This window comes from Oncorhynchus nerka, linkage group LG4 (genome assembly GCF_034236695.1).
Source record: "Oncorhynchus nerka isolate Pitt River linkage group LG4, Oner_Uvic_2.0, whole genome shotgun sequence".
Classification (NCBI taxonomy): Eukaryota; Metazoa; Chordata; class Actinopteri; order Salmoniformes; family Salmonidae; genus Oncorhynchus; species Oncorhynchus nerka.
The window spans coordinates 70,656,415-70,799,926 of record NC_088399.1 but is presented as its reverse complement, the minus strand read 5'-3'; the positions used below and the strand labels follow the sequence as shown (position 1 = coordinate 70,799,926).

The following is a 143,512-nucleotide window of genomic DNA, read 5'->3' as shown; positions in this document are numbered from 1 at the left end:
TACAATAACGGGGGGTGATAGTTGTGCATCTAACTTTCTCACTAACTATTCAGGACTATGTGTAATCATAGTACCATCCACGTTAATGTAGAAATGATTAGAAAGATATTCTATTCTTATTTATAAGAAGTGACATTATTTAACATTAATTTATTTTGGCCTCAAAATAATCTGAAACACAACCAAAACAAAAAGCAAATACATCCAACACGTTTGTGGAGTCACAAGCTTGATGTACTAGGTATATGGGACCAAATACTAAACTTTTGACTTCTTTAATCCACAAGTGAATTTGTCACAATACCTTTGGTCCTCTAAAAACAGGGGGATTATGTACAAAAAGTATGGTAATTTCTAAAAACCGGTTCACCTGATATGGATGGAAATAATCTCAAATTAAAGCTGGCAGTCTGCACTTTAACCTCAGAAGTGCTGGAGTACAGAGCCAAAACAATTTCACTGTTCCAATACTTTGAGCTCAGTGTATCTGCACAGGCAAAGCTTGAAAGGAAACTATAGCAATTAAAGTACAACGAGTGTCCCATTATACCTTTCCTCAGTTTGAGTGTCTGATACTCCAAACCTCTCAAGTCTGGAGATTGAGTTGGTGTGTGATGGGATGCAGCCTGATGCGGTAGGAGTCAGACATGGTAAAGAAAGAAGCATAGCAGCACTGTGAGAAGCCAGCCAGACAGGAACCAATAAAAACAGACTGCAAAGAGACACAGAAAAAGGGCCCCTAGAAATGTCAAATAAGTGAATTGACATTAAATTCACTTCATCAATTGACCCGGATGCAGACACAGCAGCCACAGAGATGGATAAGGCCAGACAAACACCCTGCACTGCACTCTCTCTCTCCCCGGGACCATCTTACCAACCTGCCTGGCTCATCAGCCAGCACAGAACACAGCAAAGTCCAGACAGTTATCCTAGTGTGGGGGTGGTGATGGGACATTCAGTACACACACAAATACAGAAAGACACATTACCAGCTGACACTATGGAATAGGCACACAGGGGTAAGACTGTGTGACAAGGACTACATAGGAACTAGAGATCGACCGATTAATCGGAATGGCCGATAGGTAATCTGCATTTTTGGACACCGATTACAGCCGATTACATTGCACTCCACGAGGAGACTGCGTGGCAGGCTGACTACCTGTTATGCGAGTGCAGAAAGGAGCCAAGGTAAGGTGCTAGCTGGCATTGAACTTATCTTGTAAAAAAATCAATCTTAACATAATCACTAGTTAATTACACATGGTTGATGATATTACTGGTTTATCAAGCTAATCGATGCGGTGCCTGTTAATTTATCATTGAATCACAGCCTACTTCGCCAAACGGTTATTTAACAAGCGCATTCGTGTAAAAAGCGCTGTCATTGCACCAATGTGTACCTAACCATAAAGATCAACGCCTTTCTTAAAATCAATACACAAGTATATATTTTTAAACCTGCATTTTTAGTTAATATTGCCTGCTAACATTAATTTATTTTAACTAGGGATATTGTGTCACTTCTCTTGCGTTCTGTGCAACAGAGTCAGGCTATATGCAGCAGTTTGGGCCACCTGGCTCGTTGCCAACTGTATGAAGACCAACTTCGCCAAACGGGGGATGACTTAACAAAAGTGCATTTGCAAAAAAAGCACAATTGTACCTTACCATAAACATCAATTCCTTTCTTAAAATCAATACACAGAAGTATATTTTTTTAAACCTGCATATTTAGTTAAAAGAAATCCAGGTTAGCAGGCAATATTAACTAGGGAAATTGTGCTACTTTTCTTGCGTTCATTGCATGGAGAGTCAGGGTATATGCAACAGTTTGGGCCGCCTGGCTCGTTGCGAACTAATTTGCCAGAATTTTATGCAATTATGACATAACATTGAAGGTTGTGCAATGTAACAGGAATATTAAGACTTATGGATGCCACCTGTTAGATAAAATACGTAACGGTTCCGTATTTCACTGAAAGAATAAACGATAGTTTCCGTATGAGACCATATTAATGACCTAAGGCTCGTATTTGTGTGTGTTATGTTATGTTATAAGTCTATGATTTGATAGCGCAGTCTGACTGAGCGGTGGTAGGCAGCAGCAGGCTCGTAAGCACTCATTCAAACAGAAAATGAGTGCGTTTGCCAGCAGGTCTACGCTGTGCTTCAAGCATTGCGCTGTTTATGACTTCAAGCCTATCAACTCCCGAGATGAGGCTGGCAATACTAAAGTGCCTAGAAGAACATTCAATAGTCAAAGGTATATGAAATACAAATGGTATAGAGAGAAATAGTGATAACTACAACTTCATACCTGGGAATATTGACATCTCATGTTAAAAGGAACTACCAGCTTTCAAATGTTCTCATGTGCTGAGCAAGGAACTTAAACGTTAGCTTTTTTACATGGCACATATTGCACTCTTACTTTCTTCTCCAACACTTTGTTTTTGCATTATTTAAACATGTCATTATTTATTTGAGGCTAAATTGATTTGAATGATGTACTATATTAAGTTAAAATAAAAGTGTTCATTCAGTATTGTTGTAATTGTCATTATTACAAATAAATCAAATTGGCCGATTAATCGGTATCGGCTTTTTTTTGGGGTCCACCAATAAATCGGTATCGCCGTTGACAAATCATAAATCGGTCGACCTCTAATAGGTACTGGTCACACATTTATGATAATGCCGTCTTAACACAGAAAACATAAAAATAAAATAATGTATGTCTATTGAGAACAACTCATTTGGGAATAAGTGCATTTATTTTATTTTTTTAAATGCAATGTTTAATACAGTACATTTCAGATGGACTTAATATATTCCAAAATGACAAATATTTAAAAGACAAATAAAACAATGTAAAAGCATAAGAAACCAGTAAGAGATGAAGACTGGAGGGCAGCAGGTACCCGAGCAGTTAACATCCGTTTAGAATACACTACAACGAATCACTGAAACCTATTGGCTCCTGTAAGTCGCTCTGGAAAACAACATCCGTTTAGAATACACTACAACAAACCACTGAAACCTATTGGCTCCTGTAAGTCGCTCTGCAAAAACAACATCCGTTTAGAATACACTACAACAAACCACTGAACCCTATTGGCTCCTGTAAGTCGCTCTGGAAAACAACATCCGTTTAGAATACACTACAACAAACCACTGAACCCTATTGGCTCCTGTAAGTCGCTCTGGAAAAACAACATCCGTTTAGAATACACTACAACAAACCACTGAACCCTATTGGCTCCTGTAAGTCGCTCTGGAAAACAACATCTGTTTAGAATACACTACAACAAACCACTGAAACCTATTGGCTCCTGTAAGTCGCTTCTCAGCAGTAACCACTTCCATTACCAACATGTGTTTGTTACAGGTACATTCTCAGCAGTAACCACTTCCATTACCAACATGTGTTTGTTACAGGTACATTCTCAGCAGTAACCACTTCCATTACCAACATGTGTTTTGCTAAAAAGTATAAATACTGAACATAGTCTATGGTCTAACTCCTTCTGTGCAAAAATATATATAATATGCAAACTCCCAGCAGACAAGACTGAGCCCTTGTATCCTTAAAGTAAACCAAGGTTACGTCAGCTTGTCTGTATATTGCTTGACTGTAAACAGCAGAAAGGCCTGTTGGTTTGGAAGAGGCAGACAGTCTGACGGGTTGGAGAGAGCCACTACCATAAGACAGAACTAAATAGCCCAGTGGCAGTCACACTTTGGAGACAAACATGTTCTAATAAACTCCCTAGTATTAAAGTTTCTCCTGAACCTCAAAACAACAACGGCTCAACCTCTAACCAAGCTAGGAAGTGGATGAATCAGATAGGCTGGGTTCCCCTTTCACTGAAAGACATAACCCTGAGTTGCCTGGTTATAACGTTAAGGCACGGAATGACGTGAGTAACTAACGGTTGAGCTACACCCAGGTCAAACATGGCCTAGCAGGCGGTTTCACTTCCTTGTTCCAGAGATGGTCTTTTCAGCGGTAAACAACGAACAGTCTGGTGTAGACTGGGCTACCAGGAACAGGAAACACCACCATATGTAATGTCCTGAATACCAGATCCTGAACAACAGTAATACAGTACACTGGTCTGTACTAGACCTGACCAACAGTAATACAGTACACTGGTCTGTACTGGATCCTGACCAACAGTAATACAGTACACTGGTCTGTACTGGATCCTGACCAACAGTAATACAGTACACTGGTCTGAGACTGTCATGAGAGGGTGACCCCATACACAACAGCCAGTCAGGAAACAGTGTTAGAACAGGCAACTAAACTGGGGTCTGCCAGTCAGGCTGAGGGGGGTTGCAGGTAGAGGGGAGGAGGGAACCTGCAAGGCACGGGAGGGGGCCAGCTGGGATGGCGTGGGCCCTCCTACCACTTTAATCTCCTTAGCAGCCGGCATGGGCAGCACCATCTCCATGGAAACTGTCTGCGATGACTGCTCCACTGGTACGAAGCCTCGCCTGTCAATCAAACTGACACGGAACAACATGGAGGAAATAGGTCAGACAGAAAGTTTAGGCTTCAGGGTTACATGCTGACCACACCTCTCGCGGAAGCGTTACAAATGTACATACACACACGTTATTCAATTATTGAACCCAAACTGCTCGCAAGCGTCTGCGTAGTCAGGCGCTAAAATAGAACTTGGTTCTATTTGTGACGCTTGACATGCTGCAAGTCCCGCCTCTCTCGTCTCCTCATTGGTTTTTAGGAGCATACACCGACGTAGGTAACTAAAATATGAACTGAGGTCCACACAACAGCCCAATTGGTGGCGGTAATGCACCTTAAAGTTGGTTGCCAACTTCTATATAAAGTCCGCAGAAGAAGCCTGAAGGAGGAGAGATTAATAGAAACTAACTCTGTTTACCCCTTTATCTGTGGATTAATTGTCGGAGTAGAGGACCTTGTGCATTTCATGTAAAAAAACAACCCAATGTTTATATCCCAGGACAAATTAGCTAGCAACAGCAAGCTAGCTAAATTGCAAAAAATGTTTAATGCTGTTCAACCTGTCCCCAAATGAATATAGTTGGTTTAATAAGGTTTTTGATATTTCGTGTCCTGATCGCATCTGGTGTGGGTGGACAAAAATCAACATGCGGTCTGGTCAGCATGTTAGGGTGAATTCAGTTTCCTGTTCAGTCAATTCAAGGAGTAGATAAAAATTGAATTCATGAATTGGAGAAAAATCCTGAGAACACAATGGAGTATATTTTATTCAGAAAGTAAAAAATAATAAATAAATCACATCCTAAATGGACTGACTCAAACCTTAAAGATCCATTATAAACCAGGCTGAGTCTCACCTGGGAGGCATGGGCCCACAGAGTACAGAGCAGCAGTTAGTCAGGATGTTGTTATAGCTGTAGGGGTTACCGGTGTCCTCCGCCTCACTCTTCCCCGACCACGAGCCTTTGATCTGGGACCAAAAGAGACCCACAAGATTGACCATCAGTTCTCATCCTAGACCAGTTTTAGCTTATTTGTCAGGAACCAGGCACAACAAACACGTCACCACATGTACAGTTGAAGTCAGAAGTTTACAAACACTTAGGTTGGAGTCATTAAAACTCGTTTTTCAACCACTCCACAAATTTTATGTTAACAAACTATAGTTTTAGCAAGTCTGTTAGGACATCTACTTTGTGCCTGACAAGTCATTTTTCCAACAATTGTTTACAGAGATTATTTCACTGTATCACAATTCCAGTGGGTCAGAAGTTTACATACACTAAGTTGACTGTGCAAAATGATGTCATGGCTTTAGACGCTTATGAGGCTAATTAACATAATTTGAGTCAATTGGAGGTGTACCTGTGGATGTATTTCAAGGCCAACCTTCAAACTCAGTGCTTGCTTGCATGTATGTATGTATGTATGTGTGTGTATACATTTTCCACACTATAAGGTTGGAATAATGTTGTGATGAAAATTATGATAATGCTCTTTTAGTGAAATTTTTGCCTGTTTTGGTGGGATGGAGTTTGCCTTTCATGGTGACATCACCATGCAGTAAATTAATTAATAGACCAATAAGAAAGAGTTCCAAACCTCTGTCAATAAAATCCCATATTCAGTTTTCCCACTCAGACAGTCCAAGCAAAATTCTTGCTTGAGAACATGCCCTTTACTGAGAAGCTATTTGTTTCTTTTTTACAATTTTAATTGAAAACAATCACAGTAAGATACGTAATTGTTACCCAGAAATGTGATATTGAGATTAAAACAGCTGCATTGGACATTAAAGTGTATTACACATATCCCAGAGGTGACAAAGACATCACACATTGTTATTTACTCACATCTTCATTTGTGGTCAGGTTAGAAGCAACCAGGTAGGTATGGAAGCCTGAGAGGCCCAATATGGACCAAACTGAAAAGAAGCAAATCACCAGCTCCACAGCAGTGCAGGAAGAAAAGTCAAAGACCACATTTATGGTTTGAGTATCTAAATATCATCAGAGACATCAGCTGGAGAAAGAGACTCATTCTTATTCTGCAACACAGCCAAGAAACTGAAGTGAATGACAGTTTAGGTGCACTAACACCACACTACTCGAGGCAGGGAGTGGTATTATGAGGGGATCAGGTAGATTACCCTAGACACTCAGAGTCTTGGTAAAAGGATATCTGACTGGACTCTCCTGAAGAGCAAAAATAAGGCCTCTCCCCCCTTGTGCCCCTGAGGACAGAGGAATTGAAGATTGTTACAGAAAACCATGACAGGATAATATCACAAGCCAGGGCAGTGTAGACTACAGACTCAGTGCGAGGCGCGTAGACTCAGTGCGAGGCGCGTAGACTCAGTGCGAGGCGCGTAGACTCAGTGCGAGGCGCGTAGACTCAGTGCGAGGCGCGTAGACTCAGTGCGAGGCGCGTAGACTCAGTGCGAGGCGCGTAGACTCAGTGCGAGGCGCGTAGACTCAGTGCGAGGCGCGTAGACTCAGTGCGAGGCGCGTAGACTACGTACTCAGTGCGAGGCGCGTAGACTACGTACTCAGTGCGAGGCGCGTAGACTACGTACTCAGTGCGAGGCGCGTACGACTCAGTGCGAGGCGAGACTACGCACTCAGTGCGAGGCGCGTAGACTACGTACTCAGTGCGAGGCGCGTAGACTCAGTGCGAGGCGCGTAGACTACGTACTCAGTGCGAGGCGCGTAGACTACGTACTCAGTGCGAGGCGCGTAGACTACGTACTCAGTGCGAGGCGCGTAGACTACGTACTCAGTGCGAGGCGCGTAGACTACGTACTCAGTGCGAGGCGCGTAGACTACGTACTCAGTGCGAGGCGCGTAGACTACGTACTCAGTGCGAGGCGCGTAGACTACGTACTCAGTGCGAGGCGCGTAGACTACGTACTCAGTGCGAGGCGCGTAGACCACGTACTCAGTGCGAGGCGCGTACGTACTCAGTGCGAGGCGCGTAGACTACGTGCGACTCACGCACTCAGTGCGAGGCGCGTAGACTACGTACTCAGTGCGAGGCGCGTAGACTACGTACTCAGTGCGAGGCGCGTAGACTACGTACTCAGTGCGAGGCGCGTAGACTACGTACTCAGTGCGAGCGTAGACTACGTACTCAGTGCGAGGTGTGTAGACTACGTACTCAGTGCGAGGTGTGTAGACTACGTACTCAGTGCGAGGTGTGTAGACTACGTACTCAGTGCGAGGTGTGTGGCGACGCAGCCGAAGATGAAGGCTGTCAGGAAGGACAGAGAGACGATGAAGGTGTAGAAGAAACGATAGTTCCTCTTCCCAACACAATTCCCCACCCAGGGACAATGGTGGTCGAATCGCTCTGGAGGAGAGGAAGCAAGACGGGGGAAGAAAATGAACAAATATCTACAAAGGACATCTCATTGACATTGAGGCCAAGCTCTCAAGCCCCTTTCAAATGGAAAATTAATTTGTAGAAAAGTCCAAACATTTTAAGAGGCCCTGCTTTCAGAGTTGACCATCATCTTTATGGAGAACACTAATAAATCCTCTTTATAAGACCGGCAGACTGTTCAACAAAACAATCTCATTAACAGGCTGTGTAGTGTAGTCTAAATAATTCAGTCTAATAAATGTCAGTGTTCCGTGCTGAACGCCCCCCTTGGTCTCCGGTCCTTACCCACACAGTTGTCACAGAGGGAGCAGTGGGAGGTGCGCGGTGGCCGGAACATCTTGCAGGTGAAACAGTACTTGAGCTTCACTACCTGCTGGTTGATCACCACCTCCTTGGTGCGGGGAGGGTGTCGGTAGGTGGAAGAGCCAGAGTTATCTGAGGAGAAAGACAGATCAAGAGACATAAGTACACAAGGTGTGTATATTAGTGTGTATTACTATCCTTGTGGGTACTGTAAATCCCCACAAGGATAGTAAAACAAGGAACATTGTCCTATATTAGAATTAGGGGTTAGGTAAAATAAGATGTTTAATAGAAATACATTTTAGGTCCCCACAGGGATAGTAAAACCTATGCGGTGTGTGTGTGTGTCCATGCTATGATCCAGGCAGTGGCGTTAGGCCTAATTGCTGGCAGAGTGGTGTCCATTAAGGTGGAATCAAAGTGTATGAAAGTGTGATGCCCGCCTAGCAGACCCATAGGCTGCGTTTATACAGGCAGTCCAATTCTGATATTTTTATTCCACCAATTGGTCTTTTTGCCAATAAATTAGGCAAAATATCAGAATTGGGCTGCCTGTGTAAACGCAGCTATAGTAGCAGAAGGTTTCAGATGAGGGCAATTTGATGTATTAATAGACTGGCTCGATCACGCCATGGCATGAGCTCATTCACAGTAAAGTGTAAGGTACTCACAAGAGAACAACTTTGCGTCACAATGACAGCTGCATATTAGGCAGCTAGTCAGAACTAAGTATGATACTCTTGATAAGAACTTTCTGGATGTATTCATCTGGTTTAGGAAGATAGGCCTAACCAGCAGATATGTAAAACATTAGACTTAAACCATGTTGCAGAGAGTATGACACATTTTAAAAATGATTTTGGCTACTCTGAGCTGTGTGTGTGTGTGTGTGTGTGTGTGTGTGTGGCGTGTATTCATGGACACCAAGGGAAGTCAGCCTTCCCCATAAAAAAAATATATAAAATGTATTTTTCATCTTTGCGTTTCATCATTTTCATTCAATTTGCAAGTGGCCAGGCTGAAACTATATCTCAATGGAGAAAACAGAGCGAGGAAAACAGCACCCCTCTGTCTCGGTAGCCGGTGTGTAGCCCATGCATATGTCTGGTCAAAAGGAGTATAACTTTATGTTGCCGCCCATAGCATTGAATTCAACAGCAAAGAAAGCCAGCTAGCGTTTGGCTTCAATTGATAAAAATGGAAGCCAAACGCGCAACTCTGAATGGTCTAGGTGCAGCAACAACAAAAAAACAAGTCTAAAGGAGGCCAGTTTGGATTTGGCAAATCACCACAAAGCAAAACGTCACCGTTAGCGGTTTCCTGCAGTAGCTAGCTATGGATGCAGATATGGAGTTTCTGGTTCAAAACAAGTTTATTTGAGCAGCAGCTGAAAATCAAGAAGAACGGGAGGGTGACTCCAAAATTGGATATTGTGCAGTGGAGAGGAGCACCTGACCTTTTAACACCGAGAATTACAATAGAACCGACTGGCTAGCTGGGAGTACTAGGCTAAAGAACTGTTTTGCTTGTCATACCTTTATTTGACAAGAACACACGATTGATCAACAACCCTTGGACCACCACTGGTTTTTCTGATCTTGCAAACCTGGACAGGTCCCTTGACCGTCATGGAAAATCTCAAAAACACATGGCAAGCCTGAAACTAAGCTCTTTGGTCGAGTCCGGATCAACGAGGCTCTCGGCCAGGTCACAGTGATCAGTGTCCAGAGGCACAACGAACAGCTGAATGAAAACAGAGACATTCTGAAGAAAATGGTCATCGCAATGTACCTGCGACAGCAAGGAGCAAACCTTTAGGGGGCATGATGAGCAGCAAGCCTTAAAGATAGCAGCAAGCCTTAAAGATAATTTTGTTGAACTTGTCAACGCATTTGCAGACTTCTATACTGCCACGGCTAAACACCTTGGGACAAGCACCATATTTACAGGTATGTCAAACACCATACAGAAAGACATTCAGAACATCGCAGATGTAATACAAAGTGAAACTGAGAATGAGATCAGTTCAGCACCCTTCATAGCAGTCCAGGTGGATGACACCACAGACATATCCTGACAATGTCAATCATAGCATGCTTTGTCAATGATAAGGGTGTTATATGCGAGAGACTGCTGGGATTTTCTGATGTGAGCGCAGAGAGAAACGCAGAGGTGATCACCACTGTTGTACTGGAAATTCAACCGAGCAGCCGAACTCAGACTTACGATGGGGCAAGCTGCATGAGTGGGTAGTGAGGTGGGGTTCAGGAACTCGTGAAAACCCACTTTCAATATGCCATGTTCATTCATTGTTATGCCCACAAACTAAACTTACGTTTTAGCACAGGAGACAAGCTATAGTCACGACGCAAAGGTCTTTTTGAACATCCATTGACAGTTTAAAACATGTTTTTCCCCCGTCATGCAAACCGCAGCAATGCTTACGGAGGTTGTCAATACCAAATCAAATCCAATTTTATTTGTCACATATACATGGTTAGCAGATGTTAATGCGAGTGTAGTGAAATGCTTGTGCTTCTAGTTCTGACAATGCAATAATAACCAACAAGTAATCTAACTAACAATTCCAAAACTACTGTCTTATACACAGTGTAAGGGGATAAAGAATATGTACATAAAGATATATGAATGAGTGATGGTACAGAGCAGCATAGGCAAGATACAGTAGATGGTATCGAGTACAGTATATACATATGAGATGAGTATGTAAACAAAGTGGCATAGTTAAAGTGGCTAGTGATACATGTATTACATAAGGATGCAGTAGATGATAGAGTACAGTATATACATATGCACATGAGATGAATAATGTAGGGTATGTAACATTATATAAGGTAGCATTGTTTAAAGTGGCTAGTGATATATTTTACATCATTTCCCATCAATTCCCATTATTAAAGTGGCTGGAGTTGAGTCAGTGTCAGTGTGTTGGCAGCAGCCACTCAATGTTAGTGGTGGCTGTTTAACAGTCTGATGGCCTTGAGATAGAAGCTGTTTTTCAGTCTCTCGGTCCCAGCTTTGATGCACCTGTACTGACCTTGCCTTCTGGATGATAGCGGGGTGAACAGGCAGTGGCTCGGGTGGTTGTTGTCCTTGATGATCTTTATGGCCTTCCTGTAACATCGGGTGGTGTAGGTGTCCTGGAGGGCAGGTAGTTTGCCCCCGGTGATGCGTTGTGCAGACCTCACTACCCTCTGGAGAGCCTTACGTACCAGTCAGGTACTGAAGGCTGTTTCACTCCTTGGAACTTCAAAAGTAGAGACGTGCACGCTGTGCACGAAGGCCAGAGATCATTGGATATCGTTTATGATCGGATCATTACTGAGCCCGGCTAGGATAAAGATTTGATCGCCCAGAGAAATGCACTGAAACTGAAGGAGTTCATAAAAAATAAATTTAAAAAAGGACACTGTTTGTGGCCATTTTTGGACTCACAGAATCACAGTTTCAGGCCCTGCAGAGCAAATCTCTTGACCGAAGACTTTATTGTGTACTGGTTGATAGTACAGTGTATGCCATCAGAAGTGATGACATTTCAAGGGACATATGATAACACTGTCCAGACTGTTAGAATGGAAGATGAAAGACACCGCCGTGGCTGGGATGACAATGAGCATGGACTAAACCACCGGGACAACGCTGACAATGACCCAGTCTCCCTGGACAGATACCGACGACTGCACTTTGAAATAATCTATGGAATCATACTACACATGACCCAGAGGTTTGCTGACATGAAGAGCCTCGACTTCTTCTGTGTTATTGATCAGGGGTAATTTCCTGAGTATTCCAAGCAACAGGGGTTTCCTGACAGAGTACTCACACATCTATCTGTTCCAGACCCTTTCTCTGACAACCAGAGGTTGAAAAATGAGCTGCAGGTAGTCCATTGCTGATGCCTCCTTCCACATACCACCAGGTGAGCTGCTGCAATCACTTGTGAAAAATAAACTGAGCACCACTTTACCGGAGGTATAGAAGCACCTGAAATGGATGCTCGCCATCCATGTTACAAATACATCAGCTGAAAGGTCATTTTCCTGTCTGAAAGGGAATCTAACCTACCTACGGTAGCTGTGGACGAGAGAGACTCACACATTTGGCAAAAAAGTCAATGGAAACATGTGCTGCATGAACGTAAGTCCAGCAGAATACTGTATGAAAACGGATTTGACCATTTTGTCAGCATGAAAGCGAGGAGGGTGGCAATTCCTTTACAGGTAGGGTGAGTAAACATGTTTCTCTTTTTGCACACTCACAGATTGATCAGACGGAATAGTTTGTGTTTTGAAAAATGTCCATTGTATTAGACTAGGCATTTACCTTGTGTTGTTGAAAATGTTTCAATGGTTTCGGTTTTCATCTTTGCCTTAAGGTGAACAATGTCTATATGCTTACAATTTGTGTACCATGCTATTCATTGTTTTAGCTCGGTTTCTTTCATATTTGCTGTGAGACGTTAATACTTAACTATTTATCTAGGTTTATTCCAAGTTGCATATATTATTGTGATGAGTCAATGTGAATGTGCTCGTTGAGATGCGGCCTCCGCCAGAGAGGCGCTCTCCACCTGGTGGTGCTGATAGCGGAGGCCGTGCTCTCCGTGGTCCTGAATCAATAGTTAGACTGCTCAGTCTGTTTTAATGCACATCTTGGGGTTCCCACAGGTTAACATGACTATTCCCGGGGGGGGGGGGGGGGGGGTATCTCTATAATCGGTTGGAATCCAGGCTGTATCACATCCAGCTGTGATTGGGAGTCCCATAGGGCTGGCAACAATTGGACCAGCGTCGTCCAAGCAGTCATTGTAAATAGGAATTTGTTCTTAACTGACTTGCCTAGTTAAATAAAGGTTACACACACGTCGACCAAAAGGTTATGTTGGTATGTCCCCAATACCAGTAAAACATCATCAAAACCTATTTCACATACTTGCTGTGCTGTTCTCGCTGTTCAGTCATTTCATTCTCAACCAGGATTTCTATGGCACGCCGTTTGGGTCATTGCGTGTCAAAAAAGATGCGTCAAATAACACTATTTGACATATCAAACAACACAACAATCCAATTCAGTAGCTATAGTTAGCTAGTCCACAGTGGTGGCCTTTGCGGTTAGCCTTCAAAATAAAAGTATGGCATAATTCTACTATTTGTATGCACTTGCATCAATCTATTACATACTCTTATTTTGAAAGCAAACTGCAAGTTCCACTATTGTGCCTAAACCTTATTGTGGCTAGCTACACAACACATAACCCAGTCCGGTTGAGCCTCCCTAGCCAGATGAAGCTAGCTGGCTGCTTTGGGCAACAGGGTTAAGTAGCTGGCTAGCTATTTATTTTCCTGAACTGAAGTTCAATTTCAATAGGCGAACAACAAGTGGCAACCTAGCTAATACTTACTCACAAGGATTCCTAAATCATTGCTAAGAATAATGAAAATGACTGCAGTTTCTACTGTTTTCAGGCTGGTTGTATTGGTGCTAGCGAGGTACCAAGCTAAAACTAGCTACCAAGCTAAAGCTAGCTACCCCAGAAGTTGCGGTCGCACAAATGATGCTTTATTACCAACGCGGTATTGTAAACACATCGTTCGTGGCCGGTGTTTGCAGACTTTTTGTACAGCTTTGACAGTGCTACTGTATGTTTATTTTACATGCAAAGACCCAAATGGCATTCCATATTATGTCATGAAGCTAATAGCAGTGACGCTATTACTGTGTAACTCCGGTAGGTCAAAATCGAAAAAATAGCACACATTGTAGTGTGTACCGATGCTCGACCAGTCGGCGAAAGCCAACATCACCCACGACAGAGAACGGTTGGTTGTCAAGGGCAATGAATTCCATTATCTTGTCCGTTAATGGATTTCGGCTTTAAGTTCTCGCAAAAATGTCTTACTCTAACAAATGACTGCTGGACTTGTTGACTGCTCGATCCACACAGCAGACACAGGGCTAGGTTAGGAATGCTGTGTAATGCAACATTTTACGTGGTGGTGTTATTTTTAACATCTGCCGATTCCGATATGTTCACAGATAGCTTGGCTTCCCCATTGATTTTACCGCTACTGGTGTGAATGTGAGAGAGCGAGAGACGTTAGTGGCATCCCACTGCAATTTGGCCAGAGTGTCTTATTTTTCACACAATTAAACAGCAGGGGCAATTAGCCTAGGGGGCTGACCACACACCGCAACAAGCAGTCATTAACAGTTCATGGATGTCATAAGGTGAACGCACCAATTTGTAAGTCGCTCTGGATAAGAGCGTCTGCTAAATGACTTAAATGTAAATGTAAATGTAAATGTTCAAAGACCTCCAGCCATCCATCCCTCCCTCCCGCCATGCTCTGTCAGAGGGGACTGTGTGTGGTTCTCTCAAGGGAGGAGGAAGCCTGTAATTATGGAGGTTCAACCATTTGCTGGCTGAATAATGCATGGCGTCGAACAAAAAACAGGAAACTAACGTACATGTTGCTGCTACAGTGTCTCAAAACCAGTGCAAAAACAAACAGCCCAGAATATGGAACAGGAAAACAAACGCTGTCACTTGGGCAGTGTAGGTGAATAAGTGCACAAAGCTGTAAAAGTTAGGGGGAAAGTAAGAATGTTCTTTCAAGTGTGTACTAATTGCCCTTACCGATCTGCTTCTCAATGTACGCGGCCTCGTCCGGCGTGGCCCGGGGTAGGATGCCAGGGTCAGTGAAGCTGGTCTGCAGGAGAGAGATGACAGCGAACACAAACAGAACTCCTCCAATCGCTGGGATGAACACAGTCAGGTGCTTCACCAGGAAGGGACAGCTGTGATGACAGGACAAAAAGAAGAAAAAAAGAACATATTCAGCAACAATTGAAGTGGACTACCTTATGTTAAAACTAAGGTTGTGTTTACACAGGCATCCCAATTCTGATCTTTTGCCCAATTACTGGCAAAAAAGCTGATCTGATCAAGACTAAATAGGCCCCTTTGTGTTTGCAAACTTTCCCGCACGGGGTGATGTGCACACAATTTGGTTGCAGAAACCCCTCCCTGCTAATATGTTAACCGCTAGTTACGTATACTGCTAATTACAGATAATATGTGGAGCTCAAATGGTGACCTTAAGTATTGTTTTTTTTGTTTTTTTTTACAATGTATTCCGAACATTACTGAGCATTATCGGCACAAGATCAGGAGTGCTTCTCCAGAAGAATCACATTCAGCAATACTTAAGAGTTGCTATTCACAATATCCCAACCATAGGAGAAAACACAGGGCATTCAGACAGCCAACATGAATAAAAACTATTTACATGTTGATTATGAGTGCATTTCACACACACAACTTTTCAATTAGAAAATTGGATTATAAGTACTGTATGAATGTTCTGCTTAATATAATTGTGTCATCGTTGCCACTCAACTGCATTACACTTCAAAAACACGTCAACCAGTAAAATAGCTCTTTGGCTAGCTTCGATACCAGCCTGTCTATGAGAGTTAGCATTCTAGCTAACAACTGATGCATCTAAAATAGGTATTTTGCAACGAACACAACCAAATATAATCTTAGGGACTGTTCAAGCAATAATCAAAACATTGTAAGCGAATGAGAATGTCAAAATATATATATTTATAAAGAGCTTATTTCAGTGGCTGATTATTACATGCTGATTGATGGGCGACTACCCGTGCGCGACGTTTCAGTGGGTACTGAAAATAAATGTCAGAATTGGACTGCTTGTGTAAACGCAGTGTAGCCTGCCTTCATTAAAATGTCTTTTTTTCCCTCTCACCCGGAACCTAAAGGGGTCAAGATTGAGTGCAGAAACAAACAGGACACCGATTAACCACATGAAGGACTAGTTCTCATTTTCAACATGAGGAACTGAAAATGCTGTCAAACCAGACTGACACACAAATAGTACAATAGAGTTTCTCAACCACCCAGAGGGGATCTGGTTTTAGACAACTCACTTTTTAATCACCACTGTAGTATAGTCTCAGGAGATGCAACGCGTTTCAGCAAGACACTTGCAGGAAGATGTAATGAATTCCTGGTATTAAAACTATTATTCTATTCCAGAATCTGCTGTGTTGTGTTAAAGTGTCAGACACAACCAAACTTACCATGGTTTGTTGAAACCTGTGCCATTGTTTTCTTGGATATGGCAAACATTTTGTTTCAAAAAAATGCACAAAAAAAAAAAAGAGAACTTGTACTTACTCAAATACAAAGAACAGTACGGTGGTGACCAGAATGAGGCCGAGGGTGAGTGGCAAGACACCGCTTTGTTGGGCCACGATGAGCCGTCCATCGCAGTAGAAGCGATTCTTTCCGGGGAAAACTTCCCATTTTCTCCGTGCCTTTTCCTCCTCCTCTTCTACAACTGCGGGTCGCGGGGTTGGAGTCGGAAGTGACAGCGGTTCGATTTGTTGGTATTCGCAATTGTTCATGATTTTCGAAAAAACGGACTACTTTTATTTCCCCAGTCTTGGGCGTCCGGAGCAGATGAGCAGTCACCGATACCTAGTTAGCAAGCTAGATGCCTAATGTAGTTAACAGCCTATAGCGCGTTGCCTGGAACATGAACTACAAACATGTTACAGCGCCGGGAAATTAGTGGAGCATGTCGTCATTGACTCAACAACAACCACCACCACCACCACCACCACCACCAAGCGTATCCACTATCCAGTGTATGAAAATAATGTCCCCAAAATACAGTCATTGAAGAGAACTGGACTTTTAAATGATCCCTCCGATCTAGCTAATTACCAGCTGTGTGTTTGACCCATTTCATCAGCAGACGGCTAAGCTGGTTAACGAGCCCAACATGGATGAGCAGACGAGTGGATAGTAGAGTACATATCACAGCAGGTCTATTGGTACCATACCAGGGGTCTGATACGGACAGTTTGATCCTATATGAGCCCACCAACTCCTACACTTCCAGACAGAAAGTAACGTCACATTTCCCGGTGGTGATGTTGACAGATGAGGGAGTTTTCGTAGCTACGAATCGACGTTAACTAACCGACTGCAGACAGTCTGTTAAACATAAACATTTATCGAAATTTGATTTGTTTTGGTCTTGTGCAGTCTATTAAATTCAGGAAAGCGTGCAGGTCAGGTGTACTTATATCGTATGGTCCAGCCCTATGGAGTGAGAATTTACTCCGCCCAAAAGATAAACCCTTTTTAATATGGAGGTTTATGATAGTGTCGAATTACTTGAGGCTTATTTGATCTTAAAAAAGTTTCGTAATGTTCAGACGGTTAATTGTTCAGGCTGTTAATTGTTCTGATATAAGTGGATGCACGTGGCATTCCAGCAACGTTGAGAAAAACGACTCCGGTCGGGTGCGTTGGTACATCTACTCGTTTGAGTGTCAGAGCAGAATAACTGATGGATTTACCAACGCGCAACACCCTTTGAATACAACAGGTGTCCGCAAAAGTTGGTTAAAAAAACGGTATGAAATTGTTGCTAGCAGCACAGTTGGTCACTAACGATCAAGATAGTATGAACACAGCCCTAAACAGCTCTGCTGGTAAAATTGTTAGTGAGGTGTGCTCTCATTTGTGTCTCGAAGTAGCTTGCAAGCTCGAGTGCGCACTATGGCACTCCAGATGTAATTTACGAACACAACCTCTTACTACTTGTGCCGGTTGTTCACACCGGTATCTGCCCTCTGAGGCGCTGGCCAACTGGTGGTAATGATAGCGGAGGACGCGCACACATTGGTTTCATGGTCTATGGGCTAAAGTGGTCCCACCTGACCTCACTCGCCTTTACTAATTGAGGACATGTATTTCCATTGTTAGAGCGGTCACTGGGCTATCTTGTCAATATAATAGATAACCTTTGGTTATGATTGCTATGAAATGTTTACAGCGTTCATGATTTGCTGGCAAGGAATTAAGTTACATCCTTACATCCTTTTATTTTTATGGTCTATCCTTACACAACGGACACATGAGGAAACCTTTAGTGGGTTACATACCAGTATGTGAAAATCAAAATGTGAAAATCAGGTAGTCTACTTTGAATGATCATATTAAAACGATGAACAAGTGACCAAATAATGTCATCGCAAAATTATTTTTTATTAAGCCTAGATATTTAGAAAACGATGTTTCTGCAGTTCCATTAGTTTAATGTTGTTCCTCTGGGGCTGGTGTGGTTGCTGGATGACATGAAGTCTGGAGAATCACCCTGGAGGAGCTGACACACCAAATTCTCAGTGATCTCAGAGGCTACTAGGGATGTGTTTGAACTGGCTGCAGAGGTGCTTGGCGGCTCGCTGAAGGGATTGTTGTTGCTTTTGGCTGGACACGCCAGCTGACCTACCACCCCATTGCTTCTACTAGTGGTCCGGGAAATGCCCAAGTCCATGGAGCTGACCACCCTTTTTTTTAGAGAATAAGGGAATAAAAATACAGAACTTTATTAGTCCATCCTGCAAAGGATATTCAAAAATGTATCTGAAACCATCAGCCCTTCAGTTGTCATTTCAGTTCCAACGTTTTTCTTCTTACCTCTTGGCAGCCTGAAGAGTACGGAGAGGTCGGATTCTCCTCCTGCTGTCCTCTTGGACAGGCTTATTATCCGTGTGGGTGGGGCGAGGAGGGGGCGTTGGCACCAGTGTGCTGGTATTCCTACCCAACTTCACAGCAGAAGCTCTGCTTTCCTTTGTATCTGTGGAAAGAAAAATACATCAGGATTTTATGAAATAATATACAGTAGCCTATGGCATCTTTTGCACAAAATTCAATCTAATATGAGGTGTTATTAATATCATACAGGAGCGATAAAGGTATTCAGGACTCCTACCTGAGACTGCGTCAACTGGAACCTGAAAAGCTCTATCCAAAGACAAGGAGCTAATGATGGATTTGCTCATCAATGCACACAGCATACGAATGAGCTCCTCCCGTTTCAGTTGGCTCCGTGGCGAGAGCTCGGAGGAGGCTCAGTAGTGAATCTCCTCTGAACACTCTGTGGCCTACGTAGGTTTTCTGTAAGAGAAGAGATCATTATTTTATTTACAATTAGGAAACATTACATAGTATTAATAGCGAAGAAGGCTGAATTATTTGTTTATTTATGCATTTTATAATACAAATAACAAGAATTAAAAAACAGAGAAATTCCTCTGTCGATCTTACCAGGATCCTTTCCTTGCTGGGGACTGGTAGAAGTAGACATTCCTTCTCCTAGTTCTGGGATGGACACCCGCTCACCCGTCAGCTTATGCACAAACTTTTCCACAGTGGTTTGTAGGAGGTTCACGGAGGACCTGGACATTCTAGCCTTGATCTTGATAGGCCGCTTCTGGTTAACATCACTGATTCTGATTGGACCACAGTTTGTGACCGTTGCCCCAGAGACATGAGGAGGATGGCCCCCCTCAGTCACACGTTTAAACATGGTGTCAGAGATAGTCGTGGACATGCAGTCATCTGCCCAGGCGCTGCATGCCTCATCGCCTGTTCCGTGACTCTTAAGTGTCTGCAGAATCTCCATGAAAGCACATTCTACCTCGAGGCAGCTCTCCGCCATCTTCTGCTCTAAGTGCTCTGTGGGCTTGTGAAATGATCCCCCTTTGGTGACAAAACTCCTCAGCTTGGTCACAACGATCTCCAGAACCTCCCTGTAAACATTGTGAATTTTTGACCCACACGAGGTGGCCTGCTGGCTGAGCTCTGGTTGGCTGACGGTCATGGCTCTGACAAAGTCCCGAAGGCTAGTCATCGAGCAGGTGGTCTTGCTGCTACCTGAGGCCTCTTTGAGCTTCTCAACCACATTGGAGCTGATGTCCATGGCCACAGCCGAAGCCGCAGCTCGGCTCCCCAGGTTGGTCATTGAGACGCTCTTAGCCCGGGTGCTTGACGACGACCATCTCTTCTTAGGCACGAAGCAAGACTCGGACCTCAGCAGATTGATGGACAGATGTCCGATGATATCGCTGATGGGTTCAACTGTAGCCTCCTGCAACTTCGTCTTGAAGCGGTCGTCAGTATGTAGGGCATATGTTTGGGTAGGTGCCACCTGTAGATCTCCAGTAGTGGCCATCTTGTGGTCGAGCTTCTCAAGCAGGACCTGGATGACATCACAGAGCAGCAAGCTTTCTTTGGCCTGTCTGCTGTGATCGTTAGCCTGACCCAGCCACCCATGGCGTCTATGGATGGTCTGCAGCACCCACCTGACTACTCTCAGGGCCTTCGGATCAACTGACTTCAGGGATTTCCGATCAGCCCTCTTGGGGATGTAAAGCACAGAGATCTCAGAGTTGTCCTGAGGAGAGTATTGTGACAGAAGAGCTGAGCGTGATCGCCTTCTTGGGGACAGTGGTTTCTGGCCACCCACGGACTCGTAAAGGTCATCGTCATGGTGCATCTTCTGCATGATAATGTTGATAATGCTGTTGGCATAGGGCATTAGCTCCCTGTCTGACAGATCCCCTTCACTGAGCAGCAGTGGGTTTTGAGGCCTCGGGGTGCTGGCCTGGCCTCCTAGGAGCTTACCAGATGGGTCAGATGGGACATTGATCTCCTGATTGTGGCCGCTGGACATGCAGCACAGAGACTCACTGCTGGGGCTAGACCCTGGAGTGGCAGAAGAACTGCTTGGTCTGCCCTCAGGGATGGAGGAACTGCTTGGTCTGCCCTCAGGGATGGAGGAACTGCTTGGTCTGCCCTCAGGGATGGAGGAACTGCTTGGTCTGGCCTCAGGGATGGAGGAACTGCTTGGCCTCACCTCAGGGATGGAGAAACTGCTTGGTCTGCCCTCAGGGATGGAGGAACTGCTTGGTCTGGCCTCGGGGATGGAGGAACTGCTTGGCCTGACCTCAGGGATGGAGGAACTGCTTGGCCTGGCCTCAGGGATGGAGGAACTGCTTGGTCTGCCCTCAGGGATGGAGGAACTGCTTGTTCTGACCTCAGGGATGGAGAAACTGCTTGGTCTGCCCTCAGGGATGGAGGAACTGCTTGGTCTGCCCTCAGGGATGGAGGAACTGCTTGGTCTGGCCTCGGGGATGGAGGAACTGCTTGGCCTGACCTCAGGGATGGAGGAACTGCTTGGCCTGGCCTCAGGGATGGAGGAACTGCTTGTTCTGTCCACTGGAGTAGAGGTAAGACCTGGTCTAGATTCTGGGCTTGAGGCAATACACACCGTGGAGTCTGGGCTTGAGGTCATACTTGGCCTGTACTCTGAGAAGATGAACTTGTGGCCCTCCCCAGTCAGAACATCGATCACCTTGAAATGAATACACTTTATTTGATACACATGCATGCATCAGAACACATAAACCGAGCACTGATGGAACAAGTACAGTACATGTCGTCAATAGAATAAACTATGCATAAAAACAAGGGACTGTACAATACATTACCTTGTCTAGGATCTCATCAACCTGGTCCGAGGACAGGGCAGCGCTCTTCAACATGCTGGTCATGGGGAACATCGAAGGACCACCTTTATCATTGTCTGATGATGACTGAAATAGCTCAGGGCTTACATGGCTGTGTTCACTTTTCTCAGCATGTGCATTCTCAACAGAATCCTTTGCATCCATAGTTTCATTCTTTGCACCAATATTCTCATCCCTGAGTTCTACCTTGCATTCTATTTTCTCATCTATCTTGGCCTCTCTAGCTGTTAGAATAAGCTCAAAGCATCTGTTGTTATTCTCCGATATGGTATTGTCTTGTTCATCTGGGTTCATCTCAGCATTGGCTTCTTCTTCCGTTTTCGTGTCAATGTCCAACCTTTTAGTCAGCTCGACCTCTGTCTCAAAGCTAGCCTTTACCTTTGCCTCTTGGGTGTCCCTCTTGTTAATCTCAACTACTTCCTTAATTTTGGTATTTTCCGTTACATCTGCAATAGTCTCCACTTCCTGAACTTCATTCTTGGCAGTTGTACCTGCAATAATTGGCACCTCTGTAAATTCAGTCCTTGCCATCACATCTGCAAGAGTATCCTCTTCCTTAGCCTCCACCTTTTCCATCGTAGTGGCCACCTCCTTACTTGCAGTCTTGGGTATCACATCAGCAATAATCTCGACTTTCTTTATCTCCAGTTTAGCCATTGTATCTTCAATAGTCAGAAGTTCAGTCTTGGCTGTTGTGTCTGCAATGGTCGACACTTCTGTCTTTGCCACTCTATCTGCAACAGTCTCCACCTTCTTACCATTGCTCCCCACTCCCCTGACTCTCCTCTCACCACTACTCTCTCTTGATGCAGCCTCAGTACTCTTGGAGACACTCTCAGCCTTTTCCTCAGGACTCATGTTTCTCACCCTTCTTCCGTGCCTGTTGTTCCTCTCGGCCTCTAGTTTATCTACGGCTCCCCTTATCACCTCCTGAATAACGGCCTCGACCTTCACCAGCAGGTCGGTTCCTAAAGACCCCAGACTGGATCCAGAAGATTCCAAATGGGTTCCAGCAGATTCAAAACTGGTTCCTGAAGACCTCAAGCACAGAGGACTTGTCTCCAAAGGCGAGGATTGGTTTTCAGAAGGGCTTGGGCTACTGGAGGCAGCCAGGTCCACTGAGAGAGATGCCTCTCCCTCAGTTTCTCTCTCAGACTCTCGATCAGCCTCTTCAGGAAAGCTCACGGTCAATGTCCTCTGTCTGATGACACCGGTGGTAGGTTTGAACGGCATGATGGGAGGTGTAGGCGTAGGGCTGGACAGCCCTATCTGAGGGGAGGAGGACTGCAGGCTAGTGCTGAAGGAGGATGTCCGGTAGTAGTCCGAGGAGGAGGGGCTGCTATAGGTGGGTACGTCGCTGCTGGGTATGTCACTGGAGCTGACGGAGCCTGTTAGGCGCTCATACTCGAAGGCCATGATGGCTGGGATGAGGATCCCGTTGACCTCCTCCACTACGGTCACCACCACACTGTGTATGATGGTGTGTAGGTCCTCAGTGGTGATCTATGTGGAGAGCATGGCATGAACAATCAATACACAAGACCCATTCAAACTTTGTTCAGACTGGGCCCGGGCCACATTCAGACTGTATTTCCAGTAGACGTGAATGACAGTTATATTTGATATTGATACCTAGATGTTCTCATTTACTTGACTTAACAAGTGAATAATAATGCATGTGGCAGAATGAATATAAATCAAAACTCACAGTTCCTTTAAAATGCTCCTTCAGTAGCCTCTGTTCTCTATGGTGGGAAACATACAAATTCACTGCAGCAACACTATACACAGCCTTTCCATTTATAGTGAACAAAAGAAATTGAAAGAAAAATGGACTGAACCACAGCTTTTACAGATAAAACTCACTGGACCATATATGTCAATTAATCAATTGCGGAATATCTATACAGCACATTCCATACATTTAAAAGCAAATATTTACAAATGTTTGAAAGTGCAGACTTACATTTCAGACAGTTGCTGGGTGATGGACTGAAGGGAGCCAGCTTGTCCAATCAGACTGCTACAGGTCACCAAGGTGGAGGAGACAGAGTCAACCAGCCCTGGTCCCTCAGCAACTACAAGACATGAACAAAACACTCTTTATACCATACACATAAAGTATAGAATGAGTTAGTTAAAAGTCACCTAAGAAATGATGATGGGTTTTCACTCTATATTGAAGATACAGTTAAAATTATGTTATAGAGGCCTGGGTGGCGCAGTGGTTAAGGGCGCTGTACTGTAGCGCCAGCTGTGCCACCAGAGACTCTGGGTTCGCGCCCAGGCTCTGTCATAACCGGCCGCGACCGGGAGGTCCGTGGGGCGACGCACAATTGGCCTAGTGTCGTCCGGGTTAGCGAGGGTTTGGCCGGTAGGGAAATCCTTGTCTCATCGCGCACCAGCGACTCCTGTGGCGGGCCGGGCACAGTGCGCGCTAACCAAGGTCGCCAGGTGCACGGTGTTTCCTCCGACACATTGGTGCGGCTGGCTTCCGGGTTGGATGCGCGCTGTGTTAAGAAGCAGTGTGGCTTGGTTGGGTTGTGTATCGGAGGACGCATGACTTTCAACCTTCGTCTCTCCCGAGCCCGTACGGTAGTTGTAGCGATGAGACAAGATAGTAGCTACTAAACAATTGGATACCATGAAATTGGGGGGAAGAAAGGGAGAAAAAAATAAAATAAAAAATAATAATTCTGTTATAGATAAACTGTCATGTTATAAACAAATGCCCCCCCAAGTTTTATCATTGGAATGTGATACAAAACGGGGCAATGGTGTGCTTTAGGACCATGTGGACGCCTCCGAGCGGTCGGGCAGGCTGTTTGGAGAGTTTATCCAACCGGATACAGAAAAGATGTCCGCCCCACTTCGAAAAACCAAAGTTGCACCCCTGAATCTCAGTGTGGCGTTTCATAGTAATGCTGATTTAAAACAGGAAGATGAGAGGAATCCTAGCCTTCTACTTACAGAGGTTGTGGGCAGAGATGATGGACTTCTGATTCACTGCTTCGACCATGTTGTGACACAGAGCCGAGAGTTTCTATAAACACAAATACGACGTTTCATAAGTAAGATGTTAACCACATACAAATTACAGCCTATTCACTACGTAGTGCCCTAGTTTGGATCAGAAATAAATCACCTCCACTATAAGTGATGAATTAAGATTCTTACTCTCGTTACGTCACATTTCTGTTCCACTGGAGAAGGTAAGGAGTGATGATCAGAGGGGTCGACTGAGGAGGGATAAAAACAAAGACTAAACATCAAAGCTTCTCTGACTGGCTAAATTCCTTTACAAAGAGCTTACGTATTGCCCCATACTTCAGGACTTGGCTGTCTGTTCAAAGCAAACATCAGTAGGAAAGTCTCACATTGGTTGTTGTCAGGATTTGATACCGATATCAGGATGTTGTCCATGCTCTCTGGGTTGTCTTGTGAATCTGTGTTGGTTGGAGAATCTTTCTTCCGGCCTTTGAGACGTCTCTTCTGTTGTCTCTCCCGTTTCTAAGAGCAAGTGATCAAAACAATACCATTTTAAGTTGCGATCCATGTAATTTTGTTTCTGTCGGGGGAGTCATTGATGCTTTTTTGCCACAAAACACACGGGCTTCTCCCACTGCATGCTCTTAGACCAGGGCTGTCCTTTAACCTGCACGTTCAACTAGTAAGTGTGGTGTGAGTACGACTAAAGAGAGTGGAAACACAATGTTAAAACCCAAAGCCATACCATTTTCTCTTTTTCCTGTTGGCTTGTGACCCAACGTTGCTCCAGCCTCATCTCTCTCTTCACCTCCTTGCTGACCTCTTGCAGCAACGCACGGCCCTTAGCATTCCACAACTAAGACCAGGGAGAGGGTTCTCAAGTCAGTGGCTGAATATGAATGTACCAAAAGTTATTTTTAATTTTCTGTTACAAAATACTACAGTATATCAGAACTTTATTTCACCTGTCCAGTGGAATATAGAGATGTATATTCACTTTTATGTATTGCTTTCATTACTGACACTGATTCCCCCGCAGCCATTCTAGTTGGCCTCATAACAATAGTCCTCATGTTTGATTTGATGTCTTACCAGTTCCGACCTGCAGGTGGGGCTGGAGCAGCAGTCTAGATCTACCATGTTGCCCCCCATAGCAATACTGGGCAGTCTAGCAAGATAACAGTCCTCCTCCAGCCCATACTTGGAAGGGAACCTTCTAAAGGGGTTTTTCACACATCAAAGCACCGGGTAAGTAAGTGTTTTTCTCCATGTGCAGCCACATTCACCATAGCTCCCATAACAAATCAATGAATTTTTTTCTTGCTAAGTTTTTGGTATTATAAGACACACATACAATACTTGTTTTGCACTTCATTTCTTCATGTTAATCATATTATTCTCATCAGGTACTATGCCGGCATCTTTCATGTCTTGTGTCTATACAGTAACAGTCCCTTAGTAGCCTGTCAGCCAACCTGTCTGTGTCCTCTCTGTCTCACCTGGCCCTGTTGGACTGCTGTCTCTTCCTAAAGAGGCTCCTTCCCCTGTGCAGTAACCACTCTGTGACATCAGATAGAGTCACGTGTTCAGGGATCTGACCCTGCTGCTGGAGGGTCAGGAACTTACGCACGGACTCTTTCTGGGATTACAGAGAAAAACATTTAAACGTGTAACTTGCGCAACAGTTCTTCTAACACCGGGAAGGGAAGGATCATGTCACTGAAACTGCCGTCGATGACGACATGGCTAGAATGTGTCTCTTTCTTTCACTCTCTCTACCTTCTCCCTCTCAAAGCCCTGGTATCTGAAATCTGCACTCGCCCCGACTTACCTGTTCAGTCCTGAATCTCCGACCCCAGTCCAACTCCACATCCGCCAGGTGATCTCTATAGCGGTTCAACTCTTTGACCGAACAGATAATCTGAAGAATGGGAAATAAGGTGTCGAGACCATAGAATTAGACTACATACAGTACCAGTCAAAAGTTTGGACACACCTACTCATTCCAGGTTTTTTAAATATATTTTTTTACACATTGTAGAATAATAGTGAAGACATCAAAACTATGAAATAACACATATAGAATCATGTAGTAACCAAACATGTGTATTTGAGATTCTTCAAAGTAGCCTTGATGACAGCTTTGCACACTCTTGTCATTCTCTCAACCAGCTTCATGATGTAGTCACCTGGAATTGCAGCCCAAATAAATGCTTCAGTGAGTTCAAGCCACAGACACATCTCAACATCAACTGTTCAGAGGAGACTGTGTGAATCAGACCTTCATGGTCGAATTGCTGCAAAGAAACCACTACTAAAGGACACCAATAAGATGAAGAGACTTTCTTGGGCCAAGAAACACGAGCAATGGACATTAGACCGGTAGAATTCAAAGCACACAGCATTCTGCAGCAATACCCCGTCTCATCTGGTTTGAATTCTAAGAGTGTGCAAAGCTGTCACCAAGGCAAAGGGTGGCTACTTTGAAAAATCAAAAATATCTTTTGATTTGTGTAACACTTATTTGGTTACTACGTGATTTCATATGTGTTATTTCATAGTTTTGATATCTTCACTATTATTCTACAATGTAGAAAAGTAGTACAAATAAAGAAAAACCCTTGAATGAGTAGGTGTGTCCAAACTTTTGACAGGTAGTGTACCTGGTAGAGACATGGATGGGTCTAAGGGTAAGGACTTCTATTTAGGATGACTTTATTTTTCCTGAGGGCTGGTATATTGTGGTGTCAGTACTATCCAAGTGCGCCAAAACTCTTCCAATCACACCAAACATTATGATACAGTTCGTAAAAGGAATCAACAGGGCTCCTTGTGAAAGGCTGAAAGCTCACTGACTTTCTCATCCTTGGTGATGAAGCCCAGGTTAAGGAGGCGTTGGTGGATGTCTTTGCGGTGCAGGTACTTCCTGAGGTTGGGGTCATGGAGACTGCTGTACCCAGAGCTCAACAGGTAGCCGTTGGGGTCCGTGAGGTCAAAGTCACTCTTCGGCTGGAACAACTGAAATGATGACATGACGAGTGATGCGTTTCTCTGATCTTTCTCCCAGTCAAGTGGAATTGGAGCGATCTCATCAATAATAGTAGGCTATTTCATGAGTCTAGGCATTGGTTGTAAAACATGCACATACACAGGAAATGATGGCTTGAACCCTTTACAATTTTCAAGCTTATTTTAACAATAGATATAGTGCTGCTTACCCTGGTGCTTAGTGAGGCTAACAGTAGTGCTTAGTGCTGCTTACCCTCTCACAGAGCCGGGTTGTGTGGTAGACATTGGGCACCCCAGAAACAACAGGGATCTTTCCTCGGATGGGCAGGTCCAGAGGGTGAGGGTTGGTCTGCTTACCAGCACCCTGCAGTGGATACCAAACCACTCAATCAATAATGTAGCATATAGGATAAGAAGGCAGCTGACCATAAAGACACTGTTTTTCTTTACTGGGGTTTCATTTGTACAGTAGTACATCCAAAGTCAAACTACTTTTATTGATGAAACTAAACACACTGTATAAATGAAACTAAAGACACTGTACAAATGCCATGGTCTCATCTGACCTAATTAGAAATCAGAAAGTGACAAAACAAAGCAGTTGAATATTGAAGAAATAACTATAGCAGCTGAAATATAACTGTCTTTATAGAAAATAGCCTACATACCATATGTTCCATACTGATCAAATTCAAATTCTCATTCTGGTGAAGAAAACTGGATAATTTCCAGTGTCATTATTATATGAAATATAAAAATGTTAGGGTATAAAATGAACAGACAGTACAAGAATCGGAGTTGCAATTCTAGAACCCGCATCATCACCTGGTACGCCATAAACCCCAACTATGACGTCATAGTAGAACTGGCTGGGCTCGTTGGACACAGCAGCCGACCGTGCAGGCTGTCATATAGAAACCTTCCCACGGGCGCCTGCCGATAAAAACGGATCTACAAAGGACCTTGCATCATAAATAACTACTCGTTATTACTTTTACATCTGTCAGTCAGTCACAATTGACCCATGATACAGGTTTTGATCCCTCTTGAACACGGCCGTTCTGTTGTTGTTGTGTGATCTGAGCGGCACTGCCACCAAATGATCGCTAGAGGGTGTTACATGCTAAACAACTCGCTAGCTATTTCCCTAATGCATAATAATATACTGGTTTTCACGTTGACAGCAGCGTGTACAATTACTACTCTCGTTAGCCGCGTTCACACTGCCCGTTAGCCCAGGGCTAAGCGCTTTTTATCCCGGGGCTAAGCGATTGTTCACACTCTAAAGTGGGTTAGCACCAACCTTAGCCCAGGGCTAGCAGGGCCTGCTCCAGTCCTTAATTTGTATCCGGGGTGGGGGGGGCTCTGAGGTACCCGGAACACATTGAGAAAACAAGTGTCAAACACAACGTGGCAGCGCAGTAAACAGCCAAGTAGCCTGCTGTCTATGGTGGTGAAACGGACAGCACTCTCCATGGTGCTGATTCATTCAAAGCGTATACCTACACTTGAGAATAGCTACGGGGCTTACAAGGCCGAATTTCTTATAGCCTCATTTTCTAGACATCAATGAACAGCAACATTTTTAGATGGCACTGCAGTCAGAACACCCGCCATATGCATATGCACACACAGTCAGCTGTGGGGTTTACAAGAATTTCATATAATTTTCAAGACATCAATGCAGAACAAATATCACAATATCAGAATATAACTTCAAATAAAATGAATTACTGTAGACTACAGCAGAACACACATATGAGAATATATCGTCCTCCCGACTAGGTGAAAATATGAAGCACATGTTCAGATTACCTTCACGGTACAGAACAAGTTTGTAAAGGAAAACAATTTTCCTACCTTAGTTTTCAGAACCCCCTACAATGACTCTCCCCACGTCATGTCCATTCAACTCCTGAAAGTCAATGTCTTGCTCAAAGCCATGTGTTGTTGTGAAGACTGGCTGTAGTGTCTATTTTTTCATTTCGAGGGTTAACTGTAACCTGGGTGTCCTCTTTAGCCTTGTTTACTGGGCTTGTTGCCACCAAATGCACATTGGTTCGGGCATGTTAAAAATCTGAGGGCTCTTTGATGTTTAAAAATGATTTTTTTTTAACGTCTGAGGCAAAGGATGTTAATTTACTGTACAACTCACCCACTCTTTTGCTAGCTGAATCCCTCCTGTCGTTTCTAGACCCAAACTCCCTACCCATTTGCATGTTGTACAGCCCAATTTATTTATTCTGCATGACAAACCAGGGGTTATACGTCTGCTGGTTCTTGAAATGCAAATTGCACCTGCTCCGAGCTCCCCGTCTCCCTCTCCTGCTGAGTCTGACTCAGTGGAGGTGCAGGTGGTGATGCTGAACTGGCGGGATTTTAGCAGCGCTGCTAGCTCAGGCATCACCATCAGGAACAGTTTGCCCCTCACTCCTCTCCCCCGGCACTGACAGTTCGATTGCCTTTTCTTATCCATTTTTTATTTGGCTTTGCCACGATTCAAATTCAGTAGGGAGACGACTAGCCTAGGCTACCTAACGTGATTACTTAGAACCTCTTCAAAAGCTGACCAACACTACCAAGACCTGTGTCAAGATCAGTTACTTACTCCATCGGCCTCCCCATAACCTCTATGTACAAATAAGAGAGCAGGTCTGGAATCAGTTTGGCGGGATAGGATGATTACACCGATCACCGTGCTTTTACATGATGGTATTTCTGGGGGGCGGGAGAAATAACGAGGTGGCAATGCTAATGATTTACAGTACGAACAGGGAAACAATTCATTTATAATGCCGCGAGAGGTACCGGATGATATTCAGCTCCGTCCTGCTCCCAGAAACATGGGGCCAAAACAGGCTGTGAAACCTCAAGAACACCGCCTGGAATGCTCACTGACCAATCACAAACGCTGCTGCACTGTCACTTACTTTACACATGCTTGTGCTGCCTATATTAATGCGTTCCGCTAGTTATTTTGATAAGTAAATGTAACCATTTAATCCTTCCATTTGAGGACAAAAAACAAAATACTTGCACCCTGCAAAAACATTGGTTGCTGTGCCTAACAAAAATGGTTGCTATGCAGCAAGCCAACGTCTTCTCACTTAGCCAACTGAAGCTACAAACTCTACAGCTGGAAGGGAAAGAAAACGCCCAATTTTCGTCTGTTTTCATAGCTTTTTTATTTACAATTAATTGGCTATATCCATGATTTCGCCTGGATCAGAAAAGTTGATGTCTCGTTTGTGCACAGCATTCTCTGTAAAAGAGCAAGATCGAATTTCAAAAGTGAACGTTGTCTGCAAGGTCATTTTCCGCCAAGACAGAACTGCCAAAGGTGATGGAATTGCAATCTACTGTAGAGATAGTCTGCAGAGTTCTGTCTACTATCCAGGTTTGTGCCCAAACAGTTCTACTACGAGCTTCTACTTTTAAAAATCCACCTTACCAGAAATAAGTGTCTCACTGTTGCCATTTGTTATAGACCCTCCTCAGCCCCCAGCTGTGCCCTGGACACCATATGTGAATGACTTGCCCCCCATTTATCTTCGGAGTTTGTATTGTTAGGTGACCTAAACTGGGATATGCTTAACACACAGGCCGTCCAACAATCTAAACTAGATGCCCTCAATCTCACCCAAATGATCATGGAACCTACCAGGTATAACCTCACATCCGTAAACACGGCACCCTCATAGATATCATTCTAACCAACTTGCCCTCCAAATACACCTCTGCTGTTTTCAACCAAGATCTCAGAGATCACTGCCTCATTGCCTGCTTCCGTAATGCGTCTGCGGTCAATCGACCACCCCTCATCACTGTCAAACTCTCCCTAAAACACTTCAGCGAGCAGGCCTTTCTAATCGACCTGGCCCGGATATCCTGGAAGGACGTTAACCTCATTCCGTCAGTAGAGGATGTCTAGTTATTATTTAAAAGTGCTTTCCTCACCATCTTAAATAAGCATGCCCCATTCAAAAAATGTAGAACCAGGAACAGATATAGCCCCTGGATCACTCCAGACCTGACTGCCCTTGACCAGCACAAAAACATCCTGTGGCGTTCTGCATTAGCATCGAATAGCCCCCCTGATATGCAACTTTTCAGGGAAGTTAGGAACAAATATACACAGGCAGTTAGGAAAGCTAAGGCTAGCTTTTTCAAGCAAAAATTTGCATCCTGTAGCACAAACTCAAAAAAGTTCTGGGACACTGTAAAGTCCATGGAGAATAAGAGCACCTCCTCCCAGCTGCCCACTGCACTGAGGCTAGGAAACATCGTTGCCACCGATAAATCCACAATGATTGAGAATTTCAATAAGCATTTTTCTATGGCTGGCCATGCTTTCCACCTGGCTACCCCTACCCCGGTCAACAGCCCTGCACTCCCCACAGCAACTCGCCCAAGCCTCCCTATTTCTCCTTCACCCAAATCCAGATAGCTGATGTTCTGAAAGAGCTGCAAAATTTGGACCCCTACAAATCAGCTGGGCTAGACAATCTGGACCCTCTCTTTCTAAAATTATCCGCTGCAATTGTTGCAACCCTTATTACTAGCCTGTTCAACCTCTCTTTCGTATTGTCTGATATCCCCAGATTGGAAAGCTGCCGAGGTCGTCCACCTCTTCAAAGGGGGTGACACTAGACCCAAACTGTTACAGACCTATATCTATCCTACACTGCCTTTCTAAAGTCTTCGAAAGCCAAGTTAAGAAACAGATTACCGACCATTTCGAATCCCATCGTACCTTCTCCGCCATGCAATCTGGTTTCAGAGCTGGTCATGGGTGCACCTCAGCCACGCTCAAGGTCCTAAACGATATCATAACCGCCATTGATAAAAGACAATACTGTGCAGCCGTATTCATCGACCTGGCCAAGGCTTTCGACTCTGTCAATCACCACATCCTCATCGGCAGACTCGATAGCCTTGGTTTCTTTAATGACTGCCTCGCCTGGTTCACTAACTACTTCTCAGATAGACTTCAGTGTGTCAAATTGGAGGGCCTGTTGTCCGGACCTCTGGGAGTCTCTATGGGGGTGCCACAGGGTTCAGTTCTCGGGCCGACTCTTCTCTGTATATATCAACAATGTCACTCTTGCTGCTGGTGATTCTCTGATCCACCTCTACGCAGACGACACCTTTCTGTATACTTCTGGCCTCTCTTTGGACACTGTGTTAACAAACCTCCTGACGAGCTTCAATGCCATACAATTCTCCTTCCGTGGCCTCCAACTGCTCTTAAATGCAAGTAAAACTAAATGCATGCTCTTCAACCGATCACTGCCCGCACCTGCCTGAGCATTCCTGGTCTGCGGTTGTGAGGCCGTTTGGACGTACTGCCAAATTCTCTAAAACAACTTGAGGAGGCTTATGGTAGAATCATGAACATTCAATACTCTGGCAACAGCTCTGGTGGACCTTCCTGCAGTCAGAATGTCAATTGCCCGCTCCATCAAACTTGAGACATCTGTGACAAAACTGCACATTTTAGAACGTCCTTTTATTATCCCAGCACAAACTGCACCTATGTAATTATCATGCTGTTTAATCAGCTTCTTGATATGGGTTATCTTGGCAAAGGAGAAATGCTCACTAACAGGGATGTAAACAAATTTGTGCTTAAGCTTTTTGTGCGTATGGAACATTTCTGGGATCTTTTATTTCAGCTCATGAAACATGGGAACAACACTTTACATGTTGCATTTATACTTTTGTTCCGTGTACAAACGAACATGACACTTGAGGCTCTGTGTGATATGTGGGAACATGTTTATTTCAACATTATAAAGAACTTTTAAACAATGGCAACACTGCCATGTTGCACGAAGCCCTGCTGTTGGAAAAACCATGAGTGTCCACACCTCCCTCGACGTTCATCTTGCCTTACCACTCAAAAACGAGCCCAATATCTCCGGTGCTGCTTGTGGCAAAATCGACATTTAAGCAACACATGCTCTATGGTACTCTAACATGAATGACCCAGATTTGAGGTAGCTAACAAAGCCTTCGAGTTGAAGGCAAATAACACTGACTGTATGTACAGTTGTATGCTCAATATCATAACACTGTCGGCAACCTCCAGGAGAAGATGTCCTATACATGTCGGAGAAATCAGTTGCATTGGAAGAATATATGTGTCAACTTGACTACATCCACAAGACGTAGTCGAGTGTTTCAGTTCAGCTCGTTCCTGCCTGGTTTCAGCCCGTTTGCGTCCGTTTGGTTCCTTGTGAATACACCCTTGGTGGTATGACTGCAGCTCCACCAATAACAGACGCCTTCAAACGCCCATAATAAATAAATCCATCAAACGTCTTACGAAGATTTAATGTACATTTATTCTTAACACATGGAACATATAGTATAAAGATTTCATACTGAAGAAATTATATTCATTAAGCCAAAAGAAAAGGGGGAAAAAAATGTGAATTTACATCAAGTCTTTAGCTACATTGTCTGAAATACAAATATGCAGAATCCATATCAGTGGAAAAACAAAATTCAAAACGGTTTATTTCTTCATCAGGGGTCTTGCTTTGTTGTTTATGTAGGAGCTGAAATGGAACTGTAGCAGACGTGGTTTCAGTCATGTTAGACTCAGGGTATTGGAGACAAATTGATCTGTGTGTGTCGCAGGGGTGTGTGTGGGGGTGCGGGGGGGCATTGCGAGGGAGTCGCAGCAGCGGAGTCCCTGTAAGCGAGAGACAGGCGGGTGGGTCGGGGGTGAGGGGTCAAAAGGTTAGGTAATCCCATGGCGAATTTCCACTTGAGTGTAACCTTAATTCGTCGAAGATTAAAAACAGAAGGGTCCGAGAGAAAGGGAGAGAGGTGTAATGTACAACATCATATATACACTGCAGTCGGGACAGCAGAGGAGCCGTCCTAAGAGGTGGCTTCTTTCATAAGGGTCAAGTCATACAATCGAGGGACAGAGAAGAGGTCGGGGTGTTGTAAGGTTCACGATACTTTGGGGGGAAAGCCTTGTGTCATCTCTCTCAGTTCAACATTTAACTGAAATCATTTTCAAAAACGACAGCTTGCTGCCAAGCCAGCGTATCTCAGTGTGAAACAGTATCATTACAGTATGTTTACAGTTGTTTTTAAGGTGTACAGTACAGCAAAAAAGTCCTACAATCTACTGCACAGGCCTCCCCGTTGAAGACGTGTCTGTCTGTTCACAGCTGATAACCTGGGTCATGTAGGGCTGAGTATATACAGCAGTATACCAAACCAAACCAGTCCAGGAGTCTGTTTCACCGTACATGAACTAGAAACAGGTTTTTCCCCGTCCATGCCCGCCTTGCTCACCCCCCTGCCAAACCCAAGGGAGGAGAACCTGGGTATATACCCCAAAACTCACTAGAAACGAGACAGCAATTTTGGTTACAGTTATGTTTTCTTCTATATTTTCATTAAAAAAAGTTGTTTGCCGCAGGGCAGCTCCCACCCTCCCTCCCGACCCTACATCCATCCCAGGGTCCCATCTGATCGGTCTTATCACGTCAGTTTCCGTATTCCAGAATGTTTAACTCCACCGCTACTTAAATCCGTCCTTTAGTGAGAACCAGGGGATAGAAAGGGTAGACAGTGGAATCCGAGGTGATTTTGCATAAATTAAAAAAAGGACAGTCAGTTTTGCTCTTAGTTCTCTCTTCCACTCACACTCAACAGACACACACAAAAAGAAAAGGGGGGGGTGAGAATGGGGCGGAGGAACAGAAAGAGAAAGCGAAGCTGAAGCCCCCACGGCTGTCATGACTGGCCAATCAGAAAGAGTACGTCACAGATCACATGGGACACCAGAGAGTTCATGAGTGGTGAGACAGAAATGTCCAGTAGGCGGGACTCGTACAGGGTGAACTCTGAGTGGTTCTCCTCCACCTTAGCCATGGCGTGCAGGGCGCGGGCCGCTCGCCGCATCATGTCTACGCTAGTGGGCTCAAAGTGCGCCCCCTGTAGGTGCATCAGGGAACTCTGGCTCTGCTGGTACTGCGTGGCTGCTAGACTGTCCTCCAGGAAGCCCAGGAGGTTACCTACGCTGGCCTTCTGCACGGCGATGGCCCTGGCCGCCATGCTGTCCCCCTGGGCCAGGTTGGCCAGTAAGACCACAGACATCTCCCTGCAGACAGCCACCTTCCTCTCCCCGACCAGACGCACCAGCGTCCCGTACAGCTTCTCCAGCCGGCTGAATGGAGGCGTGGCCAGGATAAGGTCCACGTTGTTGTCCTGGATGCTCAGCTTGCTGAGGGTCTCCAGCACCAGTCTCTGGGGGGATAGGGCCCCGTGGGGCCCCAGCATGGGGAAGGGGTCCAGGGCCTCGGCCGAAGGACAAACAGCCCAATGAAGCAGGCCGTCCAGCAGGGGCAGACAGATGCTCTCTGGGTAGATGGACAAGTCCAACTGGCCGGAGATGTTAGCCAGAGTGACCAGGCAGTTCTCCCTGAGGACCTCCAGACAGTCCCACCACCACTCGTCCCTCTCACAGCTCATCCTCTCGTCCTCGTCCTCCTCCTTCTCGTAGGTGACGGGGGCCTGTTTCCTCTCTGGGTGACGGTGGTGGAGCAGGACCAGACGGCCCAGCAGCAGTAGCAGCCCTGGGTGTTTGGACATCTCCAGGTCGTTGCCGGGGATGAAGGACAGCGAGCGGACGATGTTGGAGACGCAGACACAGCGGCGAGCCAGGGCGTCCTGCCAGTCCGACAGCGTGCTCAGCGCGGTCTCGTCCTTGCTGTGAGGCTCGTCCTCCAGGATGGTGATGTTGCGTCGGCTCTGCTGCGCCTGGCGGAGGGAGTACAGGAACTGTCCCCTGTTCTCCTTCTGCTCCTCGGCTGCTCCTCGCACCGCCTCCTCCGTCACCGAGCCCGGCCGGGCCGACAGGACGTCGTCGATGGTGGCGGTGACCAGGGCGGGCGTGGTTGGGGTGGAGGTCTTGGTGGTCTGCTCTTCCTTGTCAGGCTTAGTAGTCTCCTCTGGGTTCTCTGACACCGTCGGGGGCACGGCGACCTTTCTACTCTCGGTGGCCGATGGCAGCACCTGCTTCCTCTGCTTGAGGAGGTCGGACCGGCTCTCGAAGTGTGTCTGGATGTGTTCCGTGGTGTCCCCCCCGCCGATGCTCCAGTGGATCAGTCCGCTGTCAAAGCTCTGCCGCCGGCCTAGCTTACTGGAACGGCCCCCAGGGAAGGGGTCTTTCTTACGCACCATCTTGATGGGCAGCTTGTCGAACTTACTGGCCTGTTTGGGTTTCTCCTGTAGGAGGCTGAGGTTCTGGGGGGGCGAGGAGGTGGAAGAAGACTCCCCTCCTTCCCTCTCCTCCTCCTCCACTGTCGACTTCTCAGGCGTGGATTTCTCCTCTTCCTCCTCCTTTTTCACCTGGACCTGCTGCGACGAGGTGGTGGTGTCTGCGTTGCTCTTCCTCTCGTCGTCCTCCTCTTCGTCCTCTTCCTCCTCCATGTCCTCCTGCTCGGGCAGCTCTTCGTCAGACCAGTCCTCGTCGGCAGCATGCGGGTCGGTGAGCGTCCGCTGGCCAGGGTCTCCCACCTCATACTCCTTCAGGATGCCGAAGATCTGGATGAGGCAGCGTCTGAAATACTCCACAACCAGCTCCAGAAACCCAGGCAGCTGAGAGGAGACAGGATGTAGTTAGACGTCTGTCAAATTAATCACGCATGAATCCTTTATACAGAGACGTGATCGAGACAAACTAGAAAATCTGAACAGAGGATAATGTCAGACGATACATATTGACATGTTGGAGTTTATTACAATGCTTCTTAGAGAAGGTTACTGTGTCATCTGGTAAGACACAGACTTCATAATGTTAATATTTCAAATGTATTATGGGTGTTTCATCAATCTAACGCCTGTGGGAACTCGCCTGGCAGAGGTTGAAGGTAGAAATGCTGTTGTCATCGTAGAGTAAAATATTAATGGTGTCCAAGGCCCACGTGCTCTCTGCTAGTAAGCCTGACTTCAGAGACATCATCACTCTCCAGGCCACTGGGGTGCCTGAGGGAACAGAAACGACAGTAGTGACTGACACAGGATGATGGTACTACGTCACTACAATCACATACCTTGAAAAGGACACATTTAGGAGCAATGTTCCCTCTGAGCTGCCGCGCAGAAGAAATGCCAGGCCGCTCACAGGCGCAAGAGATTGACATTCACCGAGTTCGCCCCATTAGTTTGCACTATATAGATACTTTTTATCTGTGATGGAATCAACATTACATCCGCCCCTTTTCAATGCAAAAAAAAACAAATCCAACTTCGCAAGATTGAGTCTGTGATTTTGTTGTAGACAGAGCCAGAGTGCAACAAAGTAGAATTCGGGTGGGAAGCCCACGAGGGGTTTTTCAATCACCCGCAACTGAATGAATGCGTTTTTTATATTTCAGATCAGAATATTAGTATAGATCAGCAATGGAGAGTTACTGCTTCCTACAGGAGCACAAAGCGTGTCGGCCACATTTCAAGCGGGTATTGAAAAGTGATTCAGGTATAAAGTTGAAGTCTTAATTAATGTGGCAGTGTTTTATTTTGAGACAGGCTTGAATATGCAAATAAGACAATAGGCAGAAGGATATCCAACATTGTTCAATTCTATGTATGGTAAATAATAATTCATTGTATTTTGTAAAGTGGTTTCTTGCATCACAAAACACAATACAATGCAATTCTCAGTCATCTATTTGGCCCATGGTGTTACAGACTAAGTAAATAAATATGAATATCAAGCTCTTCATAATGTAGAAACGTTTAAAAGTCTCATGTGATGTAGGCCTGCATTGAACATCACATATAGGCTACTGTAGTCTATATGATAGAAATTAAAAGCTATTACCATGTGAAAATATTATGGGATTTAGTCCATTGGTTTTGTTGGTAGGCCTACATTATGATCAAACAGCCACAACATATTGGCTATTGTCTAAAACTGTAAGGGTGCAGCTTATTGGTTAGTGTCTAAAACTGTAAGGCTACAGTCTACAGCTGTAAGGCTACATTCTATTGGCTACTGTCTAAAACTGTAAGGCTACAGTCTATTGGCTACTGTCTACAACTGTAAGGCTACAGCCTATTGGCTACTGTCTACAACTGTAAGGGTGCAGCCTATTGGCTACTGTCTACAACTGTAAGGGTGCAGCCTATTGGCTATTGTCTACAACTGTAAGGGTGCAGCCTATTGGCTACAACTGTAAGGGTGCAGCCTATTGGCTATTGTCTACAACTGTAAGGGTGCAGCCTATTGGCTATTGTCTACAACTGTAAGGGTGCAGCCTATTGGCTACTGTCTACAACTGTAAGGGTGCAGTCTATTGGCTACTGTCTACAACTGTAAGGGTGCAGCCTATTGGCTATTGTCTACAACTGTAAGGGTGCAGCCTATTGTCTACAACTGTAAGGGTGCAGCCTATTGGCTACAACTGTAAGGGTGCAGCCTATTGGCTACTGTCTACAACTGTAAGGGTGCAGCCTATTGGCTATTGTCTACAACTGTAAGGGTGCAGCCTATTGGCTACTGTCTACAACTGTAAGGGTGCAGTCTATTGGCTACTGTCTACAACTGTAAGGGTGCAGTCTATTGGATACTGTCTACAACTGTAAGGGTGCAGCCTATTGGCTATTGTCTACAACTGTAAGGGTGCAGCCTATTGGCTACAACTGTAAGGGTGCAGCCTATTGGCTATTGTCTACAACTGTAAGGGTGCAGCCTATTGGCTATTGTCTACAACTGTAAGGGTGCAGCCTATTGGCTACTGTCTACAACTGTAAGGGTGCAGTCTATTGGCTACTGTCTACAACTGTAAGGGTGCAGCCTATTGGCTATTGTCTACAACTGTAAGGGTGCAGCCTATTGTCTACAACTGTAAGGGTGCAGCCTATTGGCTACTGTCTACAACTGTAAGGGTGCAGCCTATTGGCTATTGTCTACAACTGTAAGGGTGCAGCCTATTGGCTACTGTCTACAACTGTAAGGGTGCAGTCTATTGGCTACTGTCTACAACTGTAAGGGTGCAGTCTATTGGATACTGTCTACAACTGTATGGGTGCAGCCTATTGGCTACTGTCTACAACTGTATGGGTGCAGTCTATTGGCTACTGTCTACAACTGTAAGGGTGCAGCCTCAGTGTCCACTGTAAACACGCCCTGGAAGTTCCACAAGATCCTCACAACATTCAAGTTTCCTCTCACAATACCTCAAATTTGCTCAGTGCCCCAGAAATTTGAGGGAACATTGTTTAGGAGTATAATAACTATTATTAAATAATAGTTTGCTTTTTAAGAAACAGTGTAAGTGACTGCTAAACATTGAAAAGTTTTGGGTGAAAACAAATCACTTTCATACCGATGTCTTTCATGGTGAGTCGTCCTCGGGGTTTGAGGATGGGTTGGGAGGCCTCCACTGACCCTGGGGGGAAGGATATGTCCCGCCTGATGAGGGGGGGCTGCACGGGGGCCTGGCCTATGTGGGACGCGGGCACAGGGGGCCCCGCCTTCTGCATCTTGATGCCTGAGTGCATGTATGGAGACTTGGAGGGGGACGTCCGGCTTTCCATGGGGGCGGGGCTGGACACCTGGGAAATATGGTTCTGGGAGCTCTGATAGTTGGACTGCAGGGGTCTGGACATGGGGGGCCCCGAGCCCCCCGGCCCGTAGGGGGACTGCCTCTGGCTGGGGTGTCCCGGCCAATGGCTCTCATGGTTAATCCGCTGGTCAGCCCCTGGCATCATCTCCTCAGAGCGGTTCATGCTGTGGTACCCCTGGGGGGGCCCCTGGCCAGGTCCTGGAGGCCCCTGGCGATTCGGGTAGTTGGGGTAACCCATCTCATTGCGTCCCTGCCACATGGGGCCCTGGGGGCCGTCAGGGGCTGCCTGCATAGGGCTGCCCATCATTTGGGGAGGCATGGGGGACTGGGAGTTGGGGCCCCCGCTGGAGGGCCCCCGGTCTCGGCCGAAGGGGAAAGGGAACTGGCCCTGGGGGCCAGGTGGTCGGCGGTCAGAGCCGGGGTAGCCAGCGTTGTACTGATTGTACATGTCTTGTTGGCCCTGGGGGCCCCCGGAGGGCTGGGGCCCTGGCTGCTGACCGCTGAAGGGGACATTGTACATCCCATCCCCCTCATGACGCTTGGCTGGGGGACCGTAGGCCCCGTCCACTGGAGGACGCTTGTAGTTCTGAAGACACACAGACACATGGTTAGCATCTCAATATCAAACCAGTGGATGATATATCCAGCACATACATATTGATTATGGATTCAATACATTTCACTACGTTATTGTATTCATACCGTATCAATACAACATCCCACATTTATTTCACTGAGTAAGTTACACCGCTAACTGCAAGTGAATATTTACAAGGCTTCTGAAGTAGATATGGGGAAACAAACAGAGCAGGGGACAAAATGCTCTTACGGGTTGTTGCTGTGGAAACATTCCTGGCTGCTGATTGGGGTAGGGGCCACCAGGTGGCGCTCCTTGACCAGGATACTGATTACCATAGGAATCATGACTGAAACACAACATACACAAGGTTAACACTTTGGCAAATGAAATGCAGCAGAAGTTAACTGAAATAAACTACACAGAAAACACACAATCATAGAAAGCAAATGCTTGCTTAGGTAACATAAGCTCACACCAACATCAAAGCCTTCTTGAGAAAAGACAGTAGCGTATTTAACATGTATAAGATCCTGTACGTGACTTAGCCCCGTTTGAGGTACTGACCGTTGCTGCGGTGGGGGTCGGCTAGGGGAGTACATCCCCGAGTCGGCCCCTGAAGGCATCAGGTTGGGCTGGGGGGCCCCAGGACCCATACTGCCATCAGGACCCATCCCTGGCTCCTGTCTCCTGTCATATCCAGGTCCGTAGGGGTACTGTTGTCTCGGACCCATCTGCATGTTGGGGCCTGGGGGGCCTCTGTTGAACTGCCCCTCCATACCACTGTTAGGGCCCGGCCCTGGAGTCATGAATTGCTCTCCAGCTGCAGAGAGTTAGGGTTGAACAGTAAACAGTGTCTCAATATTGTATGGGACAAGTCTGTCTAGACTTAGCAGATGGTTGCACCACGCTCTTAACCAACTGAGCCACACATAATGTACAACGTACTCAGAGTCTTCTCCTTATTTCCAAATACCATCTCTAAAAGCCAGTTAGACCTATCGCTCACCTTTCATTTACATTACATTTAAGTCATTTAGCAGACGCTCTTATCCAGAGCGACTTATCGCTCACCTTTCCTCATGCCACCAAAGGGGTCCTTGTTGGATTCGTAGGGCCCCATGTGACCCATCATCTCTGGGCCTCCCATCCCAGGCTGGTAGCTGTTGGGGGTCATGGAGTTCCGTCTGGCAAATGCTGGGTCACCCCCATCTGCAAACGGGTCCTGCAGCCTACAGGGAGGAGGGGAGAGAGGGAGGGAGGAAGGAGGAAGGGAGAGAAGAAGGAAGGGAGAGAAGGAGGGAGAGAGGAAGGGAGAGAAGGAGGGAGAGAGGAAGGAGGAAGGGAGAGAAGGAGGGAGAGAGGAAGGAGGAAGGGAGAGAAGGAGGGAGAGAGGAAGGAGGAAGGGAGAGAAGGAGGGAGAGAGGGAGGGAGGAGGAGGGGAGAGGAGGAGGGGAGAGAAGGAGGGAGGGAGAGGAGGAGGGGAGAGAAGGAAGGAGGGAGGGAGGAGGAGGGAGGAGAGAGAGGGAAAGAGAGACATTTAGAAAGAGTTAATTACCCAATTACCCAAAAAACAAACCAGCTAAATAACATGTTCTCAATTGTGTTGTTAGTTTGGTTCCCCTTGAATGGAGGGGAAGGAGATTGTTGTCAGGTGTAGTAGAGAGAGAGGATGTTTTCAGACAGTAGTTGAGTGTGTGTCATGGGTACCTGACGGGCATGGGGGGCATCTGGCTGTGAGGGGTGGTGGCTGGCGTGGGGGGCTTCAGGTCTCCCCCCTCCGCCATGGAACTACTGGTGGACTGGGGGGTCTGGGGGCCCTGCAGAGATCCAGACCCAGCTGCAACACACACACGGTCGAGATACGCACATTTTAGATACACACACACACGTCACAGGGCTAATGCCCACGCACAGATTCAGCTGTTATAGAAGAGACTCACAGTGGGAGAAAGACGGACCACTTCAGCCGTGTTAAGAGACTAAACCGGATCTCTCCAGTTCCCACGCTACACACAGAGGATGCTTTGGGCATCCATACACACACACAGAGCATGCTTTGGGCATCCATACACACACACAGAGCATGCTTAGGGCATCCACACACACACACAGAGCATGCTTTGGGCATCCACACACACACACAGAGCATGCTTTGGGCATCTACACACACACACAGAGCATGCTTTAGGCATCCACACACACACACAGAGCATGCTTTGGGCATCCACACATACACACAGAGCATGCTTTGGGCATCCACACACACAGCGGTGCTGAATACTTCACATCTCAGCATGCCTTGCTGCTGGCATCACAGTCACCAGGAAATGCTGTAAAGGCTGTCAGATCACCACATGGGCCAGTGTGTGTGTTGTATGGAGTGTGTGTGTTGTACGGAGTGTGTGTGTTGTATGGAGTGTGTGTGTTGTATGGAGTGTGTGTGTTGTATGGAGTGTGTGTGTTGTACGGAGTGTGTGTGTTGTACGGAGTGTGTGTGTTGTACGGAGTGTTTGTGTTGTATGGAGTGTGTGTGTTGTATGGAGTGTGTGTGTTGTACCGAGTGTGTGTGTTGTACCGAGTGTGTGTGTTGTACCGAGTGTGTGTGTTGTACCGAGTGTGTGTGTTGTACGGAGTGTGTGTGTTGTACGGAGTGTGTGTGTTGTACGGAGTGTGTGTGTTGTACGGAGTGTGTGTGTTGTACGGAGTGTGTGTGTTGTACGGAGTGTGTGTGTTGTATGGAGTGTGTGTGTTGTACGGAGTGTGTGTGTTGTATGGAGTGTGTGTGTTGTATGGAGTGTGTGTGTTGTATGGAGTGGCTCTCGGCTTTAGCCCGGCTCATGCCTTCTCACTATTAGCATGCCTGTCAGATGACTCATGTGTTTTCATTCATACACACACGGTCATTGACAGGTCACAGTTATTCACATTTTCTCACATCTCACACATTGCAGTGCAAACATCAATCTGCCTGCCCTGCCTCCCTCCCCCGGGGCAGGGACTTCCCTCTACTACAGCTGAAGAGAGTGGGAGGAGGAGGAGGGGGGTGAAAGGGGGGAATCTCAGGAAAGGAGAAAAAAAGACAGCAGGCCAGGGAGGGAGGGGGGGGAGCGTGTGACTTTACACACACAACCTCTTTTCCCATTCATCATTTTCTGGCTCAGCACAAAGCTCCAGGGAGGGGGAGGGTTGCCTGTGAAGCCGTCGGCCAGGACCCAGACACTAGGCCCTCCAGTAGTAGCAGCGAGTAATGGAGGGAATCAACAAACAACCCCCCCACCCCCCTCCTGTCTTCTTACTATCGAGGGGCTGCCAGCAGACATACTCCCCATCAGAGATCTCCCCTGCACCCCTCTCCCCCAGCCTGGCACTTATTCCCCACCACAGAGGATCTCCCCACCCCACCCTCCAGCCACTGACTCCCTGCACCCTGACATGACAGCCCAGCAGAGCGTTGAGGGGCACGTGGCTGGTTCTGGCATCATGTGTTCATGGTGTGTCTGCCAGGCTGACAGTGATACTAAAGACCAGCCTCTCCAGGCGAGAACACAACACCCTCCTGAGGAGATGTGCAGGGGGGGGGGAGCAGATCACTGAGGACATCCCCATTGGATATGATTTGGAAAGGCACACATCTGTCTATAGGTCCCACAGTTGACAGTGCATGTCAGAGCAAAAACCAAGCCATGAGGTCGAAGGAATTGTCTGTAGAGGTGCGAGACAGGATTGTGTCGAGGCACAGATCTGGGGAAGGGTACCAAAACATTTCTGCAGCATTGAAGGTCCCCAAGAAACAACAAGACTCTTCCTAGAGCTGGCCGCCCGGCCAAACTGAGCAATCAGGGAGAAGGGCCTTGGTCAGGGAGGTGACCAAGAACCCGATGGTCACTCTGACAGAGCTCCAGAGTTCCTGTGTGGTGTTGGTTGTCCTTCTGGAAGGTTCTCCCATCTCTGCAGCACTCCACAAATCAGGCCTTTATGGTAGTGTGGCCAGATGGAAGCCACTCCTCAGTAAAAGGCACATGACAGCCTGCTTGTTATTTTCCAAAAGGCACCTAAAGACTCTCAGACCATGAGAAACAAGATTCTCTGGTCTGATGAAAACAAGAATGAACTCTTTGGCCTGAATGCCAAGCGTCACATCTGGAGGAAACCTGGCACCATCCCTACAGTGAAGCATGGTGGTGGCAGCATCATCATGCTGTGGGGATGTTTTTCAGCGGCAGGGACTGGGAGACTAGTCAGGATAGAGGCAAAGATGAACAGAGTAAAGTACAGAGAGATCCGTGATGAAAACCTGCTCCAGAGCGCTCAGGACCTCAGAACAGGGCAAAGGTTCACCTTCCAACAGGACCACAACCCTAAGCACACAGCCAAGACAACACAGGAGTGGCTTCGGGACAAGTCTCTGAATGTCCTTGAGAGGCCCAGCCAGAGCCCGAACCCAATCAAACATCTCTGGAGAGACCTGGAAATAGCTGTGCAGCAACTATAAACAGCACAGTAACCACAAGAACCTCAAGAGACTGTTGAAACCAAACACTCTTTCACTCATCCATTTAAATCTACGTGACTATGTATAACTCAAACTGAGTCGGTATGGGGGAGGGAGGGGGGGGGGGGTGAAGTACTAGTTTGAGTATCCGGCACTGACCTGGGCTGGGGGGCTGACAGACAGACAGACACTGACCTGGGCTGTGGTGCAGACAGACAGACAGACAGACAGACAGACAGACAGACAGACAGACAGACAGACACTGACCTGGGCTGGGGGGCTGGATCTTGGGCTGGGTGGTCTTTTTGGCGTCAGTGAAGAGATCTGGGGGCGGGTCCTCGCCACGTTCGATCTTGCACTCGAAGGCGTACAGACACTGGATGTACTGCTTCTTCAGAGAGCTGGCGGCGCTGCTGGACGTGCCCACGTTCAGGTTGGTGGACAACTCCCTCCACTTCTTATTCTTGTTCACCTGGTGGGCGGAAGGAACGAATATGTCATGTTCTGGCATAGAACAACTCTATGCTGCTGTAGAAAAATGAAATGACAATAACACAAGATTATCAGGCAAATAATGACACGTCGGTGTACTAAAACAGAGAAATAATTCAATACTGCAACACAGGAACCACTGACCTGTGTGAGGCCGCCGATCTCTTTGACCGAGACGTAAAGTCTGAAGAGGTCCAGAGGTTTGCGTCCCACGGCGGGAAGGTTGGTCATGCCCGTGGCCTTCTCCTCAGCGAACGCCAGGTAACGGTCTACCCACGTCCTCCTCTCTGGCTCCGGACCCAGCTCATACAGACGAGTTATCTTCTCATTGGTCGTCGTCGAAGAGTTTGACTTCTGAAAGAGGGAGATGAGAGGAGGAAGAGGTGAGGATTTGGCTTGACATTCACCATTGACTTCAACTTACTTCCACTCACTACCTCATAGAAGTAGAATCCCAATCCCAGGTCAGCAATATTGAGTGTACCCATGAGGCTACCAGTCAAAGTGCCACGAGGGGCTTTGACATTCTAGGGATTCTATTTCTATGCACAAACACAGCCATGCAGCGCTCTCATTCTGACTGTATCATTCAGTACCACAAGTTAGAGACCACAAACCTTCTTTACCTTCTTGGTTTCAGGTTTGGGCGTGCCGTCCAGCTTGTTGTTAATCTTCTGGGCTGGGTTCAGTTTGACATCGATGCCAAACTCAGGGCTAGGAGCCATGCCTGGCAGATGGAGAACAAATCAGGGGGTAACATTTCAATCCAATATCAAATATCACATCAGATGATAATCCAAAACCAATCTTTTGTCCACTTGAGTTGGGTGATTAAAGAAAATGACCAGACACAACCACAGACCGGATATCTTGTCCAGACTCACCAGGTGTGTTGTTGGCCATGTTCCCTCCCATTGGCCCTCCTCCGTAAGGTCCTCCCTGGTTCATCATACCTTGCATGCTGTTGATGGCCCCCGGCCCAGAGCCATACGGGGGCCCTGCTCCCATCATCCCCTGGGGCATATTGGGGGGGTAACCTGGAGGCCTGGAAAGGTGGGAGGGGGAGACGACAACATAAATCCATTCACAATGGTTACGATTAGTGGTGTAACGGACCGTACGGATCACCCCCACGGTTCGGCACGCATGTGGACCGCGGATCAATTGCATTTTGGCTTCCCTGTCAAATATGATGACGGAAGAAGGGTGGTGGACATCACCACTACGGTGTGCAGGCATTGAGCCACAGAAAGCCGTATGATCATGGAAATACATGGCCACACATTTAAAGCGTCATCAGCCTGGTGTGTCAGTGACAGGAGCCAACTCAGCCAAGAGACAACAACTTCTCACCGTGACATCAGCCTGGTGTGTCAGTGACAGGAGCCAACTCAGCCAAGAGACAACAACTTCTCACCGCGACATCAGCCTGGTGTGTCAGTGACAGGAGCCAACTCAGCCAAGAGACAACTTCTCACTGCGGCATTTAAGCAGCCCTTTGCTGCAGAATCAGACCGGACAAAAGTCATCACCAAATCTACTGGGATGCTTATCTCCGCAGACATGAGGCCATACTCTGTTGTGGAAAACAAAGGGTTTAAAAATATGGTGAAAGTGCTTGAGCCACGCTACGAAATCCCCTGGCGCCCCTTCAGTAAGAAGATCGTGCCAGATCTGCATGAACAGGAAAATCTCAACATTGTCAATGAATTATCCAAGACATCATCTGTTGCTCTCACCACAGAGGAGTGGACCTCCAGGGTAACAGAAAGCTACGTGACTGTGACTGTTCACTACACAAATCAAATCAAATGTATTTATATATCCCTTCGTACATCAGCTGATATCTCAAAGTGCTGTACAGAAACCCAGCCTAAAACCCCAAACAGCAAGCAATGCAGGTGTAGAAGCACGAGAGGAGTGGACCTCCAGGGTAACAGAAAGCTACGTGACTGTTCATTACACCACAGAGTGGACCTCCAGGGTAACAGAAAGCTACGTGACTGTTCACTACACCACAGAGGAGTGGACCTCCAAGGTAACAGAAAGCTACGTGACTGTGACTGTTCACTACACCACAGAGGAGTGGGAGATGTGAAGTCCGGTGCTAGGAGCAGTAGCAGAGTGGAAGATAGCGAGCTTTGCACATGTGATCAATTTAGCATCCCAAAGGGGATTCTCAGGTAACCAGATGGAACGCCTCCTTGGGAGGATCAGGAAGGTGGTTTCCTTTTTCCACCGAAGCACAACAGCAAGAACTGCTACAGCTACCGACCCACAAGCTCATACACCATGTCACAACAAGATGGAACTCCACTTGACATGTTGGAGAGCCATCTTGAGCAGCAGGCAGCTGTATACTCTGCACTGACAGACAAGACCCTGGAAAAACATAAAGACATCATCACCTTGTCTGATGACGTGAAAGTGTCAGAGGAGGTCCTCCAGATGCTCAAACCCCTCAAAACGGTTACAACCCTACTGAGCACTGAATCTGCACTGTCTGTGTCCATGATCCTACCTCGTGAAAACAAGGATTCTACAATCCATGGTCCCAAGTGAGGAAGACAGCACCATCACTAGAGATGCCAAGGCTGCCATTAGAGAGGACCTGAAGCCCAGATACCCCCCTAATGTACAGGACTACCTTCATAGATCTACTGCACTGGATCCAAGGTTCAAGTCCATGTCTCACCTAGACCCTGCCCTACACCGGAGGACATACCGTGTTCTCAACACTGGCATTGTGGCCACTGAAGAGGTAATAAATGATAAGAGTGAATTACTGAAATAATAAATATACTGCAGTCTAATCTTAGTCTTTGCTATTGCTATTAGAATCAGCCATTTTTTATTTGGAATAATAATGGCTTTTATTAAATGTTATAGCCCACAATTACAGTTCCATGAAATATGAAAATAAATAATGAATTGGTTTAATAGATCAAGTCATTTTTTCTGCAAGGTCAAGCCACCGAGCTGACAGGAGCAGACTAGGAGGCATCTCCTCCACAAAATAATTCAGCCACGAAGGAGCTTTTCGGGGAGACCTTTATGAGCAAGGACATCATCAAAGAGGAGGTGGCATCCTACCAGGCAGCGAGCCTGGTGATCCACTGGCATGGTGGAAAAGCAATGAGTGTAAATACCCTCACATTGTCATGACGACAAGGTGCTACCTGGCAGTGCCAGAGGGTGTTCTCCACGGCAGGGGACAGAGTTACTGCAGAGGTCTCCCCTCTCCCCAGACTAGATCAACATCTTTTAGAAAAAGAATGAAGTTATAAGCTCAGATCTGCTTTTTCTTTCTTGTTGTTCTTTTGTTTGATGACATAGACACGGGCTATTTTTACATTCACTATTGTTCACAGGAAGAAGGTTTCATGCCTCATATTGCACTTTAATTTAACAATTGAGTATTTTATTTAAACATTGAAAAGTTCCTTGCTTGAAGTGTTTAAGTTATAAATGGAAAGAAAAGTTATAGTAATCTGATCTGAAAAACGATCCGATCCGGGACTCAAAACAGTGATCCGAAACCGTGAGTTTTGTGATCCGTTGCACCACTAGTTACGATACATGACGGCAATATTCAAAACATATATACAGAAGAATATCGTTGCTGTCGGATGATAACCTCGTAATGAAAATGTGTTCAAAATAGCTTCTAAAGTTTCATAATTGTACGTTCGTCAATGGAAAAATATGGCAGTTTTTCCCATTTCCTGAAAAGATTGTGTTGGAAATAAGAGGCTTACTGTATTTCTCATCCCTCCCTTTTTTTACAGAGGCCCACTTCTGCCTAGTTGTCTCCACTCCTTTCTTCCTTCTCTGCTCAACATCGTCAGTGAACACTTGGGTTGCACTCAGTAGGGCACACGAAAGCAAAACGCTTGATTCTTTTTAAAGAGTATTTCTTTCTGTTTCAAAATGTTTTACTCCCTACTGAACAGGGTCTTACCTCGTGATGTACACGTCTGTTTCCGGCCTGTCTTTACATGTCTGTCTGTCTCTGTGGCTAATGTCTTTCTCTCTGTGCTTCTCTGCTTGGAGACTCAGCTGACTTCCTGACTGAACAACGGTGTGACTCTCTGCCTGGATCACTGTTCTCATAAGCCACCTCTCTGTCCCTGTGTTCCCCTAGCTCGTCTACATCTTAGTTGGCTGGCTCACACCTGACCTCTCCTCTCACACAGCAGAGCCTGGGAGTGGGAAGAATCAAACAATGGGTTTTTCAGGGTCACACAAACACACAATTTCCAACAAAGAGATGAACCTTGTAATATTGAACAGCGCTCGCCGCTGACCTTTCTCCTAAAGCAGTAAAGAAGTGCAGACCAGGCAGCCTACCTGTTGAGTATAGAGTTAGCTCCGTGGTGCATGGCAGAGGCTGCATCTGGAGGGCCCCCGGGGCCCTTCCTGTTCATGCCTGGAGGGGGGCACATCCCAGAGGTCACCTGTGGAGGTATGCCGGGGCCCATGTTGGGGCCCATCCCGGGGCCGTAGGGGCGGGCAGCCATCTGACCCGGACCCATCCTGCCAGGGGGCATGCCTGCATACGGCGCCCCACCAGCCTGGCCTGGCATGCCGCCCGGACCACCAGGGTAGTTGGCGTTGGGCATGCCACTGTAGCCGGGCTGTCTGGGGTAACCTGGAGGGTGGGGAGAGAGACAGAGAGACATCCAGGGACTGTTCAGAAGGGCAATGGTTTTTATTATTGGACAAGTCCATGTAGTACCTCCCTGTTTCACTCGGTTTCAAAACGTTGAATTTTTACTGAATAAAACCCAGGTCTTACGCTAACACAGCAAGAGTCCTAATCCTAAACGGGGCCTTGATTGAACCAAAATCAGGAAACGGACTTAACAGATAGGCCTAATATTTGAGTTTAAAAAGGAGGCTTTTAATCAAGCAAATAGATCGATACCTGTGGTGAAGCTTTAGGCCCGATGTATGTAGCCTGTGGTGAATCTAGACCTAGCCTGCCTCTGCAACCGTCTAGCCTCCGGCATATAGAAACCTGGCCGGGAGTTTCAGTGGTCCACATCTACAGATCTCTCTCTGTTTCTGTTCTGACAGGCTAGCTGATGAAACAGGGTGTAGATGCTGGAGTCCGATTCGATGAGTAATCCATCTCAATACTTCTTCAAAGCCCGTGCAGAAAGCCCTCTGAGGGATGCAGCTTCAAAAGGTTCGCTGTGTCTAGGCTACCTCAGAAACGCCGTGTCTAGGCTACCTCAGAAACGCCGTGTCTAGGCTATCTCAGAAACGCCGTGTCTAGGCTATCTCAGAAACGCCGTGTCTAGGCTACCTCAGAAACGCCGTGTCTAGGCTACCTCAGAAACGCCGTGTCTAGGCTACCTCAGAAACGCCGTGTCTAGGCTACCTCAGAAACGCCGTGTCTAGGCTACCTCAGAAACGCCGTGTCTAGGCTACCTCAGAAACGCCGTGTCTAGGCTACCTCAGAAACGCTGTGTCTAGGCTACCTCAGAAACGCTGTGTCTAGGCTACCTCAGAAACGCTGTGTCTAGGCTACCTCAGAAACGCTGTGACCACTGTAGGATGACAATTGAAAAATCTTTTGAAAGATTTGGATGTTCTGATCTTTTTATTAACGGTCCAGAGAGCAACACTAGGCTGTAAGAGAGGAAGAAAGGAGAGAACAGTGCCCCTCTACTAGCTCAACTATCACTTTACAAATCAGGACGAGCCCTGTGTGTATGTCTACTGGCTCCTACTACCAGTAGCCATTTTTTTTTTTTTACCTTTATTTTACTAGGCAAGTCAGTTAAGAACAAATTCTTTTTTCAATGACGGCCTAGGAACAGTGGGTTAACTGCCTGTTCAGGGGCAGAACGACAGATTTGTACCTTGTCAGCTCAGGGATTTGAACTTTCAACCTTTCGGTTACTAGTCCAACGCTCTAACACACGTGGCTCCTACTACCGCGCTTCAGGAGGATCATACTTTCCCTGTTGACGCGTTCATTTCCCCTTCTCTTCCTCCACCCACTCCTTTCACTGAGCTGGGAGAGAATTATTCAGCAGCTCTTGGAGGACATTGTAAAAGGGATACTTGGGGATTTTGGCAATGAAGCCCTTTATCTACTGACCCAGGGTCAGATGAACTGGTGGATTCCATGTTGATGTCTCTGCATCCAGTATGAAGGAAGTTACAGGTAGTTCAGCGAACCGATACTATAGCGATACTAACTATAGCGACCATAACTATAGCGACACTATGGCGATACTAACTATAGCGACCCTAACTATAGCGACACTAACTATAGCGACCCTAACTATAGCGACCCTAACTATAGCGACACTAACTATAGTGATACTAGCTATACCGATACTAGCTATAGCAATACTAACTATAGCGACACTAACTATAGCGATACTAACTATAGCGAAACTAACTATAGCGAAACCAGGAAGTGGGACATTTCTTGGCCTATCCAATATACAGTGTCTATGGGGTCATATTGCACTTCATAAGGCTTCCACTAGATGTCAAGTCTTTAGAACCTTGTTTCAGGCCTCTACTGTGAAGTGGGACAGAATGAGAGCATGGGTCTGCCAAAAGGCCATGTGCTCAGTCAGGCGTGCGCCCGTGAGAGTTAGCTCCGTTCCCTTTCATACCTAAAGACAAAGGAATTCTCCGGTTGAAACATTATTGAAGATTTATGTTAAAAACATCCTAAAGATTGATTCTATACATCGTTTGACATGATTCTACGAACTGTAATATAACTTTTTTGACGTTGTTTGGACCTATTGCCTGCGCATTTGGATTACTGTACTAAATACGCAACCAAAAAGGAGGTATTTGGACATAAATGGTGGACTTTATCGAACAAAACTAAAATTTATTGTGGAACTGCGATTCCTGGGAATGCATTCTGATGAAGATCATCAAAGGTAAGTGAATATTTATAATGCTATTTTTGACTTCTGTTGACTCCACAACATGGCAGGTATCTGTATGGTGGCGGAGCGCTGTACTCAGAATATTCCATGGGGTGCTTTTTTGAAATCTGACACATCGGTTGCATTAAGGGGAAGTATATCTTCATTTCCATGCATAACAGTTGTATTTTCATCAACATTTATGATGAGTATTTCTGTAAATTGACGTAGCTCTCTACACTTTCACCGGATGTTTTGGAGGCAAAACATAACAACGCGCCAATGTATACTGAGATTTTTGGATATAAATATGCACTTTATCAAACAAAACATACATGTATTGTGTAACATGAAGTCCTATGAGTGCCATCTGATGAAGATCATCAAAGGTTAGTGATTAATTTTCTCTATTTCTGCTTTTTGTGACTCCTCTCTTTGGCTGGAAAAATGGCTGTGTTTTTTTGTGACTAGGTGCAGACCTAACATAATCGTTTGGTGTGCTTTCGTCGTAAAGCCTTTTTGAAATCGGACACTGTGGTGGGATTAACAATTATCTTTGGTGGTGTAAAATACATGTATGTTTGAGGAATTTTAATTATGAGATTTCTGTTGTTTGAATTTGGTGCCCTACACTTTTACTGGATGTTGGTCAGGTGGGACGTTAGCAGGTTAGTCTCCTTTTAACCTCTTGCTTCTACTCGGGACGCTTGCGTCCAATCTAGAGCTCTGGAAATGCAAATGCGCTACGCTAAATGCTAATAGTATTAGTTAAAACTCAAACGTTAATTAAAATACACATGCAGGGTATTGAATTAAAGCTACACTCGTTGTGAATCCAGGCAACAAGTCAGATTTTTAAAATGCTTTTCGGCAAAAGCATGAGAAGCTATTATCTGATAGCATGCACCAATACACTACAACACAAAAGCACAGCAGGGGACGTAAACAAAATAATTAGCATTTCGGCGTTACACAAACCGCACAATAAAATAGAAAACATTCATTACCTTTGACCATCTTCTTTGTTGGCACTCCTAGATGTCCCATAATCACTATTGGGTCTTTTTTTAGATTAAATCGGTCCATATATAGCCTAGATATCGTTATATGTAGACTGTGTGATCAACGAAAAAAAACAGCATTTCATAACGTAACGTCATTTTTTAAAATTCAAAAAGTCGACGATAAACTTTCACAAAACACTTCGAAATACTTTTGTAATGCAACTTTAGGTATTAGTAAACGTTAATAAGCGATCAAATGAATCACAAGACGAAGTATATTCTATAGCTGTCCGTCTGGAAAAATGTCCGGCTAGAAACTCAACCAAAATATCCGGTCCTAGACCTGAAGAACTGCGCTGCCTTGCATCTGTTTGACCAAGAAACAAATCTAAGGCAAATGACAAGACTCTAGACACCGTGTGGAAGCTGTAGGTACTGCAACCTCAGCCTCATTAATTGTGGTCCACCTTTATCAATGGGTTCAAGTCGCGCAGCAATATATTTTTCCATTTTCAGTGATCAGTTTTTCCTGCGCTTTCCGATGAAACGCACGTTATGTTATAGCCACAGCCGTGATTTAACCAGTTTTATAAACGTCTGAGTGTTTTCTATCCACACATACTAATCATATGCATATACTATATTCCTGGCATGAGTAGCAGGGCGCTGAAATGTTGCGCGATTTTTAACAGAATGTTCAAAAAAGTATGGGGTAGGAGTAACAGGTTATTAACAGGTTAGTCTCCTTTTAACCGGTTAGTCTCTTTTTAACCCGGTTAGTCTCCTTTTAACCGGTTAGTCTCTTTTTAACCCGGTTAGTCTCTTTTTAACCCGGTTAGTCTCCTTTTAATTTCTTGGATTTAGGGGGCGCTATTTTAATTTTTGGTCACGAAAAGATGCTCGACTGTGCATATAATTGACAGCTTTGGAAAGAAGACACTCTGACGTTTCCAAAACTGCAAATATATTGTATGTGAGTGCCACAGAACTGATGTTACAGGCGAAACCCAGATAAAAATCCAACCAGGAAGTGCCGCATTTTTTGAAACCGCCTCATGCCAATGACTCCTTATATGGCTGTGAATGAGCTATGAATGAGCTTACATTTTCCACGTATTCCCCAAGGTGTCTACAACATTGTGATGTCTTTTTAGGCATTTCCATTGAAGAATGGCTGTAAGGGACCATATATAGCATGTGGTCACATGGTGTCTCCCGCAGAAAACCTTGCGTAAAATACTGAGGTAGCCATTTTTCCAATCGCTTCTTATGAGAAACCAATTGCCTCGACGGATATATTATCGAATATATATGTTAAAAACACCTTGAGGATGGATCCTAAACAACGTTTGCCGTGTTTCTGTCGATATTATGGAGCAAATTTTGAAAAAAGTTTGGCGTTATAGTTGTAGCATTTTCCGGTCAATTTCTCAGTCATGCATGATGAAGAAACGGGAGCTATTTCGCTTACAAAAATAATATTTTGGGAAAAAAGGAACATTTGCTATCTAACTGGGAGTCTCCTGAGTGAAAGCATCTGAAGTTCTTCAAAGGTAAATTATTTAACCTGTTGCTTCTACTCGGGACGCTTGCGTCCCAACTAGAGCTCTGGAAATGCAAATGCGCTACGCTAAATGCTAATAGTATTAGTTAAAACTCAAAAGTTCATTAAAATACACATGCAGGGTATCGAATTAAAGCTACACTCGTTGTGAATCCAGGCAACAAGTCAGATTTTTAAAATGCTTTTCGGCGAAAGCATGAGAAGCTATTATCTGATAGCATGCAACACCCCAAAAGACCCACAGGGGACGTAAACAAAATAATTAGCATTTCGGCGTTACACAAACCGCACAATAAAATAGAAAACATTCATTACCTTTCACCATCTTCTTTGTTGGCACTCCTAGATGTCCCATAAACACTATTTGGGTCTTTATTTCGATTAAATCGGTCCCTATAAAGCCTAGATATCGTTATATGTAGACTGTGTGATAAACGAAAAAAACATTGTTTCAAAACGTAACGTCATTTTTTAAAATTCAAAAAGTCGACGATAAACTTTCACAAAACACTTCAAATACGTTTGTAATGCAACTTTAGGTATTAGTAAACGTTAATAAGCGATAAAATTCATCAGGAGGCGATGTAAAGATCATTAGCTGTCCGTCTGGAAAAATGTCCGGCTAGAAACTCAACGAAAATATCCGGTCCTAGACCGGATTAGATACGGTGTCCTGCATGTGTTTGACCAAGAAAAAACTCGAAGGGAAATGACAAGACTCTAGACACCGTGTGGAAGCTGTAGGTACTGCAACCTCAGTCAATTAATTGTGGTTCACCTTTATCAATGGGATCAAGTAGCGCATGGATATATTTTCCCATTTTCAGTGATCAGTTTTTCCTGTGCTTTTCGATGTAAATGCCGTTCTGGTAAAGCCACAGCAGTGATTTAACCAGTTTTTTAAACGTCTGAGTGTTTTCTATCCACACAGACTAAGCAAATGCATATACTATATTCCTGGCATGAGTAGCAGGGCGCTGAAATGTTGCGCGATTTTTAACAGAATGTTCAAAAAAGTAGAGGGTCGACTGAAGAGGTTAATTTGGTTGCTTTTCTTATTTTCGTGAAAATGTTGCCTGCTGCCAGCAGAGCCTAGCATAGCATTATGCCATGATAAACTTACACAAATGCTTGTCTAGCGCTGGCTGTAACGCATATTTTGAAAATCTGAGATGACAGTGTTGTTAACAAAAGGCTAAGCTTGTGTTTGAATATATTTATTTCATTTCATTTGCGATTTTCATGAATAGGAAAAGTTTCTAGGGGTATTTATGTCCGTTGCGTTATGCTAATGCATTTGAGGCTATGATTACGCTCCCGGATACGGGTTTGCTCGTCGCAAGAGGTTAACCGGTTAGTCTCCTTTTAACCGGTTAGTCTCTTTTTAACCAGGTTAGTCTCCTTTTAACAGGTTAGTCTGCTTTTAACCAGGTTCGTCTCCTTTTCAAGAGAGACCTGGAATCGTTAAGCGGGACAGAACCAACTTAATGATTTCATTGTGTACAAGCTGTGTACGGGGCCTCACCTTGTGGTCCGTACTGTCCACCCTGAGGGCCGTAGTTCCCCATGGAGTTGTTCTGAGGGTAGGGCCCCATCCCAGGAAGTATCTGGCCTCCCGATGACTGGCGAGGGGATAAGGCGGAGCCAGGTTGCTGCGGCGACCCGTGGGGAGGCATCTGGGGGTTACGCATGTACACTACAAAAGACAGAGAGGGAGAGATGGAGAGGAAAAGGTTAGCTATACTCTTTCATTTCCACACAGCAGCCATACAAGTGTAGTTCCATTTCCTAAAACCCTATCAAGGTCGGGTGTTGAATGTCAGTCAGTCCTTATCCAAACAAACCATAAGAAAGAAAGGTGATTTGTAGATCGTTCAGGCTGCAGTCAGGGTAGGCGATCTCAAACGCCACCTATATCTTTTCATACTCACCCCTGTCCTGGCCCATGGCTGACTGGCCCATGGATGTGTGGAGAATGCCGTCTGAATGGACGCTGGGCGGCCGGGGAGGCATCTGGTTACCTGCGTGATGACATCAGAGAGATTCAGACACACGCTGGGAATCATAAAAAACAGACCATGCTTGTTTCGTACAACAAACGCTGTGGTTTACACCAGCTTAAGGAAGCTGGACGTGTACTATGTGGTAGATTACTGCTTCTCTCTGGAAACCAGTGGCTCTATCATAAGTGTGTGTAGCTCTATTCTCTCTCTCTACCCACCTGGCACAGCAGCAGGTGAGAGGGGCCCGGAGCGCGAGGGGGTGACGCTGGCAGCAGGGGAGCCCACGGGGGAGGGGGAGGGCCCGCGGATGCCAGGCAAGTGGGGCGAGGTGTGAGGGGAGAAGGGTGACTGGGCGGGGTTACTCTGTTCCCCCTGGCTACTGGACACCCCCGACGTGCTGACCCCCGGACTCAGAGCCCCCTCTGTACCCGTCGGCAGGTCATCTATGGAACCAGAGAGGTCCTGGAACAAGAGAGAGGGGAGAATTAGAACCACTGAATTAAATAGAACACTAGGAAGTCTGACTGGAGAGACAGGATTCATTTGGAACATTTTGGTTACACAGCGTTAATGTTCACCTGGCTACTGAGGGTTGAACAGCTCAGACATATTGGGCAGCAAAAGTCAACAGTCACCTCATCTGTCCAAAGTCTACAGAGAGGATCCACATGACCAGAGTCCAGCAAATAAGACAACAGACCGGGGATTTCGTTAGCCGCTAAAATGTTGGCTTTGTGCGTATTAATTTTTTCAAATCTGAATTAAAATGTAAAAGTTAAAATTCAACTAATGCGTGAGCACCAGCCGCTGCCATATAGACACATTGATACACCGTAATCATTGACGGCTGAATAGTCTGAATGAGAGAATGGAGGAGACGGCCCAATGCAGCTGTTGACCTAGAACTTCCGCTGTCAACTAAGTCAAAATACATAAGGCTGACAACAACAACAAAAAATGTTGAAAATATATGGATGAAAATGCTGGTAGTCTCAAACAAATTCACCCGTCTCCTCAGCCTGTCTGCCTTTCTAGATCTGTCTTGACTTGACCTATCAGGAGTGAAGTGCAACATTGTATCAAATCAATCCCATGGACCATGCCAGAAGCCATCTCTAGGGAAGTTGCAACATAGTATCAAGTATCCCAGACTTCCCAGCACCAGAGCTCGGGAGAGACCGTTGTCTTTGCTGAAGGTATTTTATGATGTTGATATGATGCTATTTTGTGCTTTCACACCGAGGCTTGGTTATTAGTGGTGGATGTGGTGAGATAAGACAAACATAAATCCCCAAATGGGCATTTTCAGGACAGAGACACATCTTCGCCACACACCCCTACCCTTCTTGTCTCAACATTTTAAAGATGATACACACAAGACACATTACCGCCGCACCTATTTCAGATGCTTTTCAGTGACAGCGACAACCCAGTCACCAGCGAGGCCTTCTGCCAACGCCGCTGTCAATGAAAGAAACCCACATCCTGTTCTATTGGTTTTCATAACAACTCTCTTTCCTTGTCCTGAAGACAAAGACACAATCCCCGTCATATTACCATGGCAACCCTTCCTAGTCGTTGCATCTTTAGATTCAGCCTCTTCCTGAATGTGACAGATGTTTTATTTCGGTCATATACCTCAGGTGCGGTGTTTAGAACGGAGTTGTCCGCCAATTGTATTTTGTCAAATGTTTGAAAATGATGTTTTATTGTCCTCTTCATGTCGGGAGTTGCATGGTTTGTTAAGATTAATTGCCGTAATTTAAATATGACTTCTGTCATTCTGAGCATCATGGGTGCATATGCATATAGGCCCGGCAAATGTCAAATATGGACGGATACGTTGTCCGTCAAATATGGACGGATACAACCCTGCTACAACCCTGATACAACTCTGATACAACTCTGATACAACCCTGATACAGCCCTGCTACAACCCTGATACAACCCTGATACAACCCTGATACAGCCCTGCTTACAACCCTGATACAACCCTGATACAGCCCTGCTACAACCCTGATACAGCCCTGATACAACTCTGATACAGCCCTGCTACAACCCTGATACAACTCTGATACAGCCCTGCTACAACCATTATACAGCCCTGCTACAACCCTGATACAACCCTGATACAGCCCTGCTACAACCCTGATACAACCCTGCTACAACCCTGATACAGCCCTGCTACAACCCTGATACAGCCCTGCTACAACCCTGATACAACTCTGATACAGCCCTGCTACAACCCTGATACAACCCTGATACAGCCCTGATACAACTCTGATACAGCCCTGCTACAACCCTGATACAACCCTGATACAACTCTGATAAAGCCCTGCTACAACCCTGCTACAACCCTGCTACAGCCCTGATAAAGCCCTGATACAGCCCTGATAAAGCCCTGATACAGCCCTGATACAGCCCTGATAAAGCCCTGATACAACCCTGATACAGCCCTGATACAGCCCTGATACAGCCCTGATACAACCCTGATACAACCCTGATACAGCCCTGCTACAACCCTGATACAGCCCTGATACAGCCCTGATACAGCCCTGATAAAGCCCTGATACAACCCTGATACAGCCCTGATACAGCCCTGATACAACCCTGATACAACCCTGATACAGCCCTGATACAACCCTGCTACAACCCTGATACAACCCTGCTACAACTCTGATACAACCCTGCTACAACCCTGATACAATCCTGATACAGCCCTGATACAGCCCTGCTACAACCCTGATAAAGCCCTGATACAACCCTGATACAACCCTGATACAGCCCTGATACAGCCCAACCAGATCAATTTAGAGAGGCTGTGGGATCCATCTCAGCAGAAACACAATCAGTTGTCTGGCTACTCAAAACACATGGTGGAGCTAAAACATCTCTCCAGTTGAGAATCAAGGCTCTAATCCGTGATGTGGTCATGATGTTGGCAGGAGAGGTGATTGTGTTTGAACAGGAAGAAGAGTTGTTTACACACACTGTCTGTAGTCACGTGGATCCCATGTGGTTGTCTCCTCTAACAGCTAGCTAGCTCATCTGACCGTCACAGAGAGGGATGGAGGGAGAGGAGGGGAGGGGAGGGAGGGGAGAAGAGGGGAGGGAGGGGAGAGGAGGGGAGGGGAGGGAGGGAGAACAAAAACGCTCCCTGGAAGGTGGCCAAGTATTCCCACAAAAATGTCACTCTGTGGCAGGCAGAGAGGCTGGCTGCGGCCCGAAGCCGGCGGTTTTCAAGTTGAAACGGCGCCCAGTGCTATTTTTGGACCGTGACCTGATGGAGGCACCCCAGAGAGACCGACAGAAGGAGGACGATGATTCAGGAAACCTCGCCTCCACCCCTCTTGCTCTCATTCTCTCCCTTCATGCCTCTGCCAGCAGAGCTGTGAATGCCGTGACCCAACGCACGAACATGGCATTGTGAGCATGTGTGTGTGTGTGTGTGTCTATGGGTGCACCCATGTGTGAGCCACAGGAGTGGTGGGGAGTGTGTCTGCGTGTGTAATTCTACTCCATAGTCATTACATTGAGTATGTATGTGTGTGTGTCCCTTTCTGTGAGCAACCCAGGGGGCTTAGCAAAAGAAAACCGCTCAGATCAGAAAGCGAGGAGGCATCCCTGGTTAAAGAGCTGTGTCAGGATCAGCTGCCCCCCCCCCCCCAGGGCACAGAACAGCATCACAAGACCAATCATCTGACAGCAGGCAGAAAGAGAGAGGCAGCTCAGGTAAAGCCGTCATTGTTACATTCTGCCCAGGGCCCAGCCCCAGTCCTGCCTACCTGGGCCCTAATCAGTCTCCCAGAGAGAGAGAGAGAAAGAGAAATTCCATCCCCATCCCACCAAGGCCACAGTGCCCTGAAGCAGGGGTAGGGGTCATAGGTTAACCCCCTAAGGCTGTGCTCTGTAGTCTTACCTCATTGAGAGGTCACATACATAGACAGGAGTCAGGACTATAGAGACATTCAGCAAGACAAGGAAGCAGGGGTCACAGAGTTCACAATAAAAATATGCAAAAATCAGCATTTTAATAAACCATTTCATCTGCGTTTTAATAAACCATTTCATCTGCGTTTTAATAAACCATTTCATCTGCGTTTTAATAAACCATTTCATCTGCGTTTTAATAAACCATTTCATCTGCGTTTTAATAAACCATTTCATCTGCGTTTTAATAAACCATTTTTTAATAAACCATTTCATCTGCGTTTTAATAAACCATTTCATCTGCGTTTTAATAAACCATTTCATCTGCGTTTTAATAAACCATTTCATCTGCGTTTTAATAAACCATTTCATCTGCGTTTTATATTCAAAGTCAACAGTGTTTCTTTGCTTCAATAGAGTGATCAGGGACGTGCAACTATAGTTTTCCTTCCCGGAAGAGACATTAGTGCAACACATTCAGCAGAAAATAGCTTCCTTTTCATCAGATGACAACAGAAATACAACGCTATTTGCTGGCAGCTACACAAGTAAATGAGTTTACAATGAAAAACCAAGGTATTTTTAGCCAAAACAATGCATGGCCGTCATATTGATGTTTAACATAGAAGAATGTAGCCATCTACATTGCCTAATGTTTTGCTTGAGGTTAATCTTGCATTTTACCACAGAAAAGTAGACTAGACCGCAAAAAGTACCACAGAAAAGTAGACTAGACCGCGAAAAGTAGCTTTTATCATTTTTTTCTGAGTGAAAGACGCTGAATTCTGTGTTAACACGACCGCTGGGAAGGGAGACACTGAATGTGACGAGAGGAAAGGTCCTCCTAGTGTGGAGCTCAGACAGAGAACTGAATAACCAGTTATTGCACACACACACACACACCCTCCTTAAAATTCCCCAATCCTCTCCCCACAACCAAAGCTGTTATCCCTGGATACAGCCAGCGCTGTGTGTACGCACACACACACACACACACACACACACACACACACACACACACACACACACACACACACACACACACACACACACCTTCTCCAACTCTGCAGCCAGTCATTGATTTTTCCCCAAATCGATATTAGTAGCAGCAGCCCTGAGAGAGAGAGAGAGCCCTGAGAGAGAGGGAGAGAGAGACACACAGAGAGAGAGAGAGGGAGAGAGACACAGAGAGAGGGAGAGAGACACACAGAGAGAGAGAGAGGGATAGAGAGACACAGAGAGAGAGAGCCCTGAGAGAGAGAGACACAGAGAGAGAGAGAGCCCTGAGAGAGAGAGAGCCCTGAGAGAGAGAGCCCTGAGAGAGAAAGAGCCCTGAGAGAGAGAGAGAGTGAGAGAGAGAGAGAGAGCGAGCCCTGAGAGAGAGAGAGAGCCCTGAGAGAGAGAGAACCCTGAGAGAGAGAACCCTGAGCGAGAAAGCCCTGAGAGAGAAAGCCCCGAGAGAGAAAGCCCCGAGAGAGAGAGTGAGAGAGACACAGAGAGAGAGAGGGAGAGAGACAAAGAGAGCCCTGAGAGAGAGAGTGAGAGAGAGAGAGCCCTGAGAGAGAGAGAGCCCTGAGAGAGAGCCCTGAGAGAGAGAGAGAGAGCCCTGAGAGAGAGAGCCCTGAGAGAGAGAGAGAGAGCCCTGAGAGAGAGAGCCCTGAGAGAGAGAGCCCTGAGAGAGAGAGAGAGCCCTGAGAGAGAGAGCCCTGAGAGAGAAAGCCCCGAGAGAGAAAGCCTCGAGAGAGAAAGCCCAGAGAGAGAAAGCCCAGAGAGAGAGAGCCCTGGGAGAGAAAGTACGCCCAGGTAGTGAGCGGGCAAACAGGCCCAACCCCAACTCTTACACTCGCCCAAGCCAATGGCATGTACCAGATGCTCAGCAGGCTCTGCTCACACTTACTGGCCTGAGGCCAAACCACGACCAACAACATTGGACACTTTATGGAACAAAAAGCCTTCACTATATCATCCTGGAATATCCAAGGCCTGAGGTCATCTGCCTTTGGCCTACAGAGCAGGAACCCGGACTTCACCAAAGAAATCGGTAATACAGACATTGTCATTCTGCAAGAAACCTGGTATAGAGGAGACAGACCCACTGGTTGCCCTCTAGGTTACAGAGAGCTGGTAGTCCCATCCACCTAACTACCAGGTGTGAAACAGGGAAGGGACTCAGGGGGTATGCTAATTTGGTACAGAGCAGACCTAACTTACTCCATTAAATTAATCAAAACAGGAACATTTTACATTTGGCTAGAAATTCAAAAGGAAATGATCTTAACAGAGAAAAATGTCCTTGTGTGTGCTACCTATATCCCCCCACTAGAATCCCCATACTTTAATGAAGACAGCTTCTCCATCCTGGAGGGGAAAATCAATCATTTCCAGGCCCAGGGACATGTACTAGTCTGTAGTGACCTAAATGCCAGAACCGGACAAGAACCTGACACCCTCAGCACACAGAGGGACAAACACCTGCCTGGAGGTGACAGCATTCCCTCCCAGATATGCCCCCCTAGGCACAACTATGATAACATAACAAACAAAAACGGGTCACAACTCCTGCAGCTCTGTCGCACGCTGGGTATGTACATAGTCAATGGTAGGCTTCGAGGGGACTCCTATGGTAGGTACACTTATAGCTCATCTCTTGGCAGTAGTACTGTAGATTACTTTATCACTGACCTCAACCCAGAGTCTCTCAGAGCGTTCACAGTCAGCCCACTGACACCCCTATCAGACCACAGCAAAATCACAGTCTACATGAACAGAGCAATACTCAATCAACTGAGTAACATTAAGAAATGCTATAGATGGAAGGAATGCAGTTTGGAAACCTATCAAAAACAATTAGGCAACAACAAATTCAATCCCTTCTAGACAATTTTCTGGGTAAAATGTTTCACTGCAATAGTGAAGGTGTAAACTTGGCAGTAGAAAATCTTAACAGTATATTTCACCTCTCAGCTTCCCTATCAAATCTAAAAATCTCAAATAGAAAACTGAAGAAAATGAACAACAATGACAAATGGTTTGATGAAGAATGCAAAAATCTAAGAAAGAAACTGAGAAACCTGTCCAACCAAAAACCTGAGTCTACGCCTTCACTATGGTGACTCACTAAAACAATACAGAAATACACTACGGAAAAAGAAGGAACAGAACGTCAGAAATCAGCTCAATGTAATTGAAGAATCCATAGACTCTAACCACTTCTGGGAAAATTGGAAAACACTAAACAACCAACAACACGAAGAATTATCTATCCAAAATGGAGATGTATGGGTAAACCACTTCTCCAATCTTTTTGGCTCTATAACAAAGAATAAAGAGCAAAAACATATACATGATCAAATACAGATCTTAGAATCAACTATTAAAGACTACCAGAACCCACTGGATTCTCCAATTACCTAATCCTCTGCATTATCATTAACAGCAGACTCGTACATTTCCTCAGTGAAAACAATGTACTGAGCAAATGTCAAATTGGCTTTTTACCAAATTACCGTACAACAGACCATGTAGTCTCCCTGCACAACCTAATTGACAACCAAACAAACCAAAACAAAGGCAAAGTCTTCTCATGCTTTGTTGATTTCAAAAAAGCCTTCGACTCAATTTGGCATGAGGGTCTGCTATACAAATTGATGGAAGGTGGTGTTGGGGGTAAAACATACGACATTATAAAATCCATGTATACAAACAACAAGTGTGCGGTTAAAATTGGCAAAAAACACACATTTCTTCACACAGGGTCGTGAGGTGAGACAGGGATGCAGCTTAAGCCCCACCCTCTTCAACATATATATCAACGAATTGGCGCGGGCACTAGAAAAGTCTGCAACACCCGGCCTCACCCTACTAGAATCTGAAGTCAAATGTCTACTGTTTGCTAATGATCTGGTGCTTCTGTCACCAACCAAGGAGGGCCTACAGCAGCACCTAGATCTTATGCACAGATTCTGCCAGACCTGGGCCCTGAGAGTAAATCTCAGTAAGACCAAAATAATGGTGTTCCAAAAAAGGTCCAGTCGCCAGGACCACAAATACAAATTCCATCTAGACACTGTTGCCCTAGAGCACACAAAAAACTATACATACCTTGGCCCAAACATCAGCGCCACAGGTAACTTCCACAAAGCTGTGAACGATCTGAGAGACAAGGCAAGAAGGGCCTTCTACACCATTAAAAGGAACATACAATTTAACATACCAGTTAGGATCTGGCTAAAAATAGTTGAATCAGTTATAGAACCCATTGCCCTTTACGGTTGTGAGGTCTGGGGTCCGCTCACCAACCAAGACTTCACAAAATGGGACAAACACCAAATTGAGACTCTGCACGCAGAATTCTGCAAAAATATCCTCCGTGTACAACGTAGAACACCAAATAATGCATGCAGAGCAGAATTAGGCCGATACCCACTAATTATCAAAATCCAGAAAAGAGCCGTTAAATTCTATAACCACCTAAAAGGAAGCGATTCCCAAACCTTCCACAACAAAGCCATCACCTACAGAGAGATGAACCTGGAGAAGAGTCCCCTAAGCAAGCTGGTCCTGGGGCTCTGTTCACAAACACACCCTACAGAGCCCCAGGACAGCAGCACAATTAGACCCAACCAAATCATGAGAAAACAAAAAGATAATTACTTGACACATTGGAAAGAATTTACAAAAAAACTGAGCAAACTAGAATGCCATTTGGCCCTAAACAGAGAGTACACAGCGGCATAATACCTGACCACTGTGACTGACCCAACATTAAGGAAAGCTTTGACTATGTACAGACTCAGTGAGCATAGCCTTGCTATTGAGAAAGGCCGCCGTAGGCAGACATGGCTCTCAAGAGAAGACAGGCTATGTGCTCACTGCCCACAAAATGAGGTGGAAACTGAGCTGCACTTCCTAACCTCCTGCCCAATGTATGACCATATTAGAGAGACATATTTCCCTCAGATTACACAGATCCACAAAAAATTCGAAAACAAATCCAATTTTGATAAACTCCCATATCTACTGGGTGAAATTCCACAGTGTGCCATCACAGCAGCAAGATTTGTGACCTGTTGCAACGAGAAAAGGGCAACCAGTGAAGAACACACACCATTGTAAATACAACCCATATTTATGCTTATTTATTTTATCTTGTGTCCTTTACCATTTGCACATTGTTAAAACACTGTATATATATAATATGACATTTGTAATGTCTTTATTGTTTTGAAACTTCTGTATGTGTAATGTTTACTGTTAATTTTTATTGTTTATTTCACTTCATATATTCACTTTATATATTATCTACCTCACTTGCTTTGGCAATGTTAACACATGTTTCCCATGCCAATAAAGCCCTTGAATTGAGAGAGAACAGAGAGAGAGGGAGCACAAAGAGAGAGAGAGAAAGAGAGAGAGAGAGCACAGAGAGAGAGAGCACAGACGGAGAGAGAGAGCACAGAGAGAGAGAGCCCTGAGAGAGCGAGCACAGAGAGAGAGAGAGCACAGAGAGAGCACAGAGAGAGAGAGCACAGACGGAGAGAGAGAGCACAGATGGAGAGAGAGCCCTGAGAGAGAGAGAGCGCCCCGGGAGTGAGAGAGCGAGGGCCCAGAGAGAGAGAGAGAGAGAGAGAGCGCCCCGGGAGTGAGAGAGTGAGGGCCCCGAGAGAGAGAGAGAGAGAGAGAGAGAGAGAGAGAGAGAGAGAGAAAGAGAGAGCGCCCCGGGAGTGAGAGAGCGAGGGCCCCGAGAGAGAGAGAGAGAGAGCGCCCCGGGAATGAGAGAGCGAGGGCCCCGAGAGAGAGAGAGAGCATCCCGAGAGGGAGAGAGATCCCTGAGAGAGAGCGAGCAGAAAGAGAGAGCGAGCGAGCAGAGAGAGAGAGCGAGCGAGCAGAAAGAGAGAGCGAGCGAGCAGAGAGAGAGCGAGCGAAGGAAGAGAGCGCGAGCGAGCACAGAGAGAGAACCCTGAGAGAGAGCGAGCACAGAGAGAGAGAGCGAGCACAGAGAGAGAGAGCGAGCACAGAAAGAGAGCGAGCACAGAGAGAGAGCGAGCACAGAGAGAGAGAGAGAGCACAGAGAGAGAGCGTGCACAGAGAGAGAGAGAGCGAGCGAGCACAGAGAGCGAGAGAGAGATAGCCCTGAGAGAGAGTGAGAGCGAGAGCCCCGAGAGAGAGAGAGAGAGAGTGAGAGCCCCGATAGAGAGCGGAGAGCCCCAAGAGAGAGAGAGCGAGCGCCCCGACAGAGAGAGAGCGAGCGCCCCGACAGAGAGAGAGCGAGCGCCCCGAGAGAGAGAGCAAGCGCCCCGAGAGAGAGAGAGCGAGCGCCCCGAGAGAGAGAGAGCGAGCGCCCAGAGAAAGAGAGCGAGCGCCCGCGAGAGAGAGAGAGCGAGCGCCCGAGAGAGAGAGAGCGAGCGCCCGGAGAGAGAGAGAGAGAGAGAGAGAGAGAGCCAGAGCCCGGAGAGAGAGAGAGAGAGCCAGAGCCCAGAGAGAGAGAGAGAGAGAGAGAGCCACGAGAGGGAGAGAGCGAGAGCCCCGAGAGAGAGAGCGAGCGCCCCAAGAGAGAGAGAGCGAGCGCCCGGAGAGAGAGAGAGCGAGAGCCCCGAGAGAGAGCGAGAGCCCCAGAGAGAGAGAGAGAGCCCCTAGAGAGAGAGAGAGTGAGAGCCCCGAGAGAGAGAGTGAGAGCCCCGAGAAAGAGAGAGCCCAGAGAGTGAGAGAGCGAGAGCCCCGAGAGAGAGAGCGAGCGCCCCGAGAGAGAGAGAGAGCGAGCGAGCGCCCCGAGAGAGAGAGAGAGCGAGCGCCCCGAGAGAGAGAGAGAGCCAGAGCCCGGAGAGAGAGAGAGACAGAGAGAGAGAGAGAGAGAGCCACGAGAGGGAGAGAGCGAGAGCCCGGAGAGAGAGAGCGAGCGCCCGGAGAGAGAGAGAGCGAGCGCCCGGAGAGAGAGAGAGCGAGCGCCCGGAGAGAGAGAGAGAGCGAGAGAGAGAGAGAGCGAGAGAGAGAGAGCGAGAGCCCCGAGAGAGAGAGAGAGCCCCGAGAGAGAGAAAGAGAGAGAGAGCCCCGGGAGAGAGAGAGCGAGGGCCCCGGGAGTGAGAGAGCGAGGGCCCCGAGAGAGAGGAAGAGAGAGAGCGCCCCGGGAATGAGAGAGCGAGGGCCCCGAGAGAGAGAGCATCCCGAGAGGGAGAGAGATCCCTGAGAGAGAGCGAGCAGAAAGAGAGAGCGAGCGAGCAGAGAGAGAGAGCGAGCGAGCAGAAAGAGAGCGAGCGAAGGAAGAGAGCGCGAGCGAGCACAGAGAGAGAGCCCTGAGAGAGAGCGAGCACAGAGAGAGAGAGCGAGCACAGAGAGAGAGAGAGAGCACAGAAAGAGAGCGAGCACAGAGAGAGAGCGAGCACAGAGAGAGAGAGCGAGCACAGAGAGAGAGAGAGAGCACAGAAAGAGAGCTAGCACAGAGAGAGAGCGAGCACAGAGAGAGAGAGAGAGCACAGAGAGAGAGCGAGCACAGAGAGAGAGAGAGAGAGACAGAGAGCGAGAGAGAGAGAGCCCTGAGAGAGAGAGAGCGAGAGCCCCGAGAGAGAGAGAGAGAGAGAGCCCCGAGAGAGAGAGAGAGAGCCCCAAGAGAGAGAGAGCGAGCGCCCGAGAGAGAGAGAGCGAGCGCCCGAGAGAGAGAGCGAGCGCCCCGAGAGAGAGAGCGAGCGCCCCGAGAGAGAGAGCGAGCGCCCGAGAGAGAGAGAGCGAGCGCCCCGAGAGAGAGAGAGAGCGAGAGAGCCCCGAGAGAGAGAGAGAGAGCGAGAGAGAGAGAGAGCCAGAGCCCGGAGAGAGAGAGAGAGCCAGAGCCCAGAGAGAGAGAGAGAGAGAGAGCCCAGAGAGAGAGAGAGAGAGAGAGCAGAGCCCAGAGAGAGCAAGAGAGAGAGGGAGAGAGAGAGAGCCCCGAGAGAGAGAGAGCGAGCGGAGAGAGAGAGAGCCCCAAGGGAGAGAGAGAGCCCGGAGAGAGAGAGAGCGAGAGCCCCGAGAGAGAGAGAGAGAGCGCCCGAGAGAGAGAGCGGAGAGCCCCGAGAGAGAGCCTCTCTCTCGAGAGCCCCGAGAGAGAGAGAGAGCCCAGAGAGAGAGAGAGAGAGCCCTAGAGAGAGAGAGAGAGAGCCCCAGAGAGAGAGAGAGAGCCCCAGAAAAGAGAGAGAGAGAGCGAGAGCCCCGAGAGAGAGAGCGAGAGGGAGAGAGAGAGAGAGAGCGAGCGCCAGAGAGAGAGAGCGAGCACAGAGAGAGCGAGAGAGAGCCCCGAGAGAGAGAGCGAAAGCCCCGAAGGAGAGAGAGAGAGCCCTGAGAGAGAGAGCGAGCACAGAGAGAGAGAGCGAGCACAGAGAGAGAGAGAGAGCGAGAGCCACAGAGAGAGAGAGAGAGCCCGAGAGAGAGAGCGAGAGCCTGGAGAGAGAGAGAGAGCGAGCGCCCCAGAGAGAGAGAGAGCGAGCGCCCAGAGAGAGAGAGAGAGCGCCCGAGAGAGAGAGAGAGAGAGAGCCCGAGAGAGAGAGAGAGAGAGAGAGAGAGAGAGCCCTCGAGAGAGAGAGAGAGAGAGAGAGAGAGAGAGAGAGCCCGAGAGAGAGAGAGAGAGCCCGAGAGTGAGAGAGCGAGAGCCCCGAGAGAGAGAGAGCGAGCGCCCGAGAGAGAGAGAGCGAGCCCCAGGAGAGAGAGAGAGCGAGCGCCGGAGAGAGAGAGAGAGCGAGCGCCCGAGAGAGAGAGAGAGAGAGCGCCCAGAGAGAGAGAGAGCGCCCGAGAGAGAGAGAGAGCCCGAGAGAGAGAGAGAGAGCGCCCGAGAGAGAGAGAGAGAGCGCCCCGGGAGAGGAGAGAGCGAGCGCCTGAGAAGAGAGAGAGCGAGCGCCCCGAGGGAGAGAGAGCGAGCGCCCCCAGGGAGAGAGAGCGAGCGCCCCGAGAGAGAGAGAGCGAGCGCCCGGAGAGAGAGAGAGAGAGAGAGAGCCAGAGCCCGGAGAGAGAGAGAGAGAGCCAGAGCCCAGAGAGAGAGAGAGAGAGCCCAGAGAGAGAGAGAGAGAGAGCCAGAGCCCAGAGAGAGCAAGAGCCACGAGAGGGAGAGAGCGAGAGCCCCGAGAGAGAGAGCGAGCGCCCCAAGGGAGAGAGAGCGAGCGCCCCAAGGGAGAGAGAGAGAGAGCGCCCAGAGAGAGAGAGAGCGAGAGCCCGGAGAGAGAGCGAGAGAGAGAGAGAGAGCCCTAGAGAGAGAGAGAGAGAGAGAGCCCAGAGAGAGAGAGAGCGAAAGAGAGAGCCCAGAGAGTGAGAGAGAGCGAGAGCCCCGAGAGAGAGAGAGAGCCCCGAGAGAGAGAGAGACTGAGAGCCCCAAGAGAGAGAGAGCGAGCGCCCCAAGAGAGGAAGAGAGAGAGCGCCCCGGGAATGAGAGAGCGAGGGCCCCGAGAGAGAGAGAGAGCATCCCGAGAGGGAGAGAGATCCCTGAGAGAGAGCGAGCAGAAAGAGAGAGAGCGCCAGAGAGAGAGAGAGCGAGCAGAGAGAGAGAGCGAGCGAGCAGAGAGAGAGAGAGAGAGAGAGAGCGAGCGAGACAGAGAGAGAAGAGAGAGAGCGAGCACAGAGAGAGAGAGCGAGCACAGAGAGAGAGAGCGAGCACAGAAGAGAGAGAGAGCACAGAGAGAGAGCGAGCACAGAGAGAGAGAGAGAGCACAGAGAGAGAGCGTGCACAGAGAGAGAGAGCGAGCGAGCACAGAGAGCGAGAGAGAGATAGCCCTGAGAGAGTGAGAGCGAGAGCCCCGAGAGAGAGAGAGAGAGAGTGAGAGCCCCGAGAGAGAGAGAGAGCCCCAGAGAGAGAGAGCGAGCGCCCGAGAGAGAGAGAGAGAGCGCCCAGAGAGAGAGAGCGAGCGCCCCGAGAGAGAGAGAGAGCGAGCGCCCCGAGAGAGAGAGAGAGCGAGAGCCCCGAGAGAGAGAGAGCGAGCCCCAGAGAGAGAGAGCGAGCGCCCGAGAGAGAGAGAGAGCGAGAGCCCGGAGAGAGAGAGAGAGAGAGAGAGAGAGAGCCAGAGCCCGGAGAGAGAGAGAGAGAGAGCCAGAGCCCAGAGAGAGAGAGAGAGAGAGCCCCGAGAGAGAGAGAGCGAGAGCCCCGAGAGAGAGAGAGAGAGAGAGCCCAAGAGAGAGAGAGAGCGAGCGCCCGAGAGAGAGAGCGAGAGCCGAGAGAGAGAGAGAGCCCCGAGAGAGAGAGAGAGAGAGCCCTAGAGAGAGAGAGAGTGAGAGCCCCGAGAGAGAGAGAGAGAGCGAGCCCAGAGAGAGAGAGAGCCCAGAGAGAGAGAGCGAGAGCCCAGAGAGAGAGAGCGAGCGCCCCGAGAGAGAGAGAGAGCGAGCGAGAGAGAGAGAGAGCAGAGCCCGAGAGAGAGAGAGAGAGAGAGAGAGAGACAGAGAGAGAGAGAGAGAGAGAGAGCCACGAGAGAGAGAGAGAGAGCCCCGAGAGAGAGAGAGAGCGAGCGCCCGAGAGAGAGAGAGAGAGCGAGAGCCCGGAGAGAGAGAGAGCGAGCGCCCGGAGAGAGAGAGAGCGAGCGCCCGGAGAGAGAGAGAGAGCGAGCGCCCGGAGAGAGAGAGAGCGAGAGCCCGAGAGAGAGAGAGCGAGAGCCCCGAGAGAGAGAGAGAGAGAGCCCCGAGAGTGAGAGAGCGAGAGCCCCGAAGGAGAGAGAGAGCGAGAGCCCGAGAGAGAGAGAGAGAGAGCCCCGAGAGAGAGAGAGCGAGGGCCCCGAGAGAGAGAGCATCCCGAGAGGGAGAGAGATCCCTGAGAGAGAGCGAGCAGAAAGAGAGAGCGAGCGAGCAGAGAGAGAGAGCGAGCGAGCAGAAAGAGAGCGAGCGAAGGAAGAGAGCGCGAGCGAGCACAGAGAGAGAGCCCTGAGAGAGAGCGAGCACAGAGAGAGAGAGCGAGCACAGAGAGAGAGCGAGCACAGAAAGAGAGCGAGCACAGAGAGAGAGCGAGCACAGAGAGAGAGAGCGAGCACAGAGAGAGAGAGCAAGCACAGAAAGAGAGCGAGCACAGAGAGAGAGCGAGCACAGAGAGAGAGAGAGAGCACAGAGAGAGAGCGTGCACAGAGAGAGAGAGCGAGCGAGCACAGAGAGCGAGAGAGAGATAGCCCTGAGAGAGTGAGAGCGAGAGCCCCGAGAGAGAGAGAGAGAGAGAGAGCAGAGAGAGAGAGCCCCAAGAGAGAGAGAGCGAGCGCCCCGACAGAGAGAGAGCGAGCGCCCCGACAGAGAGAGAGCGAGCGCCCCGAGAGAGAGAGCGAGCGCCCCGAGAGAGAGAGCGAGCGCCCCGAGAGAGAGAGAGCGAGCGCCCAGAGAGAGAGAGCGAGCGCCCCGAGAGAGAGAGAGCGAGCGCCCGAGAGAGAGAGAGAGAGAGAGAGAGAGAGAGAGAGAGAGCCAGAGCCCGGAGAGAGAGAGAGAGAGCCAGAGCCCAGAGAGAGAGAGAGAGAGAGCCCAGAGAGAGAGAGAGAGAGCCAGAGCCCAGAGAGAGCAAGAGCCACGAGAGAGAGAGAGAGAGAGAGAGAGAGAGCGAGCGCCCCAAGGGGAGAGAGAGCCCTAAGAGAGAGAGAGAGCGCCCGGAGAGAGAGAGAGCGAGAGCCCCGAGAGAGAGAGAGAGCGAGCTCCCCAGAGAGAGAGAGAGAGCGCCAGGGAGTCTCTCTGAGCGAGAGCCCGAGAGAGAGAGAGAGCCTGAGAGAGAGAGAGCCCAGAGAGAGAGAGAGAGAGTGAGAGCCCCACAGAGAGAGAGAGCGAGCGCCCCGAGAGAGAGAGAGAGAGAGCTAAGAGAGAGAGAGAGCGAGCGCAGAGAGAGAGAGAGAGCGAGCGCCCCGAGAGAGAGAGAGAGCGAGCGCCCCGAGAGAGAGAGAGAGCGAGCGCCCCGAGAGAGAGAGAGAGCGAGCGAGAGAGAGAGAGAGAGCCAGGAGAGAGAGAGAGAGAGCCACGAGAGGGAGAGAGCGAGAGCCCCGAGAGAGAGAGCGAGCGCCCCAAGAGAGAGAGAGCGAGCGCCGAGAGAGAGAGAGCGAGCGCCCGGAGAGAGGGAGAGAGAGAGCGAGCGCCCGGAGAGAGGGAGAGCGAGCGCCCGGAGAGAGGGAGAGCGAGCGCCCGGAGAGAGAGAGAGCGAGCGCCCGGAGAGAGAGAGAGCGAGAGCCCCGAGAGAGAGCGAGAGCCCCGAGAGAGAGAGAGCCCCTAGAGAGAGAGCCCCGAGAGAGAGAATGAGAGCCCCGAGAAAGAGAGAGCCCAGAGAGTGAGAGAGCGAGAGCCCCGAGAGAGAGAGCGAGCGCCCCGAGAGAGAGAGAGAGCGAGCGCCCCAAGAGAGAGAGCGAGCGCCCCGAGAGAGAGAGAGAGCGAGCGCCCCGAGAGAGAGAGAGAGAGCGAGCGCCCAGAGAGAGAGAGAGCGAGCCCCGAGAGAGAGAGAGCGCCCCGAGAGAGAGAGAGAGCGCCCGAGAGAGAGAGCGAGCGCCCCGAGAGAGAGAGCGAGCGCCCAGAGAGAGAGAGCGAGCCCGAGAGAGAGAGAGAGCGAGCGCCCGGAGAGAGAGAGAGAGAGAGAGAGAGAGAGCCAGAGCCCGAGAGAGAGAGAGAGAGCCAGAGAGAGAGAGAGAGAGAGAGAGAGCCCAGAGAGAGAGAGAGAGAGAGAGAGAGAGCCCAGAGAGAGCAAGAGCCCGAGAGAGGGAGAGAGCGAGAGCCCGAGAGAGAGAGCGAGCGCCCCAAGGGAGAGAGAGCGAGCGCCCGGAGAGAGAGAGAGCGAGAGCCCCGAGAGAGAGCGAGAGCCCCGAGAGAGAGAGAGAGCCCCTAGAGAGAGAGAGAGAGAGAGCCCCGAGAGAGAGAGAGAGCGAGAGCCCGAGAGAGAGAGAGAGCCCAGAGAAGAGAGAGCGAGAGCCCAGAGAGAGAGAGAGCGAGCGCCCGAGAGAGAGAGAGCGAGAGCCCAGAGAGAGAGCGCCTAAGAGAGAGAGAGAGCGAGCGCCCGAAGAGAGAGAGAGAGAGAGAGAGAGAGAGAGAGCGAGCGCCCCGAGAGAGAGAGAGAGCGAGCGCCCGAGAGAGAGAGAGAGAGAGAGCCAGGAGAGAGAGAGAGAGAGAGCCACGAGAGGGAGAGAGCGAGAGCCCCGAGAGAGAGAGCGAGCGCCCCAAGAGAGAGAGAGCGAGCGCCGGAGAGAGGGAGAGCGAGCGCCCGGAGAGAGAGAGAGCGAGCGCCCGGAGAGAGAGAGAGCGAGAGCCCCGAGAGAGAGAGAGCCCCTAGAGAGAGAGCCCCGAGAGAGAGAATGAGAGCCCCGAGAAAGAGAGAGCCCAGAGAGTGAGAGAGAGAGAGCCCCGAGAGAGAGAGCGAGCGCCCCGAGAGAGAGAGAGAGCGAGTGAGAGAGAGAGAGAGAGCGAGCGCCCCGAGAGAGAGAGAGAGCGAGCGAGCCCCGAGAGAGAGAGAGAGAGAGCGAGCGCCCAGAGAGAGAGAGCGAGCGCCCGAGAGAGAGAGAGCGCCCCGAGAGAGAGAGCGAGCGCCCAGAGAGAGAGAGCGAGCGCCCCGAGGGAGAGAGAGCGAGCGCCCCCAGGGAGAGAGCGCGAGCGCCCCGAGGGAGCACAGAGAGCGAGAGAGAGAGATAGCCCTGAGAGTGATCAGAGAGAGAGACAGCGAGCACAGAGAGAGAGAGAGCGAGAGCCCTGAGAGAGAGAGAGCGAGAGCCCCGAGAGAGAGAGAGCGAGAGCCGAGAGAGAGAGAGCGAGAGCCCCGAGAGAGAGAGAGAGAGCCCCGAGAGAGAGAGAGAGACCCCGAGAGAGAGAGAGCGAGAGCCCCGAGAGAGAGAGAGAGAGCGCAGAGAGAGAGAGCAAGAGCCCAGAGAGAGAGAGAGCGAGAGCCCGAGAGAGAGAGAGAGCGAGAGCCCCGAGAGAGAGAGAGAGCCCCGAAGGAGAGAGAGAGAGAGCCCTGAGAGAGAGAGCGAGCCCAGAGAGAGAGAGAGCACAGAGAGAGAGAGAGAGAGAGAGCCCTGAGAGAGAGAGCGAGAGAGAGAGAGAGCTGAGAGAGAGTGAGCAGAGAGAGAGCGAGCACAGAGAGAGAGAGCGAGCACAGAGAGAGAGAGCGAGCACAGAGAGAGAGAGAGAGAGAGAGAGAGAGAGAGAGAGAGAGAGAGAGCGAGCACAGAGAGAGAGCGAGCACAGAGAGAGAGAGCGGCACAGAGAGAGAGAGCGAGCACAGAGAGAGAGAGAGCGAGCCCCAAGAGAGAGAGAGAGAGCGAGCGCCCCGAGAGAGAGAGAGAGAGCCCGAGAGAGAGAGAGCGAGCGCCCCGAGAGAGAGAGAGAGCGCCCCGAGAGAGAGAGCGAGCCCGAGAGAGAGAGAGAGAGAGAGCGCCACAGAGAGAGAGAGAGAGCAGAGAGAGAGAGCCGAGAGAGAGAGAGCGAGCGCCCAAGAGAGAGAGAGAGAGCGAGCGCCCGAGAGAGAGAGAGCGAGCGCCCCAAGAGAGAGAGAGAGCGAGCGCCCCGAGAGAGAGAGAGAGAGCGAGCGCCCCGAGAGAGAGAGAGAGAGCCCCAGAGAGAGAGAGAGCGAGAGCCCGAGAGAGAGAGAGCGAGAGCCCCGAGAGAGAGAGAGCGAGCCCCGAGAGAGAGAGAGAGAGCGCCCAGAGAGAGAGAGAGAGCGCCCAGAGAGAGAGAGCGAGAGCCCCGAGAGAGAGAGAGAGAGAGAGAGAGAGAGAGAGAGAGAGAGCGAGAGCCCCGAGAGAGAGAGAGAGCAAGCCCCGAGAGAGAGAGAGAGAGCGAGAGCCCGAGAGAGAGAGAGAGCGAGAGAGAGAGAGAGAGCGAGCGCCCAGAGAGAGAGAGAGAGAGCCCCGAGAGAGAGAGAGAGCGAGCGCCCCGAGAGAGAGAGAGAGAGAGAGAGAGAGAGAGAGAGCGCCCCGAGAGAGAGAGCGAGCGCCCCGAGAGAGAGAGAGAGAGCCGAGAGAGAGAGAGAGAGCGCCCGAGAGAGAGAGAGAGCGAGAGAGAGAGAGAGAGAGCCCCGAGAGAGAGAGAGAGCGAGCGCCCCGAGAGAGAGAGAGCGAGAGAGAGAGAGAGCGAGCGCCCCGAGAGAGAGAGAGAGAGAGAGAGAGAGCGAGAGCCCCGAGAGAGAGAGAGAGAGCCCAGAGAGAGAGAGAGCGAGAGCCCCGAGAGAGAGAGAGCGAGTGCCCCGAGAGAGAGAGAGAGAGAGAGAGAGAGAGAGCGAGAGAGAGAGAGAGAGAGCGAGCGCCCCGAGAGAGAGAGCGAGCGCCCGAGAGAGAGAGAGAGAGAGCCCGAGAGAGAGAGAGAGCGAGCGCCCCGAGAGAGAGAGAGAGCGAGCGCCCCGAGAGAGAGAGAGAGAGCGAGCCAGGAGAGAGAGAGCAGAGAGAGAGAGAGCGAGAGCCCCGAGAGAGAGAGAGCGAGAGAGAGAGAGAGCACAGAGAGAGCCCCGAGAGAGAGAGAGAGCGAGCGCCCCGAGAGAGAGAGAGAGAGAGAGAGCGCCCGAGAGAGAGAGAGAGAAAGAGAGAGAGAGAGAGAGAGAGAGAGAGAGAGAGAGAGAGAGAGAGAGAGCGAGAGCCCCGAGAGAGAGAGAGAGAGAGAGAGAGAGAGAGCGAGAGAGAGAGAGAGAGAGAGAGCGAGCCCAGAGAGAGAGAGAGAGAGAGAGGAGAGCCCGAGAGAGAGAGAGCGAGAGCCCGAGAGAGAGAGAGAGAGAGCGAGCGCCCGAGAGAGAGAGAGAGCAGAGCCCCGAGAGAGAGAGAGCGAGCGCCCCGAGAGAGAGAGAGAGCGCCCGGAGAGAGAGAGAGAGCGAGCGCCTGAGAGAGAGAGAGCCCAGAGAGAGAGAGAGAGAGAGAGAGAGAGAGAGCCCAGAGAGAGAGAGAGCGCCCCGAGAGAGAGAGAGAGCCCGGAGAGAGAGAGAGAGCGAGCGCCCAGAGAGAGAGAGAGCGAGAGCCGAGAGAGAGAGAGAGAGAGCGAGAGCCCCGAGAGAGAGAGAGAGAGAGAGAGAGCGAGCGCCGAGAGAGAGAGAGAGAGAGAGAGAGAGAGAGAGAGAGAGAGAGAGAGCGCCCCGAGAGAGAGAGAGAGCGAGCTCCCCGCCTAAGAGAGAGAGAGCCCCGAGAGAGAGAGAGCGCCCCGAGAGAGAGAGAGCGAGCCCCGAGAGAGAGAGAGAGAGCGCCCGAGAGAGAGAGAGAGAGAGAGCGCCCGAGAGAGAGAGAGAGAGAGCGAGCCCGAGAGAGAGAGAGAGAGAGAGAGAGCGCCTGAGAGAGAGAGAGAGAGAGAGCCCCGAGAGAGAGAGAGCGAGCCCCGAGAGAGAGAGAGAGAGAGAGAGCGAGAGCCCGAGAGAGAGAGAGCGAGCGCCAAGAGAGAGAGAGAGAGAGAGAGCGCCCGAGAGAGAGAGAGAGCGAGAGCCCAGAGAGAGAGAGCGAGCCAGAGAGAGAGAGAGCGAGAGCCCCGAGAGAGAGAGAGAGAGCCCCGAGAGAGAGAGAGCGAGCCCCGAGAGAGAGAGAGAGAGAGCCCCGAGAGAGAGAGAGAGCGAGCGCCCGAGAGAGAGAGAGAGAGAGAGAGAGAGAGAGAGAGCGAGAGCCCCGAGAGAGAGAGAGAGAGCCCTGAGAGAGAGAGCGAGCACAGAGAGAGAGAGCGAGCACAGAGAGAGAGAGCGAGCGCCCCGAGAGAGAGAGCGAGCGCCCCGAGAGAGAGAGAGAGCGCCCAAGAGAGGAGAGAGAGAGCGCCTGAGAGAGAGTCCCAGAGAGAGAGAGAGCCCGAGAGAGAGAGAGCCCGAGAGAGAGAGAGCGAGAGCCCCGAGAGAGAGAGAGAGAGAGAGCCCGAGAGAGAGAGAGAGAGAGAGCGAGCGCCCCGAGAGAGAGAGAGCGAGAGCCCCGAGAGAGAGAGAGAGCGAGAGCCCAGAGAGAGAGAGAGAGCGAGCGCCCGAGAGAGAGAGAGAGAGAGCGCCCGAGAGAGAGAGAGAGCGAGCCCAGAGAGAGAGAGAGAGAGAGAGCCCGAGAGAGAGAGAGAGAGAGAGCGAGCAGAGAGAGAGAGAGCGAGACCGAGAGGAGAGAGAGAGAGAGAGAGAGAGCGAGCCCAGAGAGAGAGAGAGAGCAGAGAGAGAGAGCGAGCCCTGAGAGAGAGAGAGAGCGAGCGCCCGAGAGAGAGAGAGAGCGAGCGCCCGAGAGAGAGAGAGAGCGAGCGCCCGAGAGAGAGAGAGCGAGCGCCCCGAGAGAGAGAGAGAGAGAGAGCGAGCCCCTGAGAGAGAGAGAGAGAGCCTGAGAGAGAGAGAGAGCGAGCGAGAGAGAGAGAGAGCGAGCGCCCCGAGAGAGAGAGAGCGAGAGCCCCGAGAGAGAGAGAGAGCGCCCGAGAGAGAGAGAGCGAGAGCCCCGAGAGAGAGAGAGAGAGAGCGCCCGAGAGAGAGAGAGAGCGAGCGCCCGAGAGAGAGAGAGAGAGCGAGCGCCGAGAGAGAGAGAGAGAGAGCGAGCGCCCAGAGAGAGAGAGCGAGCGCCCGAGAGAGAGAGAGAGCGAGCGCCCGAGAGAGAGAGAGAGAGCGAGCGCCAGAGAGAGAGAGAGAGAGAGCGAGCGCCCGAGAGAGAGAGAGAGAGCGAGCGCCCGAGAGAGAGAGAGCGAGAGAGAGAGAGAGCGAGCGCCCCGAGAGAGAGAGAGCGAGCGCCCCGAGAGAGAGAGAGCGAGCGCCCCGAGAGAGAGAGAGAGAGAGCGCCAGAGAGAGAGAGAGAGCGAGCCAGAGAGAGAGAGAGAGAGCGAGAGAGAGAGAGAGCGAGCCCAGAGAGAGAGAGCGAGAGCCAGAGAGAGAGAGAGAGAGAGCCCGAGAGAGAGAGAGAGAGCGAGAGCCCGAGAGAGAGAGAGAGAGCCCCGAGAGAGAGAGAGAGCCCAGAGAGAGAGCGAGCCCCGAGAGAGAGAGAGCGAGAGCCCCGAGAGAGAGAGCGAGCGCCGAGAGAGAGAGAGAGAGCGAGAGAGAGAGAGAGAGAGAGCGAGCGCCCAGAGAGAGAGAGAGAGAGCGAGCGCCCCGAGAGAGAGAGAGAGCGAGCGCCCGAGAGAGAGAGAGCGAGCGCCCGAGAGAGAGAGAGCGAGCCCGAGAGAGAGAGAGCGAGAGCCAGAGAGAGAGAGAGAGAGCGCCCGAGAGAGAGAGAGCGAGCGCCCGAGAGAGAGAGAGAGCGAGCGCCCCGAGAGAGAGAGAGCGAGCGCCCGAGAGAGAGAGAGAGAGCGAGCGCCCGAGAGAGAGAGCGAGCGCCCCGAGAGAGAGAGAGAGAGAGAGAGCCCTGAGAGAGAGAGAGAGCGAGCCCGAGAGAGAGAGAGAGAGAGAGAGAGAGAGAGCGAGCGCCCAGAGAGAGAGAGAGAGCGAGCGCCCAGAGAGAGAGAGCGAGAGCCCCGAGAGAGAGAGAGAGAGAGAGCGAGAGAGAGAGAGAGAGAGAGAGAGAGAGCCCGAGAGAGAGAGAGAGCGAGCGCCCGAGAGAGAGAGAGAGCGAGCGCCCCGAGAGAGAGAGAGAGCGAGCGCCCCGAGAGAGAGAGAGAGAGAGAGAGCGCCCCGAGAGAGAGAGAGAGAGCGAGCGCCCGAGAGAGAGAGAGAGCGCCCCGAGAGAGAGAGAGAGCGAGCGCCCCGAGAGAGAGAGAGAGCGAGCGCCCGAGAGAGAGAGAGCGAGCGCCCGAGAGAGAGAGAGCGAGCCCGAGAGAGAGAGAGAGAGAGAGAGAGAGAGAGCGAGCGCCCGAGAGAGAGAGAGAGCGAGCGCCCGAGAGAGAGAGAGAGCGAGCGCCCGAGAGAGAGAGAGCGAGCGCCCGAGAGAGAGAGAGCCCGAGAGAGAGAGAGCGAGCGCCCCGAGAGAGAGAGAGAGCGAGCGCCCCGAGAGAGAGAGAGCGAGCGCCCCGAGAGAGAGAGCGAGCCCCGAGAGAGAGAGCGAGCGCCAGAGAGAGAGAGAGAGAGCGCCCGAGAGAGAGCGAGCCCAGAGAGAGAGAGAGCGAGCGCCCGAGAGAGAGAGAGCGAGCGCCCGAGAGAGAGAGAGAGCGCCTGAGAGAGAGAGAGCCAGAGAGAGTGAGCGCCCGAGAGAGAGAGAGCCCCGAGAGAGAGAGAGCCGAGAGAGAGAGAGAGAGAGAGAGAGAGAGCCCGAGAGAGAGAGAGAGCCGAGAGAGAGAGAGAGAGCCCGAGAGAGAGAGAGAAAGCCCGAGAGAGAGAGAGAGAGCCCCGAGAGAGAGAGAGAGCGAGCCGAGAGAGCGAGCCCGAGAGAGAGAGAGCGAGCAGAGAGAGAGAGAGAGAGAAAGAGAGAGCGAGAGAGAGAGAGAGAGAGAGAGCGCCGAGAGAGAGAGAGCGAGCGCACAGAGAGAGAGAGCGAGCGCCCAGAGAGAGAGAGAGAGAGCCCCGAGAGAGAGAGAGCGCCCCGAGAGAGAGAGAGAGCGAGAGCCCAGAGAGAGAGAGAGCGAGCGCAGAGAGAGAGAGCGAGCCCGAGAGAGAGAGAGAGAGAGAGCGCCCGAGAGAGAGAGCGAGCGCCCAGAGAGAGAGAGAGAGAGAGAGCGAGCGCCCCGAGAGAGAGAGAGCGAGCGAGCCCAGAGAGAGAGAGAGAGCGAGAGCGAGCTCCCAGAGAGAGAGAGAGAGCGAGCGCCCTGAGAGAGAGAGAGAGCGAGCGCCCGAGAGAGAGCGAGAGAGAGAGCGCCCCGAGAGAGAGAGAGAGAGAGAGAGCGAGCGCCCGAGAGAGAGAGAGAGAGCGCCCGAGAGAGAGAGAGAGAGAGCGCCGAGAGAGAGAGAGAGAGAGCGAGCGCCCGAGAGAGAGAGAGAGAGCGAGCGCGCCCGAAGAGAGAGAGAGAGAGAGAGAGAGAGAGAGAGCGCCCGAGAGAGAGAGAGAGAGAGAGAGAGCGAGCGCCCAAGAGAGAGAGAGAGAGCGAGCGCCCGAGAGAGAGAGAGAGCGAGCGCCCGAGAGAGAGAGAGAGAGAGAGAGAGCGAGCGCCCGAGAGAGAGAGAGCGAGGCCCCGAGAGAGAGAGAGCGGGCTCCGAGAGAGAGAGCGAGAGAGAGAGAGAGAGAGAGAGAGAGCGAGAGAGAGAGAGAGAGAGAGAGAGAGAGAGAGAGAGCGCCCCGAGAGAGAGAGAGAGAGAGAGAGAGCGAGCGAGAGAGAGCCCGAGAGAGAGAGAGCGAGCGCCCCGAGAGAGAGAGAGCGAGCGCCCCGAGAGAGAGAGAGCGAGCGCCCAGAGAGAGAGAGAGCGAGCGCCCCGAGAGAGAGAGAGAGAGAGCGAGAGAGAGAGAGAGAGAGAGAGAGAGAGAGAGAGAGAGAGAGCGCCCGAGAGAGAGAGAGAGAGCCCGAGAGAGAGAGAGCGAGCGAGAGAGAGAGAGAGAGAGCGCCCCGAGAGAGAGAGAGAGCGAGAGCCCGAGAGAGAGAGAGCGAGCGCCCCGAGAGAGACAGAGAGAGAGCGCCCGAGAGAGAGAGAGCGAGCACCGAGAGAGAAGAGAGAGAGCGAGCGCCAGAGAGAGAGAGAGCGAGCGCCCCGAGAGAGAGAGAGCGAGCGCCCCGAGAGAGAGAGAGCGAGCGCCCGAGAGAGAGAGAGCGAGCAGAGAGAGAGAGCGAGCGCCCCGAGAGAGAGAGAGAGCGAGCGCCCCGAGAGAGAGAGAGAGCGAGCGCCCCGAGAGAGAGAGAGCGAGAGAGAGAGAGCAGAGAGAGAGAGAGAGAGAGAGAGAGAGCCCGAGAGAGAGAGAGAGAGAGAGCGAGAGCCCGAGAGAGAGAGAGCGAGAGAGAGAGAGAGAGAGCCCCCGAGAGAGAGAGAGAGACGAGAGAGAGAGAGCGAGCCCCGAGAGAGAGAGCGAGCGAGAGAGAGAGAGCCACAGAAAGAGAGAGAGAGAGCGAGCGAGAGAGAGAGCCCAGAGAGAGAGAGAGAGAGAGAGCGAGAGAGAGAGAGAGCGAGCCCCAGAGAGAGAGAGAGCCCCGAGAGAGAGAGCGAGAGAGAGAGAGAGAGAGCGAGAGCCCGAGAGAGAGAGAGAGCGCCCCGAGAGAGAGAGAGAGAGAGAGAGAGAGAGCGCCCGAGAGAGAGAGAGAGCGAGAGCCCTGAGAGAGAGAGCGAGCGCAGAGAGAGAGAGAGCGAGCGCCCCGAGAGAGAGAGAGAGAGAGAGAGAGCGAGCGCAGAGAGAGAGAGCGAGCGCCCGAGAGAGAGAGCCCCGAGAGAGAGAGAGCGAGCGCCCGAGAGAGAGAGAGCGAGCGCCCGAGAGAGAGAGAGCGAGCGCCCGAGAGAGAGAGCGAGCGCCCGAGAGAGAGAGCGAGCCCCGAGAGAGAGAGCGAGAGAGAGAGAGCGAGCGCCTCGAGAGAGAGAGAGAGAGAGCGCCCGAAAGAGAGAGAGAGCGAGCGCCCGAGAGAGAGAGAGAGCCCAGAGAGAGAGAGAGAGCGCCCGAGAGAGAGAGCGAGCGCCCCGAGAGAGCGAGCAGAGAGAGAGCGAGCGCCCGAGAGAGAGAGAGAGCGAGCGCCAGAGAGAGAGAGAGCGAGAGAGAGAGCGAGCGCCCAGAGAGAGAGAGAGAGAGAGAGCGCCCCGAGAGAGAGAGAGAGAGCGAGCGCCCCGAGAGAGAGAGAGAGCGCCCCGAGAGAGAGAGAGAGAGAGCGCCCCGAGAGAGAGAGAGAGAGAGAGCGAGCGCCCGAGAGAGAGAGAGAGAGCGAGCGCCCGAGAGAGAGAGAGAGAGCGAGCGCCCGAGAGAGAGAGAGAGCGAGCGAGCGCCCGAGAGAGAGAGAGAGAGAGCGAGCCCCGAGAGAGAGAGAGAGCGAGCCCCGAGAGAGAGAGAGAGAGAGAGAGAGAGAGAGAGAGAGAGAGAGAGAGAGAGAGCCTGCCGAGAGAGAGAGAGAAAGAGAGCGCCCGAGAGAGAGAGAGAGAGAGAGAGAGCGCCCCGAGAGAGAGAGAGAGAGCGAGCCCCGAGAGAGAGAGAGCGGCTCCCGAGAGAGAGAGAGCGGGCTCCCCGAGAGAGAGAGAGCGGGCTCCCCGAGAGAGAGCGAGAGAGGGCCCTGAGAGAGAGAGAGCGCCCCGAGAGAGAGAGAGCGCCCAGAGAGAGAGCGAGCAGAGAGAGAGAGCGAGAGCGAGCGCCGAGAGAGAGAGAGAGCGAGCGCCCAGAGAGAGAGAGAGAGCGAGCCCGAGAGGGAGAGAGAGAGAGAGAGAGAGAGAGCGAGCGCCCGAGAGAGAGAGAGAGCCCAGAGAGAGAGAGCCCAGAGAGAGAGAGAGAGCGAGCGCCCGAGAGAGAGAGAGAGAGCGACAGAGAGAGAGAGAGAGAGAGAGCGCCCCGAGAGAGAGAGAGAGAGAGCCCGAGAGAGAGAGAGCGAGAGCCCAGAGAGAGAGAGAGCGAGCAGAGAGAGAGAGAGAGAGAGAGAGAGAGAGCACAGAGAGAGAGAGAGAGAGCGCCCCGAGAGAGAGAGAGCGAGAGCGCCCCGAGAGAGAGAGCGAGCGCCCCGAGAGAGAGAGAGAGAGCGAGCGCCCGAGAGAGAGAGAGAGAGAGAGCGCCCGAGAGAGAGAGAGCGCCCGAGAGAGAGAGAGCGAGCGCCCAGAGAGAGAGAGAGAGCGAGCGCCCAAGGGAGAGAGAGAGAGAGAGAGAGAGCGAGCCCCGAGAGAGAGAGAGAGCGAGCAGAGAGAGAGAGAGAGCGAGCGCCCCGAGAGAGAGAGCGAGCGCCCCGAGAGAGAGAGAGAGAGAGCGAGCGCCCCGAGAGAGAGAGAGAGAGCCCCGAGAGAGAGAGAGAGAGAGCGAGAGAGAGAGAGCGAGCGGAGAGAGAGAGAGCGAGCTCCCAGAGAGAGAGAGAGAGCGAGCTCCCAGAGAGAGAGAGAGAGAGCTCCCAGAGAGAGAGAGCGAGCTCCCAGAGAGAGAGAGAGAGAGCCCCAGAGAGAGAGAGAGAGAGAGCGAGCTCCCAGAGAGAGAGAGAGAGAGAGAGCTCCCAGAGAGAGAGAGAGAGAGCGCCCCGAGAGAGAGAGAGAGAGAGCTCCCCGAGAGAGAGAGCGAGCTCCCCGAGAGAGAGAGCGAGCTCCCCGAGAGAGAGAGAGAGCGAGCGAGCTCCCCGAGAGAGAGAGAGAGCGAGCTCCCCGAGAGAGAGAGAGAGCGAGCTCCCCGAGAGAGAGAGCGAGCTCCCAGAGAGAGAGAGAGAGCTCCCCGAGAGAGAGAGAGAGCGAGCTCCCCGAGAGAGAGAGAGAGCGAGCTCCCCGAGAGAGAGAGAGAGCCCCGAGAGAGAGAGAGCGAGCTCCCAGAGAGAGAGAGAGAGAGCCCCGAGAGAGAGAGAGAGCGAGCTCCCCGAGAGAAAGAGAGAGAGCGAGCGCCCCGAGAGAGAGAGAGAGAGCGAGCGCCCCGAGAGAGAGAGAGAGAGAGAGAGAGAGAGAGAGAGAGAGCGAGCGCCCCGAGAGAGAGAGAGAGAGAGAGAGAGCCAGAGAGAGAGAGAGAGAGAGAGCCCAGAGAGAGAGAGAGCGAGCCCAGAGAGAGAGAGCGAGCGCCCCGGAGAGAGAGAGAGAGAGAGCCCCGAGAGAGAGAGAGAGAGAGAGAGAGAGAGAGAGGAGCCCCGAGAGAGAGAGAGAGCGAGCCCCGAGAGAGAGAGAGCTCCCAGAGAGAGAGAGAGCGCCCCGAGAGAGAGAGAGCTCCCGAGAGAGAGAGAGAGCGAGCCCCGAGAGAGAGAGAGAGCGAGCTCCCGAGAGAGAGAGAGAGCGAGCGAGCGCCCGAGAGAGAGAGAGAGAGCGAGCTCCCCGAGAGAGAGAGAGAGCGAGCGCCCCGAGAGAGAGAGAGCGAGCTCCCGAGAGAGAGAGAGCGAGCTGCCCGAGAGAGAGAGAGCGAGCGCCCCGAGAGAGAGAGAGCGAGCTCCCCGAGAGAGAGAGAGAGCTCCCCGAGAGAGAGAGAGAGCTCCCGAGAGAGAGAGAGCGAGCTCCCAGAGAGAGAGAGAGCGAGCTCCCCGAGAGAGAGAGAGCGAGCTCCCCGAGAGAGAGAGCGAGCTCCCAGAGAGAGAGAGAGAGCCCCGAGAGAGAGAGAGCGAGCTCCCCGAGAGAAAGAGAGAGCTCCCCGAGAGAAAGAGAGAGAGCGAGCGCCCCGAGAGAGAGAGAGAGAGCGAGCGCCCCGAGGGAGAGAGAGAGAGCGAGCGCCCGAGAGAGAGAGAGAGAGCGAGCGCCCGAGAGAGAGAGAGAGAGAGCGAGCGCCCCGAGAGAGAGAGAGAGAGAGAGAGAGAGAGAGCCCCGAGAGAGAGAGAGAGAGAGCGAGCGCCCCGAGAAAGAGAGAGCGAGCGCCCGGAGAAAGAGAGAGCGAGCGCCCCGAGAGAGCGAGCGCCCCGAGAGAGAGAGAGAGAGCGAGCGCCCGAGAGAGAGAGAGAGAGAGCGAGCGCCCGAGAGAGAGAGAGAGAGAGCGAGCGCCCGAGAGAGAGAGAGCGAGCGCCCGAGAGAGAGAGAGAGCGAGCGCCCCAGAGAGAGAGAGAGAGAGAGAGCGAGCGCCCCTAGAGAGAGAGAGAGAGAGAGCGAGCGCCCCGAGAGAGAGAGAGAGAGAGAGAGCGAGAGAGAGAGAGCGAGCTCCCCGAGAGAGAGAGAGAGAGCGAGAGAGAGCTCCCCGAGAGAGAGAGCGAGCTCCCAGAGAGAGAGAGCGAGCGAGAGAGAGAGAGCGAGCGCCCCGAGAGAGAGAGAGAGCGCCCCGAGAGAGAGAGCGAGCGCCCCGAGAGAGAGAGAGAGAGAGAGCCCCGAGAGAGAGAGAGAGAGAGCGCCCCGAGAGAGAGAGAGCTCCCCGAGAGAGAGAGAGAGAGCTCCCCGAGAGAGAGAGAGAGAGCTCCCCGAGAGAGAGAGAGAGAGAGAGAGAGAGCTCCCCGAGAGAGAGAGAGAGCCCCGAGAGAGAGAGAGAGAGAGCTCCCCGAGAGAGAGAGAGAGCGAGCTCCCCGAGAGAGAGAGAGAGCGAGCGCCCCGAGAGAGAGAGAGAGAGCTCCCGAGAGAGAGAGAGAGAGAGAGAGAGCCCTGAGAGAGAGAGAGAGAGAGAGAGCGAGCACAGAGAGAGAGAGAGAGCCCCGAGAGAGAGAGAGAGAGAGAGAGCTCCCGAGAGAGAGAGCGAGCTCCCGAGAGAGAGAGAGAAGAGCCCGAGAGAGAGAGAGAGAGCTCCCCGAGAGAGAGAGAGAGAGAGCTCCCGAGAGAGAGAGAGAGAGAGAGAGAGAGAGCGAGCGCCCCGAGAGAGAGAGAGAGAGAGCGAGCTCCCGAGAGAGAGAGAGAGAGAGCGAGCTCCCCGAGAGAGAGAGAGCGAGCGCCCCGAGAGAGAGAGAGCGAGCGCCCCGAGAGAGAGAGAGCGAGCGCCCGAGAGAGAGAGAGCGAGCGCCCGAGAGAGAGAGAGCGAGCGCCCCGAGAGAGAGAGAGCGAGCGAGAGAGAGAGAGAGCGAGCGCCCGAGAGAGAGAGAGCGAGCGCCCAGAGAGAGAGAGAGCGAGCGCCCAGAGAGAGAGAGAGCGAGCGCCCGAGAGAGAGAGAGAGCGAGCGCCCAGAGAGAGAGAGAGCGAGCGCCAGAGAGAGAGAGAGCGAGCGCCGAGAGAGAGAGAGAAGAGAGAGAGCGAGCGCCCAGAGAGAGAGAGAGCGAGAGAGAGAGACAGAGAGCGAGCGCCAGAGAGAGACAGAGAGCGAGCGCCCGAGAGAGACAGAGAGAGAGCGAGAGAGAGACAGAGAGCGAGCGCCCCGAGAGAGACAGAGAGCGAGCGCCCGAGAGAGACAGAGAGCGAGCGCCTGAGAGAGACAGAGAGCGAGCGAGAGAGAGAGACAGAGAGCGAGCGCCCGAGAGAGACAGAGAGCGAGAGCCCGAGAGAGACAGAGAGCGAGCGCACCGAGAGAGACAGAGAGCGAGCGCACCGAGAGAGACAGAGAGCGAGCGCACCGAGAGAGACAGAGAGCGAGCGCCCCGAGAGAGACAGAGAGCGAGCGCCCCGAGAGAGACAGAGAGCGAGCGCCCCGAGAGAGACAGAGCGAGCGCACCGAGAGAGACAGAGAGCGAGCGCACCGAGAGAGACAGAGAGCGAGCGCACCGAGAGAGACAGAGAGCGAGCGCCCGAGAGAGAGAGAGAGATCGAGCGCCCCGAGAGAGAGAGAGATCGAGCGCCCCGAGAGAGAGAGTGAGCTCCCCGAGAGAGAGAGAGCGAGCGCCCCGAGAGAGAGAGAGCGAGCTCCCCGAGAAAGAGAGCGAGCTCCCCGAGAAAGAGAGCGAGCTCCCCGAGAAAGAGAGCGAGCGCCCCGAGAGAGAGAGAGAGCGAGCGCCCAGAGAGAGAGCGAGCGCCGAGAGAGAGAGAGAGAGAGAGAGAGCGAGCGCCCCGAGAGAGAGAGAGAGAGAGAGAGAGAGCGAGCGCCCCGAGAGAGAGAGAGCGAGCGCCCCGAGAGAGACAGAGAGCGAGCGCCCCGAGAGAGACAGAGAGCGAGCGCCCCGAGAGAGACAGAGAGCGAGCGCCCCGAGAGAGACAGAGAGCGAGCGCCCCGAGAGAGACAGAGAGCGAGCGCACCGAGAAAGACAGAGAGCGAGAGAGAGCCGAGGGTGAGAGAGAGCGAGAGAGAGCCGAGGGCGAGAGAGAGCGAGAGAGAGCCGAGGGCGAGAGAGAGCGAGAGAGAGCGAGAGCGAGCCGAGAGAGAGAGAGGCTCCCCGAGAGAGGCGAGAGCGAGAGAGAGAGAGAGAGAGAGAGGGCGAGCCGAGAGAGAGAGAGAGAGAGCAGAGAGAGAGGGCGAGCCGAGAGAGAGAGAGAGCGAGAGAGAGCGAGAGAGAGAGAGGGAGAGCCGAGAGAGAGAGAGGGCGAGCTGAGAGAGACAGAACCGTGAGAGCGAGATAGCCGAGAGAGAGAGAGAGCCGAGAGAGAGCCGAGAGAGAGAGAGGGAGAGCCGAGAGAGAGAGAGGGCGAGCTGAGAGAGACAGAACCGTGAGAGCGAGATAGCCGAGAGAGAGAGAGGGAGAGCCGAGAGAGAGAGAGGGAGAGCCGAGAGAGAGAGAGGGAGAGCCGAGAGAGAGAGCCGAGAGAGAGAGAGCGAGAGAGAAAGAGGGAGAGAGAGAGAGAGAGAGAGCCGAGAGAGAGAGAGCCAGAGAGAGAGAGAGCCGAGAGAGAGAGAGAGCCGAGAGAGAGCCGTGAGAGAGAGAGCCCCCCGAGAGTGAGAGACCCGAGAGAGCGAGAGAGAGAGCGCCTGAGAGAGCGAGCGAGCCCGAGAGAGAGCGAGCCGAGAGAAAGCGAGCGCCACAGAGAGAGAGCGAGCGCCGAGAGAGAGCGAGCTCCGACAGAGAGAGCGAGTGCCCGAGAGAGAGAGCGAGCGCGAGAGAGAGAGAGAGAGAGAGAGAGAGAGAGAGAGAGAGAGAGAGAGAGAGAGAGCGAGAGAGAGAGAGAGAGCCCTGAGAGAGAGAGAGCGAGAGCGAGCGCCCGAGAGAGAGAGAGAGAGAGAGCGAGAGCCCCGAGAGAGAGAGAGAGAGAGAGAGAGAGAGACCCCGAGAGAGAGCGAGCACCCCGAGAGAGAGAGGGCGAGCCGAGAGAGAGAGGGCGAGCCGAGAGAGGGAGAGACAGAGAGAGAGAGGGCGAGCCGAGAGAGAGAGGGCGAGCCGAGAGAGAGAGAGAGAGGGCGAGCCGAGAGAGAGAGAGAGGGCGAGCCGAGAGAGAGAGAGAGAGAACCGTGAGAGAGAGGGCGAGCGAGGAGAGAGAGGGCGAGGGAGAGAGAGAGGGAGAGCCGAGAGAGAGAGAGGGCGAGCCGAGAGAGAGAGAGAGAGAGAGAGAGAGAGAGAGAGGGCGAGCCGAGAGAGAGGGGAGAGAGGGCGAGCCGAGAGAGAGAGAGAGAGAGGGCGAGCCGAGAGAGAGAGAGAGGGCGAGCCGAGAGAGAGAGAGAAGGCGAGCAGAGAGAGAGAGAGAGAGAGAACCGTGAGAGCCGAGAGAGAGAGAGAGAGAGAGAGAGAGCCGAGAGAGAGAGAGGGCGAGCCGAGAGAGAGAGAGAGAGAGAACCGTGAGAGCGAGAGAGAGAGAGAGCCGAGAGAGAGAGAGGGCGAGCCGAGAGAGCGCGAGAGAGAGCCGAGGGCGAGAGAGAGCGAGAGAGAGCGAGAGAGAGCGAGAGAGAGCCGAGGGCGAGAGAGAGCGAGAGAGAGAGGGCGAGCCGAGAGAGAGAGAGAAGGCGAGCCGAGAGAGAGAGAGAGAGAGAACCGTGAGAGCCGAGAGAGAGAGAGAGAGAGAGAGAGAGAGCGAGAGAGAGAGAGGGCGAGCCGAGAGAGAGAGAGAGAGAGAACCGTGAGAGCGAGAGAGAGAGAGAGAGAGAGAGAGCCGAGAGAGAGAGAGAGCGAGCGCCCAGAGAGAGAGAGAGCGAGCGCCCAGAGAGAGAGAGAGCGAGCGCCCAGAGAGAGAGAGAGCGAGCGCCCCGAGAGAGAGAGAGCGAGCGCCCCGAGAGAGAGAGAGAGAGAGAGAGAGAGCGAGCGCCCCGAGAGAGAGAGAGAGAGCGAGCGCCCCGAGAGAGACAGAGAGCGAGCGCCCCGAGAGAGACAGAGAGCGAGCGCCCCGAGAGAGACAGAGAGCGAGCGCCCCGAGAGAGACAGAGAGCGAGCGCCCCGAGAGAGACAGAGAGCGAGCGCCCGAGAGAGACAGAGAGCGAGCGCCCGAGAGAGACAGAGAGCGAGCGCCCGAGAGAGACAGAGAGCGAGCGCCCGAGAGAGACAGAGAGCGAGCGCCCGAGAGAGACAGAGAGCGAGCGCCCCGAGAGAGACAGAGAGCGAGCGCACCGAGAGAGACAGAGAGCGAGCGCACCGAGAGAGACAGAGAGCGAGCGCCCGAGAGAGACAGAGAGCGAGCGCCCCGAGAGAGACAGAGAGCGAGCGCCCCGAGAGAGACAGAGCGAGCGCACCGAGAGAGACAGAGAGCGAGCGCACCGAGAGAGACAGAGAGCGAGCGCCCCGAGAGAGAGAGAGATCGAGCGCCCCGAGAGAGAGAGAGATCGAGCGCCCCGAGAGAGTGAGCTCCCCGAGAGAGAGAGAGCGAGCGCCCCGAGAGAGAGAGAGCGAGCTCCCCGAGAAAGAGAGCGAGCTCCCCGAGAAAGAGAGCGAGCTCCCCGAGAAAGAGAGCGAGCGCCCCGAGAAAGAGAGCCGAGGGCGAGAGAGAGCGAGAGAGAGCGAGAGCGAGCCGAGAGAGAGAGAGGGCGAGAGCGAGAGGGCGAGCAGAGAGAGAGAGAGAGAGAGAGAGGGCGAGCCGAGAGAGAGAGAGGGAGAGAGCAGAGAGAGAGGGCGAGCCGAGAGAGAGAGAGGGCGAGCTGGGAGAGACAGAACCGTGAGAGCGAGATAGCCGAGAGAGAGAGAGGAGAGCGAGAGAGAGAGAGAGGGAGAGCCGAGAGAGAGAGAGGGAGAGCCGAGAGAGAGAGCCGAGAGAGAGAGAGCCGAGAGAGAGAGAGGGAGAGAGAGAGAGGGAGAGAGAGCCGAGAGAGAGAGAGCCGAGAGAGAGAGAGAGAGCGAGAGAGAGAGAGAGCCGAGAGAGAGCCGTGAGAGAGAGAGCCGTGAGAGTGAGAGACCCGTGAGAGCGAGAGAGAGAGCGCCCTGAGAGAGCGAGCGAGCCGAGAGAGAGCGAGCCGAGAGAAAGCGAGCGCCACGAGAGAGAGCGAGCGCCTCGAGAGAGAGCGCGAGCTCCGACAGAGAGAGCGAGTGCCCCGAGAGAGAGAGCGAGCGGTGATCCCGAGAGAGAGAGAGAGAGAGAGAGAGAGAGAGAGAGAGAGAGAGAGCGAGAGAGAGAGAGAGAGCGAAAGAGAGAGCGAGAGCGAGCGCCCCGAGAGAGAGAGAGAGAGAGAGAGAGCGAGCGCCCCGAGAGAGAGAGAGAGAGAGAGAGCGCAGAGAGAGAGCGAGCACCGAGAGAGAGAGGCGAGCGAGAGAGAGAGGGCGAGCGAGAGAGGGAGAGACAGAGAGAGAGAGGGCGAGCCGAGAGAGAGAGGCGAGCCGAGAGAGAGAGAGAGAGGGCGAGCCGAGAGAGAGAGAGAGGGCGAGCCGAGAGAGAGAGAGAGAGAACCGTGAGAGAGAGGGCGAGCCGAGAGAGAGAGGGCGAGCCGAGAGAGAGAGGGCGAGCCGAGAGAGAGAGGGCGAGCCGAGAGAGAGAGAGAGAGAGAGAGAGAGAGAGAGAGAGAGAGAGAGAGGCGAGCGAGAGAGAGGGGAGAGAGGCGCAGCGAGAGAGAGGGGAGAGAGGGCGAGCCGAGAGAGAGAGAGAGAGAGAGGCGAGCCGAGAGAGAGAGAGAGGGCGAGCCGAGAGAGAGAGAGAGAAGGCGAGCAGAGAGAGAGAGAGAGAGAGAGAACCGAGGAGAGCGAGAGAGAGAGAGAGAGAGAGAGAGAGAGAGAGAGGGCGAGCGAGAGAGAGAGAGAGAGAGAACCGTGAGAGCGAGAGAGAGAGAGCCGAGAGAGAGAGAGGGCGAGCCGAGAGAGCGCGAGAGAGAGCGAGAGGCGAGAGAGAGCGAGAGAGAGCGAGAGAGAGCGAGAGAGAGCCGAGGCGAGAGAGAGCGAGAGAGAGAGGGCGAGCCGAGAGAGAGAGAGAGAGAAGGCGAGCCGAGAGAGAGAGAGAACCGTGAGAGCCGAGAGAGAGAGAGAGAGAGAGAGAGAGCCGAGAGAGAGAGAGGGCGAGCCGAGAGAGAGAGAGAGAGAGAACCGTGAGAGCGAGAGAGAGAGAGAGAGAGAGAGCCGAGAGAGAGAGAGGGCGAGCCGAGAGAGCGCGAGAGAGAGCCGAGGGCGAGAGAGAGCGAGAGAGAGCGAGAGAGAGCGAGAGAGAGCCGAGGGCGAGAGAGAGCGAGAGAGAGGGAGAGCGAGCCGAGAGAGAGAGCGGGCGAGCCGAGAGAGAGAGGGCGAGCCGAGAGAGAGAGGGCGAGCCGAGAGAGAGAGGGCGAGCCGAGAGAGAGAGGGCGAGCCGAGAGAGAGAGGGCGAGCCGAGAGAGAGAGGGCGAGCCGAGAGAGAGAGAGGGCGAGCCGAGAGAGAGCGGGCGAACCGAGAGAGAGCGGGCGAAGAGAGCGGGCGAACCGAGAGAGAGCGGGCGAAGAGAGCGGGCGAAGAGAGCGGGCGAAGAGAGCGGGCGAACCGAGAGAGAGCGAACCGAGAGAGCAAGAGAGCGAGAGAGCGCGAGAGAGAGCGAGAGATAGCGAGAGAGCGCGAGAGAGCGCCAGCCGAGAGAGAGAGAGGGCGAGAGAGAGCGAGCCGAGAGAGAGCGGGCAAGCTGAGAGAGAGCGAGAGAGCGCCAGCCGAGAGAGAGGGCCGAGAACGCGAAAGAGCGAGCCGAGAGAGAGAGAGAGAGAGAGAGAGAGAGAGAGAGAGAGAGAGAGAGAGAGAGCTAAGAGAGAGCGAGAGAGAGAGCGAGAGAGAGAGAGAGCGAGAGAGAGAGCGAGAGCCGAGAGCGAGAGAGAGAGAGAGAGAGAGAGAGACAGACAGAGAGAGGGCGAGCTGAGAGCGCGAAAGAGCGAGCCGAGAGAGAGTGAGAGTGAATTGAATTGTTCAGTTGTGCTGACGGCACAGGTCCGCTAGATGCCTGAACACAGACTCCACCTACTGCTGTCATTCACCAGACTGGTCACTGATCACAGGGAGAGGGGGAGGGTGAATGAATGAGTAGAGAGGAGATGGTTGAGGAAAGAGGGGCTGGGGGCAAAGGCTATTGGAACTTCCATAGAGCCTGATTCCATCTTTCACAGCGAGAAAACGGACAAACTAAAATAGAAAAACACTTACATTTTCTCGAAAGACAGAAACGTCAACAACAAACTTAAAACCCCTAAGGTCCAGTCTTAAGAGGCTAATTTCACATGTTATATTAAGTAGCCGTGTAGTGTGTAAAGCAGCCACTAGCATTGCCATACTGCTTCAGTCTCCTGCTTCCATCCCAGTTCCATTCACACTCGAATGTATTCCACTTACAGATTACTTCACTAAATCCATCCAGCTAAACTCCAAGCCATTCGTCTACTCGACAGTCTTTTTACACAACGGCAGTCCCCAATGGTACCTTATTCCCTATTTAGAGCACTACTTTTGACCAGAGCTCTATGGGGCCGAGGTCAAAAGTAGTGCACTATATATGGAATAGGGTGCCATTTCAGGCACAGCCCAAGAGAAGCAGAAAGTCGGGGGAAGTGGAGGTTGTTAGTGTGCTATGATGTCACCAGGCAGTCAGTAAGGTCATGTAACCGAACTGCTATCTGGAGGCTGGGCTGTGACCGAGTCAGAGCCGGTACTGGAACAGTCCTGGAAGAGTTCACCGACTCTCAATGAACCCCGTCTCTCTCCATTTCCCCGTGGCTTTCTTACTCCCTCTTTCGCTAGCTCATCCACTCACCGCCTGTCAAGCTTCCTGTTCTCAGTCCCCTGTACACAAAGAGGATCTCTCTCACACACACACACAGAGACGAGGGGGGGAGAAATACCATTATTTTTTGTTGCTGCGTCTCTGGGGATGCCATGGTAACAATACTCCACATGCGTTTCCACATCAGTGCAGACACCGCCCCTCCCCCTCCTCCCCGTGAGCCTGCCGGGGTCATGGTGCAGTCAGCTACTATGAAGAGGAGCTGTCATTGTTACAGGAAGCTCAAACAGACCAAAGCCTTCCTCCCTCCCATCTCTGCACACACACGCTTTAATTACACACACAGCCACCGGTGACACACACACAGCAGAGGTAAAAACCTTGAAGCGTTCAGCAGTGTTTGTTTACATCAGTCATAGTGAATACTACAGTGAATACTACGCGTACCTCCCGTTACTACGCGTACCTCCCGTTACTACACGTAATGTGTGTCTCTGATCTCCTTAGAAGAGGTGAAATGACTTTTCCCATGACCCCATTTCACTATCAAACAGCATCTTACATGATTTCACTTCCATTGATTTCTCCCCACTGATCCACCAGCTGGACCCATACAATCACAGTAGTACCATGACGACTGCAGACGTTTTACAGGTTTAATTTCACAACAACTATCTATTTTCAGATATGCCTTTCTGTGAGTATGTGGCTCCACCTTCGGACACCAGCATTAGGCCGGGGTGACCCTTCATGGTCAGGGTAGAGGGTACGGGATGTCCCCTGGGTACAGGGTGACCCTTCATGGTCAGGGTAGAGGGTACGGGATGTCCCCTGCGTACAGGGTGACCCTTCATGGTCAGGGTAGAGGGTACGGGATGTCCCCTGCGTACAGGGTGACCCTTCATGGTCAGGGTAGAGGGTACGGGATGTCCCCTGCGTACAGGGTGACCCTTCATGGTCAGGGTAGAGGGTACGGGATGTCCCCTGGGTACAGGGTGACCCTTCATGGTCAGGGTAGAGGGTATGGGATGTCCCCCTTGTACAGGGACGGGGGAAGGGTGTTATGGGTAGGCCAGGGTGGGTGTAGAGAGAAACACAGCCCCAGTTCTGGGTTGGCTAGGCTGAGCTCCACCATAAGGGGGCACTCCCATCCCACAGTGGAGAAAGAGAGGAAGAGGAGAAGAGGCAGGCCCCAGCCTCATACAGCACAGCAGCCATTACCATTACAGAAACACAAGTCTACAGCAAGAGAAACTCATTCAACCAAATGGTAGCAGTACAATACAAAGCCAACCACACGCTATACAATCCACCACAACACATTACTGAGGCATCCACCTAAACAATCGTAGAAAATACAAATATTCAAGCAGGGGATACTTGATTACGTCAACCTTGCAATTCAATTTAAAATCATCCCAGTCCCTAGTTTCTGCCCTGAGGGCAGGTAAGGTAGCAGGGCCGGTAACGCCCAAACCGAGGTGCTGATCTCTCCTCTAGACAAGGCTACTCTGAACCCCTAATACTCTAAAAAGGTATGTTCCCACTCCAGACCTAGTCCCTTTCCAGCCCCATCTCCCCTGAGACCACCACTAGTCTGCTACTTAATACAGGAGACCATATGGGGATTGTAATTCATGGACAAGGTTGAGGAGGAACGTGGGAAGGGGACATCGTATGAAAAGATAACAGATTGCTATTAAAACTGTTTTGGTTTCTTTTTCAAACAGCATAATAAACTAAATCAATATTGCTCAGCTGTTCTTTTCTGATTTCTGATGATTATGCTTAGAGCACGGATGGGTCATGTTTATTCCTGAAATAAATAGTCTACCTGACTAGAAATGTTTGTAAACATTTGCCTAATTGAGGCTCTCGACTGGCAAGTCACACACACACACACACACACACAGCAGCAGCAGCAGCAACCTGTGTGCAATACAGAGCAGAGAGAGAGAGAGAGGTCTGATTGCTGTAAATAATGGGGCTAGGGAGTGTGTGTGTGTGGGGGGCTGATCACAATGGTAGAGGAGAGTCCCAGAGCTCAACACAGATGCCCCAGTGAGGCAGGCAGCTGCCCAGGTCAGGGAGAGGGGTGCTGGGAGGGACCAGGGTCTGCCTAGTCTGCCTGATACTTGGGGCTGGGAGGGAGGACCACAGCTTGTCTGCCTGATACCAGCCACCAAAGCCATACACGATACCAGAGCACCAGCTCTCAGACCAACAGGCTGAGACAGCTTCTACCCCCAAGCCATAAGACTGATAAATAGTCAGACTGACAAATAGTCAATTAATGGTACCTGAACTATCTTGCACTGACCCTACTCACTCACTAGACTATTCAGAGCATGTGACAAATATAAATGGAGTCTGTCTGCCTGCCTGCCCGTCTGCCTGCTTCTCCAGAGCAACACCCCTCCCACCGATGACAGACACCCAGGAACAACCCAAAGTAGACAAGAGGGCACTGCCAAAGCACTTCAACTGACCGACACAACTACTGTTTCTCAGAGCAGAAAAACAAAGGTGATATTATCTAAAAGAGCATTACTTTAAAATCAAAATCACAAGCTGTTTTTGGGGCATCTAAATTCCCCGCCCAAGCAAACACCACATAGGAAGAGAGCAGAGAGGAGAGGACGGTGCTGCGAGACTAGCTGGGGGGGGGTGAGCTTATGAGAGAGAGCGTGAGAACACATGTGTGCACAACAGCAAGAGGCAGGCTGGGTCTACCAGCTCCAAAACAATTCACTGAGGCAAATCCAGTCAGCAGATTGAACTTTCTCAAGTACATGAATTAAAAATCACCTATGTGCAGACGGGGGAAGGAGAGAGGGAGGCAGAATGAGATGGAGCAGAGTGGGGAGGGGGGTGAGAGAGAGAAACTGTCGCTCTCAGTCAGCCCAGGAATCTGAATAAGACACGTGGGCACAGGAAGCTCTGGCCCCAGAATAGCAACAGGAAACACGCCCAGGAAACTGAATACTGCAACGACAGGCAGAGCAGAGAAGCTCGCAAAACAAGGCTGAGGCGAGCGGCGTTTCAAAAGCTGATTTACAGAGGGAGAGACAGAGGCGTGATTCCTCATGAAGCCGGGAACAAAACAGGGCCACGATTTGGGGCATTTTCCTGATATTTAATCCACAGAATGGTATTTTGGAGGAGGGATTGTTGATATCTAGCGGACATTTGTATCTAAAAGCATAATTGAAAAATATAAAACATGAATATTGACAATGTATTTTTTGAATTGTCACATTTTTCTACATATTGTTGATCATAATATTCTCTACGGGCATATTAAAAAGTCTTGAGTGAGATCTCTGATACTTTTACAGCTATGGTCCAATGTGTAAGTATTACCAAGAGGGACTGTGAACATGGATCTCCACATTCTGATGGTGATTTGCAGGATGTGCAATGATGTAAAAGGAGGGCTGTGATTGGTTACATTGCCTCCTAGGCAAAAGAAGGGTTGGAGCTGGGCAGGGTTGGAGAGAAGACAAAGTGACCCGGCCTAGCTGTGCAGACTGCTCCAGAGCAGTGGCGCAACAACAAGTTGTTCTGCTGGAGAGGGGAAAGGACTTGACACAGACACTCGAAGTCATGGGGGTCTGTTTGGGAGATGAGGGTGGACCACTAAAGGCGTCTCCATGCATCCCCGCCGAAACAGTCCGGAAGAGTCTGCTCATATGACAACATTGTGTGACATTTGTTTGTTTTTGGATGTTGGTAGCCGAAGTCGACGCCTCCTCGATGGTGATTGGTCAACAGTATGGGTTCTTCAATAAAGTCTTGTCATTCAACAAGAGACTAATCGTTTTAAGTGAGAAATACTGCACCAAGCTCAAACATCTCCTCTGCAAAAATGTCAAAATTAATTACCCGAGTTCTTGAATTATCTTCGATTAATTCTGTCTATTTTGAGGAAGAGTATACTGGCTACGGCGTCTCAAAATGAACACACCTCAAGCGAATGTATTTTAAGGGAATAAGCAAGCACACTCCTAGCTGAGTTCAGCTAGGCACCAGCCGACACCTTAACGGTGACGCAAGCCACTGGAACTCCTGTGTGAAGGAATCTCAGGGCTAATTGAGCTTTCCTCTCTCACAGACACACACGCTACACAACACAGCCCCCAACACAACGACAGACATACGGAGTCCTCTACACAACACAGCCCCCAACACAGCGACAGACACACTGAGTCTTCTACACAACACAGCCCCCAACACAACGACAGACACACTGAGTCCTCTACACAACACAGCCCCCAACACAACGACAGGCACTGAGTCCTCTACACAACACAGCCCCCAACACAACGACAGGCACTGAGTCCTCTACACAACACAGCCCCCAACACAGCGACAGACACACTGAGTCCTCTACACAACACAGCCCCCAACACAACGACAGGCACTGAGTCCTCTACACAACACAGCCCCCAACACAACGACAGGCACTGAGTCCTCTACACAACACAGCCCCCAACACAGCGACAGACACACTGAGTCTTCTACACAACACAGCCCCCAACACAACGACAGGCACTGAGTCCTCTACACAACACAGCCCCCAACACAACGACAGACACACTGAGTCCTCTACACAACACAGCCCCCAACACAGCGACAGACACACTGAGTCTTCTACACAACACAGCCCCCAACACAACGACAGACACACTGAGTCCTCTACACAACACAGCCCCCAACACAACGACAGGCACTGAGTCCTCTACACAACACAGCCCCCAACACAACGACAGACACACTGAGTCTTCTACACAACACAGCCCCCAACACAGCGACAGACACACTGAGTCCTCTACACAACACAGCCCCCAACACAACGACAGGCACTGAGTCCTCTACACAACACAGCCCCCAACACAACGACAGGCACTGAGTCCTCTACACAACACAGCCCCCAACACAACAACAGACACTGAGTCTTCTACACATCACAGCGACAGACACACTGAGTCCTCTACACAACACAGCCCCCAACACAGCGACAGACACACTGAGTCTTCTACACATCACAGCCCCCAACACAACGACAGACACACTGAGTCCTCTACACAACACAGCCCCCAACACAGCAACAGACACACTGAGTCCTCTACACAACACAGCCCCCAACACAGCGACAGACACACTGAGTCCTCTACACAACACAGCCCCCAACACAGCAACAGACACACTGAGTCCTCTACACAACACAGCCCCCAACACAACGACAGACACTGAGTCCTCTACACATCACAGCCCCCAACACAGCGACAGACACACTGAGTCCTCTACACATCACAGCCCCCAACACAGCGACAGACACACTGAGTCCTCTACACAACACAGCCCCCAACACAACGACAGATACACTGAGTCCTCTACACAACACAGCCCCCAACACAACGACAGACACACTGAGTCCTCTACACATCACAGCCCCCAACACAGCGACAGACACACACGTACAGTGTCGTAGGGGTCATTAAGTATTCAGAACCGGTCTCTTTTTCCACATGTTGTTAAGTTACAGCCTTATTCTAAAACAGATCAAGTTATTTTTTCCTCATCAATCTACAGACAATACCCCATAATGACAAAGCGAAAACAGGTTTTTAGAAATGTAATAACATGAAAAACTGAAATACCTTATTTACATAAGTATTCAGACCCTTTGATATGAGACATTGAGCTCAGGCGCATCCTGTTTCCATTGATCATCCTTGAGATGTTTTTACAACTTGACTGGAGGAAAGGCTCACACCTGTCTATATAAGGTCCCACAGTTGACAGTGCATGTCAAAGCAAAAACCAAGCCATGAGGTGGAAGGAATTGTCCGTAGAGGTTCGAGACAGGATTGTGTCGAGGCACAGATCTGGGGAAGGGAACCAAAACAAATGTCCCCAAGAGTTCCTCTGTGGAGATGGGAGAACCTTCCAGACGGACAACCATCTCTGCAGCACTCCACCAATCAGGCCTTTATGGTAGAGTGGCTAGACAGAAGCCACTCATCAGTAAAAGGCACATGACAGCCCGCTTTGAGTTTTCCAAAAGGCACCTAAAGGACTCAGACCATGAGAAACAAGATTCTCCGATCTGATGAAACCAATATTGAACTATTTGGCCAGAATGCCAAGTGTCATATCTGTTTTTCATGGGTCAGGCCCCTTAGTTCCAGTGAAGGGATATTTTAACACTACAGCATACAATGACATTCCAGATGATTCTATGCTTCCAACTATGTGGCAACAGTTTGGGGAAGGCACTTTCCTGTTTCAGCATGACAAGCCTCTGTGCACTAAGCGAGGTCCATACAGAAATGGTTTGTCAAGATCAGTGTGGAAGAACTGAACTGGCCTGCACAGAGCCCTGACCTCAACCCCATCGAACACCTTTGGGATGAACTGGAATGCTGACTGTGAGCCAGACCTAATCGCCCAACATCAGTGCCCGACCTCCCTAATGCTTGTGGCTGAAAGGAAGTCCCTGCAGCAATGTTCTGACATCTAGTGGTAAGCCTTCCCAGAAGAGTGCAGGCTGTTGTAGCAGCAATGTTCCAACATCTAGTGGAAAGCCTTCCCAGAAGAGTGGAGGCTGTTGTAGCAGCAATGTTCCAACATCTAGTGGAAAGCCTTCCCAGAAGAGTAGAGGCTGTTGTAGCAGCAATGTTCCAACATCTAGTGGAAAGCCTTCCCAGAAGAGTGGAGGCTGTTGTAGCAGCAATGTTCCAACATCTAGTGGAAAGCCTTCCCAGAAGAGTGGAGGCTATTGTAGCAGCAATGTTCCAACATCTAGTGGAAAGCCTTCCCAGAAGAGTAGAGGCTGTTGTAACAGCAATGTTCCAACATCAAATGAAAAGCCTTCCCAGAAGAGTGGAGGCTGTTATAACAGCAAAGGTGGGGACCAGCTCCATATTAATGCCCATGATTTTGGAATGAGATGTTTGACGATACTTTTGGTCATGTAGTGTTCATTTGAACTAGAGTACCTTGGATTAGCTGAGAGGTCATTGGTGGGAAACAGTACTCTAAGAATGTGTTCACCAGAAAGGGGAGAGGGGGTGTGTGTGTGTGTGTGTGTGTGTGTGTGTGCCTACACTGGAACAGCATCAGCTGATGCATTTCAAACAGAAAAGGGAAACGTTATTAAAAGAATTCAAGTGAAGTGAACTGAATAAACGCAGTGTGGGGAACAACACAGTATGATGAGCTCAACAGTATGAGAGAGAGAGTGTGTGTGTAGTTCAGTTAGCTACCCGGCTGAAAACAAACAAGGAAGCAGCTCAACTCGTCCGGCTGGTTTCAGCCTCGCTGCCAGCCTGCATGCCGGCTGTTTCCCCCTTTCTCATGCTGCTTGTTGTAGTTGTTCTTCAACCAGGACTACCGTCAGTTAGGCTTCTGAGTTCCCACAGGAATACGCAGCAGACCAGAACAGACGGAGCCAGGTGCTGACCGCCAGACAGCCCCGTCTGGATGTGCAGTGGCAGAGGTGGTGTTGCCTTGCTAAACTTAATGTCCATCATGTTATGGTGAAACCAAAACGGAAACGTCCACAGTGTGAACAATTAAAGTTTTTCAAAGTCTGATTTTAAAAAGGCAGTAGATCTGAGCTATCCTAAAGCTACGTACCTGACACAATGATCAACTACCAACGTGCTCTGTTCTGCTTGGGTTATCTGTTGGCATTGGCTAAGGCAACACTGGCTATATGAGATGGCTGCGGCTGCCAGTGTTGCATCTGTACTGTTCTGGCTGAGGTGTTGTCTGCCTGCCTGGCTGGGTGTCTGGCTGAAAGGCAGCATGGTTAATGTTGACTAATCTGCACACTGTGTCATGTGATCAGGGGAAGGTAGGGGTGGGCTGGCAGTGAGCAATCTGATGGTTCAGACCTCTGCCAGATTAATGGCTCCCATAGCCAATCACACACAGCCGATGGGGGAATCCCCGGGAAACAAATAACCTCCATGGCCAATGGCTGAGCCCGGAGATAAAGAAATAAATGTATAAATACATTTTTTTTTAAAGAGGGAAACATCCTGAGGACATCCCCCACTGGCACTGAAATCTCTCTCTCCCTCCTCTCCCTATTTAAGTCATCTGCTTGCACTTCCTCACTCCCCTCCCTCCCTCTCATTAATGATGTAATGTTTCCCTGCAGACGTGTTCTCTGTCTAAACCTAGAAACAAGCACAGATAGGGTCTCCTGCTGAACCGTCGCACTCGTTCACACAGAGAGAGTAGTCCGAGTTCAAAACCATTCAGTTTCATAATCATTTAGCTTAGTTTATCTATTCCCAGATTGGAAATTCTACGCATTTGCTAATTAAATAGGGGTGAAATAAAAAGGTCCATTTCAAAGTGAAAAGGATCACCATGTTTTGTTGTTGGTTTCAGCACCTTTTATTTCCCTCGTGAATATGTTTTCACCTGCTTATCGAGACAGGTTGATTGTGGTTCAGTAAAGCCTTTCAGACCCATCTAGCCTCTGGCCTCCCACAGCTCAACCCTTTCCCTCACCGTGCAGTGTGAAGAGAACGCTCACCTCAGAATAGCTGTCAACCCAGGAGAAAGGGAGGTGATCCCCCGCCCCCCCCCCCGCTCAAGACTCACCGTCAATAAACACGGACTTGTGTGTTCCAGACGACCACCATGTGAATAGTCAAGGTCAACACAGCCAGCAGTCCAACAGAGAGGACTGGGCCGGAGGACGTGAATATGCTAAAATAAGGTGCTGGGAAAAGATGACTGCTGAGTGGACAACTTAAGGAGGTAGAGGTTGTTGTAGTGTGGTAGATTGTGTGTATGTACGTGTGTGTTGAGTGACAGACGGGTAGTGTGTGTTGGGAGTGCTTACTGGTAAACTAGAAGGCCGTCCCTGCATGCTGTCCTCTGTGCCACTCTTGTTGGAAGTCGTGGGCTGGTTGGAGGGGGGAGCACTGGACTGGGAGCTGAACGAGTCCTGGGAGAGCTCCTGAAGAGAGAGGGAGGAAAGACGGCGAGGACAAATACATGAATGTGTGTAAAGTGAGGAACCCTGAAAGCCTGAGTAAGCTTCCCAAGCTAATGCCTAGGCCTTAGTTCAGTGGATAGGTGATGTTTTACCTGTGGCGGAGGTGGAAACCCCTGGAAGGGCGACTGCTGCTGCAGGGGTGGGGTCTGGGAGTAGGGTGAGGGCTGGCCCTGCTGAGACTGACCCTGCTGCTGCAGGGGAGGGGTCTGGGAGTAGGGTGAGGGCTGGCCCTGCTGAGACTGGCCCTGCTGCTGCAGGGGAGGGGTCTGGGAGTAGGGTGAGGGCTGGCCCTGCTGAGACTGTCCCTGCTGCTGCAGGGGTGGGGTCTGGGAGTAGGGTGAGGGCTGGCCCTGCTGAGACTGACCCTGCTGCTGTGGGGGTCCACTGTGACCTGGAGATGGGTGTTGGCCCTGGGGGCCCGGAGAGGATTGGTGGCCGGGGGTGGCTGGTGGACTGGGGTTGTTGATGGCCTGGGGGTGGCTGGGCCTGAGGAGGGGCCGCCCTATCTTGCTGCTGCTGCGGGGGTCCTTGCTGCTGCGAGGGGGGTTGCTGCTGTGGAGGCTGCTGCCCCGGGGGTCCTTGCTGCTGAGGGTAGCTGGACCCGGACTGGCCCTGCTGGGGCCCCGACTGCTGCGGGGGCTGGGGTGGTCCCTGGTTGTAGGGTGGCTGTGCCTGGGGTGGACCCCCTTGCGGAGGCCCTTGGCCCTGGGAGGGGTGGACCTGCTGGGGGTAGGGGGCCTGCTGCTGGCCAGCGTGTGGTGGGGGGCCGTGCTGGCTGTAGTAGCCCTGGCTCTGCTGACCGTAGCCCCCTGGACCCTGCTGCCCAAAGCCGGCCATCTAGAGAGGACAAACCGCAATGTGGTCACAGATTTAGTGGCTGTACTATCTACGTCAGCGTCACAAACTCCCAGTCCAAAATGCAGTCCGCAGGCCCATTAAATGGAGCCCACAGGAAACAGAAGTAGAATCCTCTGGTCTACATAAGGACAGTGATTTTAGTCCTATTGAGATCCAGCCCTGCACACACAACTGGCAAAATACAATATATAACAAAATGCACAAAAATGACAAATTGTTTTTCATGAAAAACAATCACATTCAGCGGTTAGCATAAAACGTCATATATTTTTCTACATTAGGCAATATTAAGAGGATTCAATAGCAATACTCTTTACTAGCTGCCCTTTTAAGTCCACTGAGGAAAAAGCCCTGTGATGTCTAGCAGGGCCCTGGCCCTTTTAACCATTCAAAGAAAACACGAAGACCTGCATCAAACCCAACTGAAGTGGCTGTTGTCTGAGATGGGTAACAATGAGTCAGGACTCGCCTCCTCTACAGGGTGCCTATAACACCCAACAGGCCTGTCTGTGTGTCTCTAAACTAACAGAGCCGTTTAAGCTGTGACTGAATGGCAGTGTTATGATCTTAAGAGTGTGCTGAGAGAGCGAGAGAGCGAGACAGAGCGAGCGAGAGAGAGAGCGAGAGAGAGAGAGAGAGAGACAGAGCGAGACAGAGCGAGAGAGAGAGACAGAGCGAGAGAGACAGAGCGAGCGAGAGAGAGAGACAGAGCGAGCGAGAGAGACAGAGCGAGCGAGAGAGACAGAGCGAGCGAGAGAGACAGAGCGAGCGAGAGAGACAGCGCGAGCGAGAGAGACAGCGCGAGCGAGAGAGACAGAGCGAGCGAGACAGACAGAGCGAGCGAGACAGACAGAGCGAGCGAGACAGACAGAGCGAGCGAGACAGACAGAGCGAGCGAGACAGACAAGAGCGAGCGAGAGAGACAAGAGCGAGCGAGAGAGAGACAGAGCGAGCGAGCGAGAGAGACAGAGCGAGCGAGCGAGAGAGACAGAGCGAGCGAGCGAGAGAGACAGAGCGAGCGAGCGAGCCAGAGCAGTGTTGGCAGTGTTATGGTCTTAAGTGTTATGATCTTAAGAGTGTGCTGAGAGAGCGAGAGAGCGAGACAGAGCGAGCGAGAGAGAGAGAGAGAGACAGAGCGAGACAGAGCGAGAGAGAGAGACAGAGCGAGAGAGACAGAGCGAGAGAGCGAGAGAGACAGAGCGAGCGAGAGTGAGAGACAGAGCGAGCGAGAGTGAGAGACAGAGCGAGCGAGAGTGAGAGACAGAGCGAGCGAGAGAGACAGAGCGAGCGAGAGAGACAACGCGAGCGAGAGAGACAGAGCGAGCGAGACAGACAGAGCGAGCGAGACAGACAGAGCGAGCGAGACAGACAGAGCGAGCGAGACAGACAAGAGCGAGCGAGAGAGACAAGAGCGAGCGAGAGAGAGACAGAGCGAGCGAGCGAGAGAGACAGAGCGAGCGAGCGAGCCAGAGCGAGCGAGCGAGACAGACAGAGCGAGCGAGACAGACAGAGCGAGCGAGACAGACAGAGCGAGCGAGACAGAGCGAGCGAGCGAGACAGAGCGAGCGAGACAGACCGAGCGAGCGAGACAGACAGAGCGAGCGAGACAGACAGAGCGAGCGAGCCAGACAGAGCGAGCGAGACAGACAGAGCGAGCGAGACAGACAGAGCGAGCGAGCGAGAGACAGAGCGAGCGAGCGAGAGACAGAGCGAGCGAGCGAGCGAGACAGAGCAAGCGAGAGACAGCGAGAGAGACAGAGCGAGCGAGACAGAGCGAGAGAGAGAGACAGAGCGAGCGAGACAGAGCGAGCGAGAGAGAGACAGAGCGAGCGAGAGAGACAGCGAGCGAGAGAGAGAGAGACAGCGAGCGAGCGAGAGAGAGACAGCGAGCGAGAGAGAGAGACAGCGAGCGAGAGAGAGAGAGACAGCGAGCGAGAGAGAGAGAGACAGCGAGCGAGAGAGAGAGAGACAGCGAGCAAGAGAGAGAGAGACAGCGAGCAAGAGAGAGACAGCGAGCAAGAGAGAGACAGCGAGCAAGAGAGAGACAGCGAGCAAGAGAGAGACAGCGAGCAAGAGAGAGACAGCGAGCAAGAGAGAGACAGAGCGAGCAAGAGAGAGACAGAGCGAGCGAGAGAGCGAGAGAGAGAGCGAGCGAGAGAGACAGAGAGAGAGAGCGAGCGAGAGAGACAGAGAGAGAGAGCGAGCGAGAGAGACAGAGAGAGAGAGCGAGCGAGACAGAGAGCGAGACAGAGCGAGCGAGAGAGAGAGACAGAGCGAGCAAGAGAGAGAGAGCAAGAGAGAGAGAGCGAGCGAGAGAGAGAGCGAGAGAGCGAGAGAGACAGAGCGAGAGAGCGAGAGAGACAGAGCGAGAGAGCGAGAGAGACAGAGCGAGAGAGCGAGAGAGACAGAGCGAGAGAGCGAGAGAGACAGAGCGAGAGAGCGAGAGAGACAGAGCGAGAGAGACAGAGCGAGAGAGACAGAGCGAGAGAGACAGAGCGAGAGACAGAGACAGAGCGAGCGAGAGACAGAGCGAGAGAGACAGAGCAGAGCGAGACAGAGCGAGACAGAGACAGAGCGAGCGAGAGACAGAGCGAGCGAGCCAGACAGAGCGAGCAGAGCAGAGCGAGCGAGCCAGACAGAGCGAGCGAGAGAGACAGAGCGAGCGAGCGAGACAGAGCGAGCGAGCGAGACAGAGCGAGCGAGCGAGACAGAGCGAGCGAGCGAGAGAGACAGAGCGAGCGAGAGAGAGACAGAGCGCGAGCGAGAGACAGAGAGAGACAGAGCGAGCGAGCGAGAGACAGAGCGAGCGAGCGAGAGACAGAGCGAGCGAGAGAGACAGAGCGAGCGAGAGAGACAGAGCGAGCGAGAGAGACAGAGCGAGCGAGAGAGACAGAGCGAGCGAGAGAGACAGAGCGAGCGAGCGAGACAGAGCGAGCGAGAGAGACAGAGCGAGCGAGAGAGACAGAGCGAGCGAGCGAGAGACAGAGCGAGCGAGCGAGAGACAGAGCGAGCGAGCGAGAGACAGAGCGAGCGAGCGAGAGACAGAGCGAGCGAGAGAGACAGAGCGAGCGAGAGAGACAGAGCGAGCGAGAGAGACAGAGCGAGCGAGAGAGACAGAGCGAGCGAGAGAGCGAGAAGGATCGACAGCATTACCAACCTGTTGTCCGTATTGCATGCCAGACATGCCGGTGGGGGTGCGTCCCTGCATGCCCATAGGATACCTTTGAGGCCCCGGGGGTCCATAGCCCTGGCCTGGGTAGGAGGCACCCTGTTGGGCCCCTGGAGGAGGAGGGCCCTGCCCCTGGCCTTGCTGCTGGGAGTAGGGGTTGGCTCCACCATACCCCTGGCCTCTCATCTTCCCTACATGGTCCATAGGGCTGGGGGGCTGGAGAGAGAGGGGGAGGGCTTGTAAGAAACCAAACTTAGGACATTCAAACATTTATTTCCATCTTTAACATTGCAATCACTGAACTCCTGAATAAAATAATTTGAACCAACGCAACTCATTAAAATGTGACCCTTTGAGGAATGGTACACAAGCTAAGCAGGAAAAAGAACACATGAGACGTCACTACGGAGCCCCATAACTAAGTTATGCCGTCGGTGGGGAGAATGAAACCTATGAGGGTATAGCTAAAGAATGCCAACAAAACAGTCAGGGCGGATTGGTTTCCCACAAAAAAAGGGAACAACTTGGCCATGAATGAATGAATGAGCCCAGTGTGTTACACACACAGTAACCGCAGTCCCAAATACAGTCAAATACAGTAACCGCAGTCCCAAATACAGTAACCGCAGTCCCAAATACAGTAACCGCAGTCCCAAATACAGTGGTCTCCGAGTCTGACTGAATTGGAGAAATACCACCACCAGTGTTTCCCCTACTACTGAGAGCTGAGGAGGGCTAGTTGGCATCGCTCCACTCTCATCTTTAACTCTGCATTTTTGGAAAAGTACAAATAAGTAATTAGTTAGCATTTCACTGTTAGTCTACAGCTGTTGTCTACAAAGTATGTGATCAATAACATTTGATTTGACTACAATAGCTGTTGTTTTCTTATACATCTGAGCCAGTGCTCACCTTTGCATGTAAATGCCAGCGGCGGCGACCACCAATCAGAGATGATGCTCGTACAGAGAGAAGATGCTTTGAAGTACCAGGCAGCAGCACCTTGAGCCTCTTGGACCCAAAGACAGGATGGCAACACACAGACACAACACCTTCTCACTGCTTCCCATGGTTACTCATCCATGTCATGTTTTTCCCTCCCAAACCTCAGTGCCTGATTACACGAAGACAACCACAGTCTATTTATAGCCCAGACCAGAGAGCAGGGAGAGGAGGGAGAGGGCAGTGTGCCTGAAATGTAACAGGTCCCATCTGTATGGTGTTTTGAACCCGTGCCAGAGACCGGCTCCTCTTCTCCTCCTGTTTTAATAACGCTGTTTGGCACTGCATGAATGACACTCACGATACAGGGGAGGGGGGAGTAAACTGGTCCCGTGGGGGCAGCAAGGGGAGTAAACTGGTCCTGTGGGGGCAGCAAGGGGAGGAAACTGGTCCCGTGGGGGCAGCAAGGGGGAGGAAACTGGTCCCATGGGGGCAGCAAGGGGGAGGAGGGGGAGGAAACTGGTCCCGTGGGGGCAGCAAGGGGAGGAAACTGGTCCCGTGGGGGCAGCAAGGGGGAGGAGGGGGAGGAAACTGGTCCCGTGGGGGAGCAAGGGGGAGGAAACTGGTCCCGTGGGGGCAGCAAGGGGGAGGAGGAGTGAGGAAACTGGTCCTGTGGGGGCAGCAAGGGGGAGGAAACTGGTCCTGTGGGGGCAGCAAGGGGGAGGAGGGGTGAGGAAACTGGTCCTGTGGGGGCAGCAAGGGGAGGAAACTGGTCCTGTGGGGGCAGCAAGGGGGAGGAGGGGTGAGGAAACTGGTCCTGTGGGGGCAGCAAGGGGGAGGAGGGGTGAGGAAACTGGTCCTGTGGGGGCAGCAAGGGGGAGGAGGGGTGAGGAAACTGGTCCTGTGGGGGCAGCAAGGGGGAGGAGGGGTGAGGAAACTGGTCCTGTGGGGGCAGCAAGGGGGAGGAGGGGTGAGGAAACTGGTCCTGTGGGGGCAGCAAGGGGGGGAGGAGGGGTGAGGAAACTGGTCCTGTGGGGGCAGCAAGGGGTGGGGGGTGAGGAAACTGGTCCTGTGGGGGCAGCAAGGGGGAGGAGGGGTGAGGAAACTGGTCCTGTGGGGGCAGCAAGGGGGAGGAGGGGTGAGGAAACTGGTCCTGTGGGGGCAGCAAGGGGTGAGGGGGTTGTCAGGATAAAGAGATACTACATTCTATCCACTCCACATTTGACCTCCAGCCACCCACAGGGCAGGCCTCCCTCTCCAGGCTACCCCAGTTTCAAGGACAGTGTGTTACTATACTCTCTCGGGTCATAACAGGACCCCGCCACAGGGAGGTGGTCTCCTGTGACCTCTCCTGCACTTTTAACCCTGTCCGTCTCGGAGTCTGAATGGACTAGCATCCAGCCACACAACTTTCTAGCGACCCTCTGGCTAGAAAAGCTAAATACTGTTCGTTTGCAACCACTTTGAAGTCGGACGTATTAAAATGGTTTTATTTGGCTAAAAACAAAATCTCCGCCATGATAGCTAGACTATACTGCAGAAAAAGATTGGTTTTTCAAGCTAACAATAGCAGTGTTAAGCTTCAGGACAGTCAGGTCATCACTCCAAGAGAGAGTTTGGATGTGTCTGACTGCCATTAAACTAGGATGATCTGTCCTGTCTAGTCACCTTCCCTCCCTCCAGCCACGTGTACCTGCCTGACCCCTGTGTTGACATCGCCAGGGCAACCACATATATCCACTGTGTTCACACAGTAAGTAACCTCCTCTAACCTGAGCAGGGCAGCGTCCCAAACGGGCACCTTATTCCCTATATAGTGCACTACGTTTAACTGGAGCCCAATTCCTTATTACATATCCCATAGGCCTCTGGTAAAAATGTGTGCACTTTATAGGGAACTGGGTGACATTTAAGGCCACGAGCAGCTATTTTACCAGCCTCCATTTTTTTATGATCAATGACAAACACAGAGACATAAGAAACACAAATGTAAAACCAGAAGAGTGGAGGCAGGCGGTCAGTTTTACCAGCCTCACAGGGGTGTCAGTCAATCACAATCAGGTGACTGACCATGCTCTATACTATTCTTCCATTGATCACTATACTACCAAGCATTTCCTTATATTGTTGAAGTTGTTCAAATGTCTGATACACACACACACACACAGCCCTGTCTCTGAGGCCCTCTGGGATCCACTTGAGGGAGAGAGAAAGAGGGAGCAAGAGAGAGAGCGAGAGAGAGGGAGCAAGAGAGAGAGCGAGAGAGAGGGAGCAAGAGAGAGAGCGAGAGAGAGGGCGCGAGAGAGAGAGCCCTGTCTTTTCATTCTCCTGGATAGAGGTCAAGGATTGTTCTGGCATTATGCTGCCTACCTCACCTGCGGAGTACTGTGGCACAGAATTACACCAGACTAGGTCCCGGACAACAACAAAGAAGAGTCAATACAGGGGGGAACAGGTCAATAAATAACAATAGAGGGGCTATATACAGGGGGTACCGGTACAGAGTCAATACGGGGGGAACAGGTCAGTAAATAACAACAGCTGGGCTATATACAGGGGGTACCGGTACAGAGTCAATACTCTGGAGAACAGGTCAGTAAATAACAACAGTTGGGCTATATACAGGGGGTACCGGTACAGAGTCAATACTCTGGAGAACAGGTCAGTAAATAACAACAGAGGGGCTATATACAGGGGGTACCGGTACAGAGTCAATACTCTGGAGAACAGGTCAGTAAATAACAACAGCTGGGCTATATACAGGGGGTACCGGTACAGAGTCAATACTCTGGAGAACAGGTCAGTAAATAACAACAGCAGGGCTATATACAGGGGGTACCGGTACAGAGTCAATACGGGGAGAACGGGTCAGTAAATAACAATAGAGGGGCTATATACAGGGGGTACCGGTACAGAGTCAATACTCTGGAGAACAGGTTAGTAAAAAAACAATAGAGGGGCTATATACAGGGGGTACCGGTACAGAGTCAATAATGGGGGGGAACAGGTCAGTAAATAACAATAGAGGGGCTATATACAGGGGGTACTGGTACAGAGTCAATACGGGGGGAACAGGTCAGTAAATAACAATAGAGGGGCTATATACAGGGGGTACCGGTACAGAGTCAATACGGGGGGGAACAGGTCAGTAAATAACAATAGAGGGGCTATATACAGGGGGTACCGGTACAGAGTCAATACGGGGGGGAACAGGTCAGTAAATAACAATAGAGGGGCTATATACAGGGGGTACCGGTACAGAGTCAATACTCTGGAGAACAGGTTAGTAAAAAAACAATAGAGGGGCTATATACAGGGGGTACCGGTACAGAGTCAATACTCTGGAGAACAGGTTAGTAAAAAAACAATAGAGGGGCTATATACAGGGGGTACCGGTACAGAGTCAATACGGGGAGAACGGGTCAGTAAATAACAATAGCGGGGCTATATACAGGGATACCGGTACAGAGTCAATACTCTGGAGAACAGGTTAGTAAAAAAACAATAGAGGGGCTATATACAGGGGATACTGGTACAGAGTCAATACTCTGGAGAACAGGTTAGTAAAAAAACAATAGAGGGGCTATATACAGGGGGTACCGGTACAGTCAATACGGGGGGGAACAGGTTAGTAAAAAAACAATAGAGGGGCTATATACAGGGGGTACCGGTACAGAGTCAATACTCTGGAGAACAGGTTAGTAAAAAAACAATAGAGGGGCTATATACAGGGGGTACCGGTACAGAGTCAATACGGGGAGAACGGGTCAGTAAATAACAATAGCGGGGCTATATACAGGGATACCGGTACAGAGTCAATACTCTGGAGAACAGGTTAGTAAAAAAACAATAGAGGGGCTATATACAGGGGATACTGGTACAGAGTCAATACAGGGGGGAACAGGTCAGTAAATAACAACAGCAGGGCTATATACAGGGGGTACCGGTACAGAGTCAATACGGGGAGAACGGGTCAGTAAATAACAATAGAGGGGCTATATACAGGGGGTACCGGTACAGAGTCAATACTCTGGAGAACAGGTTAGTAAAAAAACAATAGAGGGGCTATATACAGGGGGTACCGGTACAGAGTCAATACGGGGGGGAACAGGTCAGTAAATAACAATAGAGGGGCTATATACAGGGATACCGGTACAGAGTCAATACTCTGGAGAACAGGTTAGTAAAAAAACAATAGAGGGGCTATATATATACAGGGGGTACCGGTACAGAGTCAATACGGGGGGAACAGGTCAGTAAATAACAATAGCGGGGCTATATACAGGGATACCGGTACAGAGTCAATACTCTGGAGAACAGGTTAGTAAAAAAACAATAGAGGGGCTATATATATACAGGGGGTACCGGTACAGAGTCAATACGGGGGGAACAGGTCAGTAAATAACAATAGCGGGGCTATATACAGGGGGTACTGGTACAGAGTCAATACGGGGGGGAACAGGTCAGTCAAGGCACAGTTTTGGGGAAGGGTACCAAAGAATGACTGCAGCATCGAAGGTCCAAGAACACGGTGGCCTCCATCATTCTTAAATTACATGTTAATGCGACGCTCCCCCGTCCAGCCAGACAGAGCGACGCACCCCCGTCCAGCCAGACAGAGCTTGAGAAGGTCTGCAGAGAAGAATGCAGGTGTGCCAAGCTTGTAGCTTCATACCCAAAAAGTCTCGCGGCTGTAATCACTGCCAAAGTTGCTTCAACAAAGTACCGAGGAAAGGGTCTGAATACTTCTGTAAATGTGAAATGTATTTTTGATAGATTTGCAAACATTTCTAAAAACCTGTTTTTGCTATGTCATTATGGGGTTTGTGTGTAGATTGAGGGAAATAAATAATTTAATTTCATTTTAGAGTAAGGTTGTAACGTAACAAAATGTGGAACAGATCAAGGTGGGTGCTGCTATGGTGACCAGCGAGCTGAAATAAGGGGGGACTTTACCTAACAGGGTAGATGACCTGGAGCCAGTGGGTTTGGCGACGAGTATGAAGCGAGGGCCAGCCAACGAGAGCGTACAGGTCGCAGTGGTGGGTAGTATATGGGGATTTGGTGACAAAGTGGATGGCACTGTGATAGACTGCATCCAATTTATTGAGTAGGGCATGGGAGGATATTTTGTAAATTACATCGCCGAAGTCGAGGATCTGTAGGATGGTCAGTTTTACGAGGGTGTTTGGCAGCATGAGAGAAGGATGCTTTGTTGCGAAATAGGAAGCCAATTCTAGATTTAACGTTGGATTGGAGATGTTTGATGTGAGTCTGGAAGGAGAGTTTACAGTCTAACCATAGGATGTTTTTGTGCTGGTTAAGGGCAGTCAGGTCTGGAGAGAACCAAGGGCTATATCTGTTCCTGGTTCTACATTTCTTGAATGGGGCATGCTTATTTAAGATGGTGAGGAAGGCATTTTTTTTAAATAACCAGGTATCCTCTACTGACAGAATGAGGTCAATATCCTTCCAGGATACCCGGGCCAGGTGGATTAGAAAGGCCTGCTTGCTGAAGTGTTTCAGGGAGCGTTTGACAGTGATGAGGGGTGGTCGCTTGACCACTGACCCATTATGGATGCAGGCAATGAGGCAGTGATCGCTGAGATCTTGGTTGAAAACAGCAGAGGTGTATTTAGAGGGCAAATTGGTTAGGATGATATCTATGAGGGTGCCCGTGTTTAAGGCTTTTGGGTGGTACCTGGTAGGTTCATTGATCATTTGTGTGAGATTGAGGGCATCGAGCTTAGATTGTAGGATAGCTGGGGTGTTAAGCATGTTCGAGATTAGGTCACCTAGCAGCACGAGCTCTGAAGATAGATGGGGGGCAATCAGTTCACATATGGTGTCCAGATCACAGCTGGGGGCAGAGGGTGGTCTATAGCAGGCGGCAACGGTGAGACTTGTTTTTAGAGAGGTGGATTTTTAAAAGTAGAAGTTCAAATTGCTTGGGTACAGACCTGGATAGTAAGACAGAACTCTGCAGGCTATCTCTGCAGTAGATTGCAACACCCCCTTTGGCCGTTCTATCTTGTCTGAAAATGTTATAGTTAGGGATGAAGATTTCAGAGTTTTTGGTGGTCTTCCTAAGCCAGGATTCAGACACGGCTAGGACATCCGGGTTGGCAGAGTGTGCTAAAGCAGTGAAAAAAACAAACTCAGGGAGGAGGCTTCTAATGTTAACATGCATGAAACCAAGGCTTTTACAGTTACAGAAGTCATCAAAAGAGAGCGCCTGGGGAATAGGAGTGGAGCTAGGCACTGCAGGGCCTGGATTCACCTCTACATCACTAGAGGAATAGAGGAGGAGTAGGATAGGGGTACGGCTAAAAGCTATGAGAATTGGTTGTCTAGAACGTCTGGAACAGAGCGTAAAAGGAGGTTTCTGGGGGCGATAAAATAGCTTCAAGGTATAATGTACAGACAAAGGTATAGTAGGATGTGAATACAGTGGAGGTAAACCTAGGCATTGAGTGATGATGAGAGATTTTGTCTCTAGAAACATAATTGAAACCAGGTGATGTCATCGCATGTGTGGGTGGTGGAACTGAAAGGTTGGATAAGGTATAATGAGCAGGGCTAGAGGCTCTACAGTGAAATAAGCCACTAAACACTAACCAGAACAGCAATAGACAAGGCATATTGACATTAAGGAGAGGCATGCTTAGCCGAGTGATCATAAGGGTCCAGTGAGTAGTGAGGTTGGTTGGGGTAACGGCGATTCAGACAGCTAGCCAGGCCATGGGTAGCAAGCTGGCAGAGGATGTAGGTCTGTTTTTAGCCACATCGTGCGTTTCCGCCGGTAGATTAGTGGGGTACCGTGTGGTAGAGGGGATCAATCCAGTTGGCATAATAGATATAGTTATAGTGACCCAAGAAAATTGTCCGATAGACCTATTCAGATAGCAGCCGATAAGACAGCTAACGATTAGCGGGCCCCAGATGGGCGTTCAGGTAACGTCGCGACGGAGGGGCCAGTTGGTAACTCCCTCAGGCAGATAACGTCGGTAGTCCAGTCTTTTCATCTGAAAGATGTGGTCGGAATATCCACATGAATGGTGTGACAGTTCGAGGCTCCAGAGGCCAACTCCCCATGCGCCGCCCAAATGTTGTAACAACGCAAAGGGCGCTGTACAAGTCCGCATTGACATGATTGGTTGACGGTAAAACACAAACTCACTTCCTTGACAACAACTCTGCGAATCCCAAGAAGAATGCCCTGACTTCTGCTGAGGTCACATCACCATTAAAAAAATATTCTAGATCTCTGGCGCCCTCGAGGCATTTGTCTTATTTCATCAAACCGTAAGCTTTAAGCATCAGACAAGCTCAATGCATATTGTTTATTTTATTGAAACACACAGAGGATGTCTATATATGGAAAAATACACTTAAAATGCCTGCCAATCGATTAGTTGAAAGAACAGACAATCAGGTGATTTTTTTTATAGGGGACAACTTTAACGTCCTTTAATGAAATAAACTGCACTGATCAATAATATAAACACAACATGTAAAGTGTTGGTCCCATGTTTCATGTTTCATGAGCTGAAATAAAAAGATCCCAGAAATGTTCCAAATGCACAAACATTAACTCTTTCAAATGTTGGCAACAAATTCATTTACATCCCTGTTAGTGAGCATTTTATCCTTTGTCCATATATGCCACACCTGTCAGGTGGATTATCAAGAAACTGATTAAACAGCATGATTGTTACACGGGACAATAAAAGGCCACTCTAAAATGTGCAGTTTTGCCACACAACACAATGCCAGTCTCAAGTTGAGGGAGCAAGCAATTGGTATGCTGACCCTATTCCCTCAACCCTTGATCTCCTTACGTGATTCGTTAGCGTCACATGCACGTGACCAATATGTCCTGACCTATAGCATATCATAATCACATCAATAAACTCATAACACCCCTAACGCGTCATCTGCATCCATTATGCTGTCATGTGACAAACCTGAAACGGGGGACAAGTTGTGGAAAATACTAGAGATGAAGAACAGGAAGGTCAGGAGCAAATGCTGCAGCATATTATGTATGACTAACAGGTGCTGTTAGATTACAATGTCTTGTTTTTTACAGTTTGGATATTGTAAGCAAGACTAAATAAATTATAATAAAACTGTTGTTCTGATTAAAGAAGCAATAAAAATGGCCTTCTTTAGACTAGTTGAGTATCTGGAGCATCAGCATTTGTGGGTTCGATTACAGGCTCAAAATGGCTAGAAACAAGACATTTTTTGCACAAATGTGTTTACATCCCTGTTACTAAGCTTTTCTCCTTTGCCAAGATAATCCATCCACCTGAGAGGTGTGGCATATCAAGAAGCTGATTAAACAGCATGATCATTACACAGGTGCACCTTGTGCTGGGGACAATAAAAGGTCACTCTAAAATGTGCCGTTTTGTCACACAACACAATGCCACAGATGTCTCACATTTTGAGCGAGCACGCAATTGGCAAGCTGACTGCAGGAGTGTCCACCAGAGCTGTTGCGCAAATCAGGAAAATGTTTTTTTTTTGCAACTGCTCAACTAAAGAAATCTCAGTCGACCAACAGCCTATCGGCCAAACAATCGATCAGTTGACTAAATGAGGTCAGCCCTACACCAAACACACCAAGGTCGGTATTTCAACACCTCAACATTAATATTTTTCTTCATGATGAATCTTACAAGATTGTAAATAAACCTACCATTCCCATTATCTGCTTACATTCCCCAAAAAAGGAATATAGTGTATTCCACATGAGTTTGCAGAAGCATGACTTCTCCCCATTGTAGCCGACATTCTGAGTTCAGTTCTAAGCTGACTGGTGAGCATGAAAGTAAAAAGATAGCAGCTGAACACAAAGGTTTATGAGCCAACCACAAGATAAGAAGCCAGACACCCTCCCTCGGTCTCTCTCTACCACACATTGTTCTCTCTCTTTCTGTCCACTCATCTAATCAATCACTGGAGGAAACTCCTCCCTCCTCCCTCCCTCTGCCCTTTTTTTCCCCTCTTTCCCCCAAATAAATAAATAAATGAAATTAGCACATGGCTAATCTGCATAGAGGAAAGCCAGAGCACTCCTGGCAGAGAAGGTTGAGCAGTTGGGCCTGGGAGGGCCAGGGGAGGGCCTGGGAGGGCCAGGGGAGGGCCTGGGAGGGCCAGGGGAGGGCCAGTTGGGCCTGGGAGGGCCAGGGGAGGGCCAGTTGGGCCTGGGAGGGCCAGTTGGGCCTGGGAGGGCCAGTTGGGCCTGGGAGGGCCAGGGGAGGGCCAGTTGGGCCTGGGAGGGCCAGGGGAGGGCCAGTTGTGCCTGGGAGGGCCAGTTGTGCCTGGGAGGGCCAGTTGGGCCTCGGAGGGCGGTGGAAGGGACTGATGATACTGGTGCGCCCTTTCTCGCCCAGTGTCTGTGTGTCACGGTGGACTCAAACAGATGGGCTGGGGGAAGACAATAAACAAGTCCTGCTAATTTAATCAGCCACATGGCCTAGAACCTAAAGACTATTGTTCTGTTGTAAAGCCCTCCACACATGCACATTGGGGCTCGAGCACTCAGGGCCTCCATTAAAACGGGCTGTCACTGTCACTTCGGCCCTATGACATGCGGGTCGGTTTTGCATACGTCAAACATGGATGTTAAGCCATTTAGTACAGCTACTTCAAACCAACTCTAAGAAACAATTTGTGAACATCCTGAACAGGCCTAATCCAGTGAGTGTTCCCACATGCTCAGGAAACAGGACTACTCAACCTGTAAACTTCCTGAACAGGCCTAATCCAGTGAGTGTTCCCACATGCTCAGGAAACAGGACTACTCAATTTGTAAACCTCCTGAACAGGCCTAATCCAGTGAGTGTTCCCACATGCTCAGGAAACAGGACTACTCAATTTGTAAACCTCCTGAACAGGCCTAATCCAGTGAGTGTTCCCACATGCTCAGGAAACAGGACTACTCAACCTGTAAACTTCCTGAATAGGCCTAATCCAGTGAGTGTTCCCACATGCTCAGGAAACAGGACTACTCAACCTGTAAACTTCCTGAACAGGCCTAATCCAGTGAGTGTTCCCACATGCTCAGGAAACAGGACTACTCAACCTGTAAACCTCTTGAACAGGCCTAATCCAGTGAGTGTTCCCACATGCTCAGGAAACAGGACTACTCAACTTGTAAACCTCCTGAACAGGCCTAATCCAGTGAGTGTTCCCACATGCTCAGGAAACGGGACAACTGCTTTCTGACCAGGATGTACGAAGAGGAGCAAGAACACCCATAACAACACTTTCTATACCAGTACATCAGTCCTCCTCCCTGTCCCCCTGACTATCACAGGCCCATAGCTAAAGAACACCCATAACAACACTTTCTATAGCAGTACGTCAGTCTTCCTCTCTGTTCCCCTGACGATCACAGGCCCATAGCTAAAGAACACCCATAACAACACTTTCTATACCAGTATGTCAGTCTTCCTCCCTGTCCCCCTGACGATCACAGGCCCATAGCTAAAGAACACCCATAACAACACTTTCTATACCAGTACGTCAGTCTTCCTCCCTGTTCCCCTGACGATCACAGGCCCATAGCTAAAGAACACCCATAACAACACTTTCTATACCAGTACGTCAGTCTTCCTCCCTGTTCCCCTGACGATCACAGGCCCATAGCTAAAGAACACCCATAACAACAGTCTTCCTCCCTTTCTATCACAGGCCCATAGCCAGTACGTCAGTCTTCCTCCCTGTTCCCCTGACGATCACAGGCCCATAGCTAAAGAACACCCATAACAACACTTTCTATAACAACACTTTCTATAGCAGTACGTCAGTCTTCCTCCCTGTTCCCCTGACGATCACAGGCCCATAGCTAAAGAACACCCATAACAACACTTTCTATACCAGTATGTCAGTCTTCCTCCCTGTTCCCCTGACGATCACAGGCCCATAGCTAAAGACCACCCATAACAACACTTTCTATAGCAGTACGTCAGTCTTCCTCCCTGTTCCCCTGACTATCACAGGCCCATAGCTAAAGAACACCCATAACAACACTTTCTATACCAGACGATCACAGGCCCAGCTCTTAACAACACTTTCCCTGTTCCCCCTGACTATCACAGGCCCATAGCTAAAGAACACCCATAACAACACTTTCTAGCAGTACGTCAGTCTTCCTCCCTGTTCCCCTGACGATCACAGGCCCATAGCTAAAGAACACCCATAACAACACTTTCCCTGTCTTCCTCCCTTCCCCTGACGATCACAGGCCCATAGCTAAAGAACACCCATAACAACACTTTCTATAGCAGTACGTCAGTCTTCCTCCCTGTTCCCCTGACGATCACAGGCCCATAGCTAAAGAACACCCATAACAACACTTTCTATAGCAGTACGTCAGTCTTCCTCCCTGTTCCCCTGACGATCACAGGCCCATAGCTAAAGAACACCCATAACAACACTTTCTATAGCAGTACGTCAGTCTTCCTCCCTGTTCCCCTGACGATCACAGGCCCATAGCTAAAGACCACCCATAACAACACTTTCTATACCAGTATGTCAGTCTTCCTCCCTGTTCCCCTGACGATCACAGGCCCATAGCTAAAGACCACCCATAACAACACTTAACAACACTTTCTATAGTCTTCCTCCCTGTACTATAGGCCCAGCTAAAGAACACCCATAACAACACTTTCGTCAGTCTTCCTCCCTGTTCCCCTGACTATCACAGGCCCATAGCTAAAGAACACCCATAACAACACTTTCTATCAGTCTTCCTCCCTGTCCCCTGACGATCACAGGTCTTCCTCCCTGTTCCCCTGACGATCACAGGCCCATAGCTAAAGACCACCCATAACAACACTTTCTATAGCAGTACGTCAGTCTTCCTCCCTGTTCCCCTGACGATCACAGGCCCATAGCTAAAGCTGGTGAAACTGTTTAAAAAAACTAACACAACAGCTAAAACAAAAATGTCTATTAACGGTCAATTACCCATTGGTTTTTAACATAAATATTACATCTGGTGGGCCAAATAGTCACCTGTCAGAGCGGGTTTGCAACCATCCATACCTGTTAAAGAGCTAATGTAAACAAACCAAATGTACAGTTGAAGTGAGAAGTTCACATACGCTTAGGTTGGAGTCATTAAAACTCACTTTTCAACCACTCCACAAATTGCTTGTTAACAAACTATAGTTGTGGCAAGTCGGTTAGGACATCCACTTAGTGCATGACAAGTAATTTCTCCAATGATTGTTTACAGACAGATTATTTGACTTATAATTCACTGTATCACAATTCCAGTGGGTCAGATGTTTACATACACTAAGTTGACTGTGCCTTAAACAGCTTGGAAAATTCCACAAAATGATGTCATGGCTTTAGAGGCTAATTTACATAATTTGAGGTGTACCTGTGGATGGATTTCAAGGTCTACCTTAAAACTCAGTGCCTCTTTGCTTGACATCATGGGAGAATCAAAAGAAATCAGCCAAGAAAGACCTCAGAAAATAAATTGTAGACCTCCACAAGTCTGGTTCATCCTTGGGAGCAATTTCCAAACGCTTGAAGGTACTACGTTCATCTGTACAAACAATAGTACGCAAGTATAAACACCATGGGACCACGCAGCCGTCATACCGCTCAGGAAGGAGACGCGTTCTGCCTCCTAGAGATGAACGTACTTTGGTGCGAAAAGTGCAAATCAATGAAATGTCCTCTGGTCTGATGAAACAAAAATAGAACTGTTTGGCCATAATGGCCATTGTATGTTTGGAGGAAAAGGGGGAGGCTTGCAAGCTGAAGAACACCATCCCAACCATGAAGCACAGTGGTGGCAGCATCATGTTGTCGGGGTGCTTTGCTGCAGGAGGGACTGGTGCAATTCACAAAATAAATGGCATCATGAGGAGGAAAATGATGAGATGTTGCTTCAATATATCCACAAGACATCAGTCAGGAAGTCAAAGCATGGTCGCAAATGGGTCAAGCATACTTGGGGTCAAGCTTGTGCGAGCAAGGAGGCCTGCAAACCTAACTCAGTTCACCAGCTCTGTCAGGAGGAATGGGCCAAAATTCACCCAACTTATTGTGGGAAAATAGTTAAATAGTTGAAGTGTACCTATGATGAAAATTACAGGCCTCTCATCTTTTTAAGTTGGAGAACTTGCACAATTCGTGGCTGACTAAATACTTTTTTGCCCCACTGTATGTCTGGGTCACACACCTAACCCACGAACACACACAGTCAGACAACACCTGACTGACGCCATTCCCCCTAGTCTCAACTGACTCAAGTAGCGGTAGTTGGTCGCCGTTATAGGTAAGCACGCCTCAGAGGGGGAGTAGAACCGTTGGACTGGTGAATTTGCACATCCAGCACTGCAATGGAACGAAGAAACAACAGCCACACACACACATTTCGCTAAGCAACGGTTAGGCCTGAGACATGCAAATTGTGGGGTTGTGGAGAGGTTGATGCATGGCGGGAGATATCAACGCTGCAGCCTGCCACCCTTACACCTGGTCTACATGGTGGTGGGGCCGGAGGCCCAAGGAGAAACAATACTAAACAGGTTTCAGAACAGTAGAAACAAATGACAGTCAGTAACTGTACCATTTCACTTTAACTTGTGAAATATAGATTTGGGTTTGCTCAAACCTCAATGATGGTATTCCCCAAAATGCATTGCAAGGAGACTCTGCAACGTCCGCTTTCCCATCCCTCATGAAGCATTTTAGCACAGAGAGCTAGCCTGAGCAGAGCTGTGTATGAAAAGCTGTGAGGTACAGTAACAAAATGTACCAACCCCCCAGAATCAACAGCTGAACCGCCATTCTCCACTCTGCAGTCACACATTTGAAGGTTAACCTGCGTCTCGATAAAACACATATCATACGTCACGTAAATGAAGTCTGCAGCCACGCTAGCATATAACTATGCTAATCTAATGCTTTTTAAAGATAAACCACCTAAATGTCAAAATAAATGAATTACCCTTACACTCCAACCTTGGAGTTAAGCAACAGCCCAAGTTTGACATTTTGCCCAAACATGGAGAGACGAGAAGAATGACATATTTGAATGGGTTTGCACTTATTTATTTATTTTAATTTTAAATGTGTGTAGTCCTAAATAAATGCTAGCCTTTGTTTTTAAGCTGCACATGGACCTCCAGTCCATCTTGTAGGCTTCACTTAGTGGTAGACCACTAGCATGGCCCCAATCCCATACCACTGCTCTCAGGGCAGTGGCTGGTTCAAGTACAAGAAGGAGAGAATGATTTGAGGGTGGGGGGGGGTAAGAGTGGCCTGATTAGGGCAGGAAAAAAGTGGTGGACCACGTGTGGAATGAGAGAGTACTGTAGGGTAAGAGGGGGACAAAAGACGAGAGAGAGAGAGGAACTGTAGTCCGTATGCACCACCTCCTAGATTGTTCTCTCAGGGCGGAAAACCACTTGTCTGGTCTGTCTGACTGAAGAGGAGAGACGGATAACTGGTGGCACGTGGAGCACTGAGCCGGTCACAGAGAGAAGATCCTCCCGAGGCATCCGCCACGCGGGAACACACAGCCAAGCGTGCACACACACACACACAGCTGTCACAGGCAGCCAAAGATCATTCACAAAAACATTCCCCCTCCCCTGGGTTATCACCCACACTCTTTCTCCCCCTCTCACACACAGGATCAGCCCGTCACACATGGCACACACACAAACGAGGCAGCACTCTGTCCTGGCCGTTTGGCGTGTGGATAATCATTACTCAGCACTGCAGACAGACAGACAGGATAGAATCCTTCAGTGCACATCCACAATATAGTAGAGCACACCTCACAGTCCCCACCACATCACTGGCTATAGCAGTGTTTCTCAACCCTGGTCCTCTCAAGTACCTCCAAACAGTACATCTTGGTTGCTGAGAGACTGACAACATTTCACCTTAAAAATCAGTAATCATGTTCCTATCAACATTTACCTAGAAGATTCCAGAAACTGGTAAAGCCATCACCTGTCAGTATGGGCAGACTAGTTTTAGTCCGGTCAAACAGACGTCACCTAGACTTTGGTCCAGCACATCAAGGTCCCCTCGGTCAAACTCCAGTACCACAGACAGACACACGAACGCAACCTTGGTCGAGCTGAATGTGTGGCCAACTACCATATGTCCATGTTGGTAGCTTCAAATTATCCAGGGTTAGTGTTGTCACAAAAATAAAATGGCCACAAACTGTATTGGACACCAACCAGATGTGATTTTAGCCTGGTGTGTGTTCTCTCACAGAAAAGGCCTGGGTCTGTCTGTCTGCGGTCAATTAGACAGGCATTAGGATAGACAGCTCTCACCTTCATATTTGCCTCAAAGAAAATGAGCCCCTCCAACCGACCTTCATCAAGCAAATGGGTTTCTTCAGCAATCAATTTGCCCTTTTAAAAGCAACATTTGTCTCAAAGTGCCCGGCCGTAAATCGGGACAAGACCCCAAAAGAGAAAGCAAAACTTTTCCATTCACTCTAAGCCCCAGAGTCTCAGCACCAGGCCCCTAACAACCTGGGCATCGTTTAGGGAAATAGACAGCGATGACCTCTGTCCATAGATCTGTACAAATAAATCAACTCCAAATACAGAAACTGAAACACATTGTCAGTAACATTGATATTGTAGCCTAGGCTTACTAATGAGAAGGCTGAGGAGAGGCAATGGCATTTATATTCCCATGTAGCAACTGTGCGAGCACGAGTATGTGAAGAGCACAATTCAAGAATAACACACGTCGATCACACAATGGATTTTAACAACATAACAGGATTTACCACAAGGCTCTCAGAGAAGAATGGCACTGGAAACAGCGTAATACTCTGTTTCTTCAACTCTCCAGCAGCTCCACATGCAGAGCTGTGGCTGAATGCATCACAAATTGCAGTCCCGGGTTTTTAAATTGTCCACTACACAGCTTGGCCTACAGGAGAATGAACAGGAGTCCACAAACACCTGGGAGAATGAATGAAAGTGTCTTTGAGACAGGTGTTCCCAGTGTCTCTTGGGGAGAGGAATAAAACAGAGGAAAGAACAGTCCACAGACTGCTGAAAAATGTAGCAGTCATCGTCAACTAATTCAGTGGTTCCCAACCAGGGGTACCTGGACCCCTGGGGGTACTTAGCCTATCCACAGAGGGTACTCGAGAAGGTTCACGAGACCATGGGCCTACTGCTAAAATGCACGAGGGGGTACTTCTGGGGTTCAGCGGGCAGAGCAAAATTCAATTGGTGATACAGTAACCGAACACGGTTGGAAACCACTGAGCTAACCAATAACTTGTTTAAAATGCTTATTTTTTTAAACACATTAAACCCTAACCTTGAATATCATGTGAACAACACGTGCAAATGACATAATTGCCAAGAAACGGAAATCAGAAAATTCCATCTAAACTTCAAAAAGAAGTTAGAAATGTCAAATAGGCCTGGCTATTCAATGTTCAGGAGGTTAACTCTCACCTAGCCTACATGTGGTTGATAACATTCTAAAACAGGAAGTCTGTTGACATGGTTACACAGTGTAGCATCACGTGAAAGTAATCATAGTAACTTGGCTAACACCTTGGCTGCTTGTAAACACTACAACTTCTCCAGCCACTCAGATCCTCTCACACAACACCAGTCAGATTCTCCAACAGAACTCCAGTCTCTCCTCTAAGTGCTGATCCGAGATCAGCTATGAGCACTATTCTAGCATTGGGGAAACAGTCACACCTACTCCCTCTGCTGTTCCAGAGTCAGCACTAGAGCTCTGCCACATCTCCAATCTGTCTGTGGAGCTGTACATGCATGTCGAAGTATAAACACAGTATTTTTGCATGTAGTCTACGGCTGAGATTTTACCTAGATTTACGCTAAACAAATACAACTAATGTATTATTTGGGTGCCAGGCAACACAGTTATCATGCAAATTACTAAAGGGACTTACACAACATCATGTGTTCAATGAAACCATCCAGAAAGTATATTTTGCAGTGTTGTTTTATTTCACATGCATGGACACAAAAATAAAATGTAGTCTGCTGCATGCTGACCACAATACAAATAAATATTTTGTTTGCATTTCATTCAGGCTAAATGTCATGCAACATACTCCATTAAAACGGGCTAAAGCAGGTGAGTAACATTAGTAATGTCATGTTGACATTGCCAGAGCTGATGTGGCTGATTTCTGCAGCGTTATAATGCAATTATAAATGACCAGGAGCAGGGGATGGGGAGCCAATCAGATGTCAGCCAGCATGTCGACCTAAAACCAACTGTCTCCTGGCTTTGACAGCAGGATTATACCTCCATAATTCAAATCTCAAACAAAACGGATTTCACTCAAATCACGGCTGTGTTTACTGGCGGTACAACAATATAACAATATAACGTGTATAAATACATTTTTAGCAGGGATTCTTTAGCGACATAGCTAGTAGCTGGGGAAATAACTGCCAAGCTGAAGTACAAGTTCTGGTAAGCAAAGAAAGAAAACACCTTTGGCCCAATTTCTCCTCACACTCGTGTCCCCGAACCTGGCTAAATCTTTCCTAGCTCGGAGAGTTTGGTATTTTAGCACAGACATGGCTTGTTTCTCTGTTTAAATGCTCTTATAGGAGGTGGTGAAGGGAGAAAACAGAGAGGAAGCCATTTTAGAGAGCTAGATACGGTTCGCTACATTGGCAAAGGCTGGTCCACCACAACACAGAGCTGTGTGTAACTTGCTCAAAGTGCACCAGTACTGAGGGAAAGTTTACCTGGTTTCTGTTCAGAGGTTGTCCCGTGTTCCCTGGGCTCATAGGAGGCGGCTGGTGGCTCCTTTGTTGCCAACCCGGATGACCCCCACCATACTGACTGCTGGCCATATCTGCTGCTCCCTTGCCAGCCCCTTCCTGGTTACTATAGTCTCCTTGTGAGTAATTCTGGTAGCTCCTCGTAGAGCTGGGAGACGTTAGGAGCTGATTTAATGTCGGGGTAGACGTGGGCTGTGTGTTTCCCACGTTATACCTCTGATTATTGTACGAGGCAGCCATGGATGTAGTTCCGCCTGCTGGCTGTTGCTTGCCTGGCTGCCCCCCAGCCGCCGGGGGCTGGTTATTACGAGGGGAATTCATGGCGTATCCTTGGCCCTGATAAGAAGTCCGGTTCGGGAAGGGGCTGTAGTTGTTAAAATGGTTGGGGAAGCCGTGGTCTTGTGAGTTGGGCGGGTATGGGTCCATCATGTTGCCTGACTGCACTGCCGGCCCCGCTGCAGCTGCCATGCCAGGGCTTTGTTGTCCGCCATGTTGATGAAAAGGGCCCCGGCTGTAGTGCTGGTTGTACCCGTAAGGAGGTGGAGGGAATGAGCCCTGGTGGTGATGGCCCATCCCGGGGTGGTTATTCCCCTCCGGTCCCCCCGTATCATTTTGGTTATTATTATTCACCCTGGACGAGTTCCCGTTCTTCATGTCAGGCTCCCCTCCTCCCCCTACATTTCCAGCATCGGCCCCGTCCTGCAGATCCTTCTGGCCCGGAGATCCGTTGTCAGATCCAGGTTCCTTATTTTCATGTTGTTTCTCTCCCGGTACCGACTCCTCCAGTGGGTCCCGATCCGGCTTTTTAAGTTCGGATGGCGGGCTAGTGTTGAGAGTGGCGACGCTAGCGACCTGCGCGGCCATGATATCCCTATCTGCCTCTCTCACAGCGAGTCACTCACAATCGAGCTCTCTGAATAGCATTGAACATAAATACAATTATTTATAACAATGTTACCGTGTCCCGGTTCATTCCCCCTACCTCCGGACCGAATCCGGCATCCACTCCCGTCTCCGATTCGACTGAAAAGTTACTGGAAGTATATAAATACGAATCCAGGGAATTAAATGACCCGACAGAAAATGTGGGTAGGCTTTCTGTTACAGAACGAGAGTATCAGCAAGATACCGACCAAACCAGCACGAGGCTCCGAGAGACACAGCCATTTTACTGAAGCGTTCAGACGAACGCAAAACACGGAGCGGAGTTCACCAGTTGGCAGGAGGCGACTGGGATAAGACAAGCAGGGATGGATAGAGGATGTATTTGGTTTACATTCATTTGAAGGGGTTATAGAACTAGAGACTCTAGCAGAAGATGTTAAATAATGTGACTTGGAAATGTAACATAATTCATAACATTCAACACTGCTTCTGTTTTGTGGACAACCACAGCATCTTTAAATCATTAGTTATTTTCATTGGAGGCGATATATTTGCCTCAAATCTTCATTCTGCGATTATGAAAATAAGAACTTTATTACAAATCTGCATAGTTATAATGCATTTTGTTTTTCACTTTATACAGAGTAGACACACACATAAAGATATTACTGGGATCTGTTGTATAATTCTAAAGACAGTAGAAGTATATGTTTATAACCGCGTCTTATCATACAGTAACAGAGTATTAAGCTTGTGAGTGACTCCTTCCATGTGCCAGGAGAGAATGAGAGAACTAGCAGAAGCAGAGGGCTTGATCTGTAGAGAGGAAAGCATGAAATTATAGTGTGTGTGTGTGTTGAGAGAGAGAGGGATAGAAAAGGAAGAAGGATGGGGGATGGACTGAGCCAGTCACAGAGCAGGAAGTGAAGATTAAAAAAAGAGAAATGCAGAGTGAGAGAGAGAGAGAGAGAAACTGTAGGCCACTGTAAAATCCTACATAGAATGGTATATCTAAAGCAAAATGAACCATTCAAATCTGTGTCTAGTTTCATAGAATAGCCTATAGGATAAATCAAGAGGAGATTTTGAGAAAGCATAATGTAAATAATCAAATGAGAACAGCCACACTCCTCTTCGCCACTCTGCTTTCTCTCTCTCTCTCTCTCTCTCTCTCTCTCTCTCTGTCTCTCTCTGTCTCTTTCTCTCTGTCTCTCTCTCTGTCTCCTTGTCTCTCTCTCTCCCCACCCCCTCTCCCCATTCTCTCCGCCTGCCTGCCTCGTGTTCTCTCCTAGCAGCAGCCTCTCTCTGCTTGCAAAAGCAGCAGAACTTTGCTATCAGCACATGGGGGATGGGCAGCTCAGGCACAGCACACAGCTCAGCACAACCCTTTTCTCCTCTACAATGCAGGGCTTTCTGGCGATGAGCTACAGCAGCCAGGCCTATACAACTGACTAGCATGGGAAAGGGATCCCCTTAGTTGAAATGTTGTTTGTTATTTTTTTCTCTGAAATGTGCATTAAGGGAGGAAGGACAGACAGGTTGTAAAAGGAGGGAGGGAGGGAGGGAAGGAGGTGTGGGGGTCAGCAGCCTGCCTGACTATATTGGCTAGGGAGGGAGGAGTGTTGCTGTGTGCTGCTAGAATATATAGAGAGGCAGACAGAGGAGAGAAGGGGGTTGGGATCTCTCTCATTTTTCTCTTTAGCATAAACTTGGTGTTCATCATAAGGGGGGGTCTATTCTTTTACCCCCGCTTTCCTGTTTTCCATCCTCCCCCATTTACTGCTATTGTAGTCTGTTACACATGGGTTTAAATATACTTTGTCTGCACACTTCTTTATAGACTTAATAGATAGTATAGTCAACAACAGTCCAGGAAAATATAGCTCCAGTGCCTTTGTCTTACATGGATTCCACTAACCGCTATATTCATTTGTTGCATTATGAATGATTTATAAGGTAGAAGGATATTTACGTTTAGTTTGGCTTATTGTGAGCTAAATATACTATAGCAGAATAAAAACAGATATATTATAAGGTGTTTGTTGGTAGTCATAATACAATACAGCGTCTTCATAAAGTCATCTATTTATGTGTTGCCCCATTCGAACATGAAAAGATTCACTCAATACCCACTCAACTCTCATGAGACGGAGGCGGACACTCTGCTTCGGGTGGAACTACTACAACCATCCTCTGGGCTTTATAATCTCAAGTCATCAACCACTCAAAATAACACCGGTTGAATCAGGTGCTATAAATACATTATGAAGTGTTATGAAGGCTTAGACTTAGATTGGGCTCCTTACACAGTCACATCTGTCCCATGATGGTGATTTAGGAGTGTTTACTCTGTACCCCACCATGATGCATCACCCCCAGCCTGGTGGCCTGGGTCCCTCCACCATCACCACGGATACAGACCTGGACACATGCCAGGGGAATAAAGACAGTAACTACTTTTTCTTTTGATGTCAAGTATTGATTGGAGGCCTCTCTGATAAAACAACAGACAAACAATGCGTCAAGGAACAACATTATTTCAAAAATGTGGAGTAAACATTAAGTCGATGGGATAAACATAATGCTATAACAAGGAAGATTTTCAAAACATATGTTGGAATGAATGATATGAGGTCATTTTTTATTTAGTCATGCAATTGACAGCAAGAGGACCTGCACTCAGTATTGCCTCAGCATCACAGGCCTTTGCTAGGAGAGTATATAGAAGAAGCACATTGCTGGAGAATGCTCTGTTCTGGCGTCCACTAACTACTGTTACAACCCCTGACCGGGATCCAAAACTGCATCATTCCAACCACATACACTAGACTGAACTGTAAATGATACCCAAAATTCATCATTATGGAATGAAATCGAAATTCTTAGGGCTTTTTTATGAGCTTAAAACCCACACCAATCTGAGTGTAACATCGCTGGCCAATAAAATTCTGCAGTTCCTTCCAAAGAGTAAGTGATTTAACAAAGTTCACCCAGAGGCCTTGTTGAGCCATTCATATTTTTTTCTCAGTCTGTGTCATTAAGTTTAATGTATAAATAGACATAGAGACTTTTTTGTATAGTACATTTTGTTTCTCTTTTTTTGACCCAGGCGTGTAATGGTAAAAGTGTCAGTCTTGATGAACTTAATTGATGACTGATCATTGAGAATTTTTTTAAATCCCCAGGGATCTATTCTGGGAATGGAGCCATTCTATTGCCAAGCCAACCCAATAATGTGGAGTGGAATTTCCTAACAAGACTGGAGTTGACTTTGGAATAACTGGGAGACACACAAACACACACACACTTGCATTCATTACTTAAAAAGCAGCCCGCTACTTCAGCCTGCCAAATATACACACTCCCACACACACACACAGAGAGAGAGAGAGAGAGAACTTACATTCATTCAACAACATGCTGTCATAGACGCACATGCTCACAGTAAATGTCAGGGACACTCCCACACAAAGGCCTGCCACACAGGCTTGCTCACACGTGCACAAACACACACACATAAAGTGCAGTTGGGCTGTGTCCAGTTGGTTGCCAGGCAGCAGTAGAACACCTAGTCTGGAGTGTGCAGAGGAAGGAGGGAAGTACCAACTTGAGAACTGTCCAATGGCTGTCCAGCTCACTCCCTGTATGGTAATGTACAGTGTCTTCAGAAATGAATCACAATCCTTTACATTTTACACATGTTGTTGTGTTACAGCCTGAAGTTAAATTTGAATTAAATTGAGTTTTTGTGTCACTGGAATACACACAATACACACATTTTTCCAAATTAATTAAAAATCAAAAGCTGAAATGTCTTGAGTCAATAAGTATTCAACCCCTTTGTTATGACAATCCAAAATAAGTTCAGGAGTAAAAATATGCTTAACAAGTCACATAATAAGTTGCATGGAGTCACTGTCACGACTTCCGCCGAAGTCGGTCCCTCTCCTTGTTCGGTCTGCGGTCGACGTCACCGGTCTTCTTGTCACGTTCTGATCATAGTTCTTGTGTGTTTTCCTTGTTTTAGTGTTGGTCAGGATGTGAGCTGGGTGGGCATTCTATGTTGTGTGTCTAGTTTGTCTATTTCTATGTTTGGCCTGATATGGTTCTCAATCAGAGGCAGGTGTTAGTCATTGCCTCTGATTGGGAACCATATTTAGGTAGCCTATTTTGTGTTGGGTTTTGTGGGTGGTTGTTTCCTGTCTTTGTGTTCTCTGCACCAGAGAGGACTGTTTCGGTTTTGCCACATTTTGTGTTTGTGTTTGTGTTCATGTTTAGTTTTCTTATTAAAAAACATAAACTCTAACCACGCTGCATTTTGGTCCTCCTCTCCTTCGATGGAAGAAAGCCGTTACACTTCTAGCCATCGCCGCTCCACCTTTCATTTTCCATTTGTTTTGTCTTGTTTTCCTGCACACCTGGTTTATGTCTCCTCATAATTACTATGTGTATTTAGCCCTCTGTTCCCTCCATGTCTGTGTGGGGTATTGTTTATTGTCGAGGTTGGCATGCTTCTGGCTGGTTAGCGCCAAGTTTTATGTATACCTGTGTTTTGTGGCAGCCGGGTACTTTGTTTGTGGTACTTTGTGCTGCCTTACATGTTTTGGTGACGCTGTTGCGTTCTGGTCTTACTATTTGCCTTAGTAAAGTGCTTCGTTCACTCATCTCTGCTCTCCTGTGCCTGACTTCTATTCACCAGCTACACCCACCGCTGACAGTCACTCAATGTGTTTAACAGGATTTTTTATGGCTAACTCATCTCTGTACCTCATTACAATTATCCGTAAGGTCCCCTAGTCGAGCAGTGAATTTCAAACACAGATTCAACCACAGCGACCAGAGAGGTTTTCCAATGTTGCCAAAAACTGAGTAAGGAAAAATCACTTTCTGTCTTGAATACAAAGTGTTATGTTTGGGGCAAATCCAACACATCATTGAGTACCACTCTTCATATGTTCAAGCATGATGATGGCTGCATCATGTTATGGGTATATTTGTCATCGGTAAGGACTAAGGAGTTTTTTAGCATAAAAATAAACAGAATAGAGCTAAGCACAGGCAAAATCCTAGAGGAAAACCTGGTTCAGTCTACTTTCCAACAGACACTGTTAGACAAATTCCCCTTTCAGCTCAGCAGGACAATAGCCTGAAACACAAGGCCAAATATTCACCGGAGTTGCTTACCAAGATAACATTCAATGTTCCTGAGTGGTTTAGTTACAGTTTTGACTTAAATAAACTTGTAAATCTATGGCAAGGCTTGAAAATGGCTGTCTAGCATTTATCAACAACCAATTTTACAGAGCTTGCAGAATTTAAAAAATAAAAGTGTGCAAAGCTCTTAGACGCACCCGGAAAGGCTCACAGGTGTAATTGTTGCCAAAAGTGATTCTAACATGTATACTTATGCAAATTAGATATTTCTGCATTTCACTTTCAATAAATTTGCAAACATGTTGAAAAACGTGTTCACTGTCATTCTGGGGTAGTGTGTGTGTAAATGCATGAGAGAAAATACATCTATTTAATCAATTTTGAATTCAGGCTGTAACACAGTAACACGTGGAATAAACCAAGGGGTATGAATACTTTCTGAAGGCTCAGACTTGAATACATGCATACCCACATCAAATACTTCATCGGTTTAAAATAGGAATGAAATGTTATTATCAATGATGTCATCTCTTGGTTAGTATTCTCAATCTCAGCAGCTAATAACTCACACCTAGAAGAGTTTATCACCCTCCAACACACCAGCATCTAATAACTCACACCTAGAAGAGTTTATCACCCTCCAACACACCAGCATCTAATAACTCACACCTAGAAGAGTTTATCACCCTCCAACACACCAGCATCTAATAACTCACACCTAGAAGAGTTTATCACCCTCCAACACACCAGCATCTAATAACTCACACCTAGAAGAGTTTATCACCCTCCAACACACCAGCATCTAATAACTCACACCTAGAAGAGTTTATCACCCTCCAACACACCAGCATCTAATAACTCACACCTAGAGGAGTTTATCACCCTCCAACACACCAGCATCTAATAACTCACACCTAGAAGAGGTTATCACCCTCCAACACACCAGCATCTAATAACTCACACCTAGAAGAGGTTATCACCCTCCAACACACCAGCATCTAATAACTCACACCTAGAAGAGGTTATCACCCTCCAACACACCAGCATCTAATAACTCACACCTAGAAGAGGTTATCACCCTCCAACACACCAGCATCTAATAACTCACACCTAGAAGAGGTTATCACCCTCCAACACACCAGCATCTAATAACTCACACCTAGAAGAGGTTATCACCCTCCAACACACCAGCAGCTTGTATCACCAGATACTAAGTAGGCAGATATTAGTATGAGGCTGCTGGTATTCTGTATACAGTCAGAGATGGAATCCTTTCAGCTCCTAATGTGGAAATAGGCTACAGATGTAGGATCTTAATTTGAGATAGTTTAATACAGCATTAACCTAATCTTGCAGCAACAGGAATTGTGAAATATTATGTAGATTAGAATTCATGAATATTTTTTGTAGGGGTTGATACATTTTATGTTAGGGCAAATCAAGTCGGTAATTTCTAAGTGGAAATTGCAAACTTCAGAAGTTTTTCTTAACCTTGAATTAACTCCACAATAGAAGTTGGCATTTCCTCATCAAATGTTGCAAAATCTCAATCTCACAAGATCCTACACACACACACACACACACAATGCCTGACAGGCTTTCACAACAATGCTAATAGGACATTCTTAAAAATCCCTGAATATATTGTATGAAAACTGCAGTCGAACAGGTTGGAACACAGACAAGCATGCATGCGTACACACACACCTCTCTAAACATTCCAGAGCGAGAGAGAGAGAAGGAAGGATACCCCCGGTCTAAACAAAGCACAGAGCACGGCAGCAAGGTTAAGAGGGCTCACAAAACATGCTGTCCTCCTCACAAGGACAGAGAAGTGCTCCAGACAGTCTTTCAACAGGGATTAGAAGAGAGAATGGAGAGAATCGTCTCTGTAGTGGTAGGAACTCATCATTGTCCTCACACTGAGAACTGCTCCTTAGTAGGTCATAGAGCACGACGTGCTCATTCCTCTGGTTGCACACACACACACACCGTGCAGCTTGTACCTCTGGTGACAAAACAGTCACAGTTGGTCCTTGGCAATCACACTGAGCATGCTGTCATCAGAAGGGGACTCAGCAGGGCCAAAATAAAGTTTAGAGAAGGACCGATGGGCAGCACAGAGGAGTGTCAAGTACAGAAAGAAGAAAATAAATCAAAAAACAACAGAGCCTGCAAGCAGCATCTATTTTGTTTGGCTCCTGTAAAACAGACATGGCAATCATCAGACTGCAAGGGTTCTATATGGTACACAGAGAGGAGAACGTTGAGTCAAACGGATGGAGGCGCCAGGTCTGTAATCAATGGTAGGGAAAAGGAGTAAAGAAGAAAGACCTGTCCATTGAGGGGATGACCGGCCAGTTGGGCTGGGCTGGCCAGTATGAGAGATGTGATGCCAAGTTAGACAGTATTAGCACGGTGCATATTGAATAACTGAGCTGCCAGGTTCTGAACAGCCCTTTACACTGCACATCAATCTGAACCATGACAGACTGAGATTAGGAATCGGACCGCTAGTTGCCCCCCAAAGAAAATACAACGAGTCTATTTAGAAGTTTGGGCTTTGATAGTGGTTGATATTCATCGTAGGATTTGAGTACTTGAGTGTACAAATCATCATTCAAACAGCTCTGTCCTGCAGTACTACTAATACATTTCTACTGCACTGCATCACTATTATGGTTCCCTGAACTGCCTGAGTGACAGCTACTGTGTGACAGTGAGGAGACACTCAATGAAAATAGGATCATTGCCTCTGTCTCCACGTTACAGCCTATTGTTTACAGATGTGTCTTTGTGCCTCGGAGTCTCTAACGTGGTAGACAGTGTTTGTGTTGTTTGGAGAGTGAGCCAGGGCGCCACAACAGAGGGCACAAATGAAGGGAGATTCTAAATACTGTGAATGTATTAACAGCAGTAGCTACAGTTTGATCAGAGATACACGACCGTTCACAAGTTTGGGGTCACTTAGAAATGTCCTTGTTTTTGAAGGAAAATCACATTTTTTTGAAAATCACATCAAATTGATCAGAAATACAGTGTAGACATTGCTAATGTTGTAAATGACTATTGTAGCTGGAAACTGATGATTTTTTTATGGAATATCTACATAGGCGTACAGAGGCCTATTATCAGCAACCATCACTCCTGTGTTCCAATGGCACATTGTGTTAGCTAATCCAAGTTTATCATTTTAAAAGGCTCATTGATCATTAGAAAACCCTTTTGCAATTATGTTAGCACAGCTGAAAACTGTTGTTCTGATTAAAGAAGCACTAAAATTGGCCTTCTTTAGACAAGTTGAGTATCTGGAGCATCAGCAATTGTGGGTTTGATTACAGGCTCAAAATGGCCAGAAACAAATGCCTTTCTTCTGAAACTCGTCAGTCTATTCTTGTTCTGAGAAATGAAGACTATTCCATGCGAGAAATTGCCAAGAAACTGAAGATCTCGTACAACTTTGTGTACTACTCCCTTCACAGAACAGCGCAAACTGGTTCTAACCAGAATAGAAAGAGGAGTGGGTTAACAACTTGGATTAGCTAACACAACGTGCCATTGGATCACAGGAGTGATGGTTGCTGATAATGGGCCTCTGTACGCCTATGTAGATATTCCATAAAAAATCATCAGTCTCCAGCTACAATAGTCATTTACAACATTAACAATGTCTACACTGTATTTCTGATCAATTTGATGTTATTTTAATGGGCAAAAAAAAAGATTTTCTTTCAAAAACAAGGACATTTCTAAGTGAACCCAAACTTTTGAACGGTAGTGTATGTCCAGGAGACAGAGAAGGATGAGTGAGCGAGAGAGAGAGGAAATACATGCACGTATGCAGTTACAGACACGGAGGAGGAGAAATTGGGAATAAACTGAGGCAGGGACATTGTCAACATACAGAATGCATGCAATGCTTTAAATGCAGTTCGAATGCTGGAGAGGGAGGGAGGGAGGTAAAAACCTGGCGTCAGACCAGGCATCCTTCCACACCCTCTGGGGGTCGTAGTCGTGGTGGCTCCTCTACCATGAGAGAGGTGCAGCTGTGACAGTGTGACAGGACATGCCGCTGTGTGGGGTCGACGCCACACTTCAGGAATGACCCCTTGCACCCATGCTGGGGGTTCCCTGTTCCTGCACCACCACACCCCCCTCCCACCACACACACAAACACACCATCCGCCACCAACCACCAGTCAACTGTGAAAACAAAACTTAGTCCCGGCTTTGTGACGTCCCTGTGGGGGGAACAGCAGATAAAGGAGCACAGAGGCTTTAGAAGGATAACTATTATCTGAGCCTGAATGTGAAGGCTGTGTGTGTGTGCGTGCGTGTTTGTGCATGCATGTTTGTGCGTGTGTAATGAAGGGTGTAGGATTTGAGATATTTGCATTGAAATGCTGAAAAAAGGGAAACTGAGCTGAAAGTGCTCCTTTGTTGGCCTATCGCTGACTGATAGCTGATTGACTGGCCACGCCTCCTATCTGAATACCTAGAAATTAGAGAGTAGACACTACAAAGCAAAAGCTGCTCTCTGTCCATTGAGTCTTCCACTAAGGATAACCAACAAAAATGTCTATACTGTACAGTGCCTTCGGAAAGTACTCAGATCACGTGACTTTTTCCACATTTTGTTACGTTACAGCCTTAGTCTAAAATTGATAAAATTGTTTTTTTCCCTCATCAATCTACACACAATACCCCATAATGACAAAGCAAAGCCAGATTTTTATAAAAAATTGCTCATTTCTAAAATATAAAAACTTAAATATCACAAGTATTCAAACCCTTTACTCAGTATTTTGTTGAAGCACCTTTGGTAGCGATTACAGCCTCGAGTCTTCTTGGGTATGACGCTACAAGCTTGGCACACCTGTATTTGGGGAGTTTCTCCCATTCTTCTCTGTAGATCTTCTCAAGCTCTGTCAGGATGGATGGGGAGCGTTGTTGCACAGCTAATTTCTTGTCTCTTCAGAGATGTATGATTGGGTTTGGGCTCTGGTTGGGCCATTCAAGGACATGAAGAGACTTGTCCCGAAGCCACTCCTGCATTGTCTTGGCTGTGTGCTTAGGGTTGTTGTCATGTTGGAGGGTGAAACTTCATCCCAGTCTGGAGCAGGTTTTCATTAAGGATCTCTCTGTACTTTGCTCCGTTCATCTTTGCCTCGACCCTGACTAGTCTCCCAGTCCCTGCCGCTCACAAACATCTCCACAGCATGATGCTGCTTGCTTTACCGTAGGGATGGTGCAAGGTTTCCTTCAGACGTGATACTTGGCATTCAGGCCAAAGAGGTCAATCTTGGTGTCATTAGATCAGAGAATCAGGTTTCTCATGGTCTGAGAGTCTTTAGGTGCCTTTTGGCAAATTTCAAGCGGGCTGTCATCTGCTTTTTACTGAGGAGTGGCTTCCGTCTGGCCACTTTACCATAAAGGCCTAATTGGTGGAGTGCTGCAGAGATGGTTGTCCTTTTGGAAGGTTCTCCCATCTCCACAGAAGAACTCTAGAGCTCTGTCAGAGTGACCATCGAGTTCTTGGTCACCTCCCTGGCCAAGGCCCTTCTCCCCCGATTGCTCAGTTTGGCCCGGGCGGCTAGCTCTAGGAATAGTCTTGGTGGTTCCAAACTTCTTCAATTTAAGAATTATGGAGGCCACTGTGTTCTTTGGGACCTTCAATGCTGCAGAAATGTTTTGGTACCCTTCCCTAGATCTGTGCCTCGACACAATCCTGTCTCTGAGCTCTACGGACAATTCCTTCGACCTGAATACTTTCCCCGAAGGCACTGTATGATGACTATAATGTTTGACAAAGCAAGCTTAGCTCACGTATCACATTGGGTCTGTCACTATTACCAGATGAGGTGGCAGAACATTATCTATGGGTTCCTTGAAATATGACCATAACATTTGGAATGCAAACCGGCTTCTAGAATTTGGAACATGTAGGATTTGGAACATTGTCACGTTTAGAGGAGAAGAGACTCAATATGGAACCTTGAGAGAGACACTGCTGCCTCGGCAGGGCAGAGCTTAACATAGCTGTTGCCAAATAGGGCATTTATAAAAGGTTGGCACAGACCCCTACAGCGTGGAGGCTGGCAAAGGCACGATGCCCACATCCTCAGATTGCTAACCAAGGGTTTATTTGGCATGTGTCACTGTAGTGTTCTTCTGCCTAGCCGTGGCTCCAACAACAGAATAACCTCTGAGAAACAGAGAGAGAAATTCATCATCTGATCTGAGGCTGAAAGTATTGATGAAAAAAAGAGATTGATGAGACTGTTGTTAATCTATTGTTGATTTGCTTTGAGTCCGTGGCACAGAACTGGAGGGGTGAGCAAAGCACCCACAAATGACTAAACAATATACGTTGAATAATGTGCAACACTGTAACAATTGGAATACATTCATTAAGCCCTAATCTATGGATTTCACATGACTAGGAATTCAGATATGCATCTGTCAGATACCTTTAAAGAAAGGTAGGGGCGTGGATCAGAAAACCAGTCAGTATCTGGTGTGACCACCATTTACCTCATGCAGCACGACATCTCCTTCACATAGAGTTGATCAGGCTGTTGATTGTGGCCTGTGGAATGTTGTCCCACTCCTCTTCAACTGCTGTGAGAAGTTGCTGGATATTGGCGGAAACTGGAACACGCTATTGTACACCTCGATCCAGAGCAACCCAAACATGCTCAATTGGTGATATGTCTGGTGAGTATGCAGGCCATCGAAGAACTGGGACATTTTCAGCTTCCACGAATTGAGTACAGATCCTTGTGACATGGGGCCGTGCATTATCATGCTGAAACATGAGGTGATGGCAGTGGATGAATGGCACGACAATGGGCCTCATGATCTCGTCACGGTATCGCTGTGCATTCAAATTGCCATCAACAAAATTAAATTGTGTTCGTTGTTTGTAACTTATGCCTGCCCATACCATAACCCCACCATGGGACACTCTGTTCACAACGTTGATATCTGCAAACCGCTCGCCCATTCGACGCCATACACGCTGTGAGCATTTGCCCACTGAAGTCAGTTACAACGCTGAACTGCAGTCAGGTCAAGACCCTGATGAGGACGATGAGCACGCAGATGAGCTTCCATGAGACGGTTTCTGACAGTTTGTTGAGAAATTCTTCGGTTGTGTAAACCCACAATTTCATTAGCTGTGCAAACCCACAATTTCATCAGTTGTCCAAGTAGCTGGTCTCTGATGATCCCGCAGGTGAAGAAGCCAGACATGGAGGTCCTGGACTGGTGTGGTTACACGTGGTCTGTGGTTGTGAGGCTGGTTGGACATACTGCCAAATTCTCTAAAACGACATTGGAGGCAGCTGATGGTAGAGAAATGAACATTCAATTATCTGGCAACAGCTCTGGTGGACCTTCCTGCAGTCAGAATGTCAATTGCACGCTCCATCAAACTTGAGACATCTGTGTCATTGTGTTGTGTGACAAAACTGCACATTTTACAGTGGCCTTCTATTGTCCCCAGCACAAGGTGCACCTGTATAAGGATCATGCTGTTTAATCAGCTTCTTGATATGCCCCACTCGTCAGGTAGATGGATTATCTTGGCAAAGGATCAAATGCCCACTAACAGGGATGTAAACTATTTTGAGAAGAAAAGCTTTTGTGCATTTGGAAAATGTCTGGGATCTTTTATTTCAGCTCATGGAACATGGGACCAACACTTTACATTCTGAGTTCATATGTTTATGTTTTCTTCGTGTGTATCATAAATACGTGTATGAATGTGAAAGCGCTAATATCAGTCATACTACTTCTCTGCTGCGACAGTGTCCTGTCCATGAACCTGCGTCTCCACTGGAGGATTTGGCTGAGTGCTTCTGAAAGAGAGGTTTTGATATCTGGTGTCTATGACAGCAGCAGGCGCCTCAGAACACAATCCTCAATCAGGCTGTTACAATAAAGTGACTTGTAAGAACACAGACAGTCAGAGACAACGGCTACGTTTTCTTTCACACGGCAAGGAGAGAGACCATTAGCCTTCCTTCCTTCCTGCGCTCATTTCTGCAAATCAGACCATTTGAGTAAGGAGGAGGAGGAGGAGGAGGAGGAGGGGGGAGATGTAGCTCAGTTATCATAGCATGTTGTAACTCTATCGCTTTTTAGAAAATGCAATTTAGAAAGAAAATGAAAAGAGGGGAGGTGGGTAATGGATGAAAAGAAGAGGCTTCACCCTAATAGACCTCTCTGTCCGTCAGTCACTAGGAGTAATGCAAAAACAACATATTAAGGGGAGGGGGGCTGGGTTTAACATGATATATCTATTGTTGTGTGCAAGGGAACTGTATGAACACAGAGCAATAGGAACATTGAGCAGGAGGCGAAAGGGAGGCTTGGTTTGGTTTGCCTGTATAAGGCACTTCTTCCACTGCAAGAGAAGAGCGAGAAAGAGTGAGGGAGAGAGAGAGGAGAGGAGGCCCAAACTAAAAAACGCACAAGGGGTTATGCAGAAACCCAGATTTAATGTAAGGCTTGGCTCCCTGTTATAACCAGGAGAGAGAGGGAAAAGCTGGTCTGGATCAGGCTGATGGAGGAGAGGGAGGCAGAGACAGAAGGGGGCAGGGAGGAAGAGAACGGCGCCTGTCAAAGAGTCAGTCTGTCATCCACAAACCCAGACTACGAGTAAGAGCTTTCAAAAAGGATTCTGTCCAATCAGAGAAGTTGTTGGCCCTGCACCCATGGTGATCATCTACATGTCAGAGAGGAATGTCTGCCTATTGAAATGAAACTACTATCTCTTAGCTCTAAAGCTGGGTAAACAATGGCATAATGCGATAAATTAACAAAAAAGGCTCCAGGGAAATCAGGCCTCAACGCTTTAAATTGACACACCCCCCCCACACGCACACATACACACACACACACACACACACACATTGCCCTTGATTTTTATGGTTTCAATCCCAATAACCCTGTTATTAAACCACATTTACTCTAACTACATGCATGTAGAATGCATACAGCAACCAATAATAGTTGCATCAGACCAGGTGATGATGTACACTGGACTGGAAAGGGAAGGGGGAAACCTAATCAGTTGTCCAACTGAATGTATTCAACTGAAATGTGTCTTTCTCATTTAACCCAACCCCTTTGAATCAGAGAGGTGCGGGATGCTGCCATAGTCGACATCCACGTTGCCGGCGCCCGGGGAACACTGGGTTAACTGTCCTGCTCAGGGGTGGTGGTGAATTTAAATCTGTTATGGCCAGTGGACCTATTAATAATAAAACGACTATATATTTTACAACAGCTGGAGCACTGATACTTGTCTCAGGTGGTCATTTATGATAAGTCTGTATGTAACGCATGCTGAAGAAATGAATGTCAAATGAATTTTGTAGTAGTAGCCTAGCCGTGCCATCATATCCCCAGATTGTATTCCCATTTGGTCATTTATGTCATTTTAAACATTCAAATTCAAGGATATGAGGAAGTGTAATTCAAGTCTATGAGGAAGTGTAATTCAAGGGCAGCCAGTGTAATCTCTACTGGTGGTCTTTACTCTGGCAATACATTTAACATCAACCACATAATCAAGACAAGGTGTACTGTTCAGCCACACAAAGCACAGTGTGAAAGGAGGAAGGACTCCAGCCTCTAGCCGGGTCTGTGTGCTTTAGGCTGTAAGCGCTGCCTCCCCAAATGTGTGACTCTGGGTGCGCCCCAAATGGCACCCTATTCCCTGTGTAGTGCACTACTTTTGACCAGGACCCATCAGGCTCTATTAGGGCTCTGGTCAAAAGTAGTGCACTATATAGGGAATGGGGTGCCATTTGGAACACCGCCTCTGTTTGGTTTGTTTTCTCTGCTGGAGATCAGGTAGGAAACCCTCAGCAGTGGTTCCTCGCCCACAGCTTAATCTCAGCCACAATGACAGGGGGACAAAGCCGTCCGGCAGCCCGACAAGGTCCCACTATTATGTAACCATCGACAGCTGGGCACTACAGGGAGGGGTAAACCCCAGCCCCATCCTAGCCCTGTCCCTGTTGCCACGGCAGCACGCTCTCTGTGTCTATCAGACAGATGTGACAATCAAACGGGACTGACTGAGGGGAGAAGGTCCTGGGCAGAAACTACCCCTAACCCCTTGCCCCTAACGTTTATGGGGAAAGGGGGAATGGGGTAGGGGTTATTCTGGACAGTAGCATGGGGTTTCTGACAGGAGGGGCCATCCAGTCACAGAGTGATGTCAATACAGTCTAAATCTAAATAACAGCACGGCCCAGTGCAGAATGCTGAGCTGACCTTTCCTCCAGATCATCCAATGAATGTCATTGAGAGAAACAGTTGGTCTACATTATAATTCCAAGGCTGTTCTTCCCACTCTCCAAATGTGACTATTACTGAAGGTTAACCACTGTGTTGATTTTGCATGAACTTCTCTTTCTGCTTTTACACAATGATTTTCTGAAGTAAAAAGACAAAGATCGGCTTGCTGGATGAGAAAGAGAGTGTGAGAGAGAGAGAGAGACAGCCTCTGTCTGTGATGATAGAGAATCATTTTCTTTGAAGTCCTCCCAAAAAATCTTCTTGGTTGCACGTCAACGAAATGAACCTCCCTGCTGTCAGCCTCTTTCAGAGACATGGGAGAAGGCATGAACATTTGTTTATAGACTCCCAACACTCCAACAGGAGGTGATTTTTCTCTATTGTGTTCCCTAATATGGCATCTCTTTGAAATGGTGGCACATTGACAGCGAACACAGCGGCACCCCAATGTTTGATTAAACTCCTGGCTGAGGCAGCCTCATTCCTTGCAGTCGGTCGGGCTGCCTGTATCTCTGTCCAACAGCCCCGCTGATGCTGAGAGTACAAACAAGGACAGACAGAGGATTCCGATAGAGGACAGACAGAGGATTCAGATAGAGGAGGACAGACAGAGGAGGACAGACAGAGGATTCAGATAGAGGAGGACAGACAGATGAGAACAGAGGAGGACAAACAGGATTCCGATAGAGGAGGACAGACAGAGGATTCTGATAGAGGAGGACAGAGGATTCAGATAGAGGAGGAAAGACAGAGGATTCCGATAGAGGAGGACAGACAGAGGATTCAGATAGAGGATTCCGATAGAGAAGGACAGACAGGGGATTCAGATAGAGGAGGACAGACAGATGAGAACAGAGGAGGACAGACAAGATGAGAACAGAGGAGGACAGACAGGGGATTCAGATAGAGGAGGATAGAGGAGGACAGACAGAGAATTCAGATAGAGGAGGACAGAGGATTCAGATAGTGGAAGACAGACAGAGGATTCAGATAGAGGAGGACAGATAAAGGAGGACAGACAGATGAGAACAGAGGAGGACAGACAGAGGATTCCGATAGAGGAGGACAGACAGATGAGAACAGACAGAGGATTCAGATAGAGGAGGACAGACAGATGAGAACAGAGGAGGACAGACAGAGGATTCCAATAGAGGAGGACAGATGATTCAGATAGAGGAGGACAGACAGAGGATTCAGATAGAGGATTCAGACAGAGGATTCAGATAGAGGAGGACAGACAGAGGATTCAGACAGATGAGAACAGAGGAGGACAAACAGAGGAAACAGACAGAGGAGGGCAGACAGAGGAGGACAGACAGAGGATTCCGATAGAGGAGGACAGACAGATGAGAACAGAGGAGGACAGACAGAGGATTCGAATAGAGGAGGACAGAGGATTCAGATAGAGGAGGACAGACAGAGGATTCAGATAGAGGAGGACAGACAGAGGATTCAGACAGATGAGAACAGAGGAGGACAGACAGAGGAGGACAGACAGATGAGAACAGAGGAGGACAGACAGAGGAGAGGCAGACAGAGGAATCAGACACAGGAGGACAGACAGAGGAATCAGACACAGGAGGACAGGCAGGGGATAACCAGTAGACCCATAGGGAGGTGTGTTGGTTTTGCCACCCATTCCAAATACTTGAGTGCTGTTTGAGGGAAGAGCCTGTCCAGAGGACGCATTCCAGGAGCAGAGGGCAGACAGTGGAGAAGGTTGGCTTGGATAGACGGAGTCAGGCTGCTTCAGAGAGTATATTGCCATGGATCTCTGATGGATTTTAGGCTATATAGAGTCTATGATAGGGGAGTTGTGGTCTTCAAGTATGGATAGCCTATATTACAGGACTGATGTCTGAGACGCATCCAAATGAACTAATCCATGTTGTGTTTTTGACCTTTTTAGTGTAAACATAAGTTCACTCTCTATTCTATTCTGGTGTTCATGTTGCCTACCATGTGACTGGAATGTTTTATAAGAATGTATATGGGCAAAATAATACAGTTGATTTTACTATAGCAAAATATAAAGGTTGATACTCAAACATGTATC

At 49.3% G+C, this 143,512-nt stretch overlaps 2 protein-coding genes and 1 pseudogene across 2 annotated transcripts; all 3 read right to left on the bottom strand.

Annotated features, from left to right (window-relative positions):
• Nucleotides 1-2,761: 2,761 nt before the first annotated feature.
• LOC115128537 (palmitoyltransferase ZDHHC18-B-like) lies at nt 2,762-16,831 on the bottom strand. The gene is given in 9 exon segments (XM_029658450.2): nt 2,762-4,365; nt 4,368-4,518; nt 5,356-5,468; nt 6,352-6,454; nt 6,680-6,731; nt 7,709-7,846; nt 8,165-8,314; nt 14,841-15,001; nt 16,407-16,831. Coding segments are annotated over 9 exon segments (1,152 nt in total). The 5' UTR covers nt 16,637-16,831; the 3' UTR covers nt 2,762-4,311.
• Nucleotides 16,832-17,990: 1,159 nt separating this feature from the next.
• LOC115128536 (uncharacterized) lies at nt 17,991-21,439 on the bottom strand. The gene is made up of 4 exons (XM_029658449.2): nt 19,353-21,439; nt 19,018-19,202; nt 18,723-18,882; nt 17,991-18,592 (listed from the first exon to the last, which is right to left on the bottom strand). Exons 1-2 carry the CDS (start codon nt 21,379-21,381, stop codon nt 19,123-19,125), a joined length of 2,109 nt encoding a protein of 702 aa, XP_029514309.2. The 5' UTR covers nt 21,382-21,439; the 3' UTR covers nt 17,991-18,592; nt 18,723-18,882; nt 19,018-19,122.
• An 11,935-nt stretch (nt 21,440-33,374) lies between these two features.
• On the bottom strand, nt 33,375-126,258 carry LOC115128534 (AT-rich interactive domain-containing protein 1A-like; annotated as a pseudogene).
• Nucleotides 126,259-143,512: the final 17,254 nt, after the last annotated feature.

Excerpts from the sequence above, each read along its gene's own strand:
- LOC115128536 (XM_029658449.2), bottom strand. The coding sequence starts at position 21,381 with ATGACCTCAAGCCCAGACTCCACGGTGTGTATTGCCTCAAGCCCAGAA. Across the intron at positions 19,203-19,352 it reads CCAGCAAGGAAAGGATCCTG|AAAACCTACGTAGGCCACAG; the intron begins GTAAGATCGACA and ends CTTCTCTTACAG.